Below are 144,179 nucleotides of genomic sequence, written 5' to 3'. Positions count from 1 at the left end.
ATACACTGGAATGTTTAGATAAAGCAAGTCACTTTAATTATTCATTTGCACAATGTTATAAGTATGTTTTAAACCATATAAACATGGCTTAATAATATTGTAAAGGTAAACATAAAAGAAAGTTTGAGTATTAGCTTAGTTACAAGGTCTTCGCTTAGTATGGTGAGGCTGTAGATATAATACTGATACTGAAAAGACAAGCAAGGTACAATTTTAGGAACCAGGCTGAGTATTCTGATTTATTTATAAGTTAGCACTTAGTAAGTTTCTGGAGAGAGGCCTCCATTTCCTCATCTGATAATGGATGCATACTCTATGTAAGAATTTTCACAAGTGAGAAATGAGATATAAAGGATCCAATGAAAGGATTATTGTTATTATATGCTCATTAAATAAATTAATCAACTTTATGGATTCTGATTGGCATATGAATTTGCAGACAAAATATAACATATTTGTATATTAGATGTTATCATTTATCCTACTTGATCTAGAGATTTTAAGACCAAACATATACAATTCATGAGAACTATCTTTCAGACTAATTTAAGAGTTAGAATTTTGTATGTGATTGTATATTGTGTTTCAGCACTATGGACAGCACCACCATACTAGTAAATGAAGAATATACAGAAAATTCCCTGTTTTTCAATTCCCTACTTCACTTCCCACTATACAGAAAACTTTTGTAGGGACTTTAGTGCACATTTCTTCTTACTGTAAATGGTATTGTGGGGAAAGAAGAGGGAGGAAATTCTCATATTTTAATTTTAATTTTATGAATTATTGTAATTTATTAAAATCATTGGCTCATTTTTCAATTTAATTTTATTGTCCACGTGATGTACAATGGGTTAGAGTTACATGCATAAGGTAGTGAGCACATTTCTTGTCAAACATGTTTTAAAAATTTGAAACAATATTTTTACTTATTTTTATTTTTTTGATTTCTAAGTTTCTAGAGGTTACGCCAAGCAGTTATATTTTAACATTCCATTTCTATGTCAGGTGCTTCTTAATCAGGATTCATCCCATCTTCGCCCTCTCCTCAAACTCACTTCAGGTTTCCTATTTCCTTCATCATGTACGTGCATTGACTATTCTGATTATTTTTGCTCCTTTTCCTTTCTTTGTTCACACATCCCTCTCACTTTGTAACAAACTAATACTTCATAACTGACCAGAAAAAATAACTAGTTAAAAAATACATGCTAACCATATCTTATACCAAGTAAAATTTTGCTTTTATAACTATTATTATCCTCATACTAGGATTCAAGTTCACAGTTTACTACCTTACAGTTGCGAAATTTAATATATTGTTACAATATACGATTTGAGTTGTGCACATTTGACATGAGTTAGGTTGAATTTGGTTTGATTAAAGACTTCCAAGACTGTATTTTACTCGCTTGATTTTTCTTCTATTAACTTTAACCCTCCAACATTTCTCTAAACAGTAATAGTGTAACACAAGACTTCTCTAGTAAGAAAATACTTAGTTCTTTCCACCAAGAGGTGACGAGTAATGATGTTTGATAGCTAAAATCATATTTGTAGGAGATGTAAATGACATTTTCAGATAGTATATAAAGTTAAATATGTGTAAGGCATGCTACATTTTAAAGAATGCTATGAAAGCTCTGTTTAGTTAATCATGCTGTAAATAAATTAAAAGAAACCCTAAAAGTGCAGTTATAAATTTAAAAATTCACACTATAATCCTTCTTAAATACCTAATTGAAAATAAGTTAGGATAATCAATTTTAAATACAGTGGAATTATGGGATCCACACCATGAAATCACACTTGCCAAATGCTGCATTGCCAAAAGAACTTAAATTCAATAGTTCCACTCTTGACCAGGAGATGGAGCTATCATGCAAGATGCTGCCTTAAATTTATTTATTTATTTTTTTCATTTTAGCATGCTATTTTCTAACAGACAGTGGGTACCATCGAGTGAGTGTCAGAACAGAGAGCTAAGGCAGAAGCAGAAAGAATACTGTGATCGCTCTTTCTTGGTTTTTTGTTGTTGTTTCCTTCTTTAATGTGGATAGAACACATGTGAGATTTTACTTCCTGCCCTAGTCAAAATTCTACAGAACTGCACTGAAGACTATTATATTCAACACAACCATGGATTCTGTGCTATGATTTAGAGTCCCCTTTATTTCAGGTAAGCCAGCATGATTCTATTTTTGGCCTGTTGTTGAATTGTTATCTACATGAATAATGGCATTTAAAAGGAGACGTGCTTTGTAATCTTGCCTTTAGATGTAAGATTCCAGAGCTCGAATTCTAGCTGTTCTGCATTTAAAAAATCGTCTAGGCAAAGCAAAATGAGCTCTGATCATGAATATTCCTGTTTTACTGGTTTTGTTTTTGGCTTTTGAGCCTTAAGTGTCCATCTATGGCTGCATTTGTTTACCCTTTAAAGGTAAAGATATCAACGTGAGGGATGAGCCTTCCCTCACAAGGGAAATGCTGCTCCTTAATGCGTTGAACAAATCATAGAGATGTAATGAAGCAGATTAACATGGCAGTGGCTCTGCCTCCTGATAGCAGCCTTGGAGGCAGCCAACATCCTGAGCCACAGGCCTTCTGAACAATTCCTGCTAACAGAGATGGTATGGATTGTTTCTGCCTCGGTTTCTACCTTTTAGAAATAAAATGTGAATCACTTCCCGCCCATGAATGAAGATTTATGTAATGTGTTTTGTAGACTTGTAATGATAGCACAGGCACTTCCCATCCCCCAATATAAATATGAAGAGTAAACTGAAAATGAATTAATTGTTGAAAAAATAGATTTTCCTCATTCGTAATAACTGGACAGTGGGCATTTAGGATCATTGATACTGTGGAAGGTGTTCATGTTTTAAATTATTTTAGGTCATGTGATATTAGCTGTGCTGAGGAGTGGAATGACTCAGGAGCTAGCATATGCATGCAACAGCCTTGCTTCTTCTGCTTATGACTTCCCTGAAATCCTCTTTTATTTGCTATTTTATTTGCTTTTATTTTTATTACTAGAAAAATCTGGGGAAAAAATCCAGAAACCTAATATTTAAGAGTGAATGGTTGTCATTGAAACCAATGTTACTGCATTTCAATATAGTTCTAGTACAATTGTAAAACTGATTTTAAATGTTTCACTCCCTCTTCTTGAGGGAAGATATGTGTGTGTGTGTGTGTGTGTGTGTATGTGTGTGTGTGTGTGAGAGAGAGAGAGAGAGAGAGAGAAAGAGAGAGAGAAAAATGGTGATGGTCATGGTGGTGAGGATAGCAAGCAGTGGGGGTGTATCAAGCTGTTTCTATCTCAGTCATTGCTTTCCTATAAAAAGGTAGCTGTGCTGTGTCAGAGGCTGTGTAAGCTATGGGGAATGACTTTATGAGAAGGTAGGGACCACTGTGAGGAAAAATCTCTTATGTGGAATTAATAAAGAGTTTTCAATTCTACATGATAATATATTTACATATAATATATACATATGGAGAAGTATAATCCCAGATTTTGCTTAGCATTTATCTATCTTATCTTTTAAGGGAAAACAATCATGGCTGATAGTTTAAGTGGATTTCACATGAAATGGATTTTCATATTTAGAGTTAGATAGCAAATTAAAATCAAGTGAAGCTAGAACACTGTTTGGCAGTTTCTTCCATAGAAGTAGTAAATTTACTCTGAACACACCTAGATGGTACATACCAGGTTTTAGGTATGCTGGTATTGAACTTCTCTATTTCTCTGTCTGTATCTGTTTCTCCCTCCCTGAGACTCTAAAACTAAATTCTACAAAATAAGCAAGTCAATTGTATATTATATGCAGTGTTAAATTCTCTCAGCCTTCTTGCCAAAGGAACTAAAGGAAATTAAACTAAACTTTATTTCTTCGTGTCATCTTTATATTATTAAATTTTGCATACCATTCTACCCCATGCCCATGAATGACTGATTCTATTTCTTTCCCCTAACAGAATAGACTATTCACATATATTCATATAATGACACAAAACATTATCTCATGTCCTAACCTTTCCTTATTTCTGCACTTCATATGTACAGCCTACTTCTTCAATTGTCTTGATGAAAAAGAGATTAAAATAAGCCTTTGCACAGAGTATTTGCAGAGTACTTCATGTGAACTGAGAGCTGTCCATAACAGAGGTAGAGAAATAACCACAAAGTTTACCTCAAAAAGTTTAAGAAGGAAGCATCCACCTATAGATACTATCATAGCTCAAAATGATGCAAACTCAACAATGAGGGACCAGAAAAGTGGGAAAGTGAATGGGATCACAATGTAAGGTCCAACCTCATGCCAGGCCCTGGGTAACATCTTGTGATTCAAAGAGAAAAAAAGAACTAGGTGAAGATTAAATCAGATATTTAAGAGTAGATTACAAATACATGAACAAAAATTGAAAGCTAATAATTTTATACAGAGAGAGGGGGGAACCAAATACATGGAAATAGAGAATTAATTGGAGTTGAGCAAGAAATCTATAGAGAATGATAAATAACCTAATCTGACTGATGATTTTGTGTGTTGTTTTCTTCAGTTGTTATTTTCCCCTGGGCAAGAAAAATAAAGATGATGCATTAGGCTCTCAATATTAAGCATTTGACATATTGACACAAGCTCTCACATGAAGATATGTAAAAAAATGAAAACTTTATGTCCAGAAATAAAGTTACACATTAAAATGAACATATGGATCATTTGAAGTTATGGACAAGAATGAGGTTGCCCATGAATACAACTCACTCAGGAATAAAAGTAGAGAAAGACAACTGAGATTATAATCTTAGACTTTTGGTGAGTAAGGAAAACGAGAAACGATATTAGTTCCTTGGGGAAAAACTTGGATTTGTTTGGATTGGAGAAACATTAAGTTCTCTTTTAGAATAAGGATATGAAATTGATAAGAAAAATAATGAAAAGAAGAAACAAAAAGCAATGTCTTAAGAGAGACAGAGCAAAGTTTCTATAGCTCTTCAAACTTTGAGACAGGAAGAGGGGATGGGTGGTAATACAGAAGAATGCTGTAACTCATTTTGAGTGGCTTGTTCTTGAAATTAAATCCTTGTCTGTAAGATAAAATGTGTCTTCTATTAAATCAGTTGTTTCCTCATAAAAGGCTATTCGTGGCATATGGACTTTTTGGAATAAATAATTAATCCTCAGTAGCAAAGCACTTTCCTGCAGAGCTTAGTTTAATCACATTAGTCCTTGAAGAAAGGCTAACAATACTGCTTCATGGTGATTATTGTTACCAATTCCTTATCATAGTGAGCAGGTTCTATTCTAACTTGAATTGGGTTAGACCAACACCTATGTGTTATACTTAACAAGTTTGAGTATGACATTCTAGTTTGCTATCATCTGCATTAGTTATCAAGCTCCTTCCTTCTTTAATTCACTAATTTCACCAAGATTTGAGTAGAGAGATAAAAGAAGTCACGGTAGTCACACGCTTCTTTATTAGTATCCTTGATGAAGTTTCCTACCAGCAGCAGTTTCTTTTTCTTTGTAGTAGCAGTACCAGAACCCTCTCTTGTTTTTGCTAGAGCAGATCTCTAGGAATCCCCTGCACACACAAGTCATGGAAAGGCAGGATGAAGAAAGTGGGAGTGTTGGTGAATCTCCTCTTTCACACTGTAGTGTTTTGAAATAGTTCATTTCTCAGATCAGATGTACGTGGCTCCACTGAGATTTGGCATCTTTGATTCCAAAGTTCATAGTGTCTATGGTAAGATGTGCCAGCCAGCTCCCAGTGAGAAGGACTGAGGATGGCAGAAGTGGGGTAGTAGTTACTTTACTTCCACTCAGGGCTGACTCTGGGCAACTCTTTTGAGGCACACACCTGCTCAGTGATCAAATCTTCCCTCCCCTTCCTCTCCTCAGGGTTATCTGGCCATCCTCACCCACCCCATTAAGTGTCTAAGTCTTAGAAGTGAGAGCAACTTCATCTAGCTTCGATTCCTGCTTACTAAAAAGGATGGTATTCAAATTGTGTATGTGGTTTTATAACCTCAGCCATGAATGAAGTTAAGGTTTTGTTGCCATCTCCAGAATTCATAACCTCGTTGATTACAAAATTCGTATATAGCCATCATATTAGAGCACCCACATGGCTATTTTTTGAGGATGTGGATGGGTTCTCTGATTATCTGACTTCATTTCATGAACACATCTGCTGTGCTCCCACCAGGGGCTGCAAGCAATGCCTGGAACTCAAGGTTCTGTGGCAAATGTTAACCAAGTAGCAAACTTAAGTCATTGCTTCTCAATCTGGACCACAGTCAAAGGGACCAAATAGTATATTTGGCCTTGTTGTTAATTCCCTGTGAATAATGTCTACTCTGGAATGTTGTTATTTAAAAACAGGTAAAACAATGAAGCAAATCTTTAAGTAGTTTTACCTTTCCAGCTCTAAATAAATATGCTAGAAGGTATGCATCAAGGTCTTCTAAAATTTCTCTTGGATATGTTTCGTAACCAAAGTTTTATACACTATTAATTTCCTTAATACTGTTGCTATTTGGTCTTGAATAATTAATGCATTTATTCAGCCTGCTTTAAATAGAGATGACAGTTACAGATGGGTTTACCTCAAAGAAAAATCAATTCTATAAAAAAGACTTGTGAGAGTTGAAATGGGCTCTGCATTTTAAAATATTGTAGATACAGATTTTATCAATATACATCAAAGGTGTTACCTCTACAACATAAGTTTGTACTCCTCTAAGTTTTAAAATCAGTAACAGTAAAGTTTATATGCCTAGGCTGGCAAAAGGTATCGTTTATGACTCAAAAAAGAAAAAAAATATATAGCAGAGTAAGAATGAAGGCAAATGAATCTTTAAAAATTCAAGGGTAATAATTTATTATGTTACTTGAAAGGAGTATCCAGATTTTACATGTATTTTAAAGATATAATGAAGGATTTGGCAATAGAATAGTGCCTATGAAAATATTTTTAGGTCAGACAATATGACTTCTCAAGGCCATGAAGTAAAATTCTATTAAAATTGAAAGGTTAAAATTTGATTCCTTGACTCTATAATACCCACAAATTAGTGCCACTCCATTTATTAGTTCATTTTAGCAATATTTAGAGAGGCGTGAAAACAGTGATAGTGGTAGAATTTACAAATGAAAGCTACATATTTTCCCCAGTAATATTTATTTACTTTTTCAACCAAGACATAACTTTGAAGAAGATTTAATTACTAATCACACTAATAATAAAGAAGACAATTTGTCATGTGGGACAGTTTTGTTAATTTATAAAAATTTTTAGGGAAATACTTAAAGAGTAAAAGATATTTAAATATATTTTGACCATCAAAAATATTTAAAAATTTTTGAGGGTAAGAGAATACTGATATGAATTACAAAATATTATTCATAGTGCTAAAAGAAGCATTTATTATCATCAAACATTCCCAAGAAGTATTTCAAATGGTCTTAATTATTATTGTTTTGAATTACTAAGTCTTTTGCTGCTATTGACATTCATTTGCAGTTATAATATGGTTTCACTGTGAGCATATCTTGGTGGTAGTAGTTATGTCTAGAGTTATATTGTGTTGGATGTATATATGAGGGTGACAATGGAATAACAAAGCTCTTATTAAGTACATAGGAAGGAGAGTGGGTTGGTTGGACAATCATGGAAAAAGGAGTTTATGATAACATTATGGTAAGAGAAGACTAACATTTCCCCTCTCTGGGTAACTGATGTCAATAAGTTAAATAAGGCATGAAGTAAGCCAGTGGGAGCAAAGGTGATGATTGCCTCAAACTCAGAACTACCCTACTAACTAGATATTTGACTCCTTTTCTGCATTTTGTATGGACTGAACAATTGAAACATACATTCCTGTGACTCATAGGCAGTTAGGATTTTCCAGACAAGTGCTTAGTCCTATACTCAGTATTTCCTCCATCAACAATTTTGAAAGTCCAGCAGTATTGTCTTATGAGCATGGTGACTTAAAAACATCACATAAACTACAATGCAGTTTGTTAGATAACCTCTCTCAAGAACCACCAGCATAAGTCAGGAGAGTCCTAGGTGAACTGAGATGTACAGTTGCCTCATTTCTAAGGGTTAAGGGAGAGGAAAGTCAGAAGAGAATTCTGCCATCTCCTATATTTAAATCATGAACCAAATCGCTAATGTTAGAAAGTTAAAATGTAAAATGGCCCACCAATTAAATAAAGACCATTAAGAGAAGCAGGATTACTGTCCTTGATGCAGCCCCTAACCAAAATTGCTGATGATTTTTGTTGAATTTTTAGTTATATCACTAGAAATTACATAATTCTTTGAATTTAAAAACTGGGTTTCTAAGGAAGTTAGTTCTGTGCAGAGACAATTGTTAGTAAGTAGTATAGTTTTATTTCCTGGGCCAGAACAGATTATAGGAAACCTTTTTGCATTTGGTATGGCTTGTCAAAAGGTTGTCAGAAATGGATCTCTATTTCTAACACAAGTTCTGGAGCCCAGGTCAAGAATTTTCTACATTGTCTGCAAATTTGAAGTTGAAACAAATCTGATAAAATAAAAGCAATCATTTTTAGAAAATCTATGTTCATTCTCAAAGACAGAAACTTGGTGGGCTAAATAAAAATACCTAAACAATTTAAATAAATAAATAAATAAATAAAAAGAAACAATAGTGTATCTTTTAAGTACATCAAGCTGATAATAAATAAAGAAAAGTCTCTATTTCCAGAAATAAAGAGATCATTTAGAAAGAAAGCGATAATTGTAAAAATAACCTCTCCAGGGCATATAGACAATATCATATTTAGAAAAATGTTCAAATACCCAAAGTGTCTAGTGAAGACTTCAGAAAATACAAAGATGTATCATTCACATCTTAAAAATTCAAAATTGAGAATTCTTGTCTAAAGGAAAAGACCCCCAAAGAGTTGTAATAGCATTGAAAATGATCATCAGAAAAAATGCCCTTGACAAAAAATGAAGCCCCTAGGATAGTATGAAGTAGGTGTAGAACTTTACTACATTGTATACACTGTTCTGTGCTATTCAGTTCTTCAGTGTCTAAAGCAACATACAAACCAATATCAGAATGAAAGTTTTATTTATTTTTAACTTTTGGCAATTATTTCTAACATTATTTTCTGAGGCAAGTCATTCCAACTTGAAGGGATGAATGGAACTGGGAGAGCTAGAGGAGAATCATGGAAAGAGGACATTGATCAAGACACACTGTATTTGTAAGATGGTGAATTATAAATCCTTTGTACTCAAAGATTTTTTTTTAATGTAACTCATTCTAGTGTTCCTCTCTCAGCTGGTTCCTGACCAATTTTGAAACACCTCTATCTACAGAGTAATATAGAGTTTACCTTTTGTAAAATCATAATTCAAATTTAGCTTAAATTGGGAACATGCCACTTAATATATATTTTCAATAATTATATTGATAGTGTTTTTAAAAGTTTCAAGAAATGAATTATATATTTTGTAGACATTTTATTGTGTCTTAAAATTTTCTAGATCTGGAATTGGTGGATTAAAAGATGCAGATATGTTCGTTTCCCAGTCAGGGAACCAAAAAATAAGATGCAGATATGTACACACACACACACACACAGACACGCACATGCACATGCACATGCACATATATGTTATTGCCACATAGAAAAATGTTAGTTTTTAAGAACTTTCCATCAATATTTTATGTAAATACTAATTTTTCTGAATATGAAAATACATCCCTGATGCATTAATTTTCCATAATTGGTAGTTAAAAATAAAATCCACATGTGTGTATGTATGTATATAATTTTTTCAAATTTTAATTTGTGTGTATTTTGTTTCCCTGTTTGTTTCCCAATTGGTATCATAATTCTATCCAAATATAAAAGCAAAAGTATGATTTAATATAGTTTCCAGTTATGTTTGTTATTTACACGAAGGTATGGGTCTTTTAAGATAAGAAATTAGCTCCAGCATTCTCTCTAACACGACCCTACACATCTTGGTAATTTCTCTATGTGTGAGACTTCTTGTGGATATTCCTGTACATCTTACACCACTGTCCTCTACCAATCCCATTCTTTACCCTTCCCTAGACACATACTCCCATAGTTTTATATGGAATCATTACATAATCAGTAAATGTGATCTGGCCAGGCAGCCTCTTCTTAATATACTACGGACTACCTATCTGTAGCTCATGACAATGACTCCAAATCAAACACTGTGACTATACACAGTCACACTTAAACTCTCTCTCTTGTGGCTTTTTAGAAATATTTTAAAATTATCTTTAAGTACTTATTCAAAGGGGTTTCAATTCAAAATGTCATTTTGGGAGTACTTACTTAATGTATCTTGATCAATGTCACCTCTAATGCTACTTGATCGATGTTCTCTGTCATCTCTCCTAACCACATCGTCCTCTCAGGTTACGTGGGTCCATTTTCACATAGGTTCACTGAATATTACGACTGCATTGGCACACCTCGTGTCTCTATTCATCTGCCTGCTCCAGGTGATCTTCCCTCTTCCCTCTTTTAACACATCTTCTAACTTTTTGGTATTCCTTTGTTAAACTGTAAGTTAGTCGGCTTTAAAGAGAGAGAAGACACATTTTCTCTCTGGAAGGTAGATCTAACTTATAAACATGTTGTGTGGGGGGGTAATTTCTTGGGCAAATGTCCATGTTGGTTAGGTTTAATTTCAGCATTATTCCATACCTGCTCCTCTGCAGCTGGACATAGCAAAAGTGGAGTCTTGATGCCCAGAGACCACACCACTGTTCTCTAGTCTACTCATTCTCTGTTTCCTGAACCCAGATTTCACAGCCTCTCTTCTCTATTCAAAACATTAATACTTGGCCTTCATCTTTACTCTCATTTGACAATCATCTCCAATAGAACTGCGAAAATGGCAACAATCAGAACAGACTTCTCCTGCAGACTTCCATCACTACATGTACCTTCTTACCAAATTCCGCACCCACACAATCTGACATCCCACCTAATACCTTCAATCAGCTAGCCCTGCTTCTATCTAAATGGATTTATGCTTCTGTGCTTTCAATTCTATTACTTATAACTTCTACAATTTCTATCCCTCTCTCCTACATCAGTAATCTTATCTTTAATATGTCTACACAAAAACATTTTTTAATTTTTCAAGTCATTCTTCAAATTGTATGTATGTGTGTATGTATGTATGTTTGTGTATATTTTTTCAAGTAGCTGTACAAAATGTTTCAATATTACATGTGAGTTTGTGAGTACAATGCATTTTGATTAGTATTTTCTCTTTATCACTCCCCAACTCATTTATCATCTCAATTTTCCTGTTGTTATTTTTTTAAGGAAATATTTTGCTTGATAACTCAAACTGGCCTAGAACTTTCTCTGTAGCCTAAACTATCATCAAATTATATTCTCCTACTGCAGCCTTCCCTAGTACTGAGAATAAAGCATGCAATTTATTCATGAGAGGTATCCAGTGACTGCCATTCTAGCAAATCCAGTGGTGCACCCTCAGTTCTATGAAACTCCTCAGTGCCTTTTACTTGTTCATCTTAACTCATATCAAAATACTCTTCCTGCTTTGTGTTTAGCAGTACCTATGAATTGTATGAAATTCTTCATGCCATGGCATAGACTTTAACAGTGCTGCTTTTGATCTGCCATTTAACCTTCACAGATTGGCTAGTGATAACACCACTGAATGATCAACTATATCCTTTGACCATGTGTAGACAACTGTGATCTTTTGCAGTCTCTTTTGTACTTCCTTCAGGGTACCTGGGGTTTGATCCCAGGATCTTGCCCTTAGAAGGCAAAAACTCTTCTGCTTGAACCACGGAAGAGTTCTTTTCAGTTTCTTTTGTTTAAGATGCTTTAAAAGAAAGAATGTTTCACAATACACAAAATTATACTAAATCTTAATGCTCATAAATAAAGTTACTTAGAATGAATACATGCTCAGTTTTCATACCTATTTTCATCCTGTAAGGACAGCAATGCCCAGTTGCAACAGAAACCAAATGGCTCACAAATCCTTTAGCACGTTCCTAAATATTCCCTGTTAACTAAGTTGCAGTCTCTGGTCTATATGTTCATGTTAGACTCCAAGTTAGAGGTAACAATCAGTACAAGAAATGTACCCAAGGCCTAAGGTATGAAACTGTAACCTCTCTGTACATTACTTTGACAGTAAATAAGGGGAAAAAAAGATAATCCCCCCAAAAAATTAAAAAATAAAATAAAATAAAATGTCCATGATTAGCAGTATTTGAATTTCTAGATGAATGATCTTGTAGAATGAAATGTATAGGTGTTGTGATAGACAATACAAATATCTTCTATCAATTTTCCTATTTTTCAAATGACTCCTTAACTCCTATAGGAATATGATTTTGTCACTAAATAATTATGATATTCAGGTGAAGGTTTTTTTTTTTTCAGTACTTCCTTCAAGGCAGTCATTCCTCGACTCCTTGCTGATCAATATTTTCTCCAGAGGCTCAGTCACCAGCCTCCATATCTAGATTGGCTCTTTTCCCCAGAGGCTACTGCTCTATCACTGGAGCCACACCTTCTCTTTTAATTACATTGATACATTTGTCTGGAATATATTAACACTAAACATTTTAGCTATATAAGCATTTATATATTTATATCAACATTGTTAATTATACAATGTGCTGGTATAAATTGGATGTTTTCCATGTTAAAAAAAAAAAGTCCTTTCCTTTCTCTTTAAAAATGAATATTATTTGCAAGCAGAAACAATACTAATTTAATACCATATAACTATCTGGCTATATAGTTCATGTTCTTTTCTGAACAGTTGGTCTAATACATTTCATTAACAAGTGTCTAATATTGTGTCGCTTTTTATCACTATTTTGCTACATTATTCAGTCAAGTCGCTGGTAAGCTATTTTATTATCCTTAAGATTTTGAAGGGTTTTTCTTTACACTAAGATTTACCTTTAAGTGTGATTTTTAAGCTTTCAATTTCTAATTTCCAATCAAAAGTTGAATTTTTAATTTGATAAGCTCAATAAATTGTGATCAAAGCACATGAGTGAACTCTACCAACCAAATTTCTTCCTTCAAGGGTTTATGGATAGAGAATTCTATTTGTTTCTTTGCTGTTTTCAAGAATTTTGTTTCTGATTCCAAAAAAATTTATTGCTATTCTGTTTTGTTTTATAATTAGTCAACTTGGGAAATTATGAGAACTCTCTACATATTACATAGTTTAGTAGATATAAATTAAAATAACAAGGCCAGGTGTTGGGGATGACAGTTGTAATCCTGGCTACTTGGGCTGTGATGATAGATTGCCATATGAGGCTGACAGAGGCAGACTGTGAGACCCTAACTCAAAACAAATCAAAGCAGAAAGGGCTGGGGACACAACTCAAGAATTAGAGCACTTTCCTATAATCACAAGTGCCAGATTAAAACCTCAATGATGCCAAAAGAAAGAATTAACAGCAATCATTACTTCAGTCATATCTCCAATGCCTTTATTTTGCTTGCACATCTGATCTCTCAAAACCTTTGGAAAAAGGAATTTATTATCTGCTATAATTACACTGAATATCTAGCAATTATTAACAATACAAAATATTAATTTATAATTAAATTTTACAGATAACTTTCTTCAAAAATTCACGTTTATAAATATAAAATTTCCTTATTTAGCATGTAACTTATTTTTGCCTTGAAACAGATTTTTGTCTCTCATAACTCTTCAAAGACTACATTTTTGTTTGTATTAGACAGATATATTTTTGCCCACATTTAATTTTAATTTTGGCAATTTGTTCCATGTTTCTCTTAAATAAACAGCATCTGTTCAACTTTGCATTGTGATCTAATTTGGCACATTTTGTTAGTTAATAGAAACAAGCTATTCACAACTTATTATCAGAACGGTTAAGTATAGTTATTTTCTCCTTTGATAACTCTGGTTTCCATTTTCAGTCCTAATTAATATTTTTTCTGATTTTCCCTAATGGGGAATATTAGCTGAAGATATTTCTTCCTTCTTTTTCTCTACTTTTCTACTTATTTATATTCCTATATCAACTTTGCCATTGTTTATAATAGAAGAAATTTTCAGCATCATAAATCAAACAATATTGTGACTTTCTAAGATTAAGAATATTGATTATTTCCTTTTCTACTTTTTTAGATTTATAAATATATACTGCACTTAAGGTATATAATTCAGCAGTATAGTGCTTGGCTAGCATGCTTGAGGCCCAGGACTTGATCCCTCACATTGCACAATAAAAATAATATGTAAAACACATATCATTTGGTATAATAAAGAGTTGTGTTCTTCATGATGATATTGTTTTAGAATCATGTTAACAAAGATGACTTAAATGTAGGTTGAGAATCTGTGTATTTTGGTGAAAATTCTATTTGTTAGAATTTCACTATTTTCGTCATCTTCTGTGGAGTAAATCTGTCCATCAGAATCACTACATCTTCTACACATTGTGATACATATCCTTTTTCTGACAATTTTTTTCTCTCTACCAATCTGCATCTACCAATCAGACATCTAATAGAGGACAAGGCAAGACACAATCATATTTTTACTTGCAATTTTTCTCTTCTTGTTAAGAACCACTTTTACTTCCAGTAACCAAATATAGTTTTTCTTTAATTTTCTCTAGCTTACCAGATATACGACACAGTTATTTTACTAATGTGTATGTTATTCAATAATAACAATTCTTAAATTTACAGGTGCTTTGATTTAAAGATTTCACTCAGTCGAGATTAGAAATTGCTGAAACTTCTAAAGTTTGCTTTAGTTTCTACTAATCAAATTATCTTCTACTTTAGTGGCTGACTTTGATTTTTTTTCTCCATTTATATTTACTTTGTTAATAACCATCTTTATTTCATTGTATTTTAAATTTTTTTTCTTTATTGTCAAAGTGAAGCTCAGAGGGGTTATAGTTTCATATTTAAGGCAGTGAGCACATTTCTTGTTTAACTTGTTACCTCCTCCCTCATTTTCCCCCACCTCTCCCCTTAACTTTTCCCTCTGCTCCTATGAGTTGTACAGTTGACTTACACCAAATGGTTTTGTAAATTTGCTTTTTGAGTGGTTTGTCTTTTTATCCTTTGTCTCTCAATTTTGATATTCCCTTTCCCTTCCCTAGTTCTAATATGCGAATATACAGTATCCAGGGTACTCAGATGAGATACAGTGATAATGGGGATACAACCACAGGAAGGGAATACGAGAGAAACAAAACAAAACAAAAAAACACAAAATTTTTATTTAGATCTGTAGAAATATTTTGACTTTGTTTTCTAAAAACTTTTCTGAATCTTAAAACTACCAATTTCCCTTAATGGTGCTTATAAAGGTAGCTATTTTTTCAAAGTACCCATCTTGTCAGCAACTGGACTCCCACACTGGCAGTTTTGCTATCACATTTAAAGTGTCCTGTTTAATGTTAATTAGAGTAGATTTCAATATTAAAGTGTTTTCCTTTTAGTAGTAATTCCTTTCCTAAGGAGAAATCTTCCCCCGAAAACATGATTGAACAACAGAATTTATGTTTTCTTATGATTTGTTTTTCTCCTTGCTAAACTTCATAGATAATATTCCTTGCTGAATAATGTTGGACTTTGCAGTTATTCTATCAACAGCCTATAAACACGTTGAAATCCTTTAACCTTTCATGTTAATGGTTCCTATATTAATGGAATCTTTGCAGGGACGGTGTAGATTAGTGGCCAGGACTAATCACAGAAAATGGTACATTGCTTTCTGAATTCATGGGTAGCAAGATTCTCCTTCTTTAGTGAAATGTGTGCACCTGTAAGCAGGGTGCCTGCTTCCCCATCCGGTAAATGTTTGAAAAAATACTGCTGAGATCCGCACTGTTATATTAACAAATCTTTGTTTGGTTTGCTAAGTTGAACTGACCTACCAAGGTCCACCATCCTGCTTTTGATCTGGTCCTGCTAATTCACACCCTAGCAATACACTTATGGACTATGAGGACCTTCTTTCTCTAGCTTCAGTGATGATATAGGCTTTTCTTCCACAGCTCTTTACTGGTTATGCAATGATCTTTCCCTTGGTATCTAATAGAAGAGTAGGTAACAGACTTTTGTGGTCTAATGAATATTTTACCCAAAATAGATGTCTTCAAATCCAATCCTAGAGACATTCCTATATAAGAGATAACAGAGAGAGGGAGGGAATAGATGACACTGTCCAAAAAAAAAAAAAAAGGACACTTTCCCTGACTTATGTAACTGTAACCCCTCTGCACATCACCTTTATAATGACAATAAAAATTTAAAGAGAGCCAACAGAAATACGGATTCTAGGAAATATGTATTTTATTTACTTAATATAAAACATTATATCATTTAAACAGCTTCTTTTTTCTTTTCTCTCTCTCTCTCTCTCTCTCTCTCTCTCTTTCTCTCTCTCTCTCTCTCTCTCTCTCTCTCTCTCTCTCTCTGTCTCATACTCTCATCTCTCATTCCCTCCTTTGTATGTAAGTTCTTGTCAGCAAGAAAAAAAGGTCTGGACTAGGAATCAGAAAAACAAGTCAAGCTGGCATTTACTTTGATCTTTTAAATTCTATAAATTTCTATTTGATCAACTATAAACTGAAGGGAAAAGATAGATTTTTTTTTCTAAATTCCTTCCAATTCTACAGTTCTTATGGATCACAGTAGTAGAACAAGTTCTGGACTGATAGCCATTTTTAAAGGATTACAGAGAATACCTACAAAGCCGGGTAAGGCTGGTCTCTTACTAAGAAGACAGGAACTTGCTTGGTATTTCTGCCTCAGATTATGAGGAAAATAGAAGTTATGTACTAAGTTACCAGTTTGTTGTTAAATACTTTAACATTGGATTTGTTGTATTGACTGTCTCATCTATTTACTTTTATCACTTGGGAGAATGAAATATACTCAATCATCTCAAGTAGCTCATACTTACAAGGTGAGATTGATTTGTATACTATTTCATAATGATCTTTGTCAGTTCAGATTGTTTCTAAATGAATATTTCTTTGGCTTTCATACCTAGCCTGAGCTCCTATCAATTCAGACAGCCTACATCAATGTGTGCAATACTGAATGTGGTTTTGATATTTAAAAAAATAAAGGGGATAATATTTCACTCATACTGATATGCTGACTGTAATAAGTAGTAATTATCTGCTATTGCTGTTCCCTAATCTGTACAATGAAACTGGCTTTTGAGTGCTTCACTTGTATCCCAGTTCAAATGGTTTGTACTTTTTAAACTTGTAATTACTGAAAAATATCCTAAGTGAAAAATGTAATAAACTAACTGATGTTTTATCCATATACTTGACCTTCTTGGTATGGTCAAAGTAAGTTTATAATGGATTCTGAATATTTTGCATTTGAGTATGTATGTTTGTGTCCATGTGTAATAAAGGGCAGAATTTTATAAGACTTTTACTCCTAAAAGTAAATTGGTACATTTTTTCCTTTTTCTAAACTTTATTGTACAAGTGATGTACAGAGGGGTTGCAATCATGTAAGCCATATTTATTGTCAATGTGATATACAGAGGGGTTACTGTTTCATACATAAGGCAGTAAGTACATTTCTTATCAAACTTAATACCTCATTCCTCATTTTTCTCCTGTCTTCCCACTTCCCCAAATCCCTCCTCTCCCCTCAGTTGTACAGTTGGTTTACAGCATAATGTCTTGTAAGTATTGCTGTTGCATTGGTTCACCTTTTACCCTTTGTCTCTCCATCTTGATATTCTCCTTCCCTACTCCCAATAAATGTAGATACAATACACAGGATATTGAAGTCAGTTACAGTGACATCAGGGGTAAAATATGGGGAAGAAAGACAAAAGAAATGGCATAATTTCGCATGGTCATTGAAAATAACAACAATGATGATAAATCACTTATTTCCAGAACATGGAGTACATTTTGCTTAGCATCATCTTATGTATAAGTACATAGCTACGACTATCCTAGACATATACTAATTATTACCAGTGAGGGAAACCATAGAGTCTATGTTTCTTTGGGTCTGCCTCACTTCACTTAGTATTATTTTTTCCAAGTCTTTCCATTTCTTTACAAATGTGGCAGTGCCATTATTTCTGATAGAAGCATGGAATTCCATTACATATATGTACCACATTTTTTTGATCCATTCATTTACTGAGAGCATCTGCATTGGTCCCTATTTTAGCAATGACAAATTGTGCTGTGCTGACCACAGTTGTGCTAGTGTCTTTGGTGTGGTCTTGCTTGTAATCATTTGGGTAGATACCCAAACACGGTGTTGCTGGGTTATAGGGGAGCTCTATGTTTAGCCTTTGGAGGTACCTCCACACTGCTTTCCAGAGTAGTTGAACAAGTTTACACTCCCACCAGAAGTGTATAGGGTTCCCTTTTAAACATATCCACACCAGCTTCTGTTGTTATTGGTTTTCCTAATAATGGCCATTCTTACCTGTGTGAGGTGGAATCTCAATGTTGTTTTTATTTGCATTTTTTTATAGCCAGAGATATTGCGCACTTCTTCATGTGCTTCTTGGCCATTCTCATTTCCTCTTCAAAGAAGTCTCTCTTTAAGTTTATAACCCATCTATTAAGGGGGCAGTTGGTTCTTTGAGGATTTGTTTTGGGGAACTTAATTTTTGCTTGTTTGTTTTGTTGGTTTTTTTTTTTGCCAGTCTGAGGCTCGAACTCAGGGCCTGAGAACTGTCCCTGGCTTCTTCTTGCTCAAGGCTAGCACTCTATCACTTGAGCCAAAGTACCACTTCTGGCTTTTTTCTATATATGTAGTACTGAGGAATTGAATCCAGAGCTTTACATATAGGAGGTGAGCAATTTACCACTAGGCCATATTCCCAGCCCTAGAACTTAATTTTTTTTTCAAATTTTTATTATCAAACTGATGTACAAAGAGGTTAAAGTTTCATACATTAGGCATTGGATACATTACTTGTACTGTTTGTTACCTCGTCCTTCATACCCCCCTCCCCCCACCCCCTCTCCCTTTCCCCCCATGAGATGTTCCATTCACTTAGACCAAACAGTTTTGCAAGTATTGCTTTTGTAGTTGTTTTTCTTTCTTTACCCTGAGTCTCTCAATTTTGGTATTCCCTTTCAATTTCCTAGTTCTAATACCAGTATACATGGTTTCCAATATACTCAGATAACGTTACAGAGATAGTGTACGTACAACCACAGGAAGGTGATACAAGAACATCATCTATAATAGATGCTACAGATACACATGGTACGTTGAAAGTAATTACAACTGTGATATAACAATCATTTCCATAACATGGAGTTCATTTCACTTAGCATAATCTTATGTGTTCATAAGGGTATAGCTAATGGGCTCTTGTGATCCTCTGCTGTAACTTGCCTAAACCTGTACTAATTACTCCCAATAAGGGAGATCATAGAGTCCATGTTTCTTTGGGTCTGGCTCACTTCACTTAATTTTTTGATATGCATATTTCAGGTATGACGGCCTTGTCTGTTGTGTGGCCAGTGAAGAATGTCTTTCAATCTGAGAGCTTTCTATTTATCTTGCTTGCTATGTCCTTGCCATGAAGAAGCACTGCAATTTGATGCAATCCCATTTATCCAACCTTTCTTTAGTCTTCTTGCTCTAGTGTCTTAAGATGATTCTTGTTATAATTACAACATTGATTACATTTTCTTCCATAAATTTGAGATGGCTTCACATGGTATTGGACTTCAGCCAATATACATACTAGTAGGGACTGAGAAAGCCTAAGCCTTACTTATTTTCTGGTTTAGTCCCTAAACCAGAACCCTAGAGTTATCTTCATTCTGATTTTGCAACTGCCTCTCCAACATGCAGCCAAATTTCAGTTTTTTGAGCAAGTATCAGAAGTGCACATAACATCTTATCTTGGACTTTTCTTCATGATTCTCCCTGTCACCCATGAAAGTCCAGTCTAAACACAGACTATCTAAGAGGTCTCTACTATTTCCTGTAACCTTCAGAAACAAAAATGATACAGATTAACTCTTTTGATTGCTATTGTAGTAGTCAAAATATAAGAGTTGTCATCTTCTATCTCTCTCTACTTTCCTGAGCCCAATGATATAGCTTGACTAAAATCTGTTTCTTCTACCTAAAGAAAATGCACTGTATCCCTCCCTAATCTACCTCTCAGGATTATTGTGGCAAAAGTTAATTTGTACAACTAAAACATTACTGAAACCTTTTATGTGTTAGTTTTAACTGCACAATGAATCAAGTGGGCTTCTAATTGTTGAGGATTGTTTTGTTTCTTTTGGTTTGTTGCACTGAGGCTTGAACCCAGGGTCTTCCACATGATAGGAAATGTGTGTCTACTTAGCTACACACCAAGTCCCCAGTTAGCTAGGATTTGTATTCTTGGGAGAAAAAAATATATTGATGGAACCAAATTGTACTTATTTGAAAGCTACTTACCTTGGAGATATCATAAGACTCACATTTCCTATTTAAGTATGATTCAAAGTCAGAAGTTCTTAATTTTGATCACATGGGAACAGTAAAATGAAGATATCCTATGGAAATCTGTCATACACAGAAAGTTGTCAGCCAGAGAATGAAAATGGATAGTTACCCTGTGGCAGCTAACCAAAGCCTGGCTTAGGGTAACTATGGAGATTTGTGGAAAGCAAGAGGTAGACAGAAGATAGTGGAACATAGGCTCACAACGTTTCCTTTCATTGGTGTATAGTTTCCATGTGTCAGACATAGTGGTCCCTATCTATAATACCAGGCCTTGTAAGGCTGAACTGGAAGACTGAATTGCAGCTCACAATGAAATCCTGGAAAGAAGAAAGAGAGAAAGAAAGAATGAAAGAGAATAAGAGAGAGTGAAGGAAAGAGAAAGAGAGAAAGATAGATGAAAGAAAAAGATAAAGAAAGTGTGAAAAAAAGAGGAAAGACAGAATGGAAGAAAGGAAAGAAGGAAGGGAAAAAGAAAAGGGAGGAACGAAGGGAAGGAAGTAGAAAAGCAGAAAGGAAGAAAGGAGAAACGAAGAAAAGGGGATTTTTAAAAAATAAAATTGGTATAACTTTCAAGTACACACTATGAATTGTGACAAATTTAGTTCTCTACTTATCTCAGTTAATATTTTTATCATCCCAGTGTCCAATCTCCACGGAGTCCCTCCTGTCCCCAATGGTTACAACCCTAAGTATTTCTGTCCCTGTAGTTTGTTTTCACATAAATGATATCATTTGCTTGGTTTTTCCTACTCATATTTATATTTTTAGATATAAAATATATTATATTCAAACATGTTTATCTGAGTAAGAAAATATATCTAAAGATATAAACATCTTTGAATATAAAAGAAGTTCTCTTGTATCCTGTTGGTTGGTACTCTTCTCTACAGTAGAGCTTTATTTCATTTACACAGTGATGGACATTTGATGTGTTCTGGAATTAATTAAACTACTATGAAAATGCCTGGCATGATCATGCATGCATGAACTTCTCATTAGTGTGTATTTTCACTACTCTTAAGATTGTCAGACTTGATATAAAGTGATGTCTTAAAGCCATATTTTAAATATAATAATAGAAAAGTAGAAAGTACAAAATAGAAAAAGATGTGACATGCAAACGCTAAGTATGGCATGGTTTATTAATATTAAATAAAATATATGCTAAATAGAGATGAATGGCCATTGAATTGAGGTTAAGTTTATGACCATCTTGTAAGAGAATAAAAAAACAATGAGAGAATTAAGGTTAAAAGTAAACGAACCTACAATTATTTTGAAAGATTTCAACAATTCTTTCTTAGTAGTTAACACGAAAAGATATAAGTTATAACAGTTATAGAAAAACTGAATAGCATTTTCAATTATGTATCATGGATTTAATTTAAATGTATGGTCTATTACACCCCAAGACTTCAAAATAAACATTTCTCCAATCGAAGTTTCACCATAAACCATATATTACTAATTAGTCCCAATTCATTTGATAGGGTATTTGATTATAATCAAACTGGACTAGACAAATGTGATATATAAGAGCAACATGTTATATAGAAATGTCAAGTTTTTAAACTAAACAACACACTTCTGAATAAAGGATCCATGGACTAAGGAAGTTACAAGAGTTAGAAAAACTCTAACTGATAATTAGAATACTAGAGTATAAAAAAACTATGTGTCCATGCTTTTGATCAATATTTTTATCTCAGAAAACTATTAACCAAATTTAGCATTCCATTGTCTTCATCAGGAATGAGAAAGGATGAGTAGAAAATCAGACTGAAGGCTGAGAATTATAAAATTTGTGCTGGACATCATTCAATGTACTTTATTCTGCTACAGATATAACAAGGTCTTTGATTCTTGATTATAACAGTAGGTAAAAATTCTTTCAATAGGCTATGACGTAGAATGCTAAATAAACATTTTGTACATTTTCCCTGATGAGTGGTGTTGATAGTGTGAATATTGGGAATTAAAACTAAAGAAGCAATGCCATGAAATGGTCATTAAAAGGTTAGATAGACAACCAAGGAAAGTTAGAAAATCTCTGTTGTGAGATATGAGATAAAGTCATCTGCTTCTGACTAAATTATCTCTGAGTGCCCCAACCAAACACAAAATCCATTACTTTAATCATCCTTGACTATGATGCCAACATAAAGAAAAACAAGAGATCTTAGAGAAAAAAAATGTATCCAGTTCTAAATTTATCATATCTTCTAATATGCCAATTCATATATCCCTTTATAGGACCCAAATCAAACCCCACTTCATCATCTGTCTTTTATGAGAAAATGAAAGAAAATTTAGTTTGTAATTTCTGATCATGATTTGAATTTTTCAAAAAATGTGAGTCATTTCTTGTTCTTTAATAATTTCCAAACTAGAAGCTTTTGCTTTTATGGATCTGTCCTTGCTTTTAATTATTTCAGTATATTTTGTTTAGTTTGGCATAAAAAAATGAGAAATGTTAATGAATATGAAGAAGGCAAACCATCACTTTATGAGGGGCTGGTAGGTATATTTTTCTATTTTGTCCTTCCTCTCTCCAGCCTGCTCTTTTTTCCTTGTGTTCCTTTGAAAAAGAAGCTAGTGCAGCAATATGGTAGAAAATAAATCACATAAATCTAACATATGTGGGTTTCTGCTTCTGTGTTCATGACTAGACATGCTGTTCAAAATCTACCAATTTCTAACCATACTTTTAAAATTCACATATGTGGAATTAAATACAGAATATTTAAATTTAGATTGCAGTAGACATTTTCTTTTTATTTTAAATACCCTTTCTCTGTTCTTCTCCCACTTGAAATTTAACAATATTGAGAAGAAAATGAAACCTAAGTTACATTCTTATACTCTTCAAGACAAAACAAAATGAAACTAAAAACATGTTGCTTCCAACAATCTGAATTCTTTCTAATAACCTTATAGATTTAGCTAGACTAAAATTCTTCTTATTCTACGGAGGACAGAGAAGAAAATTTATTCATTAAAAATACCTCCATGCTTAAGAGGGCAAGAGAACTGAGTGGGAATCCTTATCTGCCTTGTGTATAGTGTGTGATTAGAAGGGGGAAATGCCTTGGTAAGAGTAGATGCCAACATTAACAAACAGACAAACATGTTACCAACACCCTCCATTCCTTTTCCACAAGGGAAGCAAGCACAAAAAGTTAGGTAGCAATACCTGTTTGGTATCTATCTTCTTTATTCTGGTTTTCCTAAGCTAGAAACTGTATTATGACACAAAAAAAATATTGCTTTTCCAATCTTTTAAGATTTCAGCAACCGTTTCTGGACAGTAAGGAGAAGGAACATTTTGCTTGGTTTTCTTCTCTGCTGTTGAACTATTTCTAGCTTCTACATTTGTCCCCCATTCTCCCCACATCCGTAAAGCTGCTCGTGGCTACCCCCTGCCAGCAGGCATCCACGTTTGGATTTTTCCAGGCAGCTCACAGGTGGCTAGCCACCTTTACACACCTTCCTCCTGAGCTCAGGCTGGGGCTGAGGACAGGGCATGGCAGTGAGTTCTCCTTTATTTCTAATGCCATTGCTGCTTTTGCCGGTCTGACTTGGGCTCTGATCTTGACATTTATGTCACAGGTGTCACTGGTGAAACTGCTGCGCAACCAGATGGCAGGCCTCCCCGAGGTTGGCAGCATCTGCTATTGTCCTGGCTGTCACTGTTTCCTGCTCCACTTTCTCCTTCCTGTGGATGTGTGGCTGCCTGGTGTTGTCATTCCATCCATGTGGTGTCATTTACCTTCCTTCAGGCCTTTCCAAATACAAATACCTTTCTGGAAGTCAGTGTACCGTACCATGAGTTTACTGTGCTTGCAAGGCTTTCGTTCAGGAAAGTGTCTGACTACTCCGACTTCTACAACTTCCTTTAGGGTTTCTGTTACCTTCCATTTCCTCAGCAAGACTCCTTGTTTACCCTGCTTGAACTTGCATACCATCCTTTTCCTCTCCCGCCATCATTTTCCCCTTTTTCTTATGGCATTTTTGTAGCAATTAGTACCAACTTCCCTGCACTCCATTTAACTTACTTACACATTCTCTCTCCATTTATTATAATTATAGAATCTAAGCCCTGGAAGGAAAGCACTTTGTCTGTCTCCTACACATCTAGAAGGATGTTGTTATTTGTAGACATTTACTTTCTTTGTTACTGAAGATTCATGAAGTTCTAGGTTTTGAATTGCAAAAAGAAATTGCAAATTGTTTAACTGAATAAGCCCTGGGTATAATCCCCAGTGCCTAAAAATAATGATTATGGTAGTAATAATAACAACCTATCCTTACTATGTAATAAAGAAAGTACTTTTCAGTTAAATGATTTAACTATATTGTAAATAGTGAAAATTCAGAATGCTATATTACCTTTGGTTTTGTTCATTGTACTACATTCAATATAAGAGCTTGAAAGGCACAGGAAATGAATATGAGGCATATTCTATGTACATTGGATATTTTACCTATGCTGTCTCCTCTAATGTGTACAGTGATCCTAGTATTTTGCTCAGAAAGTAGCAGAGTAAGTATGCAAGGTAGTTGTGTCTGAATCCAGAGTTACTGCTCCCTACACAAAACAGACCTAGTCCTACTAAATAGTAACAAGTACCTAACAGAGTTCCCAAATGAACAATTCTCCATAAAAAGATATGGCTAGAAAATGATTATCTAAAACACTGGGTTTATAGGGGTTTTTAGCCTCCTGCACTCTCCTGACCTGCTGGAGAGATGGGAAAACATGCCCCAACTGGGAAAGCCAAGAAGAGAAAAGAGCATACAGACTGCCCAACCCAGCTCCCCTTTTGACGGAGGACAAACAGACAGTCCGGGAGCCAAGTCAGTGCTAAGACTCACTTTAATGGTGGAAATGATCCACTTTTAAATGGGTCAGAGAGCGGCAGAAAGGGACGGGTATGTGTGTGGGTGGAGGTTGTTTCTTCTGGAACTACTTCCTGCTGAAAAGGGGCGAAGTAGTCAGGGGTCCCTGATCCGTCATTTGGCCTGGTACCGTCCAGTTTGGTTGGTAAAAGTCCTCATCATTTCCATGAAAATGGTTATCAGGGCCAATGGGTGTCATGGTCTCCTCTGGCTACCACCTGCAGCTTGGGCATATCAAGGAGTACCTGGGGTTGTGGTCTTCAGTGTCCAGATCTGCGCTAGGCACAGCAGTGTAGTAAGAAGATGGCCTTGAACTGCAAGTTCCCAGATGGTGACCTCGGTGAGGGATGTTATCCTGTTAAAAGAGACTTTTGAAAAGCTCATGGAAAAGGCTGACAAGTACACAGGACCAGTTAACATGAATGACATGGGAGAACACACCCTGGGCATAAGCCAGAAAAGTTCCATTTGGAACATAAACCCAATTGTGGCCCATTACAAGGAAGGAGGAATAACTGGACTGGGGGCAGGAAGGAAGTGTTTAGGGATAATGGACTGGTTGAGAGTAACCAGTCAGAAGCTTGTATATATATATATATATCAAGTAACAAGGGCAAGAATGCAAGTTTCTGTCCAGATGGAAAATGGACAGGTATGGATATTAGGTGGGTAAACAACTATTTCTCTTGATCTCCCGGCTCTGATTAATTTTGAAAGGGCAAGTTTAACTTGACTACATTTAAGATGAGACTTCCTTTCCTCTTACTCCTCTCCATGGTTCCTCATTGTCAGGATTGACCTCGTCCTAAAGGCCTAGGTGCTCATTGCTTAGATAGCTTGTCCCAGTTGGCATTCACGGGGTTTGAACTCAAGGCCTGGGCACTGTCCCTGAGCACTTCTGCTCGAGGCTAGTGCTCTACCACTTGAGCCATGGTGCCGCTTTCAGCATTTTGCTGGTTCTCTTGAGCCAAGTTTCCAGTCTGGCTCTTTGCTGGTTAGTTGGAAGATGGAGTTTTAGAGGGAGGTTTTTTGTTTGTTTGTTTGTTTGTTTGTTTTTTCTTTCTTTCTTTCTTTCTTTCTGCCCGGGCTGACTTCGAACTGCAATCCGAGAAGTCTTAGCGCTGACTTGGCTCCCGGATTGTCTGTTTGTCCCCCAACAAAAGGGAGACTGGGGTGGCAGTCTGTCTGCCCTTTTTTCCTCTTCTTGGCTCGTCCTGTTGGGGCATGTTTTCCTGTCTCTCCCACAGGTCAGGAGAGCACGGGAGGCTAAAAACCCCAACAGGGTTAACAATGTGTAACTTAGTTCCTAAAAGTATAACTAACAACTCCAAAACTTTAAAAATTTTAGAGTCATAGAAACTCCAGGAAAAAAGATCTGGCAATTCTGAAACATCTCATTTAAATGGATAGATGTATATGGATTTTGATATATTTGCTAAAAGTTCACTATTTACAATGTAAACTTAACTGAAGCAAAAGAAATTCATTCTTGATGCTGGAGAAAAAGCACAAAGCTCCCCATGATTTAACTTTTACAAGCTTTCATATTATAGTTCAAACTTTATTACTAATGGTATTTTCTTGCCTTTTATTATCTTTAAGTCTTTGTATGAGTGATTTGCCATTTAACAAAGCAGTTTATGAATACAAATATCTTGATTAATGTCACCCTTTTCAAAATTCTCATCTATATCTTCCCTACCCACCCTCACTCTTCTTAATTCATAAGATATACATTGTTATTGAATGCATTCTCCCCCTGCCTTCTTCTCCTCTTCATTCATCTACCCCTTGCCCCTTGATGCCACCCCATCCCTTTCAAGTGCTTGCTGTCTAGTGTCTATTTTATTAAACTTTGACTTTGCTTTTCTATATTTTATTTCTCCCTTGAATCTACCATATTTCATTTAATGTATTTGTATATACTTGCATACCACCTTACATATTCACTTCTAACTTCATAAGCTAAATCTAGTTTCTACATATAAGAGAAAACATGCATCCTTTGTTTAATCTGGGAGTAACTTCACTTCACATGAGTTTTTTTCCAGGTCTTTACAAGTGGTATGATAACAATTTTGTTAATGGGCCATACTTTCTATAAGACTCTTCCTTAATTTGTCTACTTTATAGAAATAAAAAGTAAGCTTCCTTCTTCATTCATTGTCATGTCCTTATGATAAATCCTCATGATACAAATAGCAAAATATTGGAAATGGCTTCATTAGTCTGGGCAAGCTTCCTAACCTCCCGGTACACCACCAATGTCCAGCCCACATCCAACCACCTAGGCATGCAGGCATCCTTCATCCATAACTCCTGTAAACTATCTTAACTGTTATGTAATTGCATCATAATTTTTAATGCTATTGCATTTTATTTTAACAGTTCTAGACTCTAGAAGTTGCAAACAGTTTTGGAACGTGTGCATCCCAATTATTTGTCCAGACAAGCATCCTTACTATAGTACATGCATGAATTTGTCTGATAAAGATTATTTTATACTAAATTCTATTCCTTTTGTTTTGTGCAACTTTTACAATGTATCCATTGTTGCTTAAATTTATTAAAAAGTAAACTAAGGAATGATTTAAGCAAACTGTACTTCTTTTTTAAAATATGTTTTTATTTTCCTTGTACAAAGGTGTTGCCGTTCAACAGTGTGTGAACACAGTCCATCCCCTTGATCAATGTCAGCCTTTTTAACATTCTCACCCATCCCTCATATCCCACCCCTTCCCTCACTTGTCTTAATTTTTAGGTTATGTATTGAGATTTATTTTTGCCATTTAACAAATCAGTGTATGTACACAATTGATCTTGAGCTGTGTCATTCCTTAAACATCTTCACCTCCATTCCACCCACCCCTTCCCTTATTTTTCCTCAATTTTGTGGCATATACAGTACATTCTTGCCTGCATTTGCTCATTCTCCCCATTCATTCTTCCACCTCTCTCCTCATGAGGCACTCCTTGCAATCACCCATTTCCTAGTACTCATTTTGTTAAGCTTTCACTTTATCTTTATAAAGAATTATACTATTTGTGTTCTTCATAGTCTACCATTTTTGTGGAAGTTTTAAAATTTATCTATTATTGCTAAAAATTTATTAAAAAGTAAACTAAGGAATAATTTAAGTAAATAACAATTCTTGAATAGAACATTTCCAAACTAGAAGTGATTTACAGGCTCCACAAATGATGTCAAAGGGAAGGCTGATAGGGTACATAGAAGTCTGGTTGCTTACAAAATTATAGGATTGGTCTATTCTACTGAAAAGCACCTACTTAAATAACTCAGTTATTGTTATTTTAAGTTTTGTTTTTCATTAATAGAATTAGTAAAAAGGTTTTAAGTTAAACCTTGCTTATGTTTGAGAATCAAGATAAGTTGTATCACTTCTAAATCACAGTGCTTTGTCCACTTAGGGAATTTTGATTTACTTTAAGACATTTAATCAAAATTTTCCTTCTCAAATCTACCTTAGTCATAGATCTGTCCTATACAATCAGAACATCCCAACTCCCTTATGTGACAGTGTTCTCAATGCTGTGGCTCTTTAAAAATCTCATGTTGTTATTATTACTATTATTATTATTATTATTCAACCACATATATATCTTGTGAAAGACATTGCTTTATATACAGGAAGGTATAAGGAAGAATAAGCATGTATTTTCCTGTAGTAGAGACAATTAGCTCTGTATTTTACAAACTGCATGTGAATAACAAGTGTTCTTAAGCTTAAAAATGTGGAAGTAGGGGCTGTGGATATGGCCTAGTGGCAAGAGTGCCTGCCTCATATACATGAGGACCTGGGTTCGATTCCCCAGCACCACATATACAGAAAATGGCCAGAAGTGGCGCTGTGGCTCAAGTGGCAGAGTGCTAGCCTTGAGCAAAAAGAAGCCAGGGACAGTGCTCAGGCCCTGAGTCCAAGCCCCAGGACTGGCAAAAAAAAATTTTTTAAATAAATAAATAAATAATGTGGAAGTATTCACAGAAAAGGCAATATTTGATATTTAAATCTGCCATTGTTTTGTCAGGCTGGGCTAGTGATGTAGTGAATTTCAGGTGGCAAAACCAATGAGTCTTTAAAAGCTCCTTTACGATCCCTTGGTATGTATTTTAGATTTCTTTTTTCTTTGACTCTTTAGAGTCGTTCAACTAAATATGAACTATTTTCCACTCCTAACCCTGCCCTCATTTTCTCACTTTATAGTTTTCCCCAGTCTCTTTCATTCAGAATAAAATATATTCCCTGTCATAATAAATGGATTTAAAATTAATTCATCAAAATCAATCTGTGTACTGTTTTTTTTCCAGCAGTCACTCTTCATTTTCTCCTTTATTTCTCTTCTCTGAAATCTTGAGACACTAGAAAGAACATGAACTTTGAACCAAATGATTTGGAAAACAATCTACTCTTGTCCCTTTTTAATTTAGTAAGTTTGACTTTGGGTAATGTCTGATGAGTCTCAGTTTTTCTCATCAGAAATCAGGGCTTACTTTGTTTTCTGAGATAAATTGTATCTGGGACATATAACTGGCACACAGTGGTGCTTAGTGAAGATAGGTCTGGCTACAACTCATGGCAGATGTGAATTATGCATCTCCCTTTTCATCTCATCTTCCTCACCTCATTCCACTTTCTATGTGACTTACAAGAACATACAGTACAGTATTGTACCTTGAGATAGAATATTCACAAACTATTAAACATCTTTAAGCCTGTTCAGTAACTTTTTCACTGAATATACTCCTTTCAGTCCTAGACAGTTTATTTCATGATGTGAAAGAATATTTTAATTTTCTTAGATTTTTGTTGTTCTATGTAGTGTGTGTGTGTGTGTGTGTGTGTGTGTGTGTGTGTGTGTGTGTGTGTGTGTGTAGGACAGCCCTTTCTGTATGTGTTTCCTGGTCCTGAGGCTTGAACTCAGGGCCTGGGCCTTGTCCTTGAGCTTTTTCTGCTCAGGGATAGTGCTCTACCCTTGAGCCACAGCTCTATTTCTGGCTAATTGGAGGTAAGAGTCTCATGAATTTTTCTCCCTGGCCTGACTTCAAACTACTACTCTAAAGAGTTAAACAATAGGAAAAGAAATCTAAGGTCAGCACCAAGTGGTAATAAAGGAGCTTTTAATCAGACTCGTATGTTATGCTTTAGACAGGTTATAAATGTGACTAGAGCCACACTTTTAAAACATTACAAAAGTGATTTTAGAATGGATAGATGAGGAACAGTTGAAGAATAAAGGCTGATTGTTGACCATAGTGCTAAGAGATCATAAGGTTTTCATCTAGCTTGGGCAATCGAAGAAGGAAGGAGAGAGACACAAAGGACAGAACCTGATGGGTAGCAGTACAAGAAGTGAGGAGAAAGATGATGCTAACTCTGAATATAAGCACAGGAGATGGGTCCTTCTAGAGAAACAGGAATGACAACTTGTCCTAGTCAAACATCTACCAAGTTGCTCCACTCAAGCCATATCACCTTGGTTCCTTCTATGTTATTTTTAAGTTTTTGTTGTCAAAATGATGTACAGAAGAGTTACAGTTCCATACATAAGGTAGTGTGTACATTTCTTGACAAACTTGTTACCTCCTCCCTCATTTTCTCCTACCTTCCATCCTCCCCAACCCACCCCCCTGCCCGAGTTGTACAGTTAGTTTACAACATTTTTTCTTGTAAGTATTGTTGTTGTATTCGTTCACCTTTTACTCTTTGTCTCACCATTTTGATGTTCCATATCCCTTCCCTAATTCTGATAAACATATATACAATACCCAGAGTACCAAAGTCAAATACAGTGAGAACAGGGGCTAAATCATAGGGAATAAAGAAAACAGAAATATTTACACATAATATGTTAAAAATAACAATGATAAAATGGTTGTTTCCATAACTTGGAGTTCATTTCATTTAGCATCATCTTATGTGTTCATATGTACATAGCTCTTGAGCTATTGTGATCATCTGGTAGGACTCTCCTAGAGATATACTAATTATTTCCAATGAGAAATGTGTGTGTGTGTGTGTGTGTGTGTGCGCGCGCACGTGCGTGTGTGTGTTCCCTGACCCTCTACTGCTAATTGGTTTTGCTTAGAAATTTCTGTACTTGAGTCTCCCTTTGGAGGTCTGCTCTCTGGCTGTTTGCATTTTTATCCTACTTGAGCAGCAAAGTCTAAAGTTCCTGTGAATGTACATTGCTCATCCACATCCTTAGCCAATGACGCTTTCTCATAGTCTTATGGAGACAAGAAAGGTTTGAAAATCACATCCTTGCCTGGCCTTTTCATCCAGATGCGTACTAGTTGACCCATCTCAGTGTCTGCTTTGGGAAAACCTGACATGTAATTCACATGTCAATGACAGAGACTGATAATATAAATAACTGGTGTCAGTTATGCGGTAGACTATGAGTGAAAGTTATAGGGAAACATAAGGGAGTGGTGGTCATGGTGTGTGGATAGGTTGGCTGCACATCTGTATTAGCAGGGGATGATTTGTAGCTTCACAGAGTGTGGTTGGGGAAGACATCATCACTACAGTAACACTTGGGCAAAGGTTATGAAATACTAAAGAAATGAGCCATACAAAGGCATTTCAGACAAAGGAAGGAGCAAGCACAGTCTGGAGCTGGGGAGTGTGTACAGTAGTTGGAGCTGGAGGAACATGCTGGACAGCACAGGGAAGCAGAAATATAATAAAGCAATGAGGATGAGGAGACCTATGTCAGCAGAACCCACTTTCTTCTTTTCCTTTGGGTAGATGGAGAGTCACTGAAGCATTTTTAGCAGTATAGTGACTCAGTTGTGTTTTTAAAATAATCTTGCTACTACATTGAAGTGACCAAGAATAAAGCAGGGAGAGCTGTTCAGAGATCATTACCAAGGCTGATCACTACCTGTCCTTTGCTTGTGGAAATCAGACTGAGCTCCATGCTCAGCAAGGCTCCATATGTGGGGGCCTAATGCTCTGCACTTACTGCTATGATGTATTTGGTAGTTTATCATTGAATTTGTATTGTGTATATAACGTCCACAGAACTACAGAAGGTACCTAGATCGTCATGTCTTACCCTGAGAATCTGAAGATGCCCTGCCTCTTGGCTCCCACATCTTCTCAGTGACTGTTGCCACCTCCCACCACCATGGAGGATACTGGGTTAGTAATAGAAAGAAATCTGCATTTCCCTATTATAGCCTTGCCAAGGTTTAGGGGCACAAGTGCAAGTCAGGTCAACAACACCAACATTTCTCTGGCTATAGGTGTCGTAAAGGCAGGTGAGGAACTTAGCCTCTCATCCACTGACAGTACGGGTGTGCTCAGGTGCAGAGGTCTCAATATTTTTGGAGGGAAGGAAGCATTTCTTAGCATTAGAGTAGCAGTCTCATGAAGACTTGATTTCTCTGACTGTTTGGGGGTCGAGTTGCTTCACTGCAGTAGCCAGTGGCAAGAAGAACCTAGAGGTAAGAGGCAGGAATGAACACAATCTGCCAGTTTTGGTGAAGGATGTACATGTGCTGTTTGCTCTAGTCAATATTACATTAAATGCCAAAATGGTCCACCAGATCAAACCAGTTCACATATTAAGAAAAAATATATGTTTTTATTACCTTACAATGACCACTATGCCACTATGTCCTGTCATGTGAAAGGGGGGGGGGGTCTATATTTTCACTTTGCACTGCAGTCCATACATTGTATTAGTAAACATTGATAAATGTAACATTCTAATTGAAAGATGATGGAAACCTGACTCACAATGCCAACAGCAGAGGAGTAAGAAATTATTGGATTCAAGATAGATTCTGAACACAAAACAAGAGAATTAGCTAGTGAATAATGTATAGTATGTATTGCACAAAAGCACAAGAAAGGAATCGAGTATGGCACTAAGGTGACTTACCCAAGAGAAATGGCTATCATTTGTTAAATGAATGTATTCTGTATCTGGGCATTGAATATATTGATAGTAAGAATGATAGAAGTGAAACTTAAAGGTAGTTCTTAGACACAGGAATACAGATACATAGTAATAGAGACAACAAATTAAATAAACAAGAGAGAAACAAAAATACTTCTCTGGCTGAGAATATGGCCTAGTGGCAAGAATGTTTGCCTCTTCGTACACATGAAGCCCTGGGTTCGATTGCCCAGCACGACATATATAGAAAACGGCCAGAAGTGGCACTGTGGCTCAAGTGGCAGAGTGCTAGCCTTGAGCAAAAAGAAGCCAGGGACAGTGATCAGGACCTGAGTCCAAGGCCCAGGACTGGCAAACAACAACAATAACAAAAAAAAAAACAAACATGAAATTGTTCCTATGGGCTCACATGCTGTATCCCTAGTCACCAACTACTTGGGGGGATTCTGGAAGCTTTAAGAGGTAAGGTCTATCAGTTAAGAAAAACAAATATGTCCTAAAATATAGTGATAGTTTTTAAAACCCTGTATTTTATTTCTCAAAGCCTATAAGATAAAAAAATGTCCTGAAAATAAATTAATTTCATCAGGCCTAACCCAAGTATTTAAAGAAAAGAATGATAGCTTTTTCTTACCAGTACATACTAAACTTAACTCTTTCACAAACTGTTGACTCTGTCCCTAAACTAAACAAATGTGGGAAGCACACGAACCTGGTTGCCCAGGACTTTATCCTCTTGTGGAAACTGTGAGTAATAGAAATGAGCAGGTGGATTGAGGCTAAAGAAAAGGCTACACAAGAACACAGTAGGTAACAATAAGAACATTTTTGAAAGCATAGACTCAGTGCTTTGGAATACAGAAGCTAGAAAATCTGGGAAGCAAATCTTCAAATAATATTTCACAATTCTTTTCTTAATTTATATTTATATTACTCGAATATATTGAAGCAAACTAAATTAACAATTGTGAAATGGAACTTAAAGGTCATTTCCAGAAAAAGATACTTTTCAGTATTTTCAGCTTTTCTAATTCTTAGAGACAAAAGTCTCTAAGTTTTTAAATACTTGTTACAACCATTCATTATAATTATTTTATGATTATTTCCTTATCTATGAGTTTTAATAACCCAGTCATTTTCTTAGTATAAGTTTATCTTTAGAGCCCTGATTATATAAATGTTGATCTTTTGGAGAGAAATTAGTTATGCAATAATTATTACTGTATATGCTAGGAAATTAGAGAAAAGAATATATAGCTTTTATTTCAAATCTACATTAGAGACCCTTGGAAATGGGAATACACTTTCTTGTTGTTGTTCTGGTACTGGGGCTTCAATTTAGGATGTTGTACTTTTTTTCTCAAGGCCTAGTGCTGTATCCCTTGAGTCACATCTCCACTTACAACCTCTTACTGGTCAATTCGAGACTTCAAATCTTAGTCCTGGCATCTCAGCCTCCTGAGTAGCTAGGATTACAGCTATGAGACAGATATCCACACTCAGCATGAGGAAACTACTTAGATGTTAATCACTTCATGTGGAAGATGTTTTGGTAAAATAATTCATGATCACCTTTTGAAATGCTCTAAGACTTCTCTCACTGTTAGGATCAATGGAGAGAAAGTAGTAACCCTAAAACTAGTAAAATATCAACGAAATTTCATGTATCCTAGTGTATTTGAGAGAGAGAGTGAATGATTCCTGAAAGCAAAAAAGCTTGAGCATTGCATACTATTCAGAAAAAAAGTTCTATAGGCAGAGATAAATGAGCTTTGATTCTGACTTTGCTACTTTCGGTTATAATAATTTAAATGTGTTAAAAAAATTACTTAACTTGTTTGTGCCTCCATTTCCATATCATTGTTTTATTGTTCTTAAAGTACTTGGGTTTGGACTCAGGGTCTCATGCTTGTTAGGTAGGTGCTCTACTGTTGATTCATGCCTCCACCCAGTTTTTTCATTGGCTATTTGGAGGTAGGATCTTCCTTTTCTGCCTAAGCCTGTGCCTGGACCATGCGATTCTTCCCATAGCTAATAACATGCATGCCCTACAACATTCATCTTTTTCTGTTGTGAAATTTTCTGGCATTCAAAAGAGAATCCTTCCAACTAATCATCTCCAATAGGTAGAACTACAGGTGTGAGCCACCAGCTTTCCATATCTTATAAATGAAGAAGATCAAAGTATCTATCTCATTCAATTGTAAAAGGGTTAAATGGTTTTATAACCTTTAAAATAGTGCTTGACCTAATGTAGATATCATAAGTTGTTTATCTCCTCAAGGGATATTGTTTAGCAAATCCCCTTGCAAAACTTTCATTCTCCAGTTATAATCCTCCAACTATTTGGCTAATTTATATGAAAATTTGTGAAGTGAAAAATGTGAACATTCATTTAAAAAAAAGAATCTTCACCATTGCCATTGAGTGAAGTATTTCTGTATTTTATTAGAGTAGCACAGTTTCCTTTGAGGAAGCTAGCTTGGCCTGCTACCTAATTTGCTATTTGTAGAAGAGAGACCAAGGTAGAGACAAAGAGAACATAAATAAATAGCCTAAATATGTACATATATACATACATACACACTTATGAATATATATACACATACTTACGTAGCATTCCTGATTGATACCTGAGTGATTTCTGATATAGACATCACAAATACAATTAGTATATGTCAGAGTACATGCTTGTTTCCTTTGTTGTACAATATTGATTACCCCTGGTCCAAGTCACATAACCCCAACTTTGTTTTGAAGTTTTTTTTCTAGATCATGCCTATTACTCTATCAGGAATTTCTTCATTCCATGGGTGCAGGATGTCAGCTTAGAGTTGTAGGGCTCAAAGGAGACTAGTGACAATGGAGCATTTACCCTGTTATTGCAGGATGAGCAGATGAGCCAATAGGAACAAGTGAGAATCAGCAAGATGGGTTTTGGGTCTTTCTTTTTTTCCATCAGACTTTAGTCTGGGAGGTTGGTAGGCTATAATATCTTACCAAGTATGACACAATAGCAAATACTACAAAAGCTATCACTACAGAAGTAAGCTTACATGCTCCTAAGGCAAGCTGAGCTCCTAAATCATTCCTTTTTTAAATTTTTGATTCAATTTGAATCCTGATTATACTATTTTAAAGGATTTTCCAGTAATCTTAGAGTACTTCTTTACTTCAATTTTCAAATACAGACCATGAAAGCATTTACTCAATAGAGATATAGAGAGGAAGAAATGGGATAGCTCATGCAGGCATCTTAGCTCAAAGCTAGCATTTGGTAAGTTCTCAAATCCTAACTATGCTATCAGTTAGAAGACGGTCATTCAAAAACTTTGTCAATGAGGTTGTTTTTTGTTTTGTTTTGTTTGTAGTTGTTTTCAGTGATCTAAGTCAGAAACAAAATAGGAACAATATATCTTCAGGTTAATTTTTCCTAGGGAAAGTTAACTTTTGTGACACAAGGGACATCTGTTGAATTAATAGGGAATTCTAATGCATTTCAGACCCTCTCATGTTGGCGCTAATGTTAAATGCAGCTATGTGTAATACCTTCATTTATATATTTACTGTTTTATTTGATTTTTACTTTTAACCCTTTCTTTTTACTTTAACTTGATTTATATTGATTGAATGGATTGCTGGCATAGAACATAAAATATGACCAGAAGCATTAATGATTAGTGAGATCAACAGCAAAAATTAGCAACGTCAGAATGTTTAGGTCTAAGATTACTGAAAGCTTTGGACTGTTTCCTGTATATCTGTGTATACAGGAAAGATGGTTTTCTTTACAGTTCCCTGCCCTCTAGTGGTAGTTACAATAATGTCATTTTGTAGTCCCAGACAGGAAATGCCAGTCCCTACTTCAGTTACCAGAATCCTTTTACAGGAAGTTAGGTGTGGTCTTTGAAGGAGAATTAAAGAAAAAAGGAAAAAAAAAAAAAGAAAAAGAAAAAGATTTTTTTTTAAAGCACGATGGAATTTTAGCCACAGTCTTCTTGGTACCAGCTTATCAATTCCAAACTCTGAGTGTAAAAGATTCTTCAGGGGTAATGTTTTAATATTCTATTTTGCTTGTCTCTGATGCTTCTGTACCTTTACAGTAGAATCCTTGGGGAAATCTGCAGGGGAACCACTTTCATTTTGAAGCTGTAGCTGCATGTTTTAGCATGTCTCATCTAGCAGAGCATCCAAGCATGACAGTTTCCTCCCTTGAGTGGCAAAGACCATCTTCGTGCTTTTCCCTGTTGCTAGGCACGAGGTCTTCAGGGATGGGTTAGGAAAATAAGGTATTTTTCGGAGGTACTGTCATGCTGAGAGAACAATCTAAAAACTGAAAGGTTCTGATCAACTTTAAAAAATTCTAACGGAAACTGTAAAACATCTATGCTATTATATGTTTTATATGGTATATACTACAAAAGTGAATACTAGCATATTTTACACTTAAAATGTTTCCTATATATTTCAGAGGCAATTCTCATTTCTATAGTGTGGGAGGTTGAAATGGGTTATTTGTTTAAAGAAAAGAATAAATTGTTTTGTACAGATGGCATTCAGAATGCGGTTTTGGGTGCATTGTTTGTACATCTCTGAATCAGAGATATGTCTGTAAAGATTGCTGTATTCTCGTGAATTACCTACTTTAATAAAATTTGTATCAATCAAATACCAGTAAAACTTTATTTATGTTATTACCATAGTGGCCCATTATAATAATGTTTGCTTAAAGACAAACTATGTTAAACTCATTATTTAATTTTTCAAATCCAGATTCTGAAATGAATACTCAGACTATTCTGTTAGATTTTTATAAAATGAGACCTATTTGAAAAAATGGGCTATTTCTTCGGGATTTCCTCGTGTATGGCAAATTTGTTAATTTAAGAAGCAATTACAGGAGCTACCAGCAGGTTGCTATGTCAGGGGTTCAAGCTACAAACCTTTGACTTGAGTGACTTCCTGCCTGGCTTGGCAGGAGCTGGGTCTCTTCCTGTGTAGTTCCTAGGCAGTTCCAAGCACAGTCCAGCTTCTCTTACTCTTCCCCATTCCCTGCTTGCAAGCTGTATCTACCTGTGTTTCTACAGTCTGGCATTTCAGGGATTTCCCAAGCTCTTTCCCTGGTGTAATGATTTTGAATAAATTTGTAAAGGTGATAAAGAGGGCCAAGGGGACCTAGAAAAACAATGGAGAGAGATGGATAACATTCTCGCACAGTTCTGGTTGTATAATTTGTGTGAGGTTTTTTTTTTTTTTTTCATCTCTTGTTTTGAGTCGGATATATTTTCAGAAAGAATGCTAGAAAGATGGCTGCCAAAATATTCACACAAATAAAGCGGCAAGCACAAAGTAGTATCCTCTAGTTTCAAGCTCTGAATTGGGTATTTTCCTTCCAAAAAGCACGATCACTTGAAACATGTTGGGAATGCAACATTCGGTTACCTCATAGACACCTACTGAATGTGAAACATAGCTCCCTGTGCAAGCAAATGAATGCATGTATGAGAGTCCCTGGATGCTAAGTACTGCTTCCTTTGTAAAGTGCTCTATCTATGTTTCATGACAGTGTTCTGTGTCATAGAATTGTCATAATCCCTTATCCTAACAGTCATTGCTTTTTTTTCCCTCTCTCTCCACCCCCATTTCTGTAGCACTTTCTTATGCGAGGAGCTAAACAGTGATTAAAGGAGCAGGATGAAAAGATGGCACAATCAGTGCTGGTACCGCCAGGACCTGACAGCTTCCGCTTCTTTACCAGGGAATCCCTTGCTGCTATTGAACAACGCATTGCAGAAGAGAAAGCTAAGAGACCCAAACAGGAACGTAAGGATGAAGATGATGAAAATGGCCCAAAGCCAAATAGTGACTTGGAAGCAGGGAAATCCCTTCCATTTATTTACGGAGACATTCCTCCAGAGATGGTGTCAGAGCCCCTGGAGGACCTGGATCCATTCTATATCAATAAGAAAGTGAGTTCTTAGCCAAGTTTCTTTCATTTCCTCCATTTTCTCTGGTCTGGTCCCAGAGATGATGGTGAAGAGCAATGAGACTCCTCCTATCTGTGAAAATATCACCAGAATATGGGTGGGCCTGGCAGGTAATGGATCAGTGAACCTAGATGTCTTTTGGGAATCATTCATTTGAACTGGTGTTTTTGAGACAGGCAGAGAATTGAAGAGGCACTCTGCAGTGGGGAATGGAGGAAGGACAAACGCCTATCACTTCCAAATATTCATTTTATCTTAAATTGGGTGTGTATTTATCTGATGCTCTTGAGTGTTTGAGCATGGTGAAATACAAAGTGAAAATGGGAGAATAATTCCCAATAATTTGAATACTTGAAAATACTTTTCAGTATTTGCATTTGCAGGAATACCCTATTCTTCTTTATTATCTCTATCTCAATACAAGTCACTCTGATCTTTAGCAGCTGTAATCATATCTTCACATCATAGACTTTCTCTTTACTATTCTTCTTTATTATCTCTATCTCAATACAAGTCACTCTGATCTTTAGCAGCTGTAATCATATCTTCACATCATAGACTTTCTCTTTACTATAGCTTTATATAGACAAAAAAAAAACAAGTTTTAGCAAAACACATCCTTGGAAAACATTGAAGTTATCATGAGAAAAGTATATAACTGCAGTAGTAATGAAAATCTCAACTGTGGGCTTATGGGAATTATAGATGTAGTTTTTTAAACACATTAAAACTTGATAAAAAGCTAAGGATTGGCATTGACCAGAGATAGTTCTTTATGTTTTCCTAAAATCCTCATGTCATTTATTCAACGTAGGAGAGCTCTAGGGCTCAGCGATAAAATGCATTTTAGCCCTGTCATATGTTGATAATTAGTAGATTACATTATTTTAAAGGGCAATATTTCCAAATATATTCTTACCTTTCTATTTAAGTATGGTTAATGTATATTCTAAGTTATGTTTTACATGCTGTGTTTTTCTTTTTCAGACATTTATAGTATTGAATAAAGGAAAAGCAATCTCGCGATTCAGTGCCACCTCTGCCCTGTACATTTTAACTCCCTTCAACCCTATTAGAAAATTAGCTATTAAGGTTTTGGTACATTCATATCCTTTTTATTGAGTTTTATTCAAAGTATATGTGATTGGCAGATGCTATTTGCTCTTTCTTTTTTCTCTTAACAGTTAACATGTTGCAAAATGGGATTATGGGTAAGTGGAGCAATTTCTCATCATCTGTGTGATTCTCATTTTCTTTGACTTATGACTTCATTCATTTGTTCTCCTCCATTTCCTTCTGAATTTCTTGCTCTATCCAAGAGTTCATTATTTCAACTGTATTTCTAGGTTCTCCTTCTATGTGCTAAAATTTTACAGTGTTACATAATATAGCAATTTCCATATACTATTTTTGACTGGTTTTATATTTCGACAACATATAGATAGCTAGTTATTCCAATATACTACACACACACATGCGCGCGCGCGCACACACACACACATATATATACACATTATCTTAACTACATAATTTTGTGGGTTTTTTGGTCTGAATTGCACTACGTTCTGCTTTTTTTGTCAGCACTTGAAAACTACGAGTGAATGCACAATTACAAATGTCTGTATTTGCTCATTAAAGTGTCTTACTTCTTGGAAATGAAACTGATGGCACCTTGATATAAGATTGTAATTCGATTTCCTTCTTGATAGCATGGTAGGAATGAAATGTTTATGGGCCCAGGTTTATGGTCTGGCTGAGAGTCAGCCCTAGGAAAGCCGGCAGAAGCAAAGGGGAATGGGTCTGTGCTGAGCAGGGACATTTACAGGAAGAGTGCATCAGTCTTGTGATGATCAGTGGTACTCATCACTTATCAGACATAGGAAAGAGAAATCGAAACTTCACAACATGTTAGAGAGGACTCTTAGTCTTCTTTGTTGTCCAGAAGAAGCCATGGAGTGGAATTCCATGACATGGTTGTCCCAGGGGCTGGCTTTATGACTTATGATATAGAGTTTCACCACCACTAGCAGGTACAGAAAAGATTTTGAATTAGGTAAAGGGTTAGGTAGATTAGGTAAGGAATTCAGGAGGTGGGGTAAGCCTGGTACAAGACACTTGTTTCTGTTTGGGTTGCCCTTAGCTTGCCTGAGAATGTGACAAACCATGTATTTACTATCAAGTTATTCTGTTACTGCTCCTATATCCTCCAATGGATCTTTTCCTCAAATTTCACAGATATTCAGCATGCTTCTATTTGACATTTATATTTTAAGTTTTAAATTTTACAGTGCATTACTTTAAATAATAGATTTCTTGACTTCTGCTTTTCAAGTGGAAAACAGATGCAAGTAGAAATACTAACTTTGACTTCGCATTAAAAATTAATAGTAAACTTGAGATTTATATTTAGGTCTTCTGAGTTGTAAATGATGATATATTTCCAGTACTTCCATTCTGTGTACTGAACAAATCTCTGTAAATTATAGATGAAAGTAACTATATTTCCTCATATGAACATAAATTATATGTGAAATTGTGTGGAAAATTCAGACTTGGCCCAATGAAGTCCATATAGAAGACATTTGGAGAATAATATTAAACAAACAATAGACGTACAAAATCAGGTACAAAGAAAATAAAAAGAAGATTTGAAAGGATCAGAAAAATCTATTTTGTTCTCTATCAAAATGATAAGGTAGGCTTGGTGCCAGTGGCTCACACCTGTAAATCTTGGCTGTTCCGGAGGCTGAGATCTGAGGATTGCAGTTTGAAGCCAGCCCAGGAAGGAAAGTCTATGAGATGCTTACCTTCAATAAACTACTCAAAAAAACCCATAAGTGGCTCTGTAGCTGAAGTGGTAGAGTGCTTCCCTTGGGAAAAGAAGTTCAGAGACAAAGCCTGGGCCCAGAGTTTGAGCCCTAGGGCCAGCAAAAGGGAAAAAAAGATAAAGTAAAATTTAGAAAGTGCATTATTTAAAAAAAAAAAAAAGCATATCTGAGTGCTGATGGCTTATACTTGTAATCCTAGCTACCTAAGAGGCTGATATCGGAGGATCACAGTTCAAAGCCAGCTCAGACAGGAAAGTCCATGAGACTCTTATCTTTAATTAACCATTATAAAACCAGAAGTGCAGTTGTGGCCAAAAGTGGTAGCGTGCTAGCCTTGAGCAAATGTGTTCTGGGACAGTGCCCAGGCCCTGAGTTCCAGCCCCACAATGAAGAAGAAGAAAAAGAAGAAGAGGAGGAGGAGGAGGAGGAGGAGGAGGAGGAGGAGGAGGAGGAGGAGGAGGAGGAGGAGGAGGAGGAGGAGGGGGAGGAGGAGGAGGAGGAGGGGGAGGAGGGGGAGGAGGGGGAGGAGGGGGAGGAGGGGGGAGGAGGGGGGAGGATGGGGAAGAGGAGGAGGAGAAAGGAAGGAAGGAAGGGAGGGAGGGAGGGAGGGAGATGGAAGGAAGGAAGGAAGGAAGGAAGGAAGGAAGGAAGGAAGGAAGGAAGGAAGGAAGACAGGCAAGCATACATTAAAATATTTATACTGAGTTTATAATTTTTTTGAAATCTTAGAAAAGCTGATATCATTACCCTTCTTCTATCCCCAAACCATAGGATATTATGAATCCCAATTTAAGACTCTCTAGAAAAGACTCTGTTAGAAGACATGAGTGACTACAGACCAGAAAATCTGGCCCTCGAGTATAGTCTCTGCTATGAACGTTGGAGAAATGCAGGTGCAACTTGAAACAGTAGGTTTGCCTTGGTTCCCAGTATGGAAGAACTCAATCCCTACAGGTCAAAGTCAGAATGTGACTGCAGTGATACAAGATGAAATGTTAAGGAGGCCATGTGAATGTATTAAGACATACTTAAGATTAAGCCTATCTACAAATTTCTTCCAGTATAGAAAATTAGATTCATTTAAATCTCTGATTGCCTGAATCGAAATACTCTATTTCAGCTATCTTGTGTTAGAGTGAAAACAGAAGAAAAAGAAAGGCATGTGGGCTGACAGTCTAAAATAGATTAATCCTTCCATCCTTTAGTAATACTAAAAAAATTGATCAGAGATCCTAGTAGAGTTCAAAATGTATATAACTCTGTACTGTAGCTTGTAACTGGTTTTTACAATGATTTTATGGCTTCCAGTGCAGATACTAGACTAGTTAAAAATTCTGAGACTTTGTTGCAGGACTAGAGTGGACTATGATAGAAACATCATGCTTAGATTTATTTTTCGGGAGCACTGACAGACTTTGATGAACAATTTGATGTGCAGTTTAAGGAAATGAGAGGAGTTGTGGGTGGCATTAAGTTCTTAGCCAAGAAAGAAAAATGAAATTACTGTTAACAGAGCTTGGGACAACTTTGGGTGGAAAAATTCGGTGGAAAACTGAAGAGCTAGGTTTTGAATGTGTTGCATTTTAGTCAACTGTTAGATATTTACTAGAGGAGTTGAGGGGCTGTGTAGGTATGCAAATTTAAAGCACAAGTAAAAGTTGGATTGCAGATTTAACGCTGGGAGATGTCATTATGTGAACTTTTATTTATAGTTATGACATTGGATTATGCTATGAAAGACCTGAAAGATCCCAAATAACGTAACTAATGCTTAACTACCTACTGTTCATAAAGTGGGAGAGGTGGGATTGAAAAACATAGGTTTGCAAAGTAGAAAAAATACTAGACCATATTCCCAGCCCCATGTAATAATTTTTAATAATAGTTTTTCATGTAAATAACTATACAAATTTGAAGAAAAGAGAATGATACAACAATGATTTCACTTTCTTTTGCTTTCAGTGCTCAAAAGTTTCAACCTAGTTATGCAATGTTGCAAATATCAAACATCTTACTTATGACAGTCACTGAATTTCCATCATAGATCAGAATTATATACTGACGTGTAGAAAGATATCTGTCCTACTTTGGCCCATTTTGAGACTAGAATATTAAAAAACTATTTTCTACCTATAGCATGCATATACATATAAATACATATGAACTCATTTCATATATACATGATGAGTTTGAATTTTCTCTGCAGCTCCTCTGGATAGCATATAACATTAAAAAGGTTTTTTTAATTGCATATGCTTTTTTATCCTTAATAATGATCTGAAAATACCTTACATTTCATGTCTAATAAGTTATAAGTTGATGATATTTGATATTCTTATCAGAAGATCACAATAGCCTAATCGCTAAATGCAGAGGACCATATATAATGAAGCATATCAAAATGAACTCCAAGAATTGGAAACAAGGGCTGGGGATATAGCCTAGTGGCAAGAGTGCCTGCCTCGGATACACGAGGCCCTAGGTTCGATTCCCCAGCACCACATATACAGGAAACGGCCAGAAGCGGCGCTGTGGCTCAAGTGGCAGAGTGCTAGCCTTGAGCAGGAAGAAGCCAGGGACAGTGCTCAGGCCCTGAGTCCAAGGCCCAGGACTGGCCAAAAAAAAAAAAATCAAAAAAAAAACAAAACAAAAAAAAAAAAGAATTGGAAACAAGGGGTTCTTATTATGTCCTGTATGCAGTTACTTCCATTTTTTTCTTCTGTTTTAACTTTCTGTACCCTTTGTCTTGTATATAAGCTTATCTGATATGTGGAAGGGAAAGGAAAACACAAAAACAGCAGGACAAACAATGAACTAATACAACAGTGATACTCACTAGACATTATGTTGGAAAAGAACTTTACAACTTGGTGGGTGGGGAGAGCATGGAGGGGTAAGCAAGAAAAAATGAGGGAGGGGTGACTGTTTAAAAAGAAAAGTTACTTATGTAACTCTAACCCCCTGTTAATCACCTTTACAAAAAATGTTTAACAAAAAATTATTAGTGATTATAAAAGTAACTGATAGTTATTATCTTAGCAGACAGTGACTATATCGAATGAGATGTAAGTGTTAGCACTACCTTCCAGGTATGAATAAGAAAACAGAATCTCTGAGAACCATACAAGTTGCTGAAGCCTGTGTAGCTAGTCAGAATACACTGAACCCAGGTTGATGGCCTTGATGCTCAAGCTGTCTCACCCTGCCTTGAGGTGGCCAACCAAGAGCTCCAAGTCACAGGCTGTACCACCACTTTCATTTCCAACTTGATAGAGGTTTTCCTGGCCACATGCACAGAGAAAACATTTTAGAATTGACAGCTTGTAGGTGACCATCAGCCAACAGAACAATCGTGCTTATTAATAACTGGTATAAAGAAAGAGATTAAAAGACATTTTCTCTGATGCTTTATAGAGCCAGTCTCCTTCCACTTTATTTTACATGGACCTAGTTCTTAAGGGAGTATCATTCTATTTGACACTGCTCTTTTGAAAATTGTAATATATGGCTAGAAAATAACATGGGTTGTATAAATTTTGTTACTAGTGTTAGCCATCCGAAGTTCCATGTTGGTTCAGTGTGTTCTATCAGCAAAATATGTTTTCCTTTGTGTGTGTGTGTGTGTGTGTGTGTGTGTGTGTGTGTGTGTGTGTGTTTCAGTCATGGATCTTAAACTCGCGGCCTTGGCACTGTCCTTGATCTTTTTTGCTCAAGGTAGTGCTCTACCACTTTAAGCCACAGAATCACTTCCTGTTTTCTGGTAGTTAATTTGAGATGGGAGTCTTAAGGGCTTTCCTCTCCAGGTGACTTTGAACTGTGATCCTCAGGTCTCAGCCTCTTGAGTAGCTAGGATTACAGGCATAATGACTTCTTATATATAACTTACTATAAAATCACCATTACTTCTATTGTTACTATTAGAATAAACTTTATTGTATATAATTAAATTCTACTACTATAGGAACAACTTTTAAGAATTATGAAAACATAGTCGAGATAAACATGTGGCATAAATCTCATGAAGCTCTAAGTTTCTACATGATGTTTATTCTATATTTATCTATCATTAAAATGTAGAAGCCTGTGCACACAATATATGTGAGGTTGGCTATTGAAGAAGTGTTTGAAGGCACTCCTACATGTACAACATGTAGATCCAAACAGGTCAGGTGCTATTTTGAACAGTGAAGTAGACAGAAACCAGATTTCTTATTACAACATTGAGTCTTAAGACATTTGATCACCATTCTAAGAGTTTTGGAGAAGTACCAGAATTCTCCAGATGACATTTACAAAGGTCATTTTTGCACAGTGTGCAGAATGGATTGAAAGGATCCAAACATAGACACCAAAAAGCTCTGGTTTGTACAGGATTATTAAACTGGTGTGTTAAGGCTATAAATGCGGCTTGGCAGTAGAGTACTTGCCTAGCATGCATGAAGTCCTGCGTTTGATTCCTCAGCATCACATCAACAGAAAAAGCTAGAAGTGACACTGTGGCTCAAGTGGTAGAGTGCTAGCCTTGAGCAAAAGGAAGTCAGGGACAGTGCTCAGGCCCTGAGTTCCAGCCCCAGGATTGGCAAAAAAAAAAAAAAAAAAAAAAAAAGGGAAGTGGTATTAGTCTTAATGGGAATTTTGACACATTAAAATGGAAATTATGTGTCTGAATAGTTGCTGGAAAAACTGACAACATTTGGTCAGTTAGATGTAGATGTTTAGACAGAAGAAAAAATACAAGATTTCTTTTAAGTTCCTAGTAGGATCATGAGACATTGTACAGGCCATGAAGATATCAAAGGAGCAATAGGCAGTCAGAGCAGAAGGATAAAAATGAAAAGACTTTTAGTTCAGTTCTAGAATTCAAAATGGGTTAAATTAAGTAGACCCTATAAGAGAAGCCATTCCCACATTTGATATTGGTGAGTTCAGGAATAGCCCCTGGGGCTATGTTTGTAGAGGATCTCTAGGAGGGTGAAGTGAAGAAAATGGCTTAGATATATTATAGTCTTTCCTTATTTAAAGGGAAATGCAACATTTCAAAGATGTGGAAAAGATTGTTCCAGAGGCACAAACAGACCAGGAAACTGAGACCTTGTATAAGCAAAAAAAAAAAAAAAAAAAAAAAAAAAAAAAAAAAAAAAAGAACATAATATAAAGGAGAGGATCTATCCTGCTGTGTGCAACTGGAGAGGAAGTCAAGCAAAACTCAAAATTGTCTTTCTGTTTTCAGGGACAAAGCATAGAGATTTTTCATCTACAGAAAAAGTATTGGTTAACTATGTAATAGATACAAAAGGTCAAGAAAGAGAATAGTTCTTTCATAAATTTTGGCTCAGAGTGGAGAAGAGAGTGATGGCTCTAAGAAAGGTGGATTAAGAGAAAAATCTTTACTTCTCAAGACAAAAGAGATGTAGTAAGCAAGTCTGTGTTGATAGGAAGAGGCCAAAAGAATAGAAGGCACCAACAATAAGAGAAAAAAAGAGATAAGAGATTGCTGAAGTACTGTGGAAAGATAGAAGGTGTATGGAATATAAGTGTAGAGATTGAAAAGTTCCTTACTGTAATAGAAAAGAGGAAATGATAGGTTTCAATAAAGAAAGGCTTATATAAGCCAGGTGATGGTGGCTCATGCCTATAATCCTAGCTACTCAGGAGGCTAAGATCTGAGGATCCCAGTTCAAAGCCAGTTGGGCAGAAAAATCCATGAGACTCTTTTGTCCAATTAGCCACCAGAAAAAAAAAGGAAGTGACACTGTTTGAAAGTGGAGCACTAGCCTTGAGTGAAAACACCATGGAACAGTGCTCAGGCCCTAAGTTTAAGCCCATGACCAACAACAAAAAAATGGCTTATTAAATTTAAGGAAAGACAATAGACAGTGGAGTCTGATACCTCCTTTTTTTTACTGTAAAGTAAAAAAATGGGTCATCAACTAGGAAAGGAGAGGACAGGTAAGAAGAGGTGGAGATTAGAGGAAAAGTAGGAGACTGACATAAGGGGTGACACTGATCAAGATGCATTGCACTAAAAAACTGGTTGAATTGAAACCCTTTTGTAAAACGACATACAGATTACTTTAAAAAATGTAAATGTGAAACATTCGAAATTATCTTTTGGGGGTGTAGAAGGAGGTACCGAGTAGAAAAATACAGGACTATGTTGAAGAACACTGTGGTTAGTGACCATATAATTAAAGTGGTGCCCATCTGCCAAAGGGGATCTATGACTCCAAGAACCTGGAAAGACAGCAGATATAGAGGAGCCTCTGCTTTTATGTATGGATGGCAAAATAGCTTTTATTTTATTATTTTTGTTTGTTTTCCACATAAAAGGAATACTGTTTTTCTTTAAAATCATGTTTCACTGTGTTCTCTCTATTATAGGGTTCTCACGTGGCTATGCCATAACATTCATTTATAACTGGTTTTGTGTGGATGCATTTGAGTAAGCTGAGAATTAAGCAAGGACCTTTAATACAAAAAAAAAAAAACCTCAGTGAATAAAAGCAAGTTACAGGTGCTAAGACAATTCCTCCTTAGATGAAGACAGCACAATCCACTCTATTGTCTTACTGAACAGAACTTGCCATTGTGTAAGTGAAGGAGTGACAAAAAATGGTGTGTGAAAGAATATAAATAACATTTACTTCATCTCTAGGGTTTTCATAATTATACGAAAATTCACATGAATGCAGGATGATATTCTGTGTAATTAAAAGATGCTTTATGGGCTGGGAATATGGCCTAGTGGTAAAGTGCTCACCTCGTATACATGAAGCCTTGAGTTTGATTGCTCAGCACCACATAGATAGAAAAAGCCAGAAGTGGTGGTGTGGCTCAAATGGTAGATTGCTAGACTTGAGCAAAAAGAAGCTAGGGACAGTGCTCAGGCCCTGAGTTCAAGCCCCAGGACTGCCAAAAAAAAAAAAAAAAGGATGCTTTATATTAAGTATGAAAGTCATTTCAATTATGTAGCTGCTGATTGGTTTCTTAAATAATTTTTTCTGTTTTCTTTTTAACATAAAATAAAGTAAGGAGTATTGGCTGAACTACATTGGAAAAGAGGGATAGAATGGAACCAGCCATATATTCATTATAAATAGGGTTTCCTCTATTATTCAGGCAGTAAGGGAAGCAATTTGTTGTGCATCTACTATATATCAAGTATATTGACGTGGAGGAGATTTAGCAAACTTTCCCTAATTTGGTCTTCATAGAAGTCATGTGAAAAGCATTTTTTTTCTTGCTTCTATAGCTAAGTCAACCAAGAATGAGGAAAGTTAATTAGTAATTTGGACTTATGACACTCCCACGACATGCTAGTATTAACACCAGACATCTTCCTCATACAATTCAAAATTTAATGAACAATTACAGTAGATTTTGCACTCCATTTATAAAGGACCTTACCATAAGTCATTCTTCCAGGGTGACACTTAGAACAATATTATAGTATATTTAATTAACCACAACTCCTTTTCTGCAATTTTTGTCGGGTTTATTTTTCAAGCAGAACTTGCAGTTCTATTAGTGGTCTGTCATTAAGAAAATTTAAATTGATAAATTATTCAGCAATTAATTCATTTTATTGCATTAAATCTTCTTAATTACTAAATTTTGTAAATTGCTTCATAGTAGTCCATGATTTAGCCAGAAGGAAATGTTCTCTATATGGAATTACTGTTATTACAGACATGACAAACAAATGTAACTTAATAAAAGAAGTAAAATAAAAGAAGTTTTATCCTTCATGGTGGTAAGGTCTGATAGTGCATTAAAGTGAGGTTTTCCTGTTGAACTTTGTCTTCCTTAACAAGATTCTTCTACTTTATTCAATGTGCTTATTATGTGCACTATTCTTACCAACTGTGTATTTATGACAATGAGTAACCCTCCAGACTGGACAAAGAATGTGGAGTAAGTAGAAGATTTTAAATGTCTCAATATTAATAACCATTTACATTTCCAATTTTGACTTTAATATCTTATGAACTTAAATCAGTTTAACAAATCCTGCCAGCTACACTAAACCAGACATTGATCCCAACTCATTTCATTTTTATTTATTTATTTATTTATTTATTTATTTATTTATTTATTTATTTATTTTGCCAGTCCTGGGCCTTGGGCTCAGGACCTGAGCACTGTCCCTGGCTTCTTTTTGCTCAAGGCTAGCACTCTGCCACTTGAGCAACAGTGCCATTTCTGGTAGTTTTCTATGTATGTGGTGCTAGGGAATCAAACCCAGGGCTTCATGTATAGGAGGCTCTCTACCACTCGGCCATATTCCCAGCCGATCCCAACTCATTTCAAGCACTAATTTCCTTTAGGACAAAGCCCACAGTGGCTCTCTCAGTTGCTTAACTTACTGTAATGGTTCATCTGCCAATGTGTATAGCCCTTTTCTTTCTTGTCTGTCTTATACTAAAGAATTGTCAGTAATTATTAATGTTAACTGATAAACATTATGCTTAACTTATATTCCTTTTCTCAAGGCTATCACAGTTCTGTCTTAGTGATATACATTTCTTGGATCTAGTTTTCTTGGCAGTCCTGGGGTTGTTTTTGTTGTTGTTGTTGTTATTGTTGTTGTTTTTGCCAGCCCTGGGACTTGGGACTCAGGGCCTGAGTACTGTCCCTGGCTTCTCTTTGCTCAAAACGATCACAGCATCACTTCCAGCTTTTTCTGTTTATGTGGTGTTGAGGAATTGAACCCAGGGCTTTGTGCATGTTAGATAAGCATTCCACCACTAAGCCACATTCCCAACCTCCAGTCCTTGGGTTTTAAAATGCGACTTCTTGTTTGTTATGGAGGTACTCTGCCACTTGAGCAACATCTCTAGCTAGTCCTTTTGGCTCTGGCTATTTTTGAACTAGGGTCTTGCTTTATGCTCAGGCTAGCCTAGACTGCAATCCTCCTATTTATGCTTCCCACCATAACTAGGATAGTGGGTGGAACCCACCACACCTAGATTTAATCTCAACAGAATCTTGTGGCCTGACTGGACTGACTTCAAACCATGATCCTTCCAATCTCTACTTTTTAAATATCGAAGATGCAAGATTAACCTCCAGCACCTGGCCCATTTCCTGGCTCTTAAAGGCTCACATTTCATTAAAGGCCAATGCATAATTAATTTTTGGATTAATATCACAGTCTATTTTGGCATCATCATATATAGATATTATTTTAATTCTTTAAACATATTAATTTAGAAGCATAATATTTACAGTCAATATCTTTATAACCAATGTTTCAGAATTTAATAGTACTTTCAAATTTTAATAGTACTATTCATATCATAAGGAGACTAATACAGAATCCTCTGTTTTTTTGTTTGTTTGTGTTGTTGTTCAAAGCATCTTAAAGTACACATGGAGCTATTCTTAACTAAACCTGTTGGAGGCCTTAAGTTCAGCCTTTGGCATCAAATGTGATTGAATAATAATAATAACAAATGTAAATATGTGGAACCTATAAAATTTTTATTGTGAGCTTGGCTATTTTTTCTTAGGTACACCTTTACAGGAATTTATACTTTTGAATCACTTATTAAAATACTTGCAAGAGGCTTTTGTTTAGAAGATTTTACGTTTTTACGGGACCCATGGAATTGGTTGGATTTCACAGTCATTACATTTGCGTAAGTATTGTCATACATTTTCTATCCCAAGAAAGTAAATCACTGATGAAAGCCTATTTCTCCATGGTGGCTTCTATTGACAAATCAAGCATTTTCTTAGTCATCATATAAAGTTGGAATCTTTTCTCCTAATCAAATTGTTTCATTTGGAGAAACTAAGAACTATTCTAATAAGTTACATAGCCTTGGTTTCAAGTAGCACTGTAAAGTAATGAAATAAAGCTTCCCAAAAAATAGAGATTGCAATGGCATTCCTCTCTTAAATGAGAAATTTGGTGGTAGAATTCGATGAAGTTGAAATGGTCTTGACTAAAGATCAACATAGGCTTAGATTTCTCAAAATTCTGAATAACTCTGATTTAATTCTACAGGTATGTAACAGAATTTGTAAACCTAGGCAATGTTTCAGCTCTTCGAACTTTCAGAGTCTTGAGAGCTTTGAAAACTATTTCTGTAATCCCAGGTAAGAAGAAAGTGGTATAAGGTGGTAGGCCCTTATATCTCCAACTGTTTCTTGTGTTCTGTCATTGTGTTTGTGTGTGGACCCCTATTACAGATATGTGACAGAGTTTGTGGACCTGGGTAATGTCTCAGCGTTGAGAACATTCAGAGTTCTCCGGGCATTGAAAACAATTTCAGTCATTCCAGGTGAGAGTTAGGTTAAACACCGAGGCTGACTTTAGCTGCATTGTTGCTACAATCACAGCTTTTTTTTTTTTTTTTTGCAAAAGCTTTATTGCTTGTCGCATATTGCAAATAACTATGTAAAAAGCAAGAATTTGTACATCATGTTTTGGATGGACTTTATTCTTGGCTTTTTACTGGCTGCTTTTTTTCAAATTGTTCTAAATCAGCCTTTGAGTTTAACGAATTTTGCATGAGGTGTTTACAGTACAAGGCTACCTGGTGTGCATCCTGCAACATCAAGCTTTCTACATAGAAGATAAATTATGAGACACTCAAGCTATTGCAAATTGGACCCTGTAGGTCTAAACCTGGTAATCTTTATAACTGCAGATATATGAAAAGCAATGGGTGGCATGAGTACTGCATGGGGCTCACATTTCAGATGTCTTCCTTGTTTTAACCCAAAATCATACTTTAGAATTCACAAATATATAACCTCATAATTCAATGGCTTCCAGATTTCTCATTCTATTCCCACGAACTTTTCTAAAACCAATAATGGGTTGGAGAGTAAGACATCTGCAAGTGAAAGCGACATGTTTACACGAAGTTGATGTTTAAGCATGAACAAGAAAACCATCTCTTTGCTCTAAAGAGTGTTGAGAAATACATTTGGTTCATTCTCATTCAGTTTTCAATAAACATACAAGTCATTCATTTTCACCAGCTAGCTGGCTTATCATAAACGTTTTTATTCAATCACAAACATTCAACTAATACTGTTGGCATTTTGCATGACATTTATATTTTCCAGGACAAGCTGGTGATATTTTTGTTGGCAAAGTAGCCGATGAATCGTATGTTCAAATTCTTCCTCCTGATTTTATTTGTAGGCCTCAAGACCATTGTGGGGGCCCTGATCCAGTCGGTAAAGAAGCTCTCTGACGTCATGATTCTCACTGTGTTCTGTCTGAGCGTGTTTGCGCTCATTGGGCTGCAGCTCTTCATGGGAAACCTGAGAAATAAATGTTTGCAATGGCCCCCAGACAATTCTTCCTTTGAACTAAATATCACATCGTTCTTTAATAATTCATTGGATGGAAATGGCACCACATTCAATAGGACTGTGAGCATGTTTAACTGGGATGAATACATAGACGATAAAAGTAAGACATGACCTTTAACCTTTCTGTGTTTTTTAAAAATCAAAAACATATATAGTGGAAATTATCTCGTTTGATGTGAGTCAAATGCCTTAAACTAATTTAGGGTAACATCAAACATATCATAATGGAATCAAGTGGTATATTATTCCTCTTATATATCAATTGATGTGATAAATCTTATTATTTGAATGCATGTTATCTTTTCCTAGTCCAGTATTGAAGATAGTTTGAAATTACATTGAATACACAAAAATATTCATTTGGTAGACATTGTTCAAAAGTTTTCATTAATTTTCATTACAAAATCCTAGTAGTTTGAGCCATTGAGCAAAGTATGCTGAATTGTGTTGTTAAGAAGAGGAAATGTGAGGGAAAGTAATTTGGACTTGTTCGATTGACTCAGCATATAGACTTATGATATATAATCAACAGAAATCTAAACCATCCTGATTCAGTCTTTCATTACTGGTATTCTATTTGGTTTATTTGCTATCAGTCATTGTATTGTGTTTACCAATGTAATTTTATTTTATTTTAGGCATGGGAATCAGAATAAGGTTATATGAATTTCTCTTCTCACTGAAGCCAGCCCCTCTGTTAGTTAAAAGCCCAAGTCCCTTCCTCTCTGCATACTTCTAGGCTAGCAAAATTCTATTGATAATTTGAGATATACTTCATATTCTAAGTGCTTTCAGAAGTGCATGAAATTACATCACTAGTCACACTATAATATTGTTTAAAATACAACATTCTGATGACGATTTTTACTTGAGAGGATAAGATTTATTGGTTAAAAGAATAAACAAAGTAAATCATTCCATTAATTATGAGGCTTCCCACCCTGCTAATATTCAAATAACAGATGCTGACAGGCTTGCTTGTCAGATCATTTCCTTCAAACGGATTTCTAGTAATAGCATTTTTGAGAATGTGTCAATAAAGATTAAGACCATAGAGATATAGTGTCAAATTACTCATGTTTCTACTCACTTCCTCCTGCCCAACTCTGAGAAATATTCACTACATCTATATTTTAAGTCTTTTGATAGAAGGAAAATGTACTCAATTGCTCTTTTTCTTGTTTCTTAACTATTAGTGCAAAAATTAAAACTTGTAATACCATTAACAAGTTATATATTTCATATAATATGAATTATCTGTTGATAATTTTATCCAATATTTTGTCCAGTGAAAATATTTTGGAGAAATTTACATGTTTAATTTACCAAGTATATTAGCATTTTGTCTTTTCTTTTGGCAAGTATATTTTTCAACATGTTTTTCATCTTATTGTTTCTTTTTGATGTCAAAGTAATTTTAATTATTTAGACAATCAAATCTTCGAAATTGTTTTTCATTATTTATCATTTTATGTTTAGTAAATACTTCTGGATTAAGAGATAAAAAAATCCTTAAATATTCTACAGGTAAAATATACACATATAGCTTTGGTGTCATACTAATAAACTTGAATTTAAATCTATAAACGCCAAGGATTATTTGTGATGCATGTTTTCACAAATGGGTCTAAATTTTCATACAGAATCATGATTTTTCTACAAAAATATGTTAGAATAGCTCTTCTATTCCTTTTTAGCAGTATGGAGATTTGAACTCAGGGCCTTGTGCTTGCCAAGTAGTTGCTGTGCTGCTTAGGCTTATTCATGCCCTAGGGACTCATGTTTTTACCAAGAGCCAATTTCAGACTTTAGTCCTCTCAATTTCTATCTCTTTTTTTTTTTGGCCAGTCCTGGGCCTTGGACTCAGGGCCTGAGCACCGTCCCTGGCTTCTTCCCGCTCAAGGCTAGCACTCCGCCACTTGAGCCACAGCGCGGCTTCTGGCCGTTTTCCGTATATGTGGTGCTGGGGAATCGAACCTAGGGCCTCGTGTATCCGAGGCAGGCACTCTTGCCACTAGGCTATATCCCCAGCCCTCAATTTCTATCTCTTGAGTGTCTAGATTTGAAAGCATACCTCACCATACCTGGCTCCTTAGAGTAACTTTTGACTATAGTGCTCCAAGTAGTCTTAAATGTCAACATAATAATTTTAAGAGAAGTTCTCATCAATGTGTTTATCTGCATGGGGAGTTTTGTTTGCAAATATATAAATATGCATGGCTTTATATATTTATACTTCCTAAAGAATTTTTTCCAACTTATTAAAGTCACATGTTAAAACATAATTTAACTAGATAAATTTAGACAACACATATTTCCATGAAAAAATGTTTATTTGGTTCATTTAAAAGAGAGAAATCAAGCAAAAATCCCCAACCAGGGATGGGAATATGTCCTAGTGGTAGAGTGCTTGTTTCCCATACATGAAGCCTTAGGTTTGATTCCCCAGTAACACATATATGGAAAAAGCCAGAAGTGGCAGTGTGGCTCAAGTGGTAGAGTACTGGCGTTGAGCAAAAAAGAAGCCAGGGACAGTGCTCAGGCCCTCAGTCCAAGCCCCAGAACTGGCAAAAACAAAACAAAACAAAACAAAACAAATCCCCAAACATCATAAGAAGGAACAACACCTAAGCCCAGGTCTCACAAGAAATTAAGTGAAATTTGGCAGGGGGAAAAAAAATCTATCTGGATTTATTTTAAGTCCAGGCAAAAAGCATTAGTAAAGTAACCTTTCATTTGCTTGGAAGCACTTAAAAGCAACAAGACTTCTGTCTTTCTCGCTTTATATTAAGCAAGCATCCTTATTTTACAGCTGTTTCTTGAAGTTTCCTAAACAGTTTGCATTTATATCAATTATTTTGTCCATTTTATTAAAGTTGAACACATGGGTAAGCTTTGCTAGCTAAATACAGTGGTGATGACATTTTAAAGCCTTTTAAATGACTCTTACTATCCCTTGCTCTTTAAATAGGTCACTTTTATTTTTTGGAAGGGCAAAATGATGCTCTGCTTTGTGGTAACAGCTCAGACGCAGGGTAAGTTGTGTTTCCTATTGGTTCTTAGTCCCTCTTACAGTCAGCTTCAATAACCTGACGTCCCACCTTACAGTCCCCACTCACTCCTCTACAAATTCCCCTTTGTGCTGACTCTCAAAATAGCTAGGATAAGTGTGGATTCTCACCTCCTTCGCATACTCATATGTAGAAAGCATTTTTCTATATTAGGTCACATCTAAACTTCCAAATTAGAGAGGAAAGCATTGCTAATACATTAGAAGTTTAAGCTTACAGAATTCATAAGAATGCAGTTACACTAGTATAGTGTTTTGTGTTAATTGGATATCTGTGATTTAAGATTTCAAAAATAATATCAGTATGGTAATGTATGTCAAATCTAGTTTGGTAAAGTGCACTAAAGAGTATTGCCCACAATCTGCATAGATTTTGCTGTCTAATATCATTGCTCCTTGCCTTGATTTGTATGTAATAAATAATAGTCATTGCTTAAATGTATTAATAAATATATAGTTACTATACGATTTTATTTATTATGAATGACATCATGCTAACATTTGCAATTACAACATTGTTATATGAAACCAAATCCTAATAATATGCAGAGAAAAAAATTACCTTTCACTGCTTGGAAAGATTCAGAACCGTAAAGTCTAATGTTTTTCTGTGGATGTTAACATGGAAATTAGTGACACCTGTAGCAATTCCCAGTGCTAATGCCCTCTGTGTTCGTCTCCTATGATAAAAATGTTCTGCATTTATCTATACATTACAAAATATGTGATTATAACATATATTTGAATTCTTTGTCTGGATTATTCTAAATGCTTTCTGTACAGTGTCTTGTTCAATTATTGCAAATGTTTGAGGCAAATTCTATTACTCCATTCTACATATTAGGTACTGAAAGCTAGCAACATTAGGAAATTTGCCTAAAATCATTCAGCCCAGAAGCATCAGGCACAGCTGAAGTGAAGCTTGCTTCATCTGTACATTATTCTATGAAATCCCTTTTGCACAGTGTTGCCGTCTGTCCTCCTTGTCACACTTCCAGCCTCCACATCATCTCTCTACACTGACACACATTTACTTATGCTTCTGCTTCAGAACATCTTCAGGGGAAATCTGACACAGGTCCATAAGTCTCAGAATAAGTAAATCGGTGTATTATTGCTTTTACATTTGACAAAAATAACGTTATAAATGAGGACCCTAGAGGATCTATGAAATGAAATCCATAGATTATGTTATTTACCTATGCCTGTCAAAATGCTGTAGGGTCAAGTACTACATAAAGCTTTCCTAGTTAGTACTCACAGAAAATAGATTGACATCTATAAAAATGAAAAAACTAACTAGCAGACTAAAAGACATTGACTTTCCCTCTTTTCTGTAACCTAATTACAGCCAGTGTCCAGAAGGATACATTTGTGTGAAGGCTGGTCGAAACCCCAACTATGGCTACACAAGCTTTGACACATTTAGCTGGGCCTTCTTGTCCCTATTTCGTCTCATGACTCAAGACTTCTGGGAAAACCTTTATCAACTGGTAAGAACAGACATAATGATTCTTCTGGGAAGTGTGAAATACAGGGAACAAGAGAATTGCTATAGAAAACTTTATTGCTTAGAGTGTGAGCTTGTAAAGTCCTATATAAAATATTTATTAAAATGCCTCTTCTGTTTTTACAGACACTACGTGCTGCTGGGAAGACATATATGATATTTTTTGTGCTAGTCATTTTCTTGGGCTCATTCTACCTTATAAATTTGATTCTGGCTGTGGTGGCCATGGCCTATGAGGAGCAGAATCAAGCTACACTGGAAGAGGCAGAACAGAAAGAGGCAGAATTTCAGCAGATGCTTGAACAGCTTAAAAAGCAGCAAGAAGAAGCTCAGGTATTGTTAGCAAACCTAAAGATCTTATGTTTTATTTCTCTAATTCTCTGACCTAACTGTTGACATTAGAAATACATTAGATGTGTGTGTGGCTAATATTAGGACTTTGTTGGTTGAGAGGAGAAAATGGTTTTATTCTGCTACTTACAGTCAATACTAATGACATCAAAACATGTAGAAGTACAATTGCTTTATTGACTTTTCTTTTTTCCCTTGTGACCCCTTGAGGAAATTATTAACACTAATTTTTTAATATATATTTTTTAATCAAACTGAGTTACAGAGAGGTTACAGTTTCATACATTAGGCATTGGATACATTTCTTGTACTCTTTAACACTCATTTTTATGGAAGCTCACAAAGTAGAGAGGTATCCACGTTAGTTGAAATACTTACCTAGTCTCTTGGGAAAAAGGAATTCAGTTATAGTTGTTTCTCCATTACAGTGTCACTGAAAGGGAAAAAGGTCAGAATGCTAGAGTCAAACCAAAAAGGTTATTTGTACTCAGGAATGGCAAAAGACTTTAAAACAATGACAGTAGCAGTTTTCCTCCATATGTAGGGCTCAAATGCAGGTTTGTGGCTTACATCAAAAAGTCATTAAAATCACTTTGCCTCTTATACTGTAAATATATTGAGGACTTGGTGAGTCCTCAAAATAAAATATACATCACTCTAATTATATTACTTTTACTTGATGACATTAAGTAATCCAATTGCTTATTTTGGTCTTGGATGTTTGATGAGTCTTCTCCTTTAAACTGGCATCTCTGAAGCAAGTATCACAGGCCAATCAAGTCAAGTGTTCTGAGGAGGTAACAACACTATGTTTGTTTTGAAAACTGAATTTTTTTCTAATTTATACACCGATGCCAGGATCTAGGAGTCCATAATACACAATCTGTAATATGTCTTTGCTGTGCATAAATTGAGTAGTGAAATACTCAATATAAAAGTAAACAGCAAAAAAAGTTCTATAAAATAAACACTTGGGTAAATGAAATTCACTTACTCAGTCTGTCACTAAAATTCCTTGTCAAGTATGAGTGGTCATGAACCAAAGCATATCCAAGGGCAATAGAGAATGTCTTCAGTTCTTTCCCTTCTTAAGATATTATTCAAGATCAATGTTGGTGGCTCACACCTGTAATCCTAGCAATTAAGGAGGCTGAGATCTGAGGATTATCGTTCAAAGCCAGCCCTGGCAGGAAAGTCATGAGACTATTATCTCCAATTAACTAACAGAAAATCAAAAGTGGTTCTGTGGCTCAAAGTGGTAGAGTACTAGCCTTGAGCTGAAGAAGCCAGGGACAGCACCCAGGCCCAGAGTTCAAGCTCCATGACTGACCAACAAAAGCTTGATGATATTGAGGGCCCGGTTTGGGTGAGTAGAGTGTGGGACAACCACATGCAGGTTTTCATTATGTCACTGGTGTGAAACACACGCAGCACTTCAAAACAAAATCAAGACTTTTTCCAAGGTTGTATTCAGCATATGAAAGGTAAATGAATCTATAAACCTATAACATTTTTTTTAGTTTATATGAAGCTCGTTGTTACTTTTTTCTTGTAGGCAGCAGCAGCTGCAGCCTCTGCTGAGTCTAGAGATTTCAGTGGAGCTGGCGGAATAGGAATTTTCTCCGAAAGCTCCTCGGTAGCATCCAAGTTGAGCTCCAAGAGTGAAAAAGAGCTGAAAAACAGAAGAAAGAAGAAGAAACAGAAAGAACAGTCTGGGGAAGAAGAGAAGGAAGAGGTAGTTCGAAAATCAGAATCTGAAGACAGTATAAGAAGAAAAGGATTCCGGTTTTCCTTAGAAGGAAGTAGATTGACATATGAGAAGAGATTTTCTTCTCCACACCAGGTAAATATACTCCATCTCCAAAATTTCCTTTGCACAATGGAAGGCTTTATAATTTTTAAGAATATGCCAGAATTTAGTGGAGCTAAACTTGCCTTCTTCCTGGATATTTTGCAATGGTAATAACCAAGTGTTTTGGCTGCCACTTCAGAGATCTTGTGAGATTACCACTTTTTGGAATCCCGGGAAGGAATTTTTAGATCCTGCAGAGCTTGGGGCGGTTTGTGGTTTTGAGGGTTTCTTATTTGTCGAAGATTTGAGCCTTTCCAGGCAGTTTTCCACCTGAAGAATGATCAGCAGATGGGTCCCTTCCTTTCTTAGCTACTGTGCCTGTTCCCAGTGAACTATGGGTTTTCTGAGTGGCAGATGCTTAAAAGTGGACCACAGTTTGCTTCCAGACCATCTGTGCAGTTATTCCCATCCATGAGCAAACTTCACACACACAATGCATCCTCCATCCTTGTTTTACAGGAAACTGAAGAATTTTTTTTGTTCAAAGTGTAGCCAAAAAGCTCAGACACACACTGAGTAAGATTTATGACACTAAGTAAGCATTGATGTTTAATTGTACTTGACTTTATATCCCCTAGTAAGCGCAAGACTTGTATTCACAGGATATGTTGAATTTGTATACTGCAAACAATTTCACTGGATGCCTCTCACGGTGGAAAACTTTGCCACAAGCTGTGAAAAAATTTAAATTTAGGATTCTTAATTACCTTTAAAAATTACAAGAGAAGACTAAGGGCTATAGAGATCTCTCAGAGGACAATTAAACCAGGAGTGAAGTCTTCATATTCAAGTAGAAACAATAGCAATTACAGCATCAATGATGATGATGACAATACTAAATTTTAAACACAGCAATATTGGTTGCAGTATAAATTCATTCAAGAATTCATTTCAATCCTTTATTACAACCCCTGTAGGTATTAATTTAATTATTTTTCCAAGTTTTCAGATATGATGAGAGGACTATGTGCTTTTTTAAGCACCTATTTTAGATGTGTTTCCTTCCATCTTTCCTTCCTTCTTCCTGCCTTCTTTCTTCCCTATTTTTTCTTCCTTCCTTTCTTGTTTCCTTCCTTTACTTCTTTTTTGGCACATGTTCTTATGAATGTGTATGTTAATGGTACAAAACAATACATTATATTGTGAAAATTTTAATACATGACTATGCCATATATTAAAGATATCATCCCTTTTTCCACTCTTGTCCTCCCTCTCTTCGCCTCCATATTTTCATCCCAAATATTCCCCATCTACTTTCTTGTAGTTTTTATTGTTGCTTTTAGCTTAGATCACTTATATACCATAAAAGCATTTGATATTCATCTCTCTGAATCCACCTTATATCACTTCTTATATTATGGGCTTATGTATATATATCAGTTTTTATATCCATTCATTCAATGATGAGTGCCTGGTCTGATTCTATGACTTGGCTATTGTGAGTAGTGACATGATTAAAAAAAAAATGACTTGCATTGTATGCTGACTAACTCATGAATGGAATGCTTAGGTTATATGGCATAATATAATATGTGGTCTAATGTGGTTAATTTACTTAGAATTTTGAAGAGTATTTATGTGATTTCACAGTGATAATGGGTTGTCTGTGACATTCCCACTATCAAGAGTGTATGACATAGATCCTCAACATTATTGGTTGCTGTTTGGATTTCTCAGATGAAAGCCATTCTCACGGGGTGGTATGGCATCTCAATACATTTTTGATTAACATTCTCTGATGACTAAGGATGATGAACATTTTTTTCATGTACTTTTGGCTATTTGTGCTTCTGTGGAGGACCATGTTTGCAGCTCCTCTACCCATTTAGTGATTTGATTATTTATTGTTTTGTTCTTTAATTTTTTAAAGATCTCTATATATTCCAGAGAGCAACCCCATTGCTAGACAAATACCTGGCCAAGGTTTTCTCCCTTTCTGTAAACCATCTCTTCTTCCTGGTCATCATTTCCTTGACTATGAGCAAAAGATTTAAATTTTATACAATCTGGGCTAGGAATATGGGTTAGCAGTAGAGTGCTTGCCTTGCATGCATGAAGCCCTAGGCTTAATTCCTCAGGACCAAATAAACCGAAAAAGTGGAGCTGTGGCTCAAGTGGTAGAGTGTTAGCCTTGAGCAAAAAGAAGCCAGGGACTATAGTGCTCAGGCCCTGAGTCCAAGCCCCAGTACTGAAAAAAATTATTTATATATAAATTCTTGCTATTGTTCCCTGAGCAATTAGTGTTATAATTCAAAAAATCATTGCCTATACCTGCATATTAAAATGTCTGCTCTATTTATTCTTGTAGAAGTTTTAAACTTTCAGACCATATATTAAGGATTTTGATTCAGTTTGTACAGATTCTTGGAGAGCTCGAGATAAGGATCAAGCCTTAGTCATCTACTTGAGGCTATAACTTTTACAGTTTTTTCAACATTGTCTTAACAGACTATTTTATTCCTCCAATATGTGATGTTTTTTCTTCTAAAACATTTTATTGGCAAACATTTATTATATCAAGGTATAAATGGATATACTGTGCTTTAATCATATTCAGTTCTCTCCCAACATCCTCTCTTTTTCCCTGGAGAATCAAACTGTTTAGGTTTATTTCTGGATCCTCTGTTCTACTCCATTAATCTATGTTTCTAATTTTGTGCCAATACCATGGTGATTTTGCCTCATGGCTCTGCAGTAAAATTTGAAATCAGGTATTGAAATACTCTTTTTGTTCAAAATTGCTTTGAAAACTTGGAGTCTTTTATTCATCCATATGAATTTTAGGACTTTTTTTCCATTTCTGTAAAAAAATCACTAGACTTTTGATATTTCATTGAATTTGTAGATCACTTTCTGTAGTATGGCAATTTTTACATTATTAATTCTACCTGTCCAACTTTCCATACCTTAAGTTTCTTTGATATTTCATAGATTTCATTTTGAAAGTCTTTCACCTTCTTGATTGAGTTTATTCTTGTGTATTTTAATTTTTTCAAATCATTAAAATGAGATTTTTTTTTTGCTGATTTCTTTCTCAGTATGTTCATTATTGGTCCACCAAAAAGTTGCTGATTTGTATACTACTTTGCTGAAAGTGTTTATTCAAATTAAGTGGGTTTTGGTTGAGATTTTAAGGATTTTATGTAGAGGACAATATTACTTACCAATAGAATAGGAATAACTTGACTTCTTACTTTCCCACTTGTATCACTTTTATTTCTTGCTCTTGCCTTTTTCCTCTGGCTAAGAGTTTAATTTGTTTAATATTTATTGATAGGATGTTCAGTACAAATAAGGAAGAATGAACATCCTTTTCTTTTTCTTGATTTTAGAAGAATTTTTTTTTAGTTTTTTTCTTCACCCTTTTGCAAGATACTGCCATAAGCTTTTCATAGATAGACTTCATTATGTTGAGCTCTGATCCTTTTACTCCTAGTTTCTACAAACATTTATCATGAAAGGAATTGAATTTTGTCAAAGCTCTTTTTGCACCTCCTAAGCTGATAATATAAATTCTATTCCTGGTACTATTTTGTGCTATATTATGCTTTTTGCATATATCGAACCATCCTTGCATCTACAGAATGAAACAAACTTTATGGTAGATTATTATCTGTGAATGTGTTGCTAAAAGTTTGCAGGTATTTTATTGAGAATTTTTGTTTCTATTCTCATCAAGGAAATTGGACTTTACCTTTCTTTTTCTGTCTTGATCTTTCCTGGTTTCAGTGTGGAGGAAATAAAGTCTCCCTAGAGGGAGTTTAGAAAGTTTCTGTACTTCCGTTTTACACAATAGTTTGAGGAAGACTTATGTTTCATTTGTCTTTAGAAAACTAAGAGAATTCAATAGTGAATCTGTTTCATCCTTGAATTTTCTTTGTTGGGAGACTATTTATTGCTCTTTTGGACACATTTTTTTGTTACTGATGTGTTTTTGTTGTCCATACATTTTGGTACAATTTTAGTATATCATATACATTTAGAATTTTCCCTGTACTTCTATATGTTCTAATTTACTGGAAAGTTGCCAAAATGTTCCCTTACCAACAGTCCTTTGTATTTCATTGGTGTCCGTTGTGAATGTCTCTTGAATGTATGTTATTAATTTGAGTCTTCTTTTTCTTTTGGTTAGTTTGGCTAACAGTTTGTTGATGTTTTTAAAACTCTTTTGAAGAATCAATTCTATTTTATTGATCATCTGTACAGCTATTTTCATCTCCATTTCACTGATTTACACTCTAAAATTCATTATTTCTCCCCGACTCTTTGTTTTTGATTTAAGGTATCTGAGTTTTCAAATTTTATTTTATGGGGCTGGGAATATGGCCTAGTGGCAAGAGTGCTTGCCTTGTATACATGAAGCCCTGGGTTTGATTCCCCAGCACCACATATATAGAAAATGGCCAGAAGTGGCACTGTGGCTCAAGTGGCAGAGTGCTAGCCTTGAGCAAAAAAATGAAGCTAGGGACAGTGCTCAGGCCCTGAGTCCAAGGCCCAGGACTGGCAAAAAAAAAAAAAAAAAAAAAAGTTTTTATTTTTAATTAGTGCAAATTGGTAATGCTTTGGATTGCATTATGTTGTGTTCATATAAATATATGCAAAGTATTTCAGTCTTTTTTGCTCTTAGGCTCTTTTTCTGCCTACCTCCCTTCTTCTGTTGATTCACCCCACCTAAACAGTCCAAATTTTTCATTCATGTCCCATCATCATCATTAATTTAGGTCTGAATTCCACAAATGAGTGAAAGCATGTGATACTTGGCTTTTATTAACTTGACTTAAATTGCCCATCATGATGATCTTCTGTCCCATATACTTTCCTGCAAATGACATAATTTCATATTACTTTTGTCTAAGAAATATCCCATATTTGCTTTACATACCAATATTGTGGATTTCTACTATATTAGTTAAGACTAGGTTGTAACCAAACTGTGGTATATTCTCTTTTTCACTGAACTAGGGAGTAGGGATTGTGCTTCAGTAGTTAAACATGAACCTTAAATGCTTAAGATACTGAGTTCATTCCCCTGCTGGTCTCAGGGAGAGAAAGCTTAGCTTCAAAAACTATCACAGGTGATTAACCACAACCTTGAGACTATGGAAATCCCAAATTAAAAATAAACATTACTACAGCCCTAGTATCTTTAAAATGATAAAGGATCAAAGATGAGTGATGTGATATACAAATATCTTAGTTAATAAGGGTGGTAAGGGGAAAGAAGAAGGAGGATAGCACTCATGAATTATGCAAGGTGTATGGTTTTATATGGCAGGAAGGAACAGAAGATAAGCTTAATAGAAGAGACTGATGATAAAGTAGAATAAGATAGGAAAGATCTAACTAATGTTGATAAAGAGGAAAAGAAAAATGAAAAAAGTTAAACAAATCAACACACATACATGCACAAGCACAAACACAAACACAAGATGATAGATTATTATACTTAGTTACCTGATAGGAGTATAGAGCTGGATGCCTGTGGCTCACATCTCTAATCCCAGCTATTCAGGAGGCTGAGATCTGAGGTTGGAGGTTCAAAAACAGCCAGACTATGCCATTCTTATCTCCAGTTAAACACCAAAAAATGGAAGTAGAGCTGTGACTAAGGTAAGCATTGAGCATAAAAGTTCAACAACAGCATCCAGTCCCTGATTTCAAGCCTCAGGACCATTATAAACACACACACACACACACACACACAGAGAGAGAGAGAGAGAGAGAATATAAGTAACAAAGATGGATTACAAAAGGGACAATAGAGTAGGGGGAAATATAAGCCAAACAATAATTCTAATTTTAACTAAGGAATCTCAAATGAGCCAGGGCAATAGGAAAGGGGAAAATACAAGGCTTTAGGTTGAATACTGAAAGGCAGGTGGTCTGCCTCACATACAATAGCTACAGAGAAAAGAACTTAAAAGAAAATTAGAGAGTACAAAATTACCCAAACAAAGAAAAATCAATGCAAACAATTGAATAACAAAGGAAAGCAACTGACACAAAAATAGTGTCAAAAAAAAACTTTCCATAAAACAAAATGAGAAGGCTAAGAAACAGGGAGAATGAGGATGAGTATGATTGAAGTAGTTTATGGCATGTATGAAAATAAAACAATAAAACAACCATTGAAATTATTTTAAGGGAGAGTAGGAAAAGGGAGAATTGATAGAGGGAGTGTTGATTGGGATGCATTATATCCAGTGTGGAAATGTCACAATGAAACCTTCCATGTGTAACTAACGAATGCTATGAAAAAAATGGAAACAAAACTAAATTAGCATTTTCATTGACTCTCCTATGCAGATATACTCACTGTGCTTCTAAGTCTTTTACAGCAGTGGATGGCAATCTAGAGACTCAGCTCCAGAACAGTATCTGGTTTTGAGTGTAAGGAGGAGGGGGTTAGGGGAAATCTGAATATAATCCATAGCCTGGGCTTCTGGAGTCTTGGTCTTCACATCACTCCCACAAAGTTCCTACTAAACTTGTAGACTCTTCTCCCAAGTCCCCAAAGCTCACTGGCAGCAATTCTTTGCTGAATCAGAAGCATGCAGCAGAGGTGCGCATCACTGCTAAGGTGCCTGCTGCCAGGATCTCCCAGAGCGAGCTACAGTGGGTAGCAGTACGCAGCCCCTATCTGGACCTTGTCATTTGTCACTGTGAGGTGTTCATATTTAGGCTCCTCTGCAGAATTATAGTGCAGATACAAAGCATGCAATGTTAGGGTCTCTGGATGACAGTGAAGTCTGAACTTTCAGCATGCAGTGCCAGGGCCTTTGGGCACATAGTCTGTTGATATACAGTGCCTGAGGTTATCTACCATTCATAGGATGTTGTTGGAACCAAAACTGGTTTGTCACCAGTACTTACTTAGCAGTTCTGCTAAGGAAATATTGGATTAGCAATTGAATTACATGTGTCTATGAGGAAGAATGCTAGGTTATGTCACTTTCTGGCCATCTTCCCTTCTCTGACAGTTTAATGTATGCATCCACAGCTATGAAATTCACTATTAGAACTGATTTTGTTGTGCCACCATGGCTCTGGCAAGCATTGTCCTTTTCTATTTGATTATGACAGGTTTTTCATTCCTTCCTGATTTCCTCAGTGAACCACTGATCATTTAAAAGTTGGTCTATATTCTTGTGCTTGTATGATCTCTGTAGTTTCACTTTCTGTCGGTTTCTATTTTTCTTTCATTCATATCTAATAAGTTAAAAAAATCTTCCATTTGTTTATATTGGTTAAGAATTACCTGTGGCTTCGACTGTGAATGATCTGTGCTGGAGAAATCTGCTGAACACAATGTGCATTTTGCAAATGATGGATGCTATATTCTTTAGTTATTTGTAAAGACCATTTCATTTATGGAAAAGTTTAATGGGAAGCTTCTTTGTTTTTCCTTTCTAAGGACAATCTATTGATTAAAATAACATATGAGGTTGCTCTCTATTATTCATGTATGAAACTCTCTGTCCTTCCTATCGGATATATCTGTTCTATGAAAGAGTATACCAATGATGGGTACAATATATTTATGCTGTCATGTCTTATTTATGGATTCTCTTTTACCAGGTAGTTACCATTTTTGCCCGTTTGACTGATTTGAGCTTAATGTCTTTTTTTTAAGATTACTTGCAGATTATATTTGCTTATAACATAATTTTATCTTTCCCCCTTTTAGTCGGCATATGTCTTTGATGGTGGGTTGATTTACTTACAGATAGTGAACAATCGGCTTTTGATTTTAATCCAGTATTTTTAATCTTGTATTTTCTTAGTTAGAAAGACCATATGCATTTAGGGTTGTATTTAAGAGGTTTCTACTCTTTCCTTCATCTCTTAGAGGTGAAGCTGAAATATTTAATTAATAATATTTGAACAAAAAGAAGTGACACCTGGGATAGCTATCCAAGATATGAGTAAATTTCAATGGATTTCTTCTTTTGTGCTGGTCTGCCATGCAGGCACAGTTGCCACAAACCAAATCCCTGAACTAAATCTAAGGCAGCTGAGAACTATGGTTGTGTCTAGGGGACCAAACCATGGTATCATGACCAAGTCTTTATCCATACTTCAGTCTAGAATCCCAATCTATGATGGCATGATGCTTTTAAAGGTCCCAAATTTACATTTGATATCTTTAGGAACCCCAATTGTAAACCTGCCAGGGCCAGGAAAAAAGAATCCCAAGCCTATTTTAATCCAGTCTTCAGCCTAGTAATGGGAAGTAGACTATTTGCCATAGCCTGTGCTAGATACAGTTTGAATCTACTGTCTCCTACATTGAGTTATCTGAGAGTTGATGAGGAACAATAGGGTACTATCAGAAGAGATATGGATATTGCCCAAACAATAACAAGAGGAGTTTTAAAAATAGACTAGTATACTGGAAGTGATTTCTTCTTCCCAGGGCTGCCATGGATAAGAGAAAGGTGAAATACTTGACAGTATTCCAAAGTCATCAATTGGAGAAATTAAATGATTGTGATTAAATGCTTAATGAAAACTGGATTTTGTTAATATTTCTTGAAACAGAAGAGTGAGAACCAGGGAATGAGTCACACAGTTATTTCAGATGGATTTCTTTAATTTATTCATAAAGGCCATTATAAAATATGTACCAGAAAAGAGAGAAGCTACTCATTGTGCTATAATCAAGCAGATCTACTAGCAAGATTGATTTTTGTTTTCCTTTGTGGGAAGAAATTCATCAGGGTGTAATTATTTCTGAGCTTTTACTGGACTTTTTTTTTCATTTTTAGAGATTTAAATGTAGATAATTAATTGCTTCCCATTAAATTAAGTTAAACTGATCCAGTGAAATTGGCTAGAAAAAATTGCTGTCCTACTAGTCAACTATAAGACAAACAGAATTATGGAAGTACTTCTATATTGGGCATTGATAGCCTAAAAGAAAAGGAGGGTGCATGAAAAATGAAGAGAGGGAAGATAAAGAAAACCCGAATGAAAGAAATAGGAATACCAGCAGTCAACCAAAAAATTCTTGGTTCCCCCGTTTGATAACTTGTTCTTAGATAAATCAACAAGCTATGAGTCTGGTTACATTTTTCAGGATGTTGGCTCTTACTTCTGTGCATCTGTTTTTGTTTTTTTCTTGTTACTCATAGTCTTTATTGAGCATCAGAGGCTCCCTTTTCTCTCCAAGACGCAACAGTAGAGCGAGCCTTTTTAGCTTCAGAGGTCGAACCAAGGACATTGGTTCTGAGAATGACTTTGCGGATGATGAGCACAGCACCTTTGAGGACAATGACAGCCGAAGAGACTCTCTGTTTGTGCCGCACAAACATGGTGAGCGACGGCACAGCAATGTGAGCCAGGCCAGCCGCGCCTCCAGAGTCCTTCCCATTCTGCCCATGAATGGGAAGATGCACAGCGCCGTGGACTGCAATGGCGTGGTCTCCCTCGTCGGGGGACCCTCTGCACTCACGTCTCCTGTTGGGCAGCTCCTGCCAGAGGTGAGGCCAGTTCAACCTGCCGCGGAGGGCATGGAAGAAAGTGGTAGGCTGGTGCAGGCAGGGTTATTGGTTATTTCCCTTCTAAGTATTTCTGGAGTCTATTGTTCAAAGGTTGGGAATGAGAGTTTTGAGCCTATGCATTTATCATCTATATGTGTGTGTTCAAAACACAAGATGAGTCTCAGAATTAATTAGAAATATTCCTTCATCATGATGAATACAGTTTCAAATTTACCAAGAAGGAAAGCAACAATTTATCAAGCATAATGTGCAATTTGTGTAAATTAATTAAATGCAAGAATATTAATATGCATGAATTATATAAATACCTTTAGAGGTTGCTTGATAACTTTACACTTTCAATGAAAAATACTCAAAGACTGCTGACATTGCTCTTTTTAAATGAAAACTTGATATTTCTACTTGAAGCAGATACTACCACTGATTCAATGTGACCTTCTCTCTCTGTTCAGCTCACAGTGCTGTAAAACTTTAACACCCATTCAAACAACCCCAGCCACTGGGTTTGTATAGTACATAAGTTACTCAGAAAGTACTTGGTACACTAACATGTTTTAGTGGGTTTTCTTGGGGTAAGGGGTTGTTTTTGTTTTTTTTTAATTTTATTTATTTATTTATTTATTTATTTATTCATTCATTCATTCATTTATTTTTTTTTTTCCAGTCCTGGGCCTTGGACTCAGGGCCTGAGCACTGTCCCTGGCTTCTTTTTGCTCAAGGCTAGCACTCTGCCACTTGAGTCACAGCGCCACTTCTGGCCATTTTCTGTATATGTGGTGCTGGGGAATTGAACCCAGGGCTTCAAGTATACCAGGCAAGCGTTCTTGCCACTAGGCCATATCCCCAGCCCTTGTTTTTATTTTTTGTTTTCTGTCAATTGTGGGTTTAAAGCATGGGGCCTGTGTGCTGTCCCTTAGCTTTTCCACTCAAGATTAGTGCTTTCCCACTTTGAGCCACTCCTGGTTTTCTAATGGTTAGAGATAAGAGCCTCATGGAGCCTTTCATGCTTGGACTAGCTTTGAACCACAATCCTTGGATCTCCGCCTCCTGAGTAGCCTAGATACAGGCATGAAGCACCAGTGCACAGTATATGTTGTTGTTTCTAGAGAAAATTCATGAATTCTTGTTGTAGATAAAATAGCCTCAGATCAAGAACTTGGAAAGGGTTTCAATTAAATATTAGACCTTTACCAGGATACATTACTGACATTCCCTTCATAAATAAAAGGCACATCTAAGGTTTCCTATTGAATAAACTTTCATTTGAGAGGATAAAAATACTCCACCATAATGATTTAATTACATTTTATAGTTTGTTTGGAAACATATTAAGATCTCCTTGTGTGTAGGTAGGTACCTTTACCTAAATCCATTTATTATAATTAACCAAATTAGCCCAAGTTAAAATGATGTGATTTAGTGTTCAGTCATATGACCTAGTGTTCAGTCAACTCATAGAACAGCTTCTTGCCTTGAATTACAAAGTTACCATTCATCTGTTTGACTACGGTTGGCCTCCTACAGTCCCTTTCTGAAAAAGAAGAATCGAAGCATCCTGGAGAACACTACTCATTTGCAGTGAAGGGATCAGGAAGAAGGGGAAATGAATTTTGTTTTGAAAAAAATTATGGCCAATTGTGTGTGTGTGTGTGAGAGAGAGAGAGAGAGAGAGAGAGAGAGAGAGAGACTTTCCAGGATACTTCTATGTGTCAATTCATCCAACCCTCACAACAATCCTTTCCTATATTTACTAACATTGCTGCTCTCACACATGGAAAACAGAGAACTGTGCATGACAGAGGTAAAATTTGACCCCAGGTTTGCAATCTTTTGAAACTATGTTCTACTCCTAGTGAAATATAGCCTTCCACTGAAGGCCATTTTCCTAAGTGAAAACAAGATGATTAAGAAATAACAGTTTCACTTAAGGCCTGGAATGTTCTTCTTTAACAGTTATCACACATGGCATCTTACATTCAGTAAGACAATCACTCATCTTGATAAATATTAATTAAATATATGACAAAAAGATCTACAATTTGCTTACATAAATCCAAAAGGAATATCATTCTGCAGGAAACTGTCTGGCATTCATCAGCTGTCAACAAAAATCTCTTCTATCCTATTGGCAGAACAAGTCTCTAAAGGCTGAGTGTAGGACCACAGAGAAAGGCTAATGTTCTCATTTTCTGCCTCCATTCATGAGTCTCACTGCCAGGTAGCTTATGAGGGCACTGCACTGCTGTAAAGAAGGAACTGAGTGAAATTGCCCAACAAATGAAACCAGCTTTGAGACACTAAAGAGGGAGACAAGAAAAGAAAGTAAATAGCATTAAGCCAGCAACCACCTTCCAAAGCACAACTCTTTCCCATGCATTCCACACAATTCAACTGGAACAATTAAATTAGAATTTTCTTGATGTTACTATTTGAGGTCTATGAATCTATCATAGAAAATAAGATAAATCTAAACACACACACACACACACACACACACACACACACACACACACACACACCAGGATCACATAAAGCTTATCTTCTCTGTTCTTCAAAACAGAGGCGATAAGTTTTATGTGATCCTGTTATTTTCCCTTAAACGTGTTGCTTCTCTGCAAGAAAATAAAATATTTAAAATTCTGCAAGCCTCTCTTTGTTTAAAGAGTTTCATTTTTCAGAAAAGAGTTATTTCCTTCATCATTAGTTATTAGCCTATTTTTCAACTTACAGTTAATTTTAGGATGATGTGTATGGGTGTTTATCACCATTAATGATGATGATATCCATTGAATGGAAAGACTGGTTTGAAATACTTCCACATTAGAGAGATGCAGGTCAGGAAACAATGAAACCAATGTAAATTGCTCACATCACAATAAGGTCAAGATGGATCAAAAGCACTCAAATTGTGCTCGTAGAATAATTCAAACACGCAAGCAACTAAGAATAACTTCTTATTTATTATGGCCTCAGACCTCCGTTCAGAAGGCAATTTTTGACATTATCTGAACTTCCAAGACAGTGATAAATTCCTACCCAACTTGGAATCTTAGTGTTGATTTTCAAGTAAGAAAGTGTCAAATATGATATATCTGCTACATATCAAATCCCCCAAACTAGTGGCGTCTTTTAATTTCAATGACAAGAATGACTTTTCTGTAGATAGAAAAGTTTTGTAAATGTAACAGGCAGTTGTGGTTATTAGTTAAAGTTTTGTTATTGGGGATGTTGAAAATTTTTATCTGCCTCCAACAAAGAATTGCATATCTGCACTATATTTAGGGGAACTATATGGGAAAATGAAATACTTTTGCAGATATGTATTTCCGTGAGCATTTATCTACAAAGAGCTAATAACTGAATCAGGAGTAAATAAAAAAGCAATATATTCCAATCTGAGGTTATCAATCAGATTATTTAAAATAATAATCACATGCCTATTTAATAGTAGCATGCTTCCTCCAGCCCAAAGGTCCAGCATGGGGGGAAGAGGTGGTAAGATAGCCCACAGTGGCAAACCCACTAAAATAAGAATGATGTTGATAATGAGGTGCTTACATCAGAGAATGTGTAGTGGACCTATAGTCATTCAATACCTATTGAGGAATCCTTTGGGTGTTGTCCTAAAAAATTTCATTTTTCTGTCTGCATTTTTGTTTTCTCTAGGGTACAACTACAGAAACTGAGCTAAGAAAGAGACGATCTAGTTCTTACCATGTTTCCATGGATTTGCTTGAAGACCCCACATCAAGGCAAAGAGCAATGAGTATAGCCAGCATTTTGACAAACACTATGGAAGGTATGTCAAAAGTCTCAAGAAATAGCTATTAATTGGTACTTTGGCATAATTGAAAAGCACTTGTACAACCTCTGAAAGAAATACTGCCCAACTTGTTACCACATCCTTCTTTTACTAAGTAAAAGCAAAAATCATGGCTACCACATAGATTCCATTGTCTCCTCGATATTTAGCTTCTAGGAAGCTTCTGAAAATTCAAGATATACTTGGAATTCTACTTTTATAGATTAAATTCTAATCTTCTGAAATATTTGTGCATGATATTGAAAAACATGCCTCTTACTATGATGACTTTATTCCATTTGAGTTGTATTCACTGCTGGATACATTTTGTAAATCATTTGATTTTGCCCAGTGCTCAAAATTGAAGCCAAGTGTTAAGAAATTTGTAGACCTACTTTTGTCTCTTTTGGATCAGAGTACTATGATATATCTGCTTCCTCTTTGTAGATTTTATCTGAGTAGCTCACATAGTGCTCAAAAGTCTGGATTTCACCATACTAACATAAAGAATTTGGGGACATCTTAATCTGTGATCATTTCCTGGCTCTGCCACATGTTGAATGTATTCATTTGTTATTTGAACTTTTGTTTCCTTATCAGTAAAATGTGGATAATGATGCTTAGGCATAATATCTCTATAAGGAAGTAATAAGGCATTCTGTATAAGGAACATGTGTACTTGACATGAAGAAGACAGTAAATAAATTTTGTCATTGTTAATTATTCCCTTGTGCTATTTATTAATTCACATGTTTTGCTTCTCCTTGCCACAAGTGAATGTAAACAGTTGTCAACATCAACTACTTGGAAAATACCTTCCTGTAAAATGTATTCTATCCTGGTCCTTTGCCTGTCTCTTCCAGTTTTTCCTAGTTCCCTTCTTACATTCATGTAAAATGTATTCTATCGCTCTATCTTTTAACAACTCTCCTTTGAACTGCTTCCTATAGTGTGAAAGTGTAGGTGTGTGTGTGTGTGTGTGTGTGTGTGTGTGTAAGGAAAAAGGAAAGAGAATTAGGAGTAAAAGCACGAAGACAGTAAATGTGTGCATGCCTTCCTTGAAGTCAATTTATCTTGAGATTCTTAGAACCATTTTTTCCAATCTGAATACAAAGATCCCATGATACTCATATCAGTACCCCAACGCATAACATTCCTAGACAGAAAAAAAAATTCACTATATAGATGACTGTATCCATCACAAACAAGACAATGTTACAAGACCCAATTTCCATAATGTCCTACTGCAGTGTCAGAAATCTTTTCAATGATTTCAACTGATTTCAATGGAATATTAAACTCGAGTACGTTCTTCTCCAACCTCGCCTGCATTAGCTTGCACTCCTTCTTCCCCCCCAGCTGCCAGTAGCTTGCTCCTCCCTATCCCTCCAGGTTAAATCTTTTGAAGATTCTCTGGTCTTCTGCTCCTTGCCATAGCAAAACCACTGAGAGGAAGCTGCCAGTGGTTCTGCTACCGATGTCAGCAGCATGTCTGCTCCCCCAAGCAGGAAGTAGAGAAGGAGACAGGGTAAGTCTAAATCAACAGTCATACTTTGCTCTTCTGATAACATAAAGTTTGAGCTAACATAGAAATTACTTTTTAAAATATCAGACCATCACAAGATTGGACTTTGTCCATGAATTAAGATAGAATTCAAAATGAATGCACACATTTCTTCCTCTTTGGAAACACATTCATGGACTTACTCAAAATGCAAAGGCTTTTCAAGGAGTATGGATCATTTAGGAGGCAATAGACTGTGCTTTGTTTTTAATATCTGCAGATATTTTGTGAGAGACAAAATGGCTTTGTATTTTGTCAGAGACTATTGATTATGTTTTATTCTGCTTTACTTTGGTTATACAGAATGAAAGCTTGACTTTTTTTTAACTGTGCTAAGCCATTTGAACATGGCATTAAGTTGGTTGGCAGCAATAGTTAAGGCATACCTGCATATTAAAACTGACTTTGATACAGTCCTTTTCTGTTCCTGATATTGGTGGGGACATTTCTTAGTTGTTATAACCTGTTTATGTGAACATTCTTTCTTCTAAGCTCTAGTACATCATCTTCCCTTTTTGTGAACTAGGCTTGTTGATCCAGCTGAAAACTTTTATTTGCCTTCTTTTTAACTATAGCCAACTCTTCACTGTCCAGCATAATGAACAGTCTGGAGCTTAATGAAGGAGTAGTGAATTAGCCAACATGGATTGTCTGCTTTTTTCAATGTTTAATGTGAAATCATATAGAAACATTTCCTGGTCACATCTTTGTGAAGGATAGTGGGTGGTTGGGTTAGTTAAAAGCACTGGGGAAATCAAGGTGAGCATGGAAAAGATACAAATTTAGCAGTACATAATTCTCATCGTGGGGAGCCTACATAAGAACAGTGCAGAGGTGGCTGAAGTTCTCTATCATGTGCTTTGCTGTGCTCCAAAGTGAAAGATTTGCTTTTTTTTTATTTTGTAATCAAATAATTGAATGGTTTTGTTTTAGAACTTGAAATAACTTTGTTCCAGTTTTTCCTATTGTTGAGATGAACAATGCCTGCTGACCTTCCCCCTTTGAACTTTTCTGTGATTTTTTTTTCAGTGCTTATACCTTTTGCTTTTCTTTATCTCCTAATTCACAGCTAGTATGGACTCTGACAGTGTGTAGGCCAAGTGAGATTTTGTAGCTTCTCATTAATTGCTTATTGCAAATAATATTGCTTCCTTTGTCTCTTTGAGGTAAAAATGAGATTATGTGGGAGTAATAATGCATTCATAAAGAACCTACTTTGTAATAGTTTTGTTTATGTTTTTCTACGATTTACAACTCATGTATTCTTGTTTACTCAATTACATATTTTTAAAATGGAAACAGAATGTTCACTTGAAGAATTTCATGATCCAAAGAGATCACTGAAAAGTCTACTTGTAGTAGAACTCATCTAAAGAGTGAACAGCAAATCAATTTGTTTTATGGAAATGATAAGCTTTATGGCATAAATTAGTGGTGAATGTTTATTGGTGACCAACAATCAATGATTATGATTTCCTATTTCATATACTCCTTATCCTTAACAAAATTAAGTTTTTCATGAACTGTGTTAGGTGTCAAGGGACAGATGTCCTAGTTATCACAATATTAACCTGACTTAGATGAGCAGAGTTGATTATCGCATGGGTGGAAAAAAAAGAAACCTTCCATCTATTTCAGTGTTAAGGAGAGAGAGTTCTGTGCTTGGCAGAGCAGGTAACATGGGTTGTAGCAACAATGTGGGCAGAAAACAACAAATTATCTATCTTTCCCACTCATGATTTTCTTAGGAGATTATCTTATCAAAAGAGATTGGTAGCCAGGCACTGATGGTTCACACACCTGTATTCCCAGCTACTCTGGTAGCTGAGATCTGAGGATCACGGTTCAAAGCCAGCCCATGCAGAAAAGTTTATGAGATGCTTATCTCCAATTAACCACTGCTACAAGTAGGTGTGTGGTTCAAGGGGTAAAGTGATAGCCTTAGGCAATAATAATAATAATAAAGCTCAGGGACAGTGTCCAGGCCCTCAAGGCCTAGGCACATCACAGAAAGAAGAAATAAAGAGAGGATAGTTAAAGATAATTTTATACCACCTAACTCTCCACAAACCTTTGGCAATATTTAGCATATGCCTATGTTCTGAAAGATCTATGGGTAATTACTTTCTCGATTGTTTATTTGAAAAACTTTGTGAAACAATTTTAAGTCTTTTTCTCATTTCTTTATTGTCAAAGTGATGTACAGAGGGGTTACAGTTTCATACGTAAGGCAGTGCATACATTCCTTATCCAACTTGAAATTTTATGCAATGGCTTTCACACAAGAACTAGGTATTTCAGTGAATAAAAATAAATATATGCATTATAAATGTACAAATTATAATGCACATTCTACCTAGTATTTTATTTTATTGATATTACATGAACTTTATTTTGTGAAATGTTAATTTATGCTAATAATTATAACCTAAGTTTCTTAGGCTAGATATTTCCTCTTATATGTGCCTTCCTGTTAAATTGAGATATATAAGAATGGATACCTTCTGGTGATTAATATGCAAATCTACATCAAATAAAAGTTAACATTAATGTGAAATCTTTAAGCTGAGACTAATGACACAACAAAATTATTGCATTTGGAAGTATCTAATCCAAAAAACCCTGAGATAGAGCATTAGTGATTAAGATGTCTAGAGGCTCATCTAAGAAGTGGCTGATAATATAGTGTACATTTCTTCCTCTATCTGAACATGAATGAGGAAAGTCAACTCAAATCCTATAATTTCTGTTATCCTGGTTGACAATGGTCCAGAAGCTGCACATTACAGAAAGTGTCTTAGTAACTATGGAGTATTAGCTTTTCCCTACCTACCCTTCATGAAACAGCAAATTTGTTATAGTTTTATCTGGCTCTTCCATCAGATTACTCAATAATGCTTTTCCATATTTTATATTATTTTTCAAAGAAAATATTGTTAAACCAAGCCCTACTATAATAAGAAAGTTATCAGTTTTCATGAGTGTTCTAACTTTTTTCTTCCAGAACTTGAAGAATCCAGACAGAAATGCCCACCTTGCTGGTACAAGTTTGCTAACATGTGCTTGATCTGGGACTGCTGCAAACCATGGTTAAAAGTGAAGCATATCGTCAACCTGGTTGTGATGGACCCATTTGTGGACCTAGCCATCACCATCTGCATTGTCTTGAATACTCTCTTCATGGCCATGGAGCACTACCCAATGACAGAGCAGTTCAGCAATGTGCTGTCCGTTGGAAATCTGGTAAGACTCATCGCTGCAAGTTTGCAATGGCCTTTGTTCAGTTATGTGCCACTCTCAAATAAAACACCCACTCATCAGCCTTGCTAATGATGGCAATAAAGCTTTAGAATCCGTTTTAAGTAATAAAAAAATATATACTGCCACCCTAAGCACAGTGCAAATGATTCAAGAGATTTTGATGATCATTTGATATGGAATTACATTACAATTGATTACCCATTAGAAAGGTGATTATGAATCTATGATAACAAACTTGAGCATATTCCAAAGGAATTTAGAATACATTCATCAGCATATGCTTGCATTTGCCAAACAAATTGGAAAATAGGTTACCTCCGATATTTTTCATGTAATATTTGCAAATACCTATAGAGGAATGCCTTAGGAAAAGAACCTCATGCGAAAAGGATTATTATTTTTAATTTCTTCTAAAATTTCAGTAATTTGTAAATTACAATTTTACATATATTTTTACTTGGAACATTACATTAACATTTTATAGTGACCAAATGTGAAGGTACAGGTCTGTAATACGCATTAGTGAAAGGCAGATACTGGAGGATTGTGGTTCAAGGTCAGCATGGGCAAAAAGTTACTGAGACCTATCCCGACAAACAAGCCTGACTTAGTGGCCCACACTTGTAATAGCAGTTATATAAAAGGTGTAGGTAATATGATTGCAGTCCAAGGCCAGCCTGAGGAAAAAAAGTGTGAGACACTATGTGAAAGACATCTAAAGCAAAAACTGCTCTGTGCGTGGCTCAATTTTTAGGGAATCTGCTTAGCAAGTGGGAAAGAAACTGCTTAAGTTCAGACTTTTCAGTATGGCTACAAATAAAGGCATGCTATGATATAAATGAAAGTAGAATGGGCATATATTCAGAAACAAAATGAATAAAACACAGACAAAAATATATGATACAGATCAGCATGGTAGCACACACCGGTAAAGCCAGCTCTTATAAGACTGAAATAGGAGGGTTATGGGTTTGGGGCAAGCCTGAGATACAGAGTAAGAGCAATCTATCTATCTATCTATTTATCTATCTATCTATCTATCTATCTATCTATTTTTGTGTATATATTTATATACAAACATATATGCATATGCACATATATATACAAATATACAAATATATATATACAAATAAATAATAGCCACTTGAGATGTTTAAGTTCTTATTCACATCACAGTATGATAAATGAGAACATAGAAAAGCTTTATAATTATCATAAATAATACATATATTCTTACTATAAATATATTTTATATTATAATCATGAACAATATATTCTTAGGTTATATTGTACATCTTACTCTTAACTGTCATGTATTTTAAATTATATTTCAAATAGTTCTTCCCTGAATCAGATGATAAGGTTAATGTGCATCCACCACTTATTTTGAATCAAGTACTGCATTAGGTGGCTAATACTTCTTTAAGTATCCATGAACTGAGGCCTGGGGTAGATACTGTAACTGATCTCATGGGAAAACTGATCCCATGAAAAACTGATAGAGTAGCAGAAACTCTGAATGCTCTGAAAGATTATAAAAAAAATTTGAAAGGGGCTGGGGATATAGCCTAGTGGCAAGAGTGCCTGCCTCGGATACACGAGGCCCTAGGTTCGATTCCCCAGCACCACATATACAGAAAACGGCCAGAAGCGGCGCTGTGGCTCAAGTGGCAGAGTGCTAGCCTTGAGCGGGAAGAAGCCAGGGACAGTGCTCAGGCCCTGAGTCCAAGGCCCACGACTGGCCAAAAAAAAAAAAAAAAAAAATTTGAAAGAGTACCTAAAGCTGTGATTACAAGTCATGGAAACTTAGATCAGAAAGGAAAAATATTGTTACTTATCCAAATTTTCACCTGCAGAGGAAAGTCCAACATCACCTCTAACAGTGGGGAAATGATGCAACATATATGTCATAGAATACTAAGTAAGTACAAAAATACTAAAAAGAATACAAAAATGATACCCTGTCACTTGCAACAAGATGGGATAATTATGGAAGAGAAACAAGCTGGGAAGAAAAGGAGAATTACTACATGATCTCACTCATATCTAGAATCTAAGAAAAGTTGATCTCATAGAAACAGAGTAGAATGGTGGTTTTCAGCTTGAGGAAACAGGAGAGAGGGACAGAAGAGAGGCGTTTGGTCAAAGTGTACTACTACACCTAGGTAAATAAGATTAATAAGTCCTGCTACTATTTCTCTCCGGAGGCTGACTCTACGTAATTATAAATATATAAGTTAGAAATAGTAGAAGAAATGATTTTGAATACTTTCACCATGAAGAAATGATAATGTTTAAATAAAGGAGATCTAAACCTAAATAAACTCAAGTAAAAATTAAATTAGTAATTTAAGGAAGCCTGGCTTCTGATAATTTCATTAAGTTTTCCCAAATATTTAATGAAAGTTAATGTTTTCCTTAACAAGCTATTCCCCAAAATAAGAAGAGAAGGTAACCCTCCTTGACTGAATTTAGGAGATTATCCAGATATCAAAATCAGATAAAATCATAGGAAAGAGCACCCTATCCCAGCCATATCCCACATTAACAAAACAAAAAACTTCAGCAAAATATGAGTACTGAATTTTATAGTACCCAATGTTCCTTAGTATACATGTGTCACTATTCATCAAATCAACAATTAATGGTCATTAAGTTAGAGCCTTACCCACCCCCCCCCACCATAATCCAGGAAATATCCCCGTGTATATTACCTGTCAGAATGTCACACTAATTGCTTTAATAAATATCTCATATTGAAGTTACCAGTAAGGATACATCATGTCACATAGTCAAGCAGTAGAAAAATGGGACTCCTAAGTGGGAGGGAAAATAATTTAACAAGAACAGATCTACTGAAGAGTAGAATAATCATTAGAATAATCAGGAAAAAAAAAGAATAATCAGGAAAGGTGTTTTGGAGGAGCTATTGCAAATATGTTAAATATTTTAAATATAATTGTGAAGAATAAACAGAAAATTAATAGAAACATGCAAACTCTAAAAACTGTTCAAATAATCTAAATGTATTATAATTTCAAAGTTCAAATTCTAGAATTAAACAAAATACTTTTCAGGATGCTAGTGGATCACACCTGTAATCTTAGCTACTCAGGAGGCTAAGATCTGAGGACTGTAGTTTGAAAACAATCTGTACAGGAAAGTCCATGAGATTCTTATTTCCAATAAGCCATTCAGAAAAAGCCAGAAGGGATGCTATGGCTCAAGTGGTAGAATGTTTGCCTTGAACAAGAGAAGCTCAGGAACAGCACACAGGGCCACAGTTCAAGCAAAAAGACAGACAGAAAAAAAAAATCACTGGATGAATTAAAAATAAAGCAGCAAATATAATATATAATTATAAATTATAATTCATTGCTAAACTGCAGTAAATCCACTGAAATCATCCAATTTGATAATATTTATATGTATAATATTTGCATAATGGGAAAGATAGAATGAGAGAATGGGACAAAATGTATTAGAGTAATAAATGGCCAAAAATATGATAAAAAGAAAATTTACCTTACAGATGTTAATATCACCTTAAAAACTTTCTACACATTTAAGCAAATCCACACTAGGCTTAGCGAAGAAATTTTGGATGCAGCCAAAGAAAAATTATACACATTATACTAACATATCAGAAACAATTTAGATCACAACAAAGTGGCCTGATGGAAGAAAAGAGGAAAGGAGGGAGGAAGAGAGAGAAAAAGGAAAGGAAGGAGGTAGAGAGGAAGAACAAAAGGGAGGAGAGAAAAGCATTATACCACAAACCATGAAACAATCCATCAAAAGTTAGTGTGACCCAAAAGATTACAAGCAAGACCACACAAAAGCCACCAGCACAACTATGTTCATCACAGCACAATTTGTCACTGCTAAAACTTACAACCAACCTAGATGCCCCTTAGATTATGAGTGGATCAAGAAAATGTGGTACATATACCCAATGGAATTCTATGCTTTGGTCAAAAGGAATGATACTGCCCCATTTGTTAGGAAATGGAAGGACTTGGAAAAAAATCATACTAAGTGAAGTGACCCAGACCCAAAGAAATATAAAACCTATGGTTTCCCTCATAGGGAATAAGTAGTACATATCTAGGATAGACATAGCAGAAGAGCACAACAGCTCAATAGCAATACCCATATGAATGCATAAGATAATGCTAAGTGAAATGAACTCCATGTTATGGAAATAAGTGGTATATCATTGCTGTAGTTACTTTCAACATACCTAGTGAAACTGTAACTTTTGTTTTCTAGTATTCCTTTCCTGTGGTTTTACTCCTGCTATTACTGTAACTGATCTTAGTACCCCGGATAATGTATAGATGTGTATTGGAACTAGGGCAAGGAAAGGGAATACCAAAAATGAGAGACAAAGGATAAAAAGACAAACCATTGGAAAAGTAATACGTACATAACCAACTGATATAAACAAACCATACAATTCATGGGGGGAGGAAACTGGGGACGGGGGAGATGGGAGAAAAATGAAGGAGGAGGTAACAAGTTGGATAAGTTATGCACTTGCCTAACATGTGAAACTGTAGCCCGTCTGTACTTCACTTTGACAATAAAGAAGAAGAAAAAAAAGTTAAGTAAAATAAAACACTTTAAGGTAAAACCTACAGTAGTGTTACCATACCAGAATTGTGCTGTAAGAAAATTCTTTAGGTAAAAGTGGTAAAAAAAAAAAATCAGGTACATAATTGGCTATGGAAATGATGTTCATTAAAACCAAATGGATATATAAAACTGACAAGTGTTTTCTACCTTTTCCCCTTGATTTCTTCAAAAAATATGTGTTTAAAACAAAGCTTTATAATAACAGAAGAGTAAGGTGTGTGAAAGATTTTGAATAAAATGACACATTATTAATGCTGTGAAGTAAAACATAACACATTGTTAAGGCTGTGGCTGTAGCTCTGTGGTAAAGCAATTTCAGGGTATGCACAATGCCTTGCATGCCAACCAGCACCACAGGAAAGCAAGCAACTTCTTGTCTGACAGACTAGTGTCTGTCATAAATTTGGAAGTAAAAACATTATAAACAAAATAGTATTTATTAAATCCAACATTACACTGAAAAGTAATACATCTTCAAATTTAAGTGTGAAAATCTATCAAGTGTGTATATTAAGATAACAAGGGAGAGAAAACCCTAAGATCATCTCAACAAATGTAGAAAAGTATTTGAAAAAAGAAACCCTCAACATTTATGAAAGAAACTATCAGTAAACCAGTAATTTCTATTTGTTGGTCTAAATTATTTATGTTTCAAGAATATTTCATCATGTAAGACTTCCTTTCTCACTTAGGTCTTCACTGGGATCTTCACAGCAGAAATGTTCCTCAAGATAATTGCAATGGATCCATATTATTACTTTCAAGAAGGCTGGAATATTTTTGATGGCTTTATTGTGAGCCTTAGCTTAATGGAACTTGGTTTGGCCAATGTGGAAGGATTATCAGTTCTGCGATCATTCCGGCTGGTAAATTAACTAGAAGTGCCCATAAAATGTTGAAATTAATTTAATGTATTCTTATAATCATATCCTTTTATAAATAATGGTGCTATTATTTAACAACATTTCTGATACCAACTGGATCACTTCACCATTGGACTGGGCCCTGTTTCTCATAGCAGCTTTGATGAATAAATTTTTATTCAAGTGAACCATCAACAGTTCTCTCCTTCGAAAGCCAATAGCAAGTGTTCTGGGGAGAGAAGGGAGTCACAGACAAACCCAAATCACAATGTAAAAAACAAAACCATACTCAACTCAGTTCTCCATTGTTTGTGTGACCATATACAAGACTTCACTGGAGCCCAGAATGGGCTTCCCTTTTGATCTAGACCTGCCTACTTTGTTCCCTTAGAAACCAAAACTTGTTTAAGGGATAAAGGTAATCAGGTAGAGCTCCCCAACATTTGCTCCTTCTGACAAAATAGAAAGTTATCAAATTCATTCTCTTAAAAGAGTTGCCTGGATTACATTTTTCAATTTTAGAGAAAATATCTTTAAATCTAGATAGATAGATAGATAGATAGATAGATAGATAGATAGATAGATAGATAGAGGGATAGAGGAATAGATGACTTTTATATTTCACAAGTTTTAATATCTCTTAAGCTTAAGGGACATAATACTACTTGATACATTTCTATTGAAAACTTGATGTTTTAGTGTGCTACAACTTTGAGCATGTTCTAAATTTATACTGAAATAATAGGAGCTATATACAATGTCCCACAGTAGGTTCCTATATGTGAATTTTCCTAATGCTTATTGATCTCAAGACTTGGTAGTGAATTCTGTTTGGAATTTCCTTTGCTTTATGAAAAGTTCAATCTGCGTTGACATCATTAGAACTTTGATTTCTCTCCCTAATCCATAAGTATACTTATGTCTCTCTTTGATGCCAGAAGAATGTAATAACTAGATTCAAAAGTTAGAGGTGATTGTATGACAAATAATATGTATGAGCAAGGATGTTAAAAATGTTTATTAAACCTTAGTGATAAAGTGATACAACTTAGGAAATGAGGGAGCATTTTATCATTGCAATCTTACTTGGTGTTTCAGGTTCTTTTTGCAAAAAAAATATGCTCTGGGAATAAATTAAACACTGGTACTTGTATTCACTCCTTTGAGTCACTTAAATGCCATTAAATAACACACTACTCTCTTCCTGACATTTATTGAAGCATCAGAAACAAAATACTGCACCTGTTGATCTTCAAATGGTACTTTTGAGTCCTCTATTAGCTAATCTAACCCAAGTGACAAGCACAAGGCAGAGTGACATTTACGAACCTTAATCACTTGATTAATTAATTCACTGAAGACATCACTGTTGGAAAAAAAGTAACATTTTACACAAGGCCAAAATTTCTTCTTATAATACAATAAATCAATGTTATACAAGCAAAAGATACAGCTGAATTATACTCATCAGAATACTCAAAAATGAGCTCATTTCCTCTTGTACCTTATATAATTTATGTGTTGTTATTTTCACTTATGCACTAGTGTGGGATATTTCAAGTACACTGACAAATATATTTGCTTTAGCAATTTAAGTAAAGCTAGCCTCTGCTTCTTTGAGAACAAGTCTCTGCTAATTAGCCAGTTAATCTTAAGTATTTCAGTTCCTTTAAAAAAAAATAGTATTTGTCATGTCCTTCTGTAGGAGTTTGAAAGTTTCGTCATACATTATTGTTGAAGTGCCAAGGTTAAACTGAAATAGAATTATTTTGTTTATAGAATTTAATATTTAAAAATCGAAAATAACCTATGGTTCAAAATGCCTACTACAGGGCTGGGGATATGGCCTAGTGGCAAGAGTGCCTGCCTTATATACATGAGGCCCTGGGTTCGATTCCCCAGCACCACATATACAGAAAATGGCCAGAAGTGGCGCTGTGGCTCAAGTGGCAGAGTGCTAGCCTTGAGCAAAAAGAAGCCAGGGACAGTGCTCAGGCACTGAGTCCAAGCCCCAGGACTGGCAAAAAAAAAAAAAAAAAAAAGAAACAAAATGCCTACTACATTTACTAGCTGATGGTTTTACACATCCTTAGTCCTTCTTTCTGTGATTGAAGTTGTTACACTGAAGATTTCTGCTGTAAATAAAACTTCAGATGAAATGCAGGGCATTAACAGCCTTCTTGCTTTCTGTTCCAGCTTAGAGTTTTCAAGTTGGCCAAATCCTGGCCCACCCTGAATATGTTAATTAAGATCATTGGCAACTCCGTGGGGGCACTGGGAAACCTCACCTTGGTCTTAGCCATCATCGTCTTCATCTTTGCTGTGGTTGGCATGCAGCTGTTTGGTAAGAGCTACAAAGAATGCGTCTGCAAGATTTCCAATGATTGTGAACTCCCTCGCTGGCACATGAACGACTTCTTCCACTCCTTCCTCATCGTGTTCCGCGTGCTGTGTGGAGAGTGGATAGAAACCATGTGGGACTGCATGGAGGTGGCTGGCCAAACCATGTGCCTTACCGTCTTCATGATGGTCATGGTGATTGGAAACCTCGTGGTAGGTAGCAAAATTGTTTTCCTTTGTTTCAGAAGAAAACTTGATGAGATTTTTTTTTACTGTATGGCTAATTGGGAATGTGGCTTAGTGGTAGAGTGCTTGCCTTGCATGAAGCCCTGGGTTCAATTCCTCAGTACCATATAAACAGAAAATGCCGGATGTGGCGCTGTCACTCAAGTGGTAGAGGGCTAGCTAGCCTCGAGGAAATGATACTCAGAGCTTGTGCCCATGCCCTGAGTTCAAGCCCCAAGACTGGCAAAAAAAAAAAAAAAAGAAAGAAAGAAAGAAAAATGTGTGTCATACTTATGTTTTGATGGCTAGTCACTTTTGTACCAAATTTATTTCCAATTTTCTCATATTCATAATTACATGAACTAGATATTTTACAGACGACTGTAATCTACAAAAATCGTCAAAACACTGTAGCCACGAAAACATTCTATTTCACTTTCTTCTTAACGGATCCAAGGAGAAGAACACGCCTGTCCTTTATCATTCAGTTGTCGTACTGCCTTATTGAAGTGTAAGATCTGTCGTTCACTTTGCTTACTGGTAACAACATCCTTCTAAAATACTTCAAACTTGAGTTTTCTAGAACCAGAAGTTTAAAAATTTATTAAGCACTTCAGCTCATTAAAAGTGCACAGGACATTTGGTCCCAGAAACTACAGTATGAGTCAATAACTTTGACTCAAGAAACACTGATTGTACTTTTGACATAAAAATTAACTACACCCAGCACAACCATACTGAGTCCTGGGTGCATGGAGATGACAGAAACAAGTATATGACCATGCCATGGTGTTTACTCAAACAACAGTAAAAGTAGGAAGTATCTAATACATGTGAAAACAAAATGCTGTATCTCAGGTTCACAAAGTTTATAAAGGTTCACCAAAAAAAGAAAGATTTTTTTCAAAGACGTTGGACCTGTAATATTTATAAATGGAAGATCACTTTAAGGAAGAAAGGTAGACAGTAGGAAACAGTACACTCCTTGGTTGGGGAGCAGAGGACAATAGAAGAAGCAGGCTATATATATAGTATATATATGCATATATGCATATATACACCATAATGCTTTATTAGGACTCAAACCACTGAAATACAGAAAAGATTACCACAAACAATATTATAAAACCTATAACATATGGACCTTGTTTCTTTTTAAGGATAAACTCTGGAGGCCTGGCATAAGTAGCAAAGCACCTGCCTAATGATCACAAGTTCAAACCCAAGTATTGCTTCCCGCCCACCCCCCCAAGAAAAAGGACAGATAAACTTCAATTTCCTAAGTTGAGGGGGAAAAAAGGCAAAGACTATTATTTTATTATCTGTTTATTTACATCATTTATTTTAGACTCTTTGGTCTTCCTAAATAATGTGTCTTTCATAGGGCTGTGAATGGAATCCATGGCTTTGCAAGTGCTACACAACTATATTCCATCAATTTCCAAAGTAAAAAGAAACATGGACAGTGTATAACTGAGAAATATGAACAAGAGCTTAAAATATCAAAGAGTTATTACATAGTTTCTGTGGGTCAGTAATTTTGTAGCAGCTTATCTGGTTGGTTCTGATTCTCCTCACATGGTAGATGTCATGCTGAGCTACAGACATCTTGATGGAGGTAAAGGACCAGCTTCCGAGGAGTTTCAATTTCATGTCTAGTAGCAGGTGGTGACAGCTTAGTGTTAGCTGTTGGTTGAAGGTATATTTTACAGTCATCAGAATCTTAAAAGCAATTTTAAGATGCTTGCTTTTAAAAATGTTAAAGATTGAATAGAACATGAAGAAGTAGACATTGGGGTCACATACAAAGGCCATAAGAAAGAAAGAAACAGTCATAAGCTTCATTAAATACATCTTACATTACACATATTAGAGAAGAGAAGGAAAGACTCAGACAGATTAATTATTATAGCAAAGAATTGTTGACAGGAAACTCAGAATTGAAATATTTAAAGTAATCGAGGCTGTATTCAAGGCTATAGATACCTTTTAACCATGAATTGAAGATAAGCAACTGATATTTTGGTAAAGGTCATGCAGCTAAAGAACACAGAACATATTATTTTTTTTATTGGTTGTGGGGCTTGAGCTCACTAACTGGGCGCTGTTCTTGAGTCTCTCTGTGCTTAAGGCTAGCACTATAACACTTGAGCCACAGCACCACCTCCAGTCTTCTGGTAGCTAATTGGAGGTAAGAGTCTCACTGGGACTTTCCTTTCCAGGCTGGCTTTGAACTGAAATCCAGAGAGTAACTAGGATTACAGGTATGAGCTACGCACACCCGACACAGAAAGTATATAAAGAGAAAGAAACTCAGCCAAGCTGATATGTCTAAGAGTTTATTGAAATAAAACATGTTTTTCTAGTGTTCATAGTATGAATTCAACCATAAAGAGAGTTTCAAAAAGTACCCATAACCTATATAGATGATATTTAATATTCACTTGGATTGCTAGATAGGCATAACATAACTGCCTATTAATATGCAGTAATCAGACCTACTAAAATATTTCAATTCTATACCTTCAAACATGGTAAGAACTGGATCATCTCTTTCTTATAGGTAAAAATTTTAATTTGACATTTAACTTTATTAAATCAATGACATTTATTAAATTAATCCAAACTATTAAATCTAATTTTTATATTTAATTTTATTCTTTTTTTTTTGCCAGTTCTGGGGCTTGAACTCAGGGCCTGAGCACTGTCCCTGGTTTCCTTTTGCTCAAGGCTAGTGCTCTACCACTTGAGCCTCAGCACCACTTCCCGCTTTTTCTGTTTATGTAGTGCTGAGGAATCAAACCCAGGGCTTCATGCATGCTAGGCAAGCACTCTACTGCTAAGCCACATTCCCAACACTAATTTTTCTTCTTTTATCTATTTTTCATCAAAACAACAAATCTAGAGACAAATGACAATAAAACATCATTTTTATGGGAAATTTCACAAGTAGAGGATCAAGTCTTGGTGTGATTATCAGGATCCATGAAATAGCATTAATATTACACTTAGTACTTGAAGGATCTTTTATACTATGCCTTTATTTTCAGTGGAATTTTATTTAAATTTTCCCCCAGATTTTCTCTTTTGTACTTGTTTCCTTTTTCAAAAGGTCCCTTTACTGCTGAGTCTTTCTTTTGTTCTGTATGCATACAGGATGAGGACTTGTGTGCATTGTCAATCAAATTCTGTGAAATGCTTGGTTCTTTACTAATTGCCTCTCTTTGAGTATACACAACAAACTTATTGTCACTAATCTTTTATATGCTACTGCAAATGGGGCTTATTTTTAGGTACTATTAGTCTTTAATTCAATATTAATGTTATTTTTATGTAATAATAATATCCTTATAGTAATTCTAATTTTCATACAAATACAGCAACCATGATTTTCTGAATCAATAATTGGAACTCTGAATGGAGAAGGGAGTATATTTTTCATAAATTAAGCAAAAACATGTCTAGGTGAATATTGGTACAAAGAAAAGAAAAGAAAAGAAAAGGTCATACTTAACTAACTGTACCAGAATTATAGTCAAATGTATGATTTATATTCATGATTATGTTTGTAAATAAAATTAGAATAAATTATTAGCATCTTGAGAAATATAGATTTTATGGTTAAAATACCATCCTAAATAAAATACCATCCTAAATAAAAGTTTTATTTTTTTCCATTGGTTATTTATAGTTACCTACATTGAACTTTAGGAATTGAACTTCATATAGATGTTTCATGCAATGAAAGATTTGGTTATTTTGCAAGGGTGTAAAAATAGTGCTAATATTAGTATTTCATATAGGCCAGGTGTTTATCTTATTCTCTGTTTTTCAGAACAGTATGTCTTAAAGTAGAAGAAGCATTTATTATAAAATAAATAATGGGGCAATTTGGAAAAACCTATAGTTAAAGACAATTGGAATGACAGAATGGCCTTATCACCTATTTTCTTTACTGTGTTTTAGGTTCTGAACCTCTTCTTAGCCTTGCTCCTGAGTTCCTTCAGTTCTGACAACCTTGCTGCCACTGATGATGACAACGAAATGAATAACCTCCAGATTGCTGTGGGAAGGATGCAGAAAGGAATTGATTTCGTTAAAAGAAAAATACGTGAATTTATTCAGAAAGCATTTGTTAGAAAGCAGAAAGCTTTAGATGAGATTAAACCTCTTGAAGATTTAAATAACAAAAAAGATAGCTGTATTTCCAATCACACTACCATAGAAATAAGCAAAGACCTCAACTATCTCAAAGATGGAAACGGAACCACCAGTGGCATAGGTAGCAGTGTAGAAAAGTACGTTGTTGATGAAAGCGACTACATGTCATTCATAAACAACCCCAGCCTAACTGTGACTGTGCCCATTGCTGTCGGAGAATCTGACTTTGAAAATTTAAACACTGAAGAGTTCAGCAGCGAGTCAGATATGGAGGAAAGCAAAGAGGTAGGAATTTTCAGCAAGGGGATATTTTGATATTATATATTCCTGTTGCCTTAAAATTAGGTCTTTTTCAATTGTTTAACTCTTTCCTCTAATAAGAAATGCCTTCTGATAAATTCTCTATAGTAAACATGATGATTGACTAATCAATTAATATTAGATTCAAATGTAGTTACGTAAATGATATGCTGACTTCTTCCAGCTATTTACCTTTGTAAACACAGTCAAAAGTTATCATGCAGATTGGCATGAATTTTGTGAAGTATTTTAAGATAATTTTAGATTTGGAAAATGCCTATTTGTGCACTTTCTTCCCTATAATCGGTCCACAATGCAGTTTTGTTGTATGTAAGAGAAAAGTACTTGATGAGAAGGTAATTCCTAGTCTCATCTGTCAAACCATTTCATCTTCTTAAACATTTCATGAAGTTTAGTTTTTATTTAGTTTCTTCAGACTTACTAAGTAATGGAAAATCTGACTGGGATCTTGGCTTGATGTTTAGTGATCATTTGTGGTTCATAAAGTAAATAATTTTTAAGAAAGAAAAGTTTGTTGGGCTGGGGATATAGCCTAGTGGCAAGAGTGCCTGCCTCGGATACACGAGGCCCTAGGTTCGATTCCCCAGCACCACATATACAGAAAACGGCCAGAAGCGGCGCTGTGGCTCAAGTGGCAGAGTGCTAGCCTTGAGCGGAAAGAAGCCAGGGACAGTGCTCAGGCCCTGAGTCCAAGGCCCAGGACTGGCCAAAAAAAAAAAAAAAGAAAAGAAAAGTTTGTGATTAAGAATACAGTAAACATGTGTTAACCCTACTGAACCCAATGCTTGTAGTTACACAAACAAAAGGCCTGCCTGCATTAAAGAATATAAAGCTCTGAATTTACCAATGGAATAGAAGTCACAGTAAAATGTTCTTTGACTTAGAAGAAGATCATGAATCCTAGAGTATGTTTTTGCTTTGCTTTATCCCTGATTAACCTACAGATAAATAGAGGCAGAGTTTGGGAGAGAAGAAAGAAAACCTTTTAAACTTGATATTTAATTATTTAACTATACAAAAATGAAAATAAGATTCTAAGTAATCAAAGCTTGCATGAACAAATAAAATCCAAAGCAAAATTTTCCCTTTTCTTATTTGAATTGCTTGAAGGGGAAAGTAAAAATCTCTGTTACTGATACATAAAGTTTGAGCAATTGAAAGCATAGTTTAATCATGATCATTATGAATCAGTTAATGCACAAAAATACACACTTAAAAGAAGAGCTTTAGGGAGCTGGGAATGTGGCTTAGAGGTAGAGTGCTTGCCTAGCATGCACAAAGCCCTGGGTTTGATTCTTCAGCACCACATATGTAGAAAAAGCCAGAAGTGGCGCTGTGGCTCAAGAGGTAGAGTGCTAGCCTTGAACAAAAAGAAGCCAGGGACAGTGCTGAGGCCCCTAGTCCAAGCCCCAGGACTGGCAACAAAAACAAAACAAACAAACAAATAAAAAGAGAGCCTTAGATATATTTTAGTATTTCTTGATATATAAAGTAGATAGCATTACTAAGTCAATTATAAGGTAAATGTAGATAGTAAACATGAACTTCTTGTAAGTTTATACATAGGTGAAAAAAATTAGATCTAAGTAACAGGGTCATAGTTGCCAGCTTCAAAAGTAACAGAAATTCAGGAGGAAAGCAGTAATCTCTTCTTTGCAGAAAGAATTACTGTAATAAGTCCAAATTCTTACTAGTTGAACTATTATTTTTAGTTAAATACCATATAAGACATTGTTTTATCTATGTATTTATTTCATTTTATTTTAAGTAGTTATAAAGGAATTCCAATTCCACAAGTTAGGTCATGAGTATTATACTTCTTGATCAATTTTACCCCCTGCCATCATCCTTCCCTATCCTTCCCCATCCTATCCATACCCTCAAGTTAATATATTTCAACTTGTACAAATGTTAAATGAGCATAGGTAGATTATGCTTAAAAGTATTATACCCCTAATATTGTATATTGCAAAAAGGAGAAGTCAAGATTGAGAAACTAAAGTTAGATAACTGAGATTTTAACATATATTCCCTGCCATTAGTTTCCCATTGTATCTCCAGGTTAAGTGTAATAAAATATTCTATTAATAAGATATTCTATTAACACTGTTACCTCAGTTTTGAATTTAATATCTAGACATATTGTTAATTATGGCATTATGATAAACTTTCTAAATATAATTTTGAAAACTAAAAAAGTATGAATCATGTAATATAGGAAGGGAATATAGTACATGAGTTTGAGATATTTTTATTACTTGGTAGCTTCTCAGTAGAAAACAAAAGATAATTGAAATAATTATTGAACAATTTCAAATGGACCTATGTGAAATAGCTTCTTACTATGTGTCTTTTCCCCATTTCTGTCTGGTCACTTTGATCTGATGGTTTGAGATTGTGCATTTTAGATCATACACAGAATATTAAAGGACGGTTGGAAACATAATTCTTCCATTCTAAGAGATTTCTAAAGTCCAAGCAAAACTGAAACACTTCTCTCTCTCTCTTTCTCTCTGTTTTTTTCCCTCTCCCTCTTTCCTTCTCTCTCTCTCCTTGAATGAACTTTTTTCATAAGATCAGCTGAGTGGACTCAGCTTGTTATTTAACCCATCTGTTTTTATGTCTCTAGGTGTATAATGTAACTCTTACTAGAGTATTTTGATTGTACTTAATGTAATTGCTTTTGTGATTTTGAAAGACTGGTTTTACTTTTAGAGATTTTAATAATGTTGAAAACATGCTTGTGTGATAATTTTTCAAGATGTAATTTAGTAATACCTTCACTGCTTACCATTCTTACTTCTCACAGGGGTAAAATCAAGCTGGAACCATCAAGAACGCAGCTCTGGGGTTTTTTAACCAGCCAGAGACTCGTGCCACCACTTTTGCCCAGGTTACCCAAGCAAGTTCTGCATATATAAATACAGTCCGTTTCTAAATGACTTTTGACTGGCCTGCATGCTACTCAGCTCTGCCCCTTGCCCATCCATTGGCAGTAAAATAAAAACATGTCCAGCTTCTCTTATGCTGAGTTATATAAAGCATGGTCAGACAAGTCTGACAACGTCAACTTTTTAGGAGACAATTTAGCTGCTACTTTTCTTATATCGGTTTTACTAGAAATCAGATTAATGAAAAGTTCAAGTGCATGCCTCTATGGAGTATTTATTTTTCATTTAATATTACATATATTGAATATGCTAAGACTAATGAAGAAAATGTAGGTGCACTTTAAAACACTTACAGAAAATCTTTCTCTCCCCTGCATCTTTTTTTTCTTTTTAAATATAGCCCCAGTGAATCTGCTTTGTTGTTAATTTTTTTTTGTTTAGCCTCCTATTGTTTTTTCTAAAAAGTTATTTGCCAATCAAACCAATCCTTCTTCATGTGTACGGTTCCTATAGGGTATTTCAGTGTGGCAATAATAGAACTGAGTTGGAGTATTTACATTTTGGCTGCCAGCAACATGGGTATTATTTTCACTTGCTTTATTTGAGAGAAAAAGACATCACTTTGTTTAGTAGCTGACCAGAAAGCATTTTGCAACTAAATATGATTATCTTGGAGATTCTGTTGATATTTACTCCTAAAGTTCTTTCACTAAGGAAAAATATATAAGCTATTTGAACACCAAAAAAAAAAGATGAATCTTACATTTAACTATATGTATGTGGCATATTCATTCTGAACATATATCTGGAGTTCACCTCCTTCATCGTGTTGTCCAATGTGATTTTATTCTCCCAATGTGATTTTTCTGTCTCCTCTCCATCTGTTGCCTTAAACCATATTATTTAAATACACCATGTGTGGCTAGCTCTGCAAACTCCTACATAGGAATAGAATCATGAGCTCTTGCTCCTTTGTTGTTTTTTAATGAAGGAAAGTTCCTATCCTGTGACTGTAACAAAGTATAACACCTTTCTGTGAGCTTCATATAGTTGACCATTAATTATCTGTATTGAAACACAGTTCTCTGAACAAATACCTTAACCATCTCACTTCATCAAATTTAGTAATTTTAAAACATTAATCAACTTCTATTACTTCATATTTAATTAGTTTCTTTTCCTTCTGCTATTAAAACTGTATAACCACCCTAATATAACATGTTTGCCTTTTTGAAATGAGTGAAGATCATACATTCTTACTTCACTCTTTTATACCTGGGAACAAAATATCCTGTCACAGCTATTCCAGATTCATAGGGTAATCAAACTTTAGATCTAAAATCATGAAAAATCTGAAGCTAAAGATTTTTGTGTTTTTAATTTAACTTGTTGGTCTTTTATACATTTGAACTGCTCTAACAAATTTTGTTATTTGTTTTCTTTTGTAATTTTTAAGAAAGTCATTGAGCAAATGTCAACAGAGATCCTATAAATCAGAATTTTGGGTCTGTATATCAGGGTTATGGTTTAAAATGATGTTTGTTCATGGAATACCCCTTTATCTACCTACCCCTACTCTATATTAATACCTTCACAAATTACAAATATAGCTTGAATTAATATTTAGGTTCATCACAATTTTAAAACATGAAAATCAACATATTACAAACATCAAAAATATAAATTATTTATAATTCTCAGCAATTATTTAAAATTGAGAAAGGATAAGTTTACTTGTGAATTAGCAAAGAAATGCCCTAGAGAACCATGACAGACTGGGGTACTGAAGACTTAGACTACAACTCGTAAACCATTTGACTTTGACAAGAGGATTGAACTCACATATCCTTATAAAAATAGATATTGGATTGACTGATGTCAACCATTAATGCAGCTTAAATTCTTTGCCATTTGTAAATTGAGTACCACAAGTACCACATGCTATTTCATTACAGGGTAAGATGGGCAAGGATGAGACTGCTGTTCATAAAGAAGGAAAGTAATGTCAAAATGATTCTGTGGTACTTCTGACTACACAGTTAAACCATACTTTATAGATTCATTTTATGTGTGGATTATTGGCACATTTAATTCTAATAAATGTTGGACATCATTGATATGAGTCAGAATCTTAAGGGAATTTTTTATTAAGCTACAAATAAGACAGGATATTGTTTATATGTTATATGTTGTTTATATGTCTTTGAATGTGAAAGTATCAGAGAGGAGTTGTTACAAGTGGTTAATGGTTAAATAAGGATTCCACATACTGATCATTCATTCACTTACTCAACAAATATTTAGTAAACAAAAATGAGAGTGACAATGATGGGAGCAGCATGGTCTCCAAAAACTTTAGTCAAGTGAGGTACATTTTCTAGGAGCAAAAAGTATATTTATGTTGCATTTTTGTAAAGGTAATAACCTATTTGGCTTCTGAGAAAATGCATCTATCGTATCTATCGTTCCTGTATCAGTAGTAAGGCACTGTGCTGGAATGTAAAGCAACTATTAATTTTTCTATCATACTATGATCTAGGTACAAGATATTATTTAAGTGCCTTTTATTTTCGAATTTCCAGATGTAAGACCTAAAAAATATTCTTTTAAAAACTTATTATTCTCATTTTTAGTTGAGTATGAAAAAAAATTAATATATATTCTCAGTAGTTCCAATATTCCCCTAATTTGGACTAGATTTCGAATGCAATGAGCTGCCTGGTGACTTGTACTTCCCTTCACTATTGATTGGTAAAAAAAAGTATGTCAGGAATTCAGCATATCCTTTCAGTACTGAAAGAAACAAAACAAAACACTTGTTGTGTTAGTTGTAGGATGTAGAGTGCATGGTTCCTGCACTAAATGTCTCAAAAGAATGTTTAGGAGTCTGGAATCTACCTGTCTGAAATACCAAAGATACAAGTGTAAGCCAAACCAAAAAAGACTATGAGCAATCTAGGGTACATATATGAGAGCAAAAGGAGCATGGACCAAATTGGTCATTCAGATGTTTTTAGCGAGATGTTGTGGATGGAAGAAGTATGGTTGCTGCACGATAGATAGAAAAGAGGGAGTGGTATTGCTGACTTGGGTCTTCATGACCTAATTAAGTATTAGCAGTCTAGCTATCTGGCAATAGAAATGATACAGCAGGAATGACCCCTGATGTGACTGTGTTGAACTCTGAATTCCTGTAATATGTTGTCTGGTGACTTTCTCCACCACCTAACCTTCAAGCTGAAGGCTTTATTGTTCACTACTTCAAGTCCTCAGCATTCACTGAACACTTGCTACCGTCTTCCAAGCTTGATGTAGGCTCTGATACAGTCATTCACCAATGCCACTAAGGCTGCTGGAGACCCCTGAGAGTAGATGTTTCACTTTCTCTTGGGCACACCACCCAGCTTGGTAATTTCACTTGCAATCTCCATTCTTAAAAGGAAGTTTCCATTTTCACTGTGTACTGCCTATAGTTGGATCAGATAGGACTAGGCCTCGATTTGTCTGATTACCTGTGTTCTGTTTCAACATCCCACAAATGACAACATCTGTGGTCCCTTATATCTAACAGCTTCATGCAAATTAGATGGATTAAATAAGAAGATAACCTCAGACTTACCTAACCAAGAGTCTAACAAAAGAAAAATGATATATAATTAGAAGAAGTCTACAAAATCAGAGTATTTATAACAAATCTTTTCCCCTTGCATTCAATGTTTCAATGACAAAGATAGCATTATATCTAAAACCATGACATAATTGGTTAGTAGAATATCAACTATCTTTGAGCACCTTATAACATACAATTTTTAAGGCTTTTTAAACAATTTTTTTAAATCACAGAACTAAATCTAAGAAGGCAGGTTATCTAATATTTATGCATCTATACCTGTTATAGTCGGATTAGCTGAGGCAAACATCTTTGCAGTATCATATGTAGTTAAATATTTTATTTCTTCATAAATAAATAGAAATATTTTCTTTTATTCCTGTATTAAAACAGAACTGTTTTTCATGAAATGAAAGGATCCCTCTTTGTGTGGGAAATTCATGCAATTCTTGGCTCAAATACTAGTAGAATCTTTCCAGTACTGACTACAGAATATTAGTTATTCTAGTTGTACATACCTGTGTGTGCATTTTATCATGTGCTTACCTCATCCTCTTTACAAAGTAGCTCTTTGAAGCTCCACCATTCCTAATGCTATGCACTAATGGTAATAACATTGTGACAGGTTCGAGAATGCTGTGGCCTAAACTACTCTGATTCCACGTGGCACTCACACCTGGCCTTGCATCATTTCTGTAGTTTCTTAAAACCAAGACTGGGATCTCTTCATTGATATCGATCCCAAGAATGGCCTTAACCTAGCTAAAGTTCATCCATTTCAAGATTCAAGCAAACTTCTCCCAATGTGTTTTTTTTTCTTTTTATAGTTGATTTAACCCAAAGGAAAACAACAAAAGATGTGTTTCTGCCTTTACTAACAGGACAGGCGAGAGTGCCAGAGTACCAAGTAGTTTCCAAATGCACACTGAAACTGGGAAGTGCATTGGCCAAAGGGAATGCAAAGTATCAGCTCTTGCTATATAGCTAACAATGTGCTGCTCTTTTCTGAACTAGAAAGTAATAGAATACATTGAATAACAATCAGTAGTCTATGTTTTCATGTCAATGAAAAGTGGACAGATTTAAATGGTTGCTGTCTGTGTGCATTGAATCAGATCTTTTCTGCATTTGACATGAAAATACACTTGTGCAGCTTTTGTTGGTTGGGTCACAATTTTAGAATATAATATTATTTACAAATGAATGTACACAAGCAAGACTAGAGATGGCCAGTTGACTGGCCATTCACATAAACTTGCTGCAGGATCTTATTTCAGAATCCTTGTATATGGGCTTCATCAAAAGTTGTTTCTATTGTTAGTTCAATATTTAAAGAAAAAATGATATGAGTGCTCTATCTAATCTTGTGACCCCCCACTTCTACCTAAGCAGATTGGCATTGCGTTTAAGTTATTTTTAAATTACAGCTCAAGAAAAATGCATATCGAAGACTGGGGGTTGGGGAGGGGGAAGACCTTATGACTTACTATATTTAGAGCACAGAAAATATTTTAAAGCTTTTCTGTGGGATTGATTTTCAGAAACTAAATGCAACTAGTTCATCTGAAGGCAGCACAGTTGATATAGGTGCTCCAGCTGAGGGAGAGCAACCTGAGGTTGAACCTGAAGAATCCCTTGAGCCTGAGGCCTGTTTTACAGAAGGTAAGTGAAGCTGGGGCACATTTGGTTGGAAATCTTTTCATGGCTCTTCATCATTTCTGTCTGTTTTTCTATCTGTCTAACTGATTTTAATCACTTATTCCTATCATACTAACAGTTATGCCTCCATTTGCTAATGTTTGCCTTTTCTATGTCAAAACAAAGTTGAATGTTGAAAATAAGTTTAATTTATATAATATATAAATTTATTTTTGTGGCTCCTGTTTAAGAAAGGCTATTTCATTGGCTTTTCTGGGGCCTTCTACAATATCTACCAAGAAAATAAGCTGAATTATACATGTCTTCATCTAGGCTTCAAAAAAAAACAAAAATGAAGGAAGTAGTTTGTCATTTACTCATACTCATAAAATAGTAAGTATTAATTGAGGAATACACATGTACATTTTAATGTGTTTATTGTTATGATTAAAGAGTTGTACAAAGGGGCTACAAAATTCTGTAAGTCAGGCTATGAGTACAGTGCTTCTTTGGCAATGGTATCTTTCTTCATTATCCCTCATCCCACCCCCAACCCTGCCTTGTTCCTACTCACAAGTTACACAGTTCATTTTTTACATAGTGTATGTTGAATATAATGACTGCATTTGTTCACCCTGCCTCTCTCATTCCTATAGTCCTCTCTTTAACACTCCTCCACCTAAAAAAAATCAAATATGTTTCTATTTTCTAGAATGCATTTTGGGTAAGAAGTATTTCAATGGTCCAGAGGAGTTATAACTTAGGATTCCTCCTGTACACATACATTCCTTTAGTCTGTTTGTGTGTAAATACAGGCCATATATGTTATCATGCTTATTTTTATTTTACATTTGAATTTATTCAGGACTAGCAGTCCTCTGTATTTTACATTTAACTTTTTCTTAAGTAGCTGTATAAGCCTGATAGCCTACTTTCCCATAGCTTAACATGCTCCTTCCCTAGGCAACACTAGGTCTATCTAGTGAAGGCAGTAAATAATTAGCCTCCACTCCCTCTTCCTTGAGGTGGCACTCCTTTAGTACAATTAATGACCACGTAAGGCAACAAGATCCCCTTACAAGGGGCCTCCAGGGTCAAGGCAGCTGCAGGACCTCCTTGGCAGCAGCTATCAATTATAGCCTGACATGGTGAAGCCCCTGGTCTGCGTGTCCACACAGAGGTCCCGTCTCCAAAGGCTCCTAGGTTATATATGTCACCCCAGACAATAGACTTCTCACTTCTCCCAGATGAGAAGGGGTCTTGCCAGCCCCCTTTGCTGGCAATAAATTTTCCTTTGTTCTTTTGTACCTAGGTGTCTGTGTGGTTTCTGGCAATGCCTGATATATTCTGACAAGCAGTCTTCCAGTATTAGTCAAGGAAATTTTTTATTGTCTTTAAGTAGTTTTACAAAGGAGTTGTCATTTAACAAAGCAGTTTACAAATATAATACATCTTGATCAATGTCACTCTTTCAACACTCTCACCAAGCCCTGGTTTATCCACATCTTTTTAAAAATTAGTTTGAGCAAAGGTAAAATGTGATATAAATTCTGAGATATACAATAAGTTAGATTTGGGTTAATATGCCATTGAAATAGTTTCACCTAAAGTAAAATTATCACCTTTCTGATAGGGATCAGTTATCTATAATAACATATATTATCTATAATAATAATGATGCCATATATCAGCCATTGGCTTTAGCTGTTTCGAGATTTAACTTCTGATTTCTTCTTTGCAACTTCTAAACGTGCCTATCATGAACGTTTTTTTTTTTTAATACCAGTCTTCATTCTTACAGCTCAAGTTCTAGATCTGATTTGTATACATCCTTCAAGATCAAGACCCAAGACTCTTTATTCCATGAAGTTCAAAAATGAAACTTTATTGATAAAATTTTATAAAACATTGTCTTGTCATAATTGTTGCTTCCTACAATGATAACAATTACAGAAAAATGAATTCAATTTGAAGTGCACGTTCTTTGGAGACAAAGCTATTAAATAAGTTGCAGTATTTCCAATAGAGTTATTTTATTTGCACTTGCTCAGTGAATACCTATTAAACAGCCTTGTGATTTAGTTGTCCATGCATTATACTAAGGTGCTTATTACACTGTTCTCAATAAACCCCAGGAAGAAATCAATTTAAATAGTTAATAATAAAAGACTAGTTATATACATTATAGGGGAAAGAGATGAAATCTTTTGATTTACTCATGGTAAGATGGGTAATATGTATATTATACCATCAAGTGAACTTAATCATAATTTAAATATATAAAATTTCCAGAGTAGATTTACATTCATAGGATATAGACAGAATGGAAATCTGAGCTTGTAATTTTAGTTTTCTTTGTCTTATCTTTTATGTCTTATCAGTTAATCCATCATAATAGTCTAATAAACCTAAAAACAATGAATGAATGACTGCTTTAAAGGACATATTAGTGATTTTTATTTGTATAATTGAAAACCCTCTTTAAAAATACAGTTGCTTACAACACATTATACAGCAATAATTGGGATGCATATTCCATTAATATTCTATATGTAATCTTTCTTTACTCTTGTGCCTATCTTTTAGACTGTGTACGGAAGTTCAAGTGCTGTCAGATAAGCATAGAAGAAGGCAAAGGGAAGCTGTGGTGGAATCTGAGGAAAACATGCTACAAGATAGTGGAGCACAATTGGTTTGAAACTTTCATTGTCTTCATGATTCTGCTCAGTAGTGGAGCTCTGGTAGGTGGTCTACTGTTTCATCTTTTTTATGAAGACCACCAGTTCCCCTAATGTGCCACATATTACCTTTTAAAAACAAGATGTGTGGAAGTGAAGGGCAACATGTGTGATAGGTTTAAAACTATGGGACAGACAAATGCGTTCAATCTTTATTTCTCTGTCTAGGGTATCCCTCAGACTCAAACCTATATTTGTATGGTTTCTTCTGATATTTAAAGCAGGTTGTATTTTCCTTCCAATCATCGGTAACAATTCTTATTAAAAATTAACTATTAGCCAGGCACTGGTGGCTCACACCTGTAATCCTATGTACTCTGGAGGGTGAGATTTGAGGGTTGAGATTCAAAACCAACCGAGATAAGAAAGTTCTTAAGACTTTCATATTCACTTATACACAAGAAAAGAAAGGAAGGAAGGAAGGAAGGAAGGAAGGAAGGAAGGAAGGAAGGAAGGAAGAAAGAAAGAAAGAAAGAAAGAAAGAAAGAAAGAAAGAAAGAAAAAAAGAAAGAAAGAAAGAAAGAAAAGCCAGAAGTGGAGCTGTGGTTCAAATGGCAGCGAGCTAGCCCTAACCACAAAATCTCATGGACAATACCCAGGCCCTGAGTTCAAGACCCAGGACTAGAAAAAAAAATTGCCATTAAAATAATGTGGAATAACCAGCTAACCATCAAGCCAATCAGCATGAGATCTGTGCTGGTGCAGCATGCTCACTTGTCTTCTTTGCACTGCCAGTCATTACGGTGAGTGGTAATTAGTTGGGTGAGTCAATTGCTGACTCAGCAAAGAGCAAGCATTACAAACTGAATTTACATCTAATTTCATTTAATAGCATGGTCAATTTTGTAAAACCTGACTAACATAATAAAAATTGTCTTGACTCATATTCCCATTGGGTGATACAAATGTAGTTGCATTTCTTTTGTTTCTTCAAGCACTTATTAGCAGAATCAGTGAGTTGATTTTGTGAAGAGCATAATCACACTGTATCTGCAGGCTTTTGGATCCATTTCTGATTGGACTAAACTCCGCATCAGATCATGGACTCAGCCCAAAGAGGGTCAGCCTTGAATTTGAATGCCAAGAAGAGAGAACTATGAAGCTTTATTACTGACAAGTGCCTCGACTGTAGTAGCTCTTGATTCTTTATTAGCCTCAATCAAAGCTCAGCACACTACTCACATATGATGACCTAGTCATCAGGTTCTGAAGAGCTTCCTATCTCAACTACAAAGTGAGCTCAAAATCCTTTTCGTACTCAAATCCCTTGTACTAAGCCCTGGTAAGGGCACTGAGTGAAATGATCTTGTTATTCAAAAAATCCCAGGGACTCCTGAACACAAGTCCCTCACCAAGAGCTTCCCCAAGAGCTCTGAAAAATGCCAGAGGAACATATATACATACATACATACATACATACATACATACATACATACATACATACATATATACATACCTATGGGGGAAGACTGAGAGAACACATGTGTAATCAGAAAACAGAGAAATAGACTTTTCCCTCCTGCCAGGATGATGCAACTTGTTGCTGTAGATTGACGTTCTGGGAAGGCCTACTCCAAACTCAACAAATTAGTTCTACTTCCAAATGGCTTGTTTTGTCCTTCTTTAGGAAGAAACAGCTGATTGTCTCTTAAAATTTAGGTACCCTAGTATTCAAATTGTAAATTTATGTTAAGTTCCTTGTTTTGCTGAAATACCCAAAGTTATTTGCATATAGATAGTAAAGTAAAGTAAACGCAGTCATGAGAAACTGCCTGCTAACCTTGGGCACCTGAGAGAAGACTTGCATCCTTTTGTTCCTTCTTTTTCCCTAAAACATGCTGGAGATTTTCACAATGAAAATTCAACACAATTGTTTTAAATTTACAGGCCTTTGAAGATATTTATATTGAACAGCGCAAAACCATCAAGACCATGTTAGAATATGCCGACAAAGTTTTCACTTACATCTTCATCCTGGAAATGCTACTGAAGTGGGTTGCATATGGTTTTCAAATGTATTTTACAAATGCCTGGTGCTGGCTGGACTTCCTAATTGTGGATGTGAGTATTTTGATTGATTGATTGGCAGGTAATAGTTGGGATCACTTCTAGCAATGGCAGATAACACACAGCAGACTTTCAATAAATATTACATCAATTCAGATTTTGAGGATATTTTCCCAGTGAGACAATATTCAGAATACTTTTTGCTAATTTATATGAATGCTTAAATTGTTCAAAGCTACCTTATACCTCACTGATTTAGCATGAATCACAAGTTATATAGAGAATAATATATTGATTTTAAAATATTGAGTTTTCCACTTATAATTCACAAAGTCACAGTACCAACAGTACCTGTTAACAACAGAATCTATTGAGAAATACTTATCAAACAAAATCAAGAGACACAGGGTAAAAAGACAAACGATTACAAAAGCAGTACTTGCAAAACTGTTTAGTGTGAATCTACTGAACAACTCATGGGGGGAAAGGGAAAGGGGGAGGGGGAAGGGGGGAATGAGGGAGGAGGTAACAAACAGTACAAGGAATGTATCCAAAGCCTAATGTATGAAACTGTAACTGCTCTGCATATCTGTCTGACAATAAAAATTTAAAAAAAAATACTTATCAAACGAGTGAAATAATATTCATAAGGAACATTGAGAGTTCAAAAGGCAAGAGAAATATTTTTATCTATATAATCATATTAGCTATTGACCTATTATTCAACTTATTAAACTAAAATTTTCTAATAAATACAAGTTTTTAATAAAACTAAGTCATTAAGGAAATGTGTCAGATTTCAGGAACCTTTTTAAATAATTCAATTTGGAGACAAAGTATTCCCATATGTAATATATAAGGGATACATACAAAATTTCAGTACATGTCTTCAGAAATAAGCCATTTACATAAAATTTAAATCTACAAATGTTGGAAATTGTAAGCCATGGAAAAAAAAGGTGTCAAATCTACAACCAGTCTTTTAGTTATATAATAAGATTGTACATGGTATTATTTACCCTCACTATTTTGTATGTAGCTACGACAGCTTAGCAGATTGATGATAAGGTATCTAATGTAGCTATGCATGTATAAACCCAGTAAGTAAACACTACTTGAATAAAAAGAAATTTTTAAGAGAAATTCAGTTTTCCTGCAATTTCCACTCATATTAGCTAGTGTACTCTGCTATCTATTGTTTCAAATTTTTGCATATATAATGATTATATGTCAAACTTTTAAAAATTGATTTATTTATTGTCAAAGTGATGTACAGAGGGGTCACAGTTTCATACATCAGGCAGTGAGTACATTTCTTATCAAACTTGTCAAACTTGTTACCTCCTTTCTCATTTTTCTCCTTATAAAAGGTAAGCTATGGGCTGGGAATATGGCCTAGGGATAGAGTGCTTGCCTTGTATGCATGAAGCCCTGGGTTCAATTCCTCAGCACCACATATATAGGGAAAAAAGCTAGAAGTGGTGCTGTGGCTCAAGTGGTAGAGTGCTAGCCTTGAGCAAAAAGAAGCCAGGGACAGTGCTCAGGCCCTGAGTTCAAGCTCCAGGACTGGCAAAAAAGCAAAACAAAACAAACAAATCAAAGGTAGGTTAGAGAAGAGTTTGAAGAACCCCAGACACCATCCATAATGTTTTGAAAACACAATTTAAAAGTAAATTTAAAGTAAAAGCCATTGAAATAATATAAGTAATTAATAATAATAATAATAATAAGTAATATAAGCCATATAGGTAATTACTTATAGAAAAGAGATAGACTAGCCGGACTTTTCAGGAAGAAAAGTTCATTAAAATGATGGAATTGAAAAGGGATTATTGTAAAAGGAAAAGATCAATTAGAATACGTTTGCAGTGTCATAGGAGAAGTAGGAAAGGGGAAGGGAGAGAAGGGAAGCAGAAGAGAAAGGAGGTGAAGCGAGCAGAAAGAGATGGAAGTGATGAGGAAAGAGGAAGAGTAAAAGGAATTACAGGAAGGAGGGGAAGGGAAGGAATGTATTTTCTTTTCAAATCTAGCTACACACGTTGCATAAAATAGCATATTTGACCATTTCTTTTAATCATGTGCCAAATCTGTTTAGAGTATTTATATATGTTTAATTTTTATCTTCCATCCTCTAATGTATATATTTTTGATACTGTCTTCAGAGAAGGTAAAATACCAATGATTCTCCTGCCTTATATGCAGAAAATCTCTTCAGTCATGTGAATTTATTTATTTTTTAAGTATTCATGAAGAGACTTACAAAGCTTAAAACATTAGAATGTGAAAAACCGCACTAAAGCACTTAATATCAATGTATATGTAGGTAAATACATATACACATATATAATTTTTTCTAAATTCAGAGATTTTATTTTCAGTACACATACAAAATTAATTTAGATAAACCGAGTTTAATACCATTTTCTATACATCTCACTTATTAATTTATTTAATATTTATGAATACCATATCTTTAAAACCATGTTGCTCATTTATTTCTCTGAATATTTACAATTTCTCTGAATGTTTACAATTCTTGAGTACTTTAGAACAAAGAGCCTCTTCGCTTATGTAATTTTAATGAATTTTTAAATCTATTTTTAAAGAAAATTCAGTTATCAGTGCCAACTATGACAGTTATTTTTCTTGCATTTTTAGGTTGAGATGAGAATTTTAATCAACTGCATTAATCACCTGTACGAATAACTGAAGAAAATGTCCTTGTAATTTTTTAGTTATACTAAAATATAAACTTTTCTTCCTTTTACCTCACTAATTTTATTTGACGTCATTATTGATACTTCTCCAAATATTGTTTATGAATCAGCGTTATTTCCCTTACTTGGAAATGTGAAACATATTTTACAGTCTTACATAAAGGTGATGAAATGAGACTCAGCCAACTACCAGTCTTTTTATTGTTTGTTTGTTTGTTTGTTTTGCCAGTCCTGGGCCTTGGACTCAGGGCCTGAGCACTGTCCCTGGCTTCTTTTTGCTCAAGGCTAGCACTCTGCCACTTGAGTCACAGTGCCACTTCTGGCCATTTTCTGTATATGTGGTGCTGGGGAATCGAACCCAGGGCTTCATGTATACGAGGCAAGCGCTCTTGCCACTATAGGCCATATCCCCAGCCCCGCTACCAGTCTTTTTAATAAACTCCCTGGGTGGTGTGGAAACTCACTGAAGTTTGAGAATTGTTTTAGTACATAGAGCAAGGTTGAATTGATGTTTATAACTGAAATGGTGTGACTTTTCCTGTATAGGTTTCTCATCTGCAGCTTAACTACAGATGAGACGATAACCATGTGTTTTATTTGGTATTCTTTGTGTGTGCACAGGTTTCATTGGTCAGCTTAACTGCAAATGCCTTGGGCTACTCAGAACTTGGTGCCATCAAGTCACTCAGGACACTAAGAGCTCTGAGACCACTGAGAGCTTTATCCCGGTTTGAAGGAATGAGGGTAAGATCCAAGGTTCAAGAAGATGCTGGATTTATAGTTGAGAACGGCCTGATGTTTTGCATCTTAGAAATGACAGATCCATGGAGAACTTGTTACACTCATATACACAAAATGAATCACCAATCAAAATAATGCTTATCAAACATCCGCAGTCATATCTATTCTATATTTATCACATGTCTATGTATTCATATACACTGAAAATGCATGTTTCTAATTTACTGGACTGCCACACAGATGAAAATATCTATTATATGTGTAAACTGTGGATGTAAATCAAGGTAGTTATCATTTTCTATTTATAAATGAGCAGAAAATCATACTTTCTGTGACTCAAAACTACCAAATCATGACTCATTATTCTTCACTGTTCAATGAAACACATTTTGAGACTTTTGATCTATGAATCTGGCCTTTTAGTTTTGAAACACAGATGGTGATGTCTAAAAAGTAGGTCAACTGTAGAAATCCAATACTCACTTAGAAAAGTGTCAGAAAGAAACAGAAAAGAATGTGTATTGACATATGCCTCCACTTAATCATGAAACATGAGACTGTATGCCCACACCACCTAGAAAATGATTATGCCCTGTCTCTGTGGTTTGAGCAGTTCAAAAAGATTTTCAGAAAACATTTTTTTAAGATTTGAAAATAATGACTTAAAGAAAAAATACTATATGCTTTTTAAAGAGTTTAGTTTGCTTTTTAAAAGTTTGACTTAAGCTTTACTTTTTGTATCTGATTATCTGTAGAGCATGCTTCAGAATTATGATATAATAAAATACATTTAAAGCTTTGCTGTATTTTTTTTTTGCCAGTCCTGAAGCTTGGACTCAGGGCCTGAGCACTGTCCCTGGCTTCCCTTTACTCAAGGCTAGCAGTCTACCACTTGAGCCACAGCACCACTTCTGGCTTTTTCTGTTTATGTGGTGCTGAAGAATCGAACCCAGGGCTTCATGTGTGCCAGGCAAGCATTCTACCACTAAGCCACATTCCCAGCCCACATTTAAAGTTTTTTAAATAGAAAATAGTGACTTAGACTTCATCTGAATGTTGCAAACACCATCAGAGATGAATGCAGGTGCATGAAAATGTGTTTATGTGTAGTTGTCTATTTATAGTTACATACTTGTTAAATTCTTTTTACCATACAAACTTAAAGTCAGTATTGTTGCAGTAGAAAGTTAAATGAACAAGAGTACCAAACTTTAATATGAAGATAATTTCCATATTTTCTCTTTCAAATTTAGCAGCCAAATGATTTTTATTTTATGCTCCTGTCACTGTCACATCTTAATTAGTTCAGTTGTCTTAATCATCTTTTATATGTTAAATAGTTCAATTCCTTGATTTAAAAATATGTTAAATTTATATGCAACAACGTTTGTACTGTAGGAAGCATCCTATGGTATAAAATTCATTTTATTACCTTCTGAATTATCATTTTAATATTTTTACTTTGAGCTACAAAATATTTCCACAAAAAATTAAAATAGAGAAATATTTTCTATAATGTGGTCACCATTCTTTTAATAAAATTTAAGTAAAAGTAAGTATCTGTCATTGGTTTTTCAGTTATTTTTTTCCTTCCTATTCGGTGCCAGGTGGTTGTAAATGCTCTTTTGGGAGCCATTCCATCCATAATGAATGTCCTTCTGGTCTGCCTGATCTTTTGGCTGATATTCAGTATCATGGGAGTGAATCTCTTTGCTGGCAAGTTTTATCATTGCATTAATTATACCACTGGAGAGATGTTTGATGTAAGTGTGGTCAACAACTACAGTGAATGTAAAGCTCTCATAGATAGCAATCAAACTGCCAGGTGGAAAAACGTGAAAGTAAACTTTGACAACGTCGGACTGGGGTATCTTTCCCTGCTTCAAGTAGTAAGTAACCACTTCATTATTCTCTGTTACTATAATTAAAATGAGTCCCAAGTTCTTCTTTCTCATAATAAATTAACGCCCCTCATTCCTTAGCATGAATATTATCAAAAAAGAAGAATGGCAAATCATGTTGGTAAGGATGGGAAAAAAGAATTATTGCACATTGTTGATGGGAATGTAAATTAATGTAGCCATCAGGAGAAAGGCTAATCTCCATACCAAATAGAAAATGGTATGATGATTCCTTAAGAAATTATGAAAAAAATACCATACGATCCAGAATCCCAGTAATGAGTCTATATCTAAAAGAAATGCAAAACCAATATGTGAAAATGTCTGCATTCTTTTCCTCATATTGATTTTTACATTGTACATAAAATATGATGATATCAACTAGTATTATTTCCATTAACCTGCTATGAAATCAATATGTCTGTCAATCAGTGAGTAGATGTATTTTTTAAATGTGATATATATATATATAAACAATGGAATAATATTCAGTATTTTAACTAAAAGAACAAAATCCTGTCATTTGCAATAAGATGGATGAGCCTGCAAAACATTATATTAAGTAAATAAGCCAGGCACAAGAAGTTCAATATTACATGACCTCAAATGTGAAATCAAAACACTGGGACAATGATCCGAGGTGTGTAAGAGGAAAGATGTTGATCAAAAGATATATTTTAGTTAGTCAGGAAAAGTAAATTCTAGAGATCTATTGTACATTATGGTAACTGTGATTAATAGCAAGTAACAGTTGATTTTCAGCTTAGTGGAAAATCAAATTTTAGAGCAAACTTTAAGTGTTTCCAATACAAAAAAAGTCATGTGTGAGGCAGTTTATATGTTAATTATCATGAGTTAGCCACTTCACAGTGCATATATATTTCAAAATATACTGCATAGCATACATATAAGAAAGTATCAATTTAAAAATAAAAATTAAAAAGCAATTAAAACATACATGCATATAACCTTAAGAAACAGTATATACTGTAGCTGCAATAATTTGTATAAAATGAATAGGATAAAATGAAGTAACATTCTGTTTCCTTAGTGTTTCCAAATTCTTCTCAAGCCCAAGGCCTAGCTTCTTTCTCAATGATAGCTATGCTATGCCACAAAAAAGATTGCTCTACAGTGTTTACACTCAGTCTCCCAGACTACGAATTTGGCACCCCAGCACAGGTCCTTCTAAACTAGGATTTCTGTCTAGGTTTCTCTTGTTTTCCCTCAACCTTCCCTAGCAAAGTAGTGGTACTGGGGCCTGGGAAATACTTCTTAGAAAGCAATATGTAGGACAAAAAGTATTAAGATCAAATAATGAGGCATATGGTAGAATTTGTATTATGTTTGTGAAAATCCAATTTTACTATATTTCTAATAATAACATTAGGAGCAGAGGGTACTCATACTGCTTTAATGATAGCATTTTAATTATAGATAGTAAACATGCATTTAAAGATTTTATTCGATGTATCTTAGCCTTTGGGCTAAGGTTAAGTGAAGATGTCACAGGAGAACATAAAGTTGAAATGTTGTTAATGTGGAGGCTATGATACATTGCCCAAAGAGTTAGATAATAAGTTTGAACTACTTTACATGTGTATTTGTATTTATTTGACTGAATCCTAATTACAGTGAAACTTGCCTTCTTCACTGACATAACTAGAAGATTGCAATATGATGTTTTATGCATGTATAAACATTGCAATGTTTAAATTTGAGTATATCTTTTCACACAAACCTTTGTTATTTCTTTGTAGTAAAAACATCCAGAATGTTTTATTCTAGAGATTTTTAAACATTTTGATTCTGATAATCTATTTTATGAAATTATTATATGAAAATAAATTAAATAATATGACTTTTTACAGGCCACTTTTAAGGGATGGATGGATATTATGTATGCAGCTGTTGATTCTCGAAATGTAAGTATTTCTTAGTAGGGAAATATTTAATTTGATCAAGTGAGTATTTCCACACTATTATGATATTTTCTATAAAATTAATTCATGGACCAGTTTATATTTTAAAATATAAAATGTTTGCTCTATTATTTCTTTAAAAGATTCATGAGGAGCTGGGAATATGGCCTAGTGGCAAGAGTGCTTGACTTGTATACATGAAGACCTGGGTTAAATTCTCCAGCACCACATATATAGAAAACGGCCAGAAGTGCGCTGTGACTCAAGTGGCAGAGTGCTAGTCTTAAGCGACAAGAAGCCAGGGACAGTGCTCAGGCCCTGAGTCCAAGGTCCAGCACTGGCAAAAAAAAAAAAAAAAGCTTCATGAGAATTCTTTTTCTACTTTTTTAGTTTTAAGCATGAAAAAGTGTCACTTAGTCTTTATTAACTGTACTTTCAAAATCAGAAGTTTTTTTCAGCTTTGATAATCCTGGTCATATGTACATTACTAACCTTCTAGGCAATTTTCTTCATCTACAGAAGATTTACTTTAGCTGTTGATCTTCTTTGTAATAGGAATTATATGACTAACAGCAGGGGAAAATTCTGGAAGCAAAACAAACAAATGACTCCATAATATTTCCCTCTGGGAGGTGGATAGAAAATAGAAATTTTCATTATATGCCTTACACACATCAATATTCTTGAAACTATTTCTCTAATTTCATTTAATTTCTCACTACTTAACATTTAATTCATTTCATTTCTCACTACCTTTCAGAAAAACAGACTGGTTTCTGGTTTACCAGAGAATGGCATTTAACTTCCAAACAATACTTCTGTAGTACCAACAGTAGCTTTCTGGATGAAAATTTCCTGTTTATTTTTCATCTCATAAAAACACAGAGACAGACAGACAGAGGCAGATGCACAGACATAAAGACAGAGAACACTAAAAGTCCTGTACTGTATCAAGAATACCATTTACTGCTTCTTCTGAGTAATAATAGTTATCATTAACTGCTACTTGCTATGGTTTGGGGTTTCTTAGGTTATCTCATGAATCCTAACTAACAGTGTTATATGTATAATACTAATTGCATTTATGGTTGAAGCAAAGAAGCTTGGCAGTAAGTAGTGAAAAGTTACTGAAATTTGACAAAAATAACAAGTTATCAATGCTTTCTACAGTAGCCTCCTACCTTGTTAATTTATTCCTTCCAGTTTGGTTTTTCACCAACTTAATCAACAACATATAAAACTTATGACTTCTGTTTAGTTTTATTTTTAATATTAGCTACAAAACCCTAGAAGATTTCATTGCATTAGAAAAGATGAAGTCCATTTGTCTCCTAAGATTATGAAAAGTCGCTGGTTTCACTTTAGTCATCAGAGACATCATATCAAACCAAAATGAGACAATACTACCAGAATGACTTTCTCAAGTCAATGAATATTCTTCTGGAATTCTTCACTAGCATTTTAGATTTGAAGTCTTATAAAATCTATTCAAGTCTTATAAAATCTATTCTGCTTCCTTTGCTTTTCAATGATTAAGGCAAATTTAGAGAATTGAAAACTCACCAGTGTGCATTTACAATAAATCTAATGGTTGTTTTCTCTGGTTTTTATAGGTAGAATTACAACCCAAGTATGAAGACAATTTGTACATGTATCTTTATTTTGTCATCTTTATTATTTTTGGTTCATTTTTCACTTTGAATCTTTTTATTGGTGTCATCATAGATAACTTTAACCAACAGAAAAAGAAGATAAGTATACTAAAATTTCATGTTTGTTCTGAAATGTGTGCTAATTATCTGTTTGCCTTATGCTCCAAAATGCATTTGCCATAGCAAATAATATAAAGTTTAAAAATTATTTTCAGATCTTATACCTGTGAGTTTTTTTGGAAATTTGTAATTCAGATTGGATATTTTTATATTTCCCTGTGCAAATATGGCTGTTATAGTATACTTTGTGTATTGAATCTATACAGTTCCAATAACATAGATATTAGTAAACATAAGAATAGAATGGGAATCCAAACTTTGCTTGATTATTAAGTGGATTTTATAGCTTGCAAAGAACATGGTTTTAACTATGTTTTGCTTTTGTTTCTTTACTTTGGAGGTCAAGATATTTTTATGACAGAAGAACAGAAGAAATACTACAATGCAATGAAAAAACTGGGTTCAAAGAAACCACAAAAACCCATTCCTCGGCCTGCTGTAAGAATAGTATACATTTATCATCAGTGAGAGCTCTGTTGTCACTTTCACAGCCAAAAATGCTAGACAGTAAAATTGTTGTGATTTTTGCAGGATGATCATTTTATTTAATATTATGACTACATAGTAGAGCAGCTAGAATATTAGTATCATATATGTGATGTATATCATGCCTAAATTATTTAATATGTAATGTAGCTTATATGTTATCATACAAGATACCTCCAAAGGAAACTTTTAGTCTTAAATGCTTGTAGTTTCACACAGAACTGATGACACAGATTTTTATAGAGAACAATCTGAATATATTTACATATACCACATGGAAATAGTGGATGTTTACAAACTACTTTGGGGATTGAGTGGCCTAATTAGTATGTCTCTCAAAGAGCTGCTTTCTCTCCAACTCTGCAAATTGAAAGAGTCATTAATGAAACATATTTACAGAGTGTTCTCTTCTGTTTAAAGACAGTGGCCAAATTTAACATTTCCTCTACTAGCATGACCTTAAATGGAACAATGAGCAGGCTCTGTTTGGTTGCTTTAGGGAAAGTTTTTTTCTGGAAATTCTCTGAGTTCTTAGATCTCAGAACTCTTCCCACAAGGTATGTATGGCATAGGGCAATCTATTCTTTCATAGGTATCTTGACTCTGCAAATCTATTCCTGACAGTAATAAACAAAAACAAAACAAAAAATCAGCTACCACAATCACATATTCTCTTTGCAAATCTGCCAATAGCTTTAAGAAAGGGTATAGGCATATCATAGAAACCATAGGAAAGTACAGTTCAAACCTTGTTTTTGTAGAAGTAAATTTTGGATAAAAATTGTAGAGGAGAGCTGAGCACTGGTGGCTCATGGTGGGAAGCCAACCCAGGCAGGAAAGCCCATATGATTATTTTTCTTCAATTAGTACCAAAAAAAAGCTATGATTAGCACTGTGGCTCAAGTGATAGAGTGCTAGTCCTGAGCCCAAAATTTCAGGGACAATGCCCAGGTCCTGAAATTCAGGAGAAGAAAGGAAGGAAGGAAGGAAGGAAGGAAGGAAGGAAGGAAGGAAGGAAGGAAGGAAGGAAGGAAGGAAGGAAGGAAGGAAGGAAGGAAGGAAGGAAGGAAGGAAGAGAAGGAAGGAAGAGGAGAAAAGAGAGAGAGGGAAAGGGAGAAAGGGAGGGAGAGAGGGAGGGAGGGAAGGAAGGAAGGAAGGAAGGAAGGAGAGAAGGAAGGAAAGAAGGAAAGGTAAAGAAGATTGAGTCTGCTTACAATAAAATGTATACTCTGAAGTCATAAAAACATGTCACAGGAGTATTTCACAGTGATATATTTGAATTACTTGATGAGTAGACTGATTTTCTGAGTTAATCAGGTCTGAGGAATTGGACTTTTATTAAGCAAATAAATGTAGCACAGCTAAGAGAACAATGTACTAATGTGAAGAAATATATATGCTAGAGTTTAACCCAGAGACTGATACAGAAGATGTTAGAGAGAAGACAACACTGGGCTACAGAGTTAAAAAGAGGAATACATATGTACTTGAAGATAAATCTGTAATCTGGGTGGTGCCAACAGGATCAGAACATGGGACATGAAAACCCAATGGGATGAGGCAGTTCTGGAATATAGGAAAAGTGCTAAGATATATCAGTCACAAACATTCTAAAGGACTTGATATTTTATTAAATTATTGGTATTACTAATATAAATTGGAGTCTTATAAAGACATTTGAAAATACAGATTTAAGTCCTGTGAAGTGGTCATACTAAGACAAGGGTTTTAGTGTTGTGAAACATAAATCACTTCAGCTCTTTCAAGAAGATTCATTTTTGAAAAATAATTAGAGAAGAAACAATATGTCTTAAGCATGAAATCCTGGGAATTTCATCAAATTATATGCAGAGGTAAACCAATACAGAAATGACAGATCAATTATGCATATGTATATACATCTAAAGTTGAGAAATTATGTATATAAATTGTATGTATTTATATACAATTTTAAAAATTCAAAAATAAATTGTTTATATCATAAATCTGCATAGATTCACCTGGATAAGGGTAGGCCTATGTAAAATTTTATGTCACAAGTGTTCAAATTAAGAAGTAATATGGAGCCAGACATGTGTGACCTACGCTTATAATCCTAGCACTCAGGAGACTGAGATCTGAGGATCACAGTTCGAAGCCAGCCTGGGTAGGAAAGTCTATGATACTCTTGTCTCCCATTAACCAGAAAACTAGAAGTGGAGCTGTAGGTCAAAGTGTTAGAGCACTTGCCTTGAGTGAAAAAGCTCAAGAACCATTCCCTGAGTCCAAACCCTATCACAGACAAAAACAAATTTGGAATTTGGAAGTGAAGGAAGGGGCAACATGGTCCTAAAAGGAAGTGTATGAAGTGGTAATCAGTCTTTACAGCACCTTAATAATAATAATGAAATTACATTTTAAAAAAGGAATAATATGTCCAAGGCATCAGTGGCTCTCATCTATAATACTGGCTACTCAGGAGGCTGAGATCTGAGGATTATAGTGTAAAGCCAGCCCAGGAAGGAAAGTCTATGAGACTCTTATCTCCAGTTAACCACCTGAGAACAGAATGTGGCACTATGGGTGAAAGCTATAGCCTTGAGCAGAAAAACAGTCAAAGACAGCACACAGGCCCTGAGGTCAAGCCCCACTAACAACCCCCCCCCCAAACAAAAAGAAGACATATGGCAAAATTCCAGCAGCCCATATGTTGATATTAACAAGTATTATACTAAGCATTGAAACAAATATCGAATGATGTAGAGTCTAGCTAAGGTAGCATCCTGGTAAACAGTCATATCACCAAACGGAAATATCCAAGTAGAAACAAAAACATTAGGTGTGAAAATTGATAAGGGAGAGAACTGATTGATCAGAGATGCTATGGAAGATTTTATTAAAGTGGTGTGTTTCCAAAATAATTCAGGGATAGAGGTAGCCCTGTGGCAAAGCATTTGCCAAGCAAGTGAAATGTCTTGAGCTTAATTCGTACCAAAAAAAATCCCCCAAAAGTATAGGTAGATATAGACAGATAGATATGTAGGTAGGTAGGGAGAGAGAGAAAGAGAGAGAGAGAGAGAGAGAGAGAGAGAGAGAGAGAGAGAGAGAGAGAGATAGATACACAGACAGACACATACATATGTATGTGTATGTGTGTATATTTAAAATGTGTTATCCAAATGTGGATCCAAAAGGAATGGGAAATTATCAACAGTCCATATGGGATGAAAAGATTCCTGTACAATGAGGAAATCATATATGAAGAACCAATGCGGCTACAGTACAGAGAGGAGATTCATTTGGAATGTGTTGAGAATAAAGAAGTTTGGGGGCTAGGAATGTGGCTTAGTGGTAGAGTGCTTGCCTAGCATGCATGAAGCCCTGGCTTTGATTCCTCAGCACTACATAAATACAAAAACCTGAAAGTGGCACTGTGGCTCAAGAGGTAGAGTGCTAGCCTTGAGCAAAAAAGAAGCCAGGGACAGTGCTCAGACCTTGAGTCCAAGCCCCAAAACTGGCAAAGTAAATAAATAGATTAACAAGGAAAGAAAGAAGTAAAGAAAGAAAGAAAGAAAGAAAGAAAGAAAGAAAGAAAGAAAGAAGTAAAGAAAGAAAGAAAGAAAGAAAGAAAGAAAGAAAGAAAGAGAGAGAGAAAGAAAGAAAGAAGGAAAGAAAGAAAGAGAGAGAGAGAGAAAGAAAGAAAGAAAGAAAGAAAGAAAGAAAGAAAGAAAGAAAGAAAGAAAGAAAGAAAGAAAGAAAGAAAGAGAAAAAGAAAGAAGGAGAAAGAGAAAGAAAATTTCAGGTCAACTATTCCTTATAGGCGCTAGCTTAATGGATTTGGCAAGTAGTGACTAGGAACTAGAGTTGTACATTGGAGTGAGACCAAAGCTACGTGGGCAGGGAATCAAATGAGCTTCCTGATCATGGTGATATAATAATTACAATCAATTTCTGCCAAAATGATAGTCTGACCTTACTGTACATACTTAGCACTGTATCTGTGAGAAAAATGGCACCACTTTGCCCTTGTTGCCTTCTAATAAGTAGAAGAAAAAGAAAAGTAAGATTCATAAGAACAAACACTTATAATGACATAGTACAATGTAATAAATTTTATGATAGATGGTAGAACAAAATTTCCTGAGATCAAAACCTGTGTCAGTATGTTTTTAAAGTGGTAAAATTAAGGGAATGTGCAAATCTTGTAAAGGTAAATTACAGTAAAGAGGAGCCAAGGATGAAAAGTTATCTTTGGAATTAGACAAGTTTATTAGATGGAAGAAAGCCCTGGGAGGAAAGATTCAGCAAAAGCAATGGAAATCTGTTCTAGCAGGCCAAACACATATGCGGAGAGGGAAAAAGCCAAACCATATATGAACAGGTACACTGTAATGTACAAGAATTTCTATTGGAAGTGATGGAAACCTTGCAAACTTTGCAAAGGGAAAGAGAACACTAGTATAGAGCATCTAGACCAATATATACATCAGGTTAAGGAAAAGACAGCTATTTATGACTGTAATCCTAAGCAGCTACAAGGAGCTACCAGCTGGTGATCGACTCTGATCTAGAGATCAAACCTGGTTTACACAGTGAAAACTTCATTTTGTAAAACAAGACATAAGGCAAATTACTCCTTAAAAATAAAAATTCAAGTTAAGCTCTGGTAGCTCATGCATGACTATTTAGGAGCCTGAGATCTGAGGATTATTGTTTGGAGCCATCCCAAGCAGAGAAGTCTGTGAGACTTATCTCCAAATAATTATCAGAAAGCTGGAAATGGAGTTGTAGCTCGTGTTAGAGTGCTAGCCTTGAGCAAACAACCTCAAGGACAGCATCCAGGCCACAAATTCAAGCCCCAGGACCCACACAAAAATTAAAATAAATTAAAATTGGTTTGGGAAAAAATCTATGTACTCTAATTTATGAAATCACTACTTTATTCTTTTTTTTTTTTTTTTTTTTTTGCCAGTCCTGGGCCTTGGACTCAGGGCCTGAGCACTGTCCCTGGCTTTTTCCCGCTCAAGGCTAGCACTCTACCACCTGAGCCACAGCGCCACTTCTGGCCGTTTTCTGTATATGTGGTGCTGGGGAATCGATCCTAGGGCCTCGTGTATCTGAGGCAGGCACTCTTGCCACTAGGCTATATCCCCAGCCCACTACTTTATTCTTGAAAGAGCTTTACTTCATGTAATCTCCACGTGGATTTACCTATGTAAAGGAAAAACATCTTATATCCATAAATTGTGAAAAATAGCAAATGAACTTGGATAAACAACAATGGAATGAAATATAGAATTTGATTCATGTTTGTTATTCTGTTAATATTCTTTGCCTTAAACTACCATCTCAAAATAGCTGTCATAAACTTTATAATAGATTTAAGATGTTGTGGCTTTGATGAAAGAATGTGAAATCAGAAACTGGAAATAATGCGGAACTTCTCTTATTAGATCTTAAAAGGGTACTATTAAAACCCATTCCTGAGTACATGAAAGAAAAACATATATTATTGTTGCAAGTATTTACTGACTATACACCATGCACTTTCCATTCATAAATATCTTTTTAATAATTATAGTCATGTATATGTTCATTTATATACCTGATCACAGATATGTAAGCTTCCTTTGCTTTTTAGTTGAATTTTTTCTATCTTTTGTTACATTTCTTTTCAGAAGCAGATATTCTGTTAAAAAATACAAAGAGTAATTTTTTGTCATCAAAATGCATTAAGTGTTTATGCATAGGACATTAAATGAGTTATTGAAAGTAGAAATGTAGGGTGTAAATTCTTGGGGAACTGAGAGCATAATAAATGGCTCTGAATCTTCAGTCTGTTTATAACATCTATATCACATGCAGCATACATAAACACATTAGAAAAGAGTTGGACAGTACAGTACACAAAATTATCTAACATGGATAAAACAACCATGGAATGTTTTCAAAGAGTACATTTTTCCCATTGCTATGTTAAAATTATCTAAGTTGACTCTTTTTTTTTTTAGTTTTTATTATAAAACTGATGTACAGAGAGGTTACAGTTTCATACGTTAGGCATTGGATACATTTCTTGTACTGTTTGTTGACTCTTTTTAAGTTTGAGGTCTGTGTTATTTTTTTTCCAGAACAAATTCCAAGGAATGGTCTTTGATTTTGTAACCAAGCAAGTCTTCGATATCAGCATCATGATTCTCATCTGCCTCAACATGGTCACCATGATGGTGGAGACAGATGACCAGAGTCAAGAAATGACCAACATTTTATACTGGATTAATCTGGTATTCATTGTTCTGTTCACTGGAGAATGTGTCCTGAAACTCATATCCCTGCGGTATTACTACTTCACCATTGGATGGAATATTTTTGATTTTGTGGTGGTCATTCTCTCTATTGTAGGTAAGAAAAGGAGCTTTTACTTAATTCAAGGGAATCAATAGTGAAAATCAGTGTTTTAAAAGTTTAGAAAAGTTATTTCATGAATCGTTCCCATTCATGTCAAAATTTCAAATCAAGTGTAATGTCTATTCTTTGGTTTTCATTTTCCCAATATCATCTCTGGATGGAACAATGAAATTAATTTTTTTCAGCTTTTACTCATCATCCTTTGTCATTTCTAAAGACAGTAAGTGCAACTTTTGCATATTCTTTTTTGTTGTTGTTGTTTGTCATAGGGCTTGAACTCAGGGCCTGGGTGCTGTTCCTGAGCTCTTTCACTCACGGCTAGCACTCTTCCACTTTTTACCACAGAGATTAATGTTAGAAGAAATCATGGAGGAAAAAAATATATATGTAAGTTTAATAGCAAAAGTATGACATTAAAACAAGATCCAGGATTCCTGTTGTGTCTTTCTCCAGAACCTATATTTCCCCCTATTCATAATTCTGCCTGCCCACCAATAAAATAGATCACAACCATGTTAGAAGGATCTGGAGTTTTCATCATCAACACCTAATAGCTGTGCACTGCTGGCTCATGCCTGTGACCCTACCTATTCAGGAGGCTGAAAACTGAGGATCACGATTCAAAGCCAACCCAGCAGGAAAGTCCATGGAGATTTTACCACCACTTAACCACCAGAAAACCAGAAGTGCAGTTGTGGCTCAAAGTGAGAGTGCTGAACTTGAGTGAAAGAGGTTAGGGACAGTGCCCAGGCCCTGAGTTCAACCCCCATGACTGACAGGAAAACAAACAACAAAACAAAAAACACACCTAACGGAAAATCACATCCTTCATCTCATAGTTCTTAGGCATATAATATGACTGTATTTTGGAAGTGCCAATGCATTTCTGAACTTGGCTACTGTACACTTTATGACATCTTTAAACCCTTCCTGGATGAATCATTCTTTGATAGAAGGTGTTTGAATAAGTGAAAGTGACCTTCATTCACATAACTGTCTTAATGATTCAACCCCAACCACAGCAACTTCATTTTAATGAACAAGAATCACAGATAATTTGCATGAGAACATCTGATAAATACGTATGTCTGGTTCTAATCTTCCTATTTTTTCAAGTACATAATATTTACTTACAATGCAAATATTTGTTCACTGGTATTATTAACACTTTCATTTCCCACAGGAATGTTTCTAGCTGAGCTGATAGAAAAATATTTCGTGTCCCCTACCCTGTTCCGAGTGATCCGCCTTGCCCGGATTGGCCGAATCCTACGTTTGATCAAAGGGGCCAAAGGAATCCGCACGCTACTCTTTGCGCTGATGATGTCACTTCCTGCCTTGTTCAACATCGGCCTCCTGCTCTTCCTCGTCATGTTCATCTACGCCATCTTCGGGATGTCCAACTTTGCCTACGTGAAAAGGGAAGTTGGAATTGATGATATGTTCAACTTTGAGACGTTTGGCAACAGCATGATCTGCCTGTTCCAAATCACCACATCTGCGGGCTGGGATGGGTTGCTAGCCCCCATTCTTAATAGTGGACCCCCAGACTGTGACCCTGAGAAAGATCACCCAGGAAGCTCGGTGAAGGGAGACTGTGGGAACCCATCCGTTGGGATTTTCTTCTTCGTCAGCTATATTATCATCTCCTTCCTAGTGGTGGTGAACATGTACATCGCTGTCATCCTGGAGAATTTCAGTGTGGCCACCGAAGAAAGTGCAGAGCCCCTGAGCGAGGATGACTTTGAAATGTTCTATGAGGTTTGGGAGAAGTTCGATCCCGATGCCACCCAGTTCATAGAATTTGCCAAGCTGTCTGATTTTGCAGCTGCCCTGGATCCACCCCTTCTCATAGCAAAACCAAACAAAGTCCAGCTCATTGCCATGGACTTGCCCATGGTGAGTGGAGACCGGATCCACTGCCTCGACATCTTGTTTGCCTTTACAAAGCGTGTGTTGGGTGAGAGTGGAGAGATGGATGCCCTTCGAATACAGATGGAAGAGCGATTCATGGCATCAAACCCCTCCAAGGTCTCTTACGAGCCCATCACCACCACCCTGAAACGCAAGCAAGAGGAGGTGTCGGCTATCGTCATCCAGAGAGCGTACCGACGCTACCTCCTGAAGCAAAAAGTTAAAAAGGTCTCGTCTATATATAAGAAAGACAAAGGCAAGGAAAGTGAGGGGACACCTGTCAAAGAAGTCATCCTGGTAGATAAACTGAACGAGAACTCAACTCCAGAGAAAACCGACGTGACTCCATCCACCACCTCCCCACCTTCCTATGATAGTGTGACCAAACCAGAAAAAGAAAAATATGAAAAAGACAAATCAGAAAAAGAAGACAAAGGGAAAGATATCAGGGAAAGTAAAAAGTAAAATATATATATAAGTAATAATAATAAAGGAAAACAGAAAATAAAGGGTATCCCATTTTGTGATCAATTGTTTACAGCCTGTGATGATGATGTATTTGTGTCAACAGGACTCCCACAGGAGGTCTATGCCAAACTGACTGTTTTTACAAATGTATACTAAAGGTCAGTGCCTATCACAAGACAGGGACCCCTGGTCAGAAACTGGAGCTCAAGAATCCAGAGAAGCAGTACCAGTAGCAGGTTTCTGTTTCCACAACCAGCTGGAGTTGCTGGAGAGCAGAGACAGTGGCTACTCAGAACACAGGAGCCAATGGAAAGGCGGGGGGGAGGGAAGTTAAATTTTTATGTAAATTCAACACGTGACACTTAATAATAGTAAATGTCACCGCTGTGTCTGTTTTGACTCCCACACCTGTCTTTGTTTTTACAAAAATCTGTGCTGTGAAGCTATCACCTTTTCTTTTAATTCACAGGTTGTTTACTCTCTTATATGTGACTATTTTTGTAAATGGGTTTATGTTTAGGGAGAGGGTGTAAAGGGAGGGAATTCTACATTTCTCTATTGTATAACTGGGTATATTTTCAAAGGAGGCATGCTGCAATTCTCATTCACATATAAAACATTAATAATAATCACATGACAAACCGAACGAGTTTACTTCTTGTTTCAGGATGTTTTTAGATTTTTGAGGTGCTTAAATAGCTTTTCATATTTTTAAAGTCTTTCATCCAGAAAAATTTTAATGTGCCTGTAAATGTTTCATAGAATCACAACCATTAAAGAGTGGTTTTATTTTTACATGCTCCATTATATGTACATGTATATATGTATATATGTATATGTGTGTATAGACATATACATGTATACACACATGCACACAGATACACATATTCGCATCACACAGTCATTTGAGTGAGTCCTGGCAGCATGACTATAACATTTTTGATAAGTGTCCTTTGACATAAAATTCCAAAATAAAAAAAATATCTATCAGTCCTTTCTAAGAGAAGTGAATTGGCACCAAAAAGCATCCCCACCTCCACTTTATAAAGTTGATTCTGCTTTTTCCTGCAGTACTGTTTAGCCATCTTCTGCTCTTGGTAAGGTTGACATAAATAAGTATATGTCAATTAAAAAAACCACAAGTCTGCTTTGTAAATAGTAATTTTACCCAGTGGTGCATGTTTGAGCAAATAAAATGATGATTTAAGCACAGTATTTATTGCATCAAATATGTACCACCGTAAGTATAGTTTGCAAGCTTTCAACAGGTAATATGATGTTACTGGTTCCATTATAGTTTGAAACTGTCACTGCCGCATGTTGATCTTGCCAATGCTGCTGTATTTTGTTTTTTCCACTGTCCAGAAGTCCAATATGGGAAGCCATATGTCAGTGGTGAAGTAAAGCAAATCGTTCTATCAAGACCTCATTCTTCATGTTGTTAAGCAATAGGTTGCAGCACACAATGAAGAATTTCTTGCTTTTATTCTTCCAATATTCATTGAACACTCTGTGGTGAAAGCCTGACTCTACAAACACGTTGCAAGCTGCTTAGATCTGTTGAAAATATATGGTTAGAGTTTTTTAAGAAAATATAAATACTGTAAAAAAAAAAGTTCATTTTATTTTATTTTTCAGCCTTTTGTACGTAAAATGAGAAATTAAAAGTATCTTCAGGTTGATGTCACAGTCACTATTGTGAGTTTCTGTTCCCAGCACTTTTAAATTAAAGCACTTCACAAAACAAGAAACAAGGACTAAGACTCAGTGTAGGATTCTGCTTTTGTATGAGTACTGTACACTTGCACACATTTCAAGGAGAAGCAGTCTGAGTCTAATGTTTATTTGCTTTCAAATAGTAATGCCTTATATTGAAAGAGGCTTAAGACAAGTTGATACTCTTGGCATTGCTTGAATCTGAGTTTATCACCTTGTCTTTTTCTTCTCAGTTATCATCAGTCAGTTCCAATGTTTGTTTACACAGATAGATATAATCTCACCAACTCACACGGCACCAGGACTGTATCACATATGGGATTAATGCTTTTTTCCCCCCACAAAACCAGGTAGTGAAAGTCTATTACCAGTTACTAAAAAACGTTTTGTGTTTCATAAGCAACATTCAACATAGATTTCTTATACTCAAGCTACTGACTTGTAGTGTGCTGGTGACATGCATGCAGGAAAATGCTATTACCATAAAGAACGGTAAATCACATTACAATCAAGCCAAAAGAATAAAAGTTTTGCTTTGTTTTTGTATTCAATTGTTCTGTCTATGTTTCTATCTTTGAAATGCCATTTAAAGGTAAATTTCTATCATGTAAAATATATCTATCAGAAAAAAATGTAAAGAATACACATTAAATATAATAATTCATCTTTAAATTTTTTCATGGAATGGGAATTAAATACAAAGATTGTATTGGATATCTAGTTTTAATATTGGCCAAAACCCTGGGTATGGTATCTGATAGAGTAGTGGAAGGTTACAAAAATTAATAAAAAAAATTGACTAATATTTTATGCCGTGTGTTCTTTCTCCACATCTGCCTATTGTTTTATTTTGCTTTTATACTTTCTGATTTCAGTTCCTTCCTTGTGTTTATGTATTTTAATTGATTAGTTATTTTTTATGGTAGTGGGGATTGAATTCAGGGCCTCATGCTCTTACTTGGCCCTTTTGCTTATGCCACCACTCTAGCACTTTAGCTACCCCTTCACTTCTGGCTTTTTGCTGGGTAATTAGCAATAAGGACCTTATGAACATTTATGCATAGGCTTACTGCAAACCATGTTCCTCAGCTCTCAGCCTCCTGCATAGGTAAAATTAGAGGTGTGAACCAGCAGCATCCCTCCTTTCCTTATATATTCTGTTCCTACCTTCCAATGTATGCTTCCATCCCTTCCTCTGGGTTTTAGCCAGAAGTTATTCTTCCTGTTTCTTTTCTAGATACTAAATGTCTATATGTATTATACTCTGTAGACAACAACCTTGTGCACTGGCTCCTTATTATATATTCCATTCCTCTACAGAGCCCATGTTTTGCAATTTTCTTGGCAAAACATCTAAGAAAGCAGAGACCTCATCTTTTCATGCTACATAAACACAATTCATAAATGAAGCATTTAATAATGAATAGGTTTCCAATTTAATAATGAACAGTTTGACAGTTGTTTCTCAACTCTTTAATTGCCAGTGCTTGAGTGAAGACCACACCAAATGAATTCATGTCTCTGGAGGTAAGACTTAATTGTTGTGTGTGTGTGTGTGTGTGTGTGTTGGACCTGGGGCTTGAACTCAGGCTCTGGATGCTGTACCTGAGAGTTTTTGCTCAATGCGAGTGCTCTATCATTTGAGTCAGTTTCACTTTCAACTTTTTAGGTGGTTAATTGAAAATAAGAGTCTCACAGACTTTCCTGCTCTGACTTGCTTCTAACCATAATGCTTAACTCTCAGCCTGCTGAGTAGCTACGCTTACAGGCATGAGTCATTGACACTCAGCATTATGTAATATTTTTAAGACTGCCTATTAATGCTAATTGATTGATACTAAAGGTTTAGAACCAGTAAGTTAGGGCTTCCTTGTCCGGGAAAAAAAAAGAATGATTCTTTAGAAAAGACCATTACCCTTCATAGAATTATTATTTATTTTATCATTTATACAGGATGTTAATATGTTTTTTGGAGGATTTGTCTTATTGTTTGAGGAAATAATATCAGTCTAATGCAACTAAAGACCATCCTTTAGGATTGTGTTTGGTGGAAATGGAATTGTATTGGAATAGCTCAGAGAATTTTTATCCAATTACAAACACACACACACACACACACACACTCACGTAAACACATGCATGCATACATATTATGTAAGGCAAGAATCCATTCTGTATACTGAGTAGTGTGAATATGAGTATATCTAAGAAACATAAATTCAAAAAAGTATACTTTGGTTAGCAGTTTGTGTTTATAATCCTAGCTATTGAGGAGGCTGAGATCTGAGGGTGGCAAGTTGAAGCCAGCCTGGGAAGCAAGGCCCATGAGACTCTTGTCTCAAGTTAGGCATGAAAAAGCTGGAAAAATTGGAGCTGTGGGTCAAGTGATAGAGCAATAGTCATGATTTCATGCCATAGTACCAGCATCGAAAAAGATCAAATCAAATCACATGTCTTTGGGTGAACCTTACATATCTTGCTTCATGATAACCAACAATTAATAATCAGCACCAATGGAAAGTGCTCTCAATGACAAGCATGTATATATACATATATATATATACACACACACATATATACACATATATGCATTCAAAATGTCAATATTAACATACAAATCTTGACAAAAAAGAGTCTTCCAGTTGATCCTTTTGCTGGTTTACTCCAGATAAGAGTCTCATGAGGGGCTGGGAATATGGCCTAGTGGCAAGAGTGCTTGCCTCGTATGCATGAAGCCCTGGGTTCGATTCCTCAGCACCACATATATTAAAAAAATGGCCAGAAGTGGTGCTGTGGCTCAAGTAGCAGAGTGCTAGCCTTGAGCAAAAAGAAGCCAGGGACAGTGCTCAGGCCTTGAGTCCAAACCCCATGACTGGGAGGGAAAAAAAAAAAAAGTCTCATGAATTTTCCTGTCTAGGCTAGATTTGAACTTTAGTATAGCCTCCATAGTAGCTAGGATTACAAGAGTAAGCCACTGTCTCCTAGCTACTCAGCATAATTTTAACCATTTACCATTTAGGGAAATTATTTTTAACTCAGACTAACAATTCTAACTTAGGTTTTATGCATAGAGGTAGGGTAAGCTTAGGAGGAACATTTCCTATTCAAACCATAACAGGCATTCTACAAATAATAGACATTATCAGATGGAAATAAGATTGACTTTGCTAACTTTACCATTTCTCACCATCCTACAAGCATTCTCCTAGTAAGCCTCCAAAATGTATTTTTTTTTAATTTTTTATTTTTTTGCCAGTCCTGGGGCTTGGACTCAGGGCCTGAGCACTGTCCCTGGCTTCTTTTTGCTCAAGGCTAGCACTCTACCACTTGAGCCACAGTGCCACTTCTGGCCATTTTTTATATATGTGGTGCTGGGGAATCAAACCTAAGGCTTCTTGTATATGAGGCAAGCACTCTTGCCACTAGGCCATATTCCCAGCCCCCAAAATGCATTTTAAGAAGCTATATTTTGATGCATTACCTGGCCTTTGGGCAATTCCTTAAATAGTTAAACATATAATTATGATATGACCCAACAATTCTACTGTTAACAGAAAAGGAAGCCTAAGAGAAAATGAAGCATTTCTACCCAGAAACTTTTGTATAAATGTTAATAATAATCATAATCAATGCGAGGAAGCTTGGTGCCATTGGCCCATGCCTGTAACCCTAGCTACTCCATAGGCTGAGATCTGAGGATTGTGGTTTGAAGCCAGCCAGTGGAAGGAAAATCCCTGAGGTGCTCTGGTTCAAAGTGGTAGAGCACTAGCCTTGAACATAACCAAAAACAGCTACAAAAAAGATAGGAATAACTCAAATGCCTGCCTTTGAATGAATAGATAAGGTCTGTGATACACATAAAATGAGATCATGTACAGCAATTTTTTAAAAATTACTTATGTATACTACAACTTGAATGAACTTCAAAAGCATTATGGGAAGCCAAAGAAGCATGAGACAAAAGGTAACACATTAGTTTATTTTATACTATATACCCAGAATCTGAACAGTAATAGACAGAATGCAGATCAAAGGCTTTCAGAAGGGCTGGGAATGTATCTTAGTAGTGGAGTGCTTTGCCTAGTATGTATGTATGAGGCCCTGGTTTTGATTCCTCAGTACCACATAAACAAAATAATAATAATAAAATTGTACTCTAAAAAATTAACTCTTAAAAACAAAAAGAAGTTCAGGGACAGCTCCCAGACTCTGATTTCAAGGCCCAGGAACAGCAACAACAACAACAACAACACACACACACACACACACACACACACACACACACAATCTCAAAAAAAAAAAAGGCTTTCAGAAAACCAGTTGATGGAAATGGTCTGTTTTATGGAGCAATAAGAGTTTTGAAAAGCTTTTGATGAACTTTTGATATCATAGAGGACTAGTGGTATCAGAAGGGACTAGTGGTTGTCCAATCTTGTGACATATACAGTGTGAATTTTCTGTGTTACATGTATTTCACCCCAACATTTATGTGAAAAAAATTAGTAAATATTATTGCCGACCCTAGCCACTAGGGGGCAAAGCTTCCATTGAGAACTATCATGACTATTCGGTAGGGGTAGAAGGAAGAGAGATTACCTTTGCAAATTCGTGTTTCTTCTTTGTTGTATTTAATTGTAAAAGCATAAAATGAAATGTACATTTAAGAAATTACTGGAAAAGTTATGTTTTATATCTTAATGCATTCAAAAACAAACAATCTGTGGAACACCTGTATGTAGAAAATAAAAATGTTTCATTGAGCACAGATCTGATAATTCTGAAAGAACACAAACACACCAGGAAACTAAAGAAATGTTTACTAAAAAACCACTTCAAAGACTTATATAGACCTGAAAGAATAAACTGTTTTTCAAAAGATCTAGAAACAGATGAAACTATAGTCAATATATTAAAGAATGCAGATTTTGCTAAGGTATTTCAGGTCATCACTTTAAAATATGACTTCTTTCTTGTCTACATTAAATAACTTTCATATGTTGTTAGATCCTATAGCTTCCCCAAACCAAAGCCTTGCAAGGTTTTTTGCAAAGACAAGTTAATCCAAGAGGAAACACATTTTTTCAAAGAAAGGTGGATCCAAAAACATTCTGATTTCAGCCATGTGGTATAGCATTGGAAAGTAACTCTTCGTTTGTATATTTGTCAGCAGTCACCAATTATCCACACACAAAGGTAGAAAAGTCTTTCTAAGGAAAAAAAACTGCTTTAATATCAAACCATATTCTGGTTTGGTATTTTACTGAGATGTCTTGTCTAAATCCTGGGCTCTTATTTAGAAATATCTAGAAACATAGATTTTACCAGAAAAGTATTTTCTAGAAAATAAAAATCTAGGAAGCGTTTTCTGATAAAAATTTTACATGCTTTCAGTCAAACTGTCTAGTAGGACCTCAAAATATAAACTTGATATTTATTGTTTCATTTTTATTTGAAAATATAAACTTGGGACCAAATGCCTTGCCCTGCCCTACTCAGAAAATAGTGCTTTGCATTTCTAAGAAGTCTGAAATGACAGAAAGTATTCCTATAGCATATAATTCCCCCATGTGGAGCAGAGTCAGGAGAACTATGTTTTTCTTTCCTTGCCCCTACTCTGCCCTGAAATATTGGTGTGTCAGGTAGGAAGGGAGACAACTAAAATGGAACACAGTAGGAAATGTTTTGTTCTGTATAAGGGGATCAAGGGTGTAATGCTCACAGAAAGTTAAGAAAATTCTGTGGGTGGGCAGTGCACTCAAGTTTTATCCCTAAGAGTGTTAATGCCCTTTAATCTGATTGGTTAGAACTTAGGCTAAGGCCCTGTTAATCTGATTGGTCAGAATTTAGGTTCACAATCTTGCCAGTTGGCTAGTGTGAAAGGTGTAAAAAGTCTACCTGAGCAATCAGCCAAAACTAGGACACCTGGTTGAAATTTATCAGAGAATACAATTTTTACTTAGGTGGCACTCTACCTGGAGCCACACCTTGAGGCCTAGAATAACAATTCTTATAATAAGATGTGGCTTAACTAAAGAAGAATCTTTAATCAAAGGGGGTATTACTAGGGAACCAAGAACCAGCTTTCTTTTTTCCCCTTTTGTCCTTCATAGGGCCTGACTTAGGGCCTGGGTGCTGCCCCTGAGCTTTTACACTCAAGGCTAGCTCTCTACCACTTTGAGTCACCATGCCTCTTCCGGTTTTTCTATGGTTAATTGGAGATCAGAGTCTCATGGATTTTCCTGCCCAGGCTGACTTTGAACTGTGATCCCCCGAACTCAGCTTCTTAAATTGTTAGCATTACAGATGTGAGCCCCCAGCACCCAGCCCCAAATCATCTTTTGGAAAATGAGTTATAAACACCATGTATTCTACGTTTTCTTCTTTATAGGATTGGCTAACCAGAAAAAAAAGGGAAATTTCCCTTTAGAGGCATACTTTACAGAAGAAATGAAAAAATTATAGAATGTCATCATTGATGGGGCCCAATCACATCTCAAAAGCTGTCCAGGTAATTCCAGTAGGCAGAGTAAAGAATTGTTTTGGAGATACCAATGAGCAAGTGAAAATTAATCATCGTTTGTATAATAAGTGGAATTTTTAAAAGCCTAACTTACTTTTCTATTGATAGACGGGATCCCTAAAGGTCATCTGTTGATCCAGGATAGGAATTCATCCCAGAGAGGCAGGCATCTATGGTTATCAATGGGGGAACAAAGCTAAAATGGTGGATAAACAGGATGGACAGAGTAGCATTTAATACAAGTGGGGAAAATTTCACTTAATTTGGCAAATCGATAGTGTAACTGGGAGAGCAGCTTCTCTTTCTATTGCAGAGATGTATCATAAACATCTGCTCAAGTCCACCATAATCAGAATGAAGGTGAGTTTCAGTTATGTCTTCTAAAGCTACCACAAAGCCACAGTGATGTTGGAAGTATAATTATGAACCGTATGTCTGTATATGTGTGAAATGTGTGTATAGAGATGCAGGCACACACATGATATGAGTGATGTCCTTGAGACATGATGTGATATGGCTTTCCAAGATGATTTTTTGCAAGTTCTACTTACTCAACTTCTTGTTTCCATATTCCCTTTTCATGCTGAGTTTATTAAGGAGATTAAAAACCCATTGTATCCAGGCCCTAGGTGATTATGAATGTAATCCTAGCTACTCAGGAAGCGGAGAACTGAGAATCAAGATTTGAAGCCAGCTGGGCAGGAAAGTCTATGAGAAGCTACCAATCTACCAAAACAATAACAATCACCACAACAACAAAAAGCAAAAAGTGGGGCTGTGGCTGAAGTGGTAGAGTACTGGCCTTGAGCAAAAATGCTCATGGACAGCATGGAGGAGTCCTGGGTTCAAGGCCCAGAATTGGCAACACAAACCCCATTTTGTAGGGACAATGATTGAAGGGCTCTACCTTTTTTTTTTTTTTTCTGGCACCAGTATGGAAGATTGAACTGAGGGCCTCAAGCTCTACCTTAGAGAGGTTGCTGAGCAAAATCACTTTTTGCTGGAGCTCTATCACTTGGCTTTCATGGCTCCACGACAAGTGTATAGTTTTCCTTGCGGGAACGATGCTATTTGGTGGGACCTACCTCATCAAGGCAAAAGGGGCAGGATGAGGCAGGGCATTCTGGGTGGACCTAAAGACTCCAATTTAAGTGTCAACTATGATATTTATACTAGGACCTCCAACCAATATGATCTCCAAAAAATATGTTCCTGAGACTTAGTTTACCCATCTATAAAATAAAGTTAACAAGCCTACTCTCTCCTTTATAGGGGAGAGAAGTGTGAGTGTACCTTGGGGTCTTGCTCTACCATACACTATTTTTCCTAGATTCAATTTTTGTTTTCCTGGGATGCTGTGGGGGAACTGTAGGTAGGGTATAATAAGGAAACCCACTTCCACTGAGAAACAACCCAGTTGCAACTTTACCAGGTTATTGCCATGGTCCTCCTTCACTGTTTTGAGTCTTGGGTTCACAGCAGCTCTACTGTACTTGATCCAAATTCTGCCTCTAGCCAGAAGCATCTCCTCCATTTACCTGGTCACACCTGAAGTCCCCCCTTTCTGAGAGGCTGTGGGAGTTTGCATTGTATGTAAATTTCTCTTCCACCCCTCATTATCTCCTTCACTTGACTCTAGATTTATCTCCTTAGGGTATGGATTTCTGTATCTAGGGATTGAAAAAGGACTTGCAGGACTTGCCAAAGACAAAAATTCTGACCCAGGAAGTTTCCAGAGCTATCCTCATCTCTCCCCTGATAGACTGTATCTTCCTGCCTGTGCTGGCTTCTGAAGTCCTCCTCCCAGGTGGCAAGTGCAAGGTAGGCTGATTTTCAAGTTTGGGGGTGGGTGGGGAGGGACTGCAGCTGAAAGAGTGAATTCTTCCTTATTTTTCCTATTAAGTGTTCTGCAGGTGCTGGCCTGTGATGCCAGTGGACTTTGCTTTCTGACTCCCTCTTTGTTTAGAACTAGACATTCTAAATTAGAATTCAAAATTCTGAACATAAATTTGGTTGCCTTTTGTTGATATAGCTACCAAATCAATTGATAAATGTAATGTGAAATGGTAGATGTAATCTATCTCAGTTTGGGTACAGTGTGTTATATTGTCCCATAAAAGTTTTTTCTTGATTTAATTGAAATTCACATTGGTATGAATCTTGTCTGTTGGATGCAGAAAGCTACTAACATAAAATGTCGACTAATTTGATGGCAAGGTATTTCTCAAGAGATGACTAAGTTTGACTTCACTTACCATCTTAATGTGGATTTGGAGACTATGTTTAAAGAGCTTGATGACATTTTAAATTTGCCTTGCATTAAAATGTGTTGCAATCACCAGGGAAAGAAGAATTGCAAGGAAAGAGTTTCAAGTACAAAAATAATTGAAGTGACATTTCTTGAGATTGTAAAGTAAATTTTTAGTTGTAGAATATTTGGAAATTATGGGAAGGCAAAAGAAGAAAATTAAATTATCTGTAATGAGAAAGAATTGTTAGGGATAATTATACAGTTGCAGAATATCTGCTTAGTTCTAAAAGAAAAGCACATTTAAAAGTTATAAATGTAATCCACATTTTATTTCAAATCCTCCTTTTCCCTTCCACATAATGTCAGTATCTTCTGTTAGCTTTCTTTTTCTTCTTCTTTTTGTTCATGAACTGCTTGTTTGTTTCATACATGGGAGAATTGTGGCTGCTTTGCTATTAACAAGAGGGTTAAATTTTGAGATATTAAAAAGGAGATAAATAAATATTTGTTTAAGCACTTTGATAATCGCTTGTTTCTTAATTTTAAGTGTTTTTGCCATAAACCTGAAAGAATTTTCTTAGACAGTCAGGTCAGTAATTGGAGTTTCTTGCACTGAAAATACCCATAAATATCCCAACTAGGTTTCAGTAGAAAAGCATAGAATATGGAAAACTTTTTAAAGTTGTTGAGTATGTCATTGATTGCTTTAGTGATTGTCTAGGCTTTCGATAAGAAAGATTTCTTCTATACAGGTAGGAGTTTCTTGTGACAGGCTGTATTAGTCATCAAGCTCAAACTTTTCAGCTGTTCAGAACTATATACGTGATGCTCCATAGCCATGAGGCTTGCATGGTAAAGGGAGAATGTTATGAATTTGGCAAATTGGAAAAATCCCTATGTGGATGTGTCCTAAGGAATTATCTGTTGAGGATTCCAGTGGTTTCAAAGGTAATTCTTTCAAATGAGAGGACTTTCAGATGGATTCTTGAAGGCGTCATTGGTCATTTGTTTGCTTGTTTCACTGTGTCTGGGTACCATATTTTGGAATTACTTTTCATAAACATAGGGCTTTGGGTAATCACATTAACTTGTAGCAAAGCAACTATTTAATGTTCCCCATTTCCCCTGATAGTTCCATAATGCACAATTTAAAAATCATGTAACAACTGTCTAGTTAGATAGGTGAAATTTTTAATTACATTTTTAAAGATTAACATTAAAAATTGGAAATGAATATTTTCTTTTAAATATTACTTAGATGTTTTAAAGTCAGGTGTTTTTTGATTATTTCCACCTATGCTTTGTAAGTTTGGGGTAATGATACTTTCTCATTGATAGCAAAGTGTTAGCATTTGCTCTTTTTTCTAAACTGAACAAAAGAGTTGAAAAAACATAAACATACTCAAACAGAAACCTAAGGAGAGCATGCTTTCAATTTTAACATTAGCTACACATAATTTCAGTGTTATTTCCCCTTCATTAAGTTCACTATTTAAATATTCAACTTCTTTTAGGTTGAGACTCAAGAATCTTTGAGGCTCAAATTTAAAATAGGAATTTAACCTAGTTTGGAACTTCTGGGGCAAATGATTACAGCATGGATCAGGTATAGTCTGTTAGATATTTTTTAGTTATTTTATAAAATACCTTTTCTTCCTGAAGGAGGTAATGGATGAGAATAGGATTAGAAACCACTGGTTTTGTGTCTTTTGTTTTTTGTTTCCTGTCTAAGGAACAGAGATGGTATATTCTACCAGAAATAACCAGAACAGGGTGGGGCTTGGGATGGGGGATGCTTAGGCAAAGAGGTCTCCTGCCAAAATTGTCTTCCTGCTTGTATTTAGGCCTAGTTGTGATGGCATGTCTATCTTTCATCTGTTACATTCTTATTTTCAAGTTCATTTAAGACCTTTCATTGATGTTGTTTGTTAATTTTTGCAGTGCTGGGATGGAACCCAAGACCTCTACCACTGAGCTATGTTCCTAACCATAGTCCGATTCATTGTATTTTATGGTTAATTCAAGCGCTTACTAAATCCATTTGTTTATCTTTCAAGTAAGTATTTCAGAGTTTTTTGTAGATTTCCTTTTTTGAAAATCCAGACATGCTTTCTGGAAGAGAACAAATAAACATTGGCCATAACATTGTCCAAGTTAGTAGACTAGATGATGGTGGCTAAGGATTAGTAAGGGTCCTTTCAACTGGGCTTTGAGATCCCCCGACCCAGCCAAAAAGGTTACAATGAATGCATTGTGCAAGGTTATACAAAGGCAGTGAACATGGTTAATCCATGTTGGTGTTTACATCTGGAGAATTTGAGATCCTGGTCTATAGTTTTCAGTGTTAGGTGAGCTGTCCTAGGCTGCTAGCAGCAGCAGAATGTGATAGAGGTGACTTCTTCAAATGGTTTTAACTCTCTAAACAAATGGAAAATGGGGGCTGGAATACAGGGAATACAGTACCGTCTTTGGAAACTGAAGGCTCTGAATTCCGAAGCACTAGGTACTGAATCGCTGGGTTCTAAGACCCTGGATTTTGAGGCTCTGAGTTCTTTTTATTTTTTTAAGGTAAATGGAAAGAGGCATTCCCAGAAGCTGGTATCTGATGGGAATATGCTTTGTTCTCATAACTCCTTGTAGCTCCCCTCTCAGCACATTCTTTTTATGTATCCAGAGATCTGATATGAAGGACTTACCTCTCTCCTCTAGGCCCATTCTTTCTATGTATCCAAAGATAGAATAGGAAGGATTGATCCCCCACCCTATTGTGCCAGGGGCATACAGGCACCATGTGCAAACCTGCTTTGATATGTAGGCAGGGCAATTCACCTAGGCCCAGCTGTAAACAATCCATTGTGGGCCCAAGGAAAAGCCACCAACTTCCTAGACCTAGTGGAACTTTCAATAACCTCTACCTCCTTACTTAGACCCCTTATAAGCCTGGTCCTAAATTCATGCCCTGGTACAACCTCCAAACCTGGAAGAAAGTCTGTGCCCCTTGCTGTTCCTCAATCAGCAGTCCTCACCTGTTGATAATCGAGTCTAGCCTATTCCTTTTCCATTCTCCTCCATTTTCCTAACAATATCACTCTAACTTCATTGAGTTTCCATGTTTATTTAACATTATCAGCTCTAAATCTGCTCTTTCCCACGATCAGGCTATTGTTTGGGGTTATTGAAAGAGAGAGAGTGACAGAGAGAGAGAGAGAGAAAGAGAGAAAGAGTTCATGTTCTTACCTATCTGGTGCTTGAACTCAGGGCCTGAGTTTTTTTGTCTTTGAGCTTTTTTGTTTAAGGCTAGATCTCCACTACTTTAACCACAGCTCCACTTATTTAGCTTCTCGGTAGTTAATGGAGATAGATTTTCACTTTACTGCACAGGCTGGCTTCAAATTTCAGATTTCATTCTCCTGAGTCACTAGGATTATTACAGGTGTGAGCCACTGACACCTGGATATTGGTACACTTTTTTGAGACAGGATTTTCCTATATAGCCCATGTTGGCCTCAAACTAATGATCTTCTGGCCTCAGCCTTTCTAGCAACTGAGATTATAGGCTTGTTCCATGATGCCCAGCTCTTAATGTTGGATTTTTGTTTTTTGAGCATTCATTTCCCTGTGTCTCTATGTTAACTCTGCAGTCTGAAAGGCAGAGTGGTGATGAGAATATGCGGCCTTCCTATTGTCCTGTCTTTGCTTGCCACAGAATATATACTGTTTTGATATATTGTTATGGAGTCACACCATGGCACAGGCACACTCTACTTCTGCTGCCCACCCTGGGTTTTGTGGTCAAGGTAGCATTCTGGGCCACCTGGATACTACACGTGTGGCCTGTATGGCTGCTCTGCAGTGATTCCAGTCCTCTGGGCTTTAGGATATATTATGTGGAGGCTGGTGGGTCACCAGGAGAATTCCTCAACTAGGTTGACTTGTTTTTGTTTAACATGGAAATATCTGGTCATCCTCAGATGAAATAAAGTCTTATAATAAATTTTCATTGCTTTTTCTCTGAGACAGGGTGTGACCCAGGTAGCTTCAAAAGCATAATCCTACTTGGGATCCCACGCTATCATTTAGCATTTGCTCAAAGCTGGCTATCCACCACTTGAGTCACAGCTCCACTTCTGACATTTTGTTGGTTGATTGAAGATAAGTCTCAGAGACATTTCTGCCCCAGCTGGCTTCAAATCTGAATATTCAGATCTCAGCTTCCTGAGTAGCTAGGATAAAAGGAGTTGGCCATTAGTGTACAGCATAAGTGAATATCTTTAAAACATTTGTGGCCTGATATGCATAAAGTGAGATAATTTCATTTTTGATTGTGCTGTTTTCCTTGTGGGGCTGGAATTGAACCCAGGGCTTGATCCATACTTGGTGAGAACTCTACCTGGGGCTAAACCCCCAACTCTTGTTTTCCTAATAATTTGCTAACATTCTTTAAAAATCAATGATATTAAAACTTTGTCCACCACAATATTATATGACTTTTCCTTCTGCCATTCCTCAATAATTAGAAGTATAAACTTTAAAATTTTTTATTATTATAAAGGTAGTATACAGAGCGGTTACCGTTTCATGAGTCAGGTAATGAATACATTTCTTTTTGGACAATATCACTACTTCCTTTACTCTCTTCCAGTTTTTCGCTCCTGTCCCCACCCACAAGTTGCAAAGTTTATTTTCCACATAGTGTCTAGTGATTACCACCACTGCATTTGTTTGTCCTTTGTCCCTTCATTTCTGTGCCACATGCCGAAGAAAGATAAACAAACAAAACATAAAACAAAACAAACACAACAACAAAGAAAAAATCCTCATTTCCATGTCCTGGAGTTCATTTAGATAAATACTATTTTATACATCAGAGGCACATAGGCATTGCGTCTCTTTGTTCTTCTCCTAAGAGTGTCATTCTTGGTCTCACTGTGTGTGAATGCCTACAGTCCTGTGTAACTTATCATGTCCTGGTGTATTTTAGATTTAGTTTCTGCATATGAGAAAAACATGAACCATTTGTTTCTCTGAGTTTGGCTTACTTCACTTAACATGGTTTATTCTAGGTCCATCCATTTCCCTGCAAATGAGATCATGTTATTTTTTTCTAATGGCTGTGTAAAAAGTCCATTGGGTATAGTCACCACAGTTTTTTTGATCCACTCATCCATTTGCAGGCACTGGGCTGTTTCCATTACTTGGCTATTGTGAATAATACAGCAAGGAACATGGATGCATCTTTACGGTATCCTGGTTTGTGATGTTCTGGGTAGAGGTCCACCAGTGGTATGGCTGAGTTGTAGGGAAAATCTATGTTTTGTTTTTTGAGCAACCTCCAGAAAGCTGTCTGAAGTACCTGTATTAGTTTACATTTCCACCAACAGTGCAGTCAGGTTCCTTTTCCCCACATCCAGCCAACATTTGTTATTCAAATTCACTAAGTTGACTGGAAGTGATTATGTAATGTTCCCTGTTCACCAAATAGTTCCAAAATAAACTATTTTAAACTATACACTGGTAGCTCACACCAGTAACCTTAGGTACTCAGGAGGTTGAGATCTGAGGATCATGGTTCAAAGCAGTCTGGGCAGATATATCTATGAGACTCTTATCTCCAAGGAAGCAGAAAAAAGCCACTACTAGAGATGTGGCTTAATTGGTATCATACTACTATAGAGCAAAAAAGGTTATGGACAGCCTTGAGTTCAATTTCCAGTACCCGAACAATTAACATATAATAGAAAAACAACTTAAAACTCCATAAAACTTGTTCAGTTGGACAGGCAAAACTTTTAAAGTTTAGCAATTTTAATTGGAAATCAATTAAAAGAAAAAAATCATTATATTTTGGTGTTTTGAACATTGCTTTTCAGGTATCTTATTTATTTGTACTATGCTTTATAAATTATGGGTATTGAAACTTTGTCCCTAATTTTAAAAAATCCATAGTATTTGCTTTTACCATTGAACAAGATAGAAGTATAACAAAACCTAGGGAGAACATGCATTTAATTCTAACATTAAATTCAGGTAAATTCAGTGTTGTCCTCCTCATTTAGCAACCAACTTACTCACCTTCTTTTAGCTTGAGCCTAAGACTATATGAGGCCCAAGTTTAAAATAGTGATTTACATACCTTGGAATTTCAAAAACAAATGGTTACAGTATAAAGGACAAATAGATTGTCAGATATTTTGAATTGTTTTGTTATTTACCTTCTCTTTGTCTATGTACTAATGTCAATGTTTGTTACTTTTCTACCTTTAAAAGAAATGGGGGGGGGGGCTGGGAATATGGCCTAGTGACAAGAGTGCTTGCCTCGTATACATGAGGCCCTGGGTTCGATTCCTCAGCACCACATATACAGAAAATGGCCAGAAGTGGCACTGTGGATCAAGTGGCAGCGTGCTAGCCTTGAGCAAAAAAGAAGCCAGGGACAGTGCTCAGGCCCTGAGTTCAAGGCCCAGTTCAAGGCCACAACATTATTCGTTTAGGCTTCCGTCCACTTGTTTCTGCTACCTGCTCCTTCTTTTCTATGTACTTGGCCAAAGCAATATGAGGTGGCCTGGACAAATGGGAATACCTGTGGTCTTACAAGCATGGCACATACCTGTGCCTAGGTCACCAGACCCTGTGAGGCTTGACTTGTTCCCACATAAGACTTTAGCCACGCCTTTTCCCCTGTCCCTGCAAGGATAGCCTGTGTAGGCTTCCTCATTGACTTCTGTTTCCATGGCCTCCAGGCTCAGAGCTCTCCCTTGCCCCAACCAGTGTGTGCCTCGGTCCTTGCTTGCTGCCAAGCCCACACAAGATGAACAACTGTGTCCTGGACCTTGCACTGGGCCTATCCTGGATGCTCTTGTTGAGCACACGCCCATCCCCAAGAACATCCCATTGACCTCCTTGTGCCCAGGAGTCTCTGTCTGCCTGTTCATGGGGCTCTACCTTGATTCTTCCCTTCCCCTAACACTGATTATATGCTGCTCCACCATTGGCCGCAAGGCCAGCCAGGTCAGTTCCCTGACTCTGGACTCTGGTCCCCCTCTGAGCCCAAAGCTCCATGCCTGATACCCTGCCCAAAACCCTTGAAGGCATCGCTCACATCAGTTCCACCAAGGGCACCGCGTTTGCTCACTTGCCCATGGACCTGTCCTGCCATTGGTTTGTGGGCCTCGTTTAATCCTGGAAACTATTGCAGAGTCCAGCCTTCCAGGATGTCCACCTTTGTTGTGTTGCCATGTGGCTTGGCACCTTGCTAGCACCTTGGTTGCCCCAGCCCCAGCCCCAACACAAGACCATGACCAAGTCCCATCCCCAAACCCAGGCACAACCCCAGCCCCAGCCCATCCCTAGCCCCAGCCACTGCCCCTGCTGCATTGGATTTCTTGTCACCCATTTCCCCCTCTGCTCAGCACCGCCTGTCCATCCCACTCATCTCCCAGTTCATTGTAGCCATCCTCTGGGGCTCAGGGCCATTGCAATTAGCTTTTTTGTATCCTAGCCTTCAGGTGGACCTTCCTTCTCCCAAAACCCTTGACCCAACATCTCTGTCCCCTCCTTGGTACTGGTGACTTAAAGGTTCCCTAGTTCTCCTTCAGTGGGATTAAAGGTTCCCTAGTTCTCCTTTATTGGGCTTCACCAGTGACATAGCCCATGTGTCTTGCACATTGCCTTATTGGGAACCAAGCAGGTCCTATCCCAAGTCAGTGACAGATGCCACAGGTGTCCAGCTAGTCCCGAAGGCCTGCTCCTTCCCATGGCTCTCTGGATGTGGACTTGAACCTGGCTCTTGACCTGGCCTGTTTCCAAACCTGGGCCTAAGGCCCTGAGTGTGCACTCCAAGACTGCCTAAAAGCCTGGCACAGTTCCAGAAACTGTGCTTTGCCCATGGATCATTTCTGTTGCATCCTTCTCTGATGATGTAGGTGCCCCTTCTCAACTGAAACTGTCCCCAGGACTTTGTGTCCCACTTGGTTCCTGCGTGTGAAACCTACTCTTCCATATGCCCTCCCCACATCCACTCTACCTTGCCTCCCTTCTCACCTCTGTTAGTGCTGCACTGGTCTTCTTGCCACCCCTCAGTGTGCCCTCTTTTCTTCTCACTATCTCCGCAGTATGTGTTTATTTTCCCCCTTCTCCTTCCCTGCTTCCTCTCTCTTTTCTTTCTTTTGTGTTGCCGTTACACATTATTCCTTTAGGCTTCCCTCCCCTTGCTTCTGCTACCTGCTCCTTATACTCTTTTTACTTGGCCAAACAGTATCAGGTGGCCTGGGACAATGGGAGGACCTGTGGCCTTACAGTCCCGGCAGAACACCTGTGGTCACCAGACACTTTGAGGCTTGACCTGGCCCCAACTTAAGTCTTTGCCCAGAACCTTTTCATTGTCCCTGCATGGATCGCCTGTGTAGCCTTTCTCATTGACTTCTGATGCCATGCTCTCCAATCCCTGATCTCTCACTTGCACCAACCAGCGGTTGTCTTTTCCTTACCCTGTTGTTTGTTGCCAAGCCTACAGAAGAGAATCAACTCTGTGCTGACCCTTGCACTCGCCCTATCCTGTATGGTCTTTTTGAGCACATGCCTTTCCCCAGGAAAGTGCCATTGACCACCTGTGCCCCAGAGGCTTTGCCTGCCTGTTCATCCTGCTCTAGCTTGAGCATTGAGCATCTACCTTTCCATTGCCCTGATTGTCTGCTGCTCCACCCTTGGCCACAGGCAAGCCAGGTCAATTCCCTGACTCTGGACTTTGGTCCCCCTCTTGCGCCTATAGCTCCATGCCTGATACCCTACACTACGGCCCTTGAGGGCATGATTCACATCAGTACCCCCATGGGCTCTGTGCTTGCTCTCTTGCCCCTTGTCCTGTCCTTCCATTTGCTGGTGGGCCTTGTTATTCCTAGAAACTGTGATAGTGTCCAACCTCTTCCAGCATGTCAACCTTTGCTTTGAATCCTCTGGTCTGTTCGCTTGCTGGGGCTTTGCTCTGCCCCATCCCTAGCCCCAGCCCCTGCTCTTCTCTCAGTCCAAGCTACTGCCCCAGCCAAGCCTCCACAAAAACTTCAGTCCTTGCTCCATTGCACATCATGTCTTTGACCTGCATTGATGCTTATGATACACCCCCCCCCCACTTCTTGTATGACAATTTTTTAGCCCTTCACTGGCTTTGGGCTATGCAACTTAACTTTTTTTTCTGATTCTTTGGCTTTAGTTGGCCTTCCATTTTCTCCAGCTTCTTTTCTCATCATCTATATCCTAAAGTTTCCTGGTCTCCATTACTTTGCCTCACTTATGACCATGTTCACATTCCTTTCTCATTGCCTTACTTTATATCCATGTATGTATTGTCGATTTTCATTGATAGATGTCACAATTGTACAGCTTGTCAGGGGGCCTTGGTCTCATCCATCCATGGCTGTCTTGCTGGCGACTGAGTCCTGGCTCTTGACCTGACCTGTGGTCCTACCTAGGGCCCTTGCCCAATGTGTGCACTCCAGATTTACCTTTTGCAATAGTGTCTTGTAGTTCCAGAGACTGTATTCTTCTTGGGTGGACCCCTTTAGTGCCATCCTTCTCTCTTGATTTACAGGGTCATGGCCTCATCCTGAAAGGGTGCCCTTTGCCTGCAACAATCTCCAGTTATTATCCCAGTGTTCCTCTACCCTTGTGAACCATTATTTTCATGCTATGTCATATATTGGCATAAGACCTTTTTAACATCATTTCTTTTATGAATTATTTTTTGCACCTCTTTCCTTTATGCACTTATTTTCTCCATTACATTTTTTCTGTATCTTGGTGTTGGACAGTCCCAGTGTCTGTCTTCATACCTATCTATGTAGTACTTGTTTCCTTTTGACAAGTGTTGCATAAATGGTTACTTTGTGGTCTTATGTGTGGTAAGCATGTTACTTAAATAGGTTCTCCAGTGTTTTGGGATGTCTTTACCTCAGCTGGTATTTTGCATTCAGTAAGCCACCATCGCATTCTTATGGTTTAGACTGTGGATGAAGAATTTTCTTTGGATTTCTCGGTCAAAGCAATGCGCTTGATATTTCTAGTATGATGTATTCTTAATTCATTTTCCAATGTCTTCTTGTTCTGTGTTGTATATGTTCTGAATTTAATAGAAAACTTTCTTCTCCCAGCAAAATTTCGGTTTTCATGATTATTGATTTTGTAATTTCTGACCCTTGCCCACTGGTTTAGCTGGAATTTTATAAGAATAATATTGTTCCTTTGAGCTCATGGTTATCCTGTATGGTTTAGCTATAGAACCCTTTCTGCAAGTTGCTTTGTCAAGCATTTTTCTTTCATGCTGCATTTTATATTCTGTTCACTGTTGTTACTGTTATTCTTTACAATAATCCAGTTGCAGCCTATGGAAATACATCTGGAATTGTTGTCCTGGAAGAGGTAAGGGTACATATACATGAAGTCTGTTTATAATTGAATTTGGGGGCTTGGAATATGGCCTAGTGGCAAGAGTGCTTGCCTCTTATACATGCCTCTTCTACATCCTAGGTTTGATTCCTCAGCAACACATATATAGAAAAGGCCTGTGGCTCAAATGGCAGAGTGCTAGCATTGAACAAAAAAAAAGAAGCAGAAGAAGAAGCCAGAGACAGTGCTCAGGCCCTGAATTCAGGCCCTAGGAGTGGGAAAAAATTGTTTCATAATTGAATTTGGTATCCTATCCCAAGTGTGGAGGAGGAGGAGGTTGTACTTAGTGTAGGTTTTTAAATCAGACAACTTGTCTACAGTGGGCACTCAATCCACATTGCATATGATATAGTCATACATTATTGCCAGTAAGTTTCGAGATCATAATATAATAATGGTCTTGAAATTTCTTTTTTTTCCTGTGGGAGAAGCAAATTAGGGAGGTTACAGCCTCATCTCTTCAATCACCTTCAATTTGAATAGTCACAGAGTCACAACCATCCAGGTTACATTTGTTCGAGCTTACCTCCTACTTCCTAAGATGAGTCACTAGAAAGATCTGTTGCATCTATGGAATTTTTGCCTCTGAAGTGTATATGCTCTGACTTACTCTCCAATTGTTGGTATGAATTTATGAATACTTGTGTAGCTGAACTATCACGTAGTTTCTTAACTTTAATGCAAAAATATGAGTTTGAATAAAATCTTTCTTTGTCCAGAACATCGATTTGACTGCAAGAATTCTCATGAAGTCATTCTGAGTGATCTGAGCAACTGTGTCTGCTGTCTATATTTCATAGTGAACACCCTGGAACCCTCTAATCATATGGTTCAAATCTAGTTAAGTATTCCCTGTTTTTTTTTCAACTTTCTATATATTCTTTCTTTTAACTATGTACATCTTTCACTGGAGCATTCCTAGTCCAGGATCTGAAAGTAACTCTGGGGAAATAAGAAAGAAGCCAGAAGATATTCTATTTGATGTCCTGCCTCAGTATATTCCTCTTATTTTGCTTTAGGTCTTCCTTACTCCACCCTAGAAAATCAGTGTT

At 36.0% G+C, this 144,179-nt stretch overlaps 1 protein-coding gene across 1 annotated transcript; it reads left to right on the top strand.

The window, feature by feature from the left end:
- The first annotated feature begins 37,377 nt into the window (after positions 1-37,377).
- On the top strand, positions 37,378-122,238 carry LOC125349994 (sodium channel protein type 2 subunit alpha-like). Its single transcript, XM_048344263.1, has 28 exons — positions 37,378-37,450; positions 39,053-39,370; positions 40,376-40,494; positions 50,041-50,130; positions 51,729-51,857; positions 52,414-52,505; positions 53,378-53,650; positions 56,522-56,585; positions 57,972-58,113; positions 58,257-58,463; positions 59,240-59,242; positions 60,037-60,324; positions 69,468-69,815; positions 73,503-73,635; positions 78,207-78,445; positions 83,794-83,967; positions 86,161-86,517; positions 90,496-90,975; positions 99,054-99,174; positions 101,737-101,891; positions 103,776-103,949; positions 107,234-107,356; positions 108,961-109,242; positions 111,126-111,179; positions 112,790-112,927; positions 113,282-113,386; positions 119,545-119,815; positions 121,005-122,238. Exons 2-28 carry the CDS (start codon positions 39,104-39,106, stop codon positions 122,198-122,200), a joined length of 6,024 nt encoding a protein of 2,007 aa, XP_048200220.1. The 5' UTR covers positions 37,378-37,450; positions 39,053-39,103; the 3' UTR covers positions 122,201-122,238.
- The last annotated feature ends 21,941 nt before the right edge of the window (positions 122,239-144,179 follow it).

This window comes from Perognathus longimembris, chromosome 4 (genome assembly GCF_023159225.1).
Source record: "Perognathus longimembris pacificus isolate PPM17 chromosome 4, ASM2315922v1, whole genome shotgun sequence".
In the NCBI taxonomy this organism is placed as follows: Eukaryota; Metazoa; Chordata; class Mammalia; order Rodentia; family Heteromyidae; genus Perognathus; species Perognathus longimembris.
Note: the sequence above shows the minus strand (reverse complement) of the source record. Positions and strands in the feature narration are given on the sequence as shown.

Coding starts and splice junctions, on each gene's coding strand:
- LOC125349994 (XM_048344263.1), top strand. CDS start 39,104: ATGGCACAATCAGTGCTGGTACCGCCAGGACCTGACAGCTTCCGCTTC. Junction 78,446..83,793: donor TGCTGTCCGTTGGAAATCTG/GTAAGACTCATC, acceptor TTTCTCACTTAG/GTCTTCACTGGGATCTTCAC. Junction 113,387..119,544: donor AACCCATTCCTCGGCCTGCT/GTAAGAATAGTA, acceptor TTTTTTTTCCAG/AACAAATTCCAAGGAATGGT.